The sequence below is a fragment of the Cynocephalus volans genome, chromosome 9 (genome assembly GCF_027409185.1).
Source record: "Cynocephalus volans isolate mCynVol1 chromosome 9, mCynVol1.pri, whole genome shotgun sequence".
Lineage (NCBI taxonomy): Eukaryota > Metazoa > Chordata > Mammalia > Dermoptera > Cynocephalidae > Cynocephalus > Cynocephalus volans.
In genome coordinates, this window is record NC_084468.1 from 75,256,521 (window position 1) to 75,373,962 (window position 117,442).

Consider the following 117,442-nt stretch of genomic DNA (forward strand, 5'->3'; position numbering starts at 1 on the left):
AGGTTTATGTTGTTTTGCTTGGGCTATTTAATTAAAAGCTCCATAGAGTCTTCTCCGTCTTATTTTTGCATCCCCGCCTCTTCATGGGGAGGTCAATTTCACTGATTGGAAGCAGGAGACAGTAAAACCCTCGTGTGGCCTTTCATACAAGTCCCTAATTAAGGAAAAAAATGATTATGCTACCTTTTCATGGTGAGGATACCGTGGCTGTTGAACTGTGTCACTGGGCAGGCAGTGCCTCTAATACTTGTAATGCTAGAGGTGATGTTTTTGGTAAACAGGCGGGGTTTATGGTTGCCGAGTTCCTTCTGCTTCTTTTAATCTTTCCTTTGTGCATGCCTGTGTTGGGTTAACAATTGGGGACATAAATAGATTCTGGTTGGACAGTTTTTATTGTATTGTTAATTATCAGTGGGCATCTGGTCTGAGATAGGCTTATGCGGGGAGAACGGAGTTCTTGTTACTCGTATTAACAGTATTTCTTCTACATGGGTATAGATTGGTCCAGTTGGGTGTTAGGAGTTTGATGTAGATGATAAGGATTAATTCTTACTGGTTGTTGAGCTTGAATGCTTTCTTAATTGGTGGCTGCTCTTCGGCCAACAATGGATAGTTTGTAGCTTACTCTCTATTAGGGGTTGAGTTCCATGTCTAAAGGGCTGTACCTCTTTAGACTAGCATTTAAATTTACATTTGGAGTGGTAGGTTCTTTAGGTAAATTTAAAGTTGAACTGAAATTCTGTACTGGACAACCAGCTATCACCAGGCTCGGTTGGCTTTTCACCTCTACTCATAGGTCTTCTCACTATTTTGCTATATAGATGAGTTTGTCCTTGTGACTGCCCGTGAGTAGCTCATCTGGTTTTGGGGGTTTTGGCTAAAGTTCTCTTCGTCAAGATTATTCTAGTTAACTCATTATGCAAAAGGTACAAGGGGGAAGCTTTGCTATTTGGTACTGGGGCCTATTCTTTCATCTTTCCCTTACGGTACTGTCTCTATAGATCCTGTGGACAATTTCTATCTCCTATACTTTTAAAAGTGCTTAAATGGTTTGGTTTAAGAGTTGGGTTATTTTTTCACGTTTGGGTCATCTGGGCTAGGGCTGGTTCAAAGTGGTCAGTCAGTGTGAAATCTTCCGGGCATAGGCCAGATGTTTTGGGTTAAGCTACACTTTGGTGCACCCAAGTACACTTTCTAGTACACTTACCTTGTTACGACTTGTCTCCTCTAGGTTTGTTGGTTGCAGCTCTGGTAGAGATTTTGTCTGCGATGATGTTTGAGGAGGGTGACAGGCAGCGTGTGCATGCTTCATGGCCTTTTTTCAATTGAGCTCTCTATTCTTGATTTACTACTAAATCTTCCTCAGTTTTCATGAAACCTGTCGTGGGTGGGTTGTTCTAGGTTAGAAAATGTAGTCCATTTCTTCCATCTCATGGGCTGTACCTTGACCTAACATTTTTATGTGGATTCTTGTGCTTTCTTTTTGTGCCCTGGAAGGATTTGCTGAAGATGGTGGTATACAGGCTGAGTTGGCAAGGGATGGTGAGGTATATCGGGGTTTATCGATTATAGAACAGACTCTTCTAGGGGGATGTGAATCATTGCCAAGTCCTTTGAGTTTTGGGCTGTTGCTGGTAGTACTCTGCTGGATGGCTTTGTTTGGTTAGCTGCTTGGGTTTACGGCTGGGTATAGTGGGGTGTCTAATCCCAGTTTGGGTCCCATCTGTCATGTGTTCAGGTTATTGTAAAGTTACTTTCGTGGTTTACTTTATCCTCGGCTATGGCTTTTTACAGTTTAGACGGGGTTTAACTTTATTTGTTGTTTGTGCTCTTAAACACGCTTTACGACAAGTTTTATTTGTTTGGATTAATTGTGTGACCGCGATGGCTGGCACGAAATTTACCAATCCTAGATTAACGTAACTTAGTCAAACTTTCGTTCATTGCTAAATTTTTATCACTGCTGTATCCCATGGGGGCGTGGCTGGGCGAGGCGTCATGAGCTGCCTGGTTGGCATGCTTGATTTCTGCTCCTTTTGGTTGTTGTTGACTTAGAGGGCATTTTCACTGGGGCGTGGATGCTTGCATGTATAATTTCACTAGTAACTAATAAAAAGGCTAGGACCAAACCTGTGTGTTTATGGAGTTTGGAGGCTCATCCTGGTATTTTCTGTACCTTGCTTTAATGATTTAAGCTACATCAACTCTACTGATTTTTGGCTGGAGGCCAAAATTTTGAATTTGGGTGCTATGTGAGTATTGGGAGGGGGGTTGAAAATCCTTGTAAGAAAAAAGGTTGGGTTTCAGCCCATTAATCCTGAATTTTGGTGAAATTTTGGGCAAATTTTCAGTTGCTTTACTTGAGGGCTGGGCCGAAACCCACTTCTAGATGAGCTTGTAATTAAATTACGGGATTTGTTTTGGTTGGGGTTTTGTCATGAGTGTCTCCAATTGATAGGCGGGGGGTGTGTCTCTTGTTTCGGGGGTTTGGCAGGAGAGTATAAGCACCCATGGCCTGTTGAGATTGGTGAAGGGGGAGAGGGGGTTTGAGGATCTAACCAAAGCTAAGTCATGTAAGCTGAGTGTATGTGGGTTGCGTGCACATGGGTTGGGTGCATCTCTTGTGTGTTATGTCCTGCAAGCATGAATGAATTAGCACCTTATAGTTGTCATGCGCGATGCAAACATAGGTTTAAAGTCCAGGTACAGCTGATTTGACTGTGTCAAGGCCTCCCTAGGCCAATGCTGAACCCCAGCACTCCCCCCCCCAAAAAAAAGATACCAAATGCATGACAGCATAGTTATGTGTGATCATGGGCTGATTAGTCATTAGTCCATCGAGATGTCTTATTTAAGGGGAAGGAATGGGTGATCTTAGTACCATAGCCCTGAAGTAAGAACCAGATGCCAGATGTAGTTTCAGGCTAGAAACCCCCAAGGTTCATGGACCCGGAGCGAGGAGGGGGACACTTCCCAAGCAGGTTGCTGATTTCTCGAAGCTTGGTAGTCAAGGGACCAACTTTGGAGGTGATATGCATGTTGTCTAGAAGGGATTTGACTTGGATGCGTTACATTTGATCATGACATCGTAATTTTTGTGGATATCCATGTTTGGTTTGGTTTTATAGGTGATAAGTCATTATATGTCTTATGTACGATAAATCATGGCTTGTACTTGCTTGTATGCATGGGGTAGATGGTTTTATGCATGATAATACATATATGTACCATGTACTATATAGAACTTGTAGTACTAGCATATTATTCATGGGGTAATTCACTTAATGCATGATGTACATAGGGTACTTGTGATTTTGTTAGTCATTTCAATACTGATGTAGTACTTGGAGAGTACATTTTTGATGCGGGCAGGGGGTAGTTTAAGTAGAATCTCGGCTTTGTGTGCTGATGGTAGGATAGAAAGTTCTCTCCCTGATTGTCCCAGGGAGGAGATTTCCTTCACTTTTGGTTTACAAGACCAAGGTAGTTTTTATACTACAGGGACTTCTTCATTTGAGGAGCTTGTTTTCGATGAGGTTGGCTAGGGGTATGAGGATTAAGATGGTGAGAAAATATAGGAGAGATGCTGCCTGGCCGATGGAGGTAAAGGGGTATTCTCTTGGTTGGCTTCTGATTCAAGTGAGTGTGAGGAAGTCAGATGCTAGGACTCAGAACAGGCATTGGCTGAGTGGTTGGAATATCATGCTGCATTGTTTAGATAGTAGGAGGGCAGGAATGAGTGCCATTTAAATTCTATGTTCTTAGTAGATAAAATGTAACCACATCACAGAATGGTTTGTTATTGCATAAAATTATAATAAAAATAAGTTATGACTTACTTAAAATTATTATATAATCATTTATAATTTCTTTTATTCATTTAATCATTTATGCACCATATCAAAGACATCAAAACAGTCAAGAAAATTTTTATTAGTAGCTGAGACTTTGCTTCAAACCCAGATATAGAAATACCAATAGACTAAGACTCAATGGGAAGGCTCCTTTTTCCAAAGCTAATATAAACTAAAAAGCCTCACATCAAAACAAGTCCAATGGTCTACTCAGTCCATTTCTTGCAATCTGTTTCAGAATCCATTGTTTTAATGGCCCTCAAGGTAAACCACCAGCTGGAAGAAAAAGAACCTACTAATGCAGGAGCATCAGTAACCAGGAACTAAGAGTGATAGGGCTTATAGACAGGACAGGGAGGGAGCCTACAAGGAGCAGCTGCCTCTTGGCTCTTCCTTTCAAATCACATGGAATGTCAAAAATGTACCTCACTCACATTCAGCGAAGGTTACCTTGACCCTGAGGCTCCCCCAGCATAATGGCCAGAACATTGTCTGGAACTTGACCAACCAAGCTGAGACTGGCAGCCTGCCTCCTTCAGGGTGAATTAAGTTGTTGAGCACAAAGAAGACTTAGTTTAGGAGGCAGAGTTCAATAAACTTAGTGAGAAGGAATAGACTTCTTTGGGTTAATCTCTAATGTTACTGACATAGGAACCAGTGACTCTCAAAATTAACCTTTCAAATGAGTTGTTAAATGAAATTTATAGGAGGCCATTGATTTGGACTGAGCTCTAGCACTAGGGCCCCACAGAGTAAACTCAAATGAAGTCACTTGTGCTAAGTGTCATGTAATCAAACTGAAGCTTTAAGGAAGAAAAGGAATTGCCAACAAAAGATTTTTTTCTTAAAAACAAGAGAGTCACAGCAACCAACCAGAAAGAGTCCAGTCAACATGAGCAGGCATGATAAGGAAGTTCCCTCTGCTTTAACATTTACAGGGAAGGTAACCTGAAGTAACCTGATGTTAAATAATCCATTTTTTGTATTACTTTTCCTTGTTCCTGCTCAAGCTACCTTTCAAAAGCCAACTGTTCTGCCATGCCCAATGGAGCTCCCTCCATTTTGAGATGGGATGCTGCCCAGTTCATGAATTGCTAATAAAAGTCAATTAAAATTTTTAAATTAAATTTGTTGAAATTTTGTCTTTTAACAGAGTATGCTTTTAAGTTTTATTTTATTCCCAGCAAAAGTATACCCTTCAAGTCCTCAAGAGAGGGGAAAAGGAAGAGAAGGTGTGTTAGTTTGTTTCTGTGTTGCTATAACAGAATGCCTGAGACTGGGTAATTTATGAAGAAAAAAGGTTTATTTGGTTCATGATTCTGGGACAGCTGCATCTGGCACAGGCCTCAGGCTGCTTCTACTCATGGCAGAAACAGCAGGCAGCCATCAGGTACAAGCAGATCACATGGTGAGAGGAAGCAAGAGAGAGAGAGAGAGAGAGAGAGAGGAGGTGCCAGGGTCCTTTTAACAACCACCTCTCTTTGGAACTAATTGAGCAAGAACTCACTTACTACCCACCTCCCCACCCCAGGGAGAGCATTAATCTAGTCATGAGGGATCCACACACCTCCCCCATGACCCAAACAACTCCCAACACTACCACATTGGGGATCAGACTTCAACACAAGCTGTGGGAGGGCAACATATCCAAACTATATCAGAAGGCAAGTCCCACAAGCTCAGCAATGGTAAGGCATCTATTTCAACAAAGCCCAAGATGAACTGGACACTGCCTTTCTCAGATCAATGTCTCTGAGGGTGCCGGGAGAGAAACAAAGGCACTAGAGATATGCTGCCTGACCTATCTGTCCATGCCCCACCTGCTCTTTCTTGTCTGCAACTTCATAGAACTAGCTGAGTCAAGAGAAAAACAAAACATCCCTGATCACCTAGAATCTTTTTTGTTTTTTTATTATTTTGGCAGCTGGCAGGTACGGGGATCCAAACCAGTGACCTTGGTGTTATAAGGCTGAGCTAACTGGCCAGCCTCTAGAATCTTATCTTTTTGATTCCAGCCTCTTCAGGATCAGTCAATATGTCAGAACATCTTCCTACCAAGAAAAATTATCTGAAGATATGAATATTTTCCTAAACAACATAAAATGCTTACAAAAAACATTTTCACAGGAAGATGACTCAACCGGCTCAAATAGTTCATAAGATGCTTACTAAAAGAGAAATTTGTTTTTATCTCCTAAATATTTTATACACTTTGGAAAGAGGAAGTGAAAGTTACATGATGTTTATTTAGTCGGATATAGACTGTCCACTCCATCCTTTATCAGTTTTATATTGATGTGTAATAAAATACTACAAATTTAGGGGCTTAAAACAACAGCATTTATTAGCTCACAGTTCTGTGTCAGAAGTGCAGGCAAGGCATGGCTGGATTCTCTGCTCAGGGTCTCAGAGTAGAAATCAAGATGTCACCCAAGGCTGTAATTTCACTGTGGCTCGTGGTCCTCTTCCAAGCTCCCTAGAAATTGGCAGGATTAATTTCCTTGCAGCTGTAGGACTGAGATCTCTGTTTCTTTGCTAGCCGTGGGCCAAGGGCTGTTTTAACTCCTGGAGGCCACCCAACTCTGTGCAGATCACAAAAATAAATGAGAGTTTGCTTTTTTCCAGGCCACCAGAGTGCATTTCTCTGACTTCTCTTGGGGCCAGCCTGAGAAAAATTCTCTGCTTTCAAAAAGCTCATGTGATTTAATTAGACTCCCCAGGATAATCTCTCTTTCTTAAAGTCAACTACGGCATATAACATAATCTCATCAGAGGGTAAAAATCCATCATATTCATAGTTACAGGGAATATGCAGGGCATGTACTCCAGGGAAGAGAAATCTTGGGTGCCATCTTAGAATTCTGCTGGCCACATGTTTTTTCACTACAACCTTTACTAGAGGAAGAGCAGTGCCTAAGAAGCAGGAGAAAGTAGAAGGCCCCAACGTAGAGATTGAGAAAATCAGCCAGAGAAATCAGAGAAAAACTGGGAGGAACGAAAAAATACAATCCTCTCACCTGAGAGTGCTTGTAACTTGATAATTAAGAGCATGGACTCTGGAGCTGGAGTGATAGTGAAACTATCTAAAATTAATGGAAACTGGTTTATTTTCCCTATCTCAAGTTGTTTTGTGAGTTATCTTGGAGGATGTAAGCTTGGCATATACAGAGAGAAGGACCTTGCCTTCCACATAACCTCAAGCACCACAGGAACCAAAAAAATCTTCCATCTGTGGAACCCAAAAGCCAGAAGTTGAACTGCTGGAGCCCTTTTGGAAATGAGAGGTCCTTTAGCAAAGAAGATCCAGCATCCAGAAGTTTCATCACCATAGGTAGCTTGAGTGGGAGCCAGCCAATTCACTTACATGGCCTGATTCAGGGCCAGCCAGTCAGCATTGCCTCATTATTATACGTGGCTTGACTCGGAATTATCCAATCTACTTTTGCCCTGTCATATGGCCTGACTTGGAGCTAGGCTATCAGGTTTATCTAATATCCCTTAAAGTCTGCACAGCCCCTGGATCGTGGAGACAGATTTGAGGAGCCTTGTCTCCTGCCTCCATGCTCGTCAGCCTCCCCAAATAAAGCTTTTCTTTCCTCAGAAACTGGTACCTTGGTATTGGTTGCAGTGTGTATTGAGCAGCAGGCCCTTGCTTGGTAACAATGGTTTCCCCATTTGCTCACTGTGTGCCCTTGGACAAGGTATTAAAATTTTATAGTTGCTTATCTGTGAATTGTAGTGAGTAGCAATACCTACCTCACAAGGTTGTTGTGAAGATTAAATGAGTAAGTGCATGTAAGGCTTGTAGGAAAGTATCTCTATGTGTTTGCCAATGTTTGAAAGGATTAAATCCCTTTTATATCATATTTTATATCATACTGAACAATGGAGAATATAATTTCTATTCTCACTGGAAATTTTACTTTTTTATTATTTATTATTTATTTTCTTTGTATGCCTTTGGTATTATTATTATTATTATTATCATTATCATCATCATCATCATCATCATCTGCTGTATGACCACAAGTGCTGCTCTTCGGTAATTTCTGGTCTTCAGTCTGATGTGAGATCAGGCTTTTAAGATTGGTCTTTACAGACAAGAAGCATCTTAAATAGATGCTTTTAAATGCATGCCCATTAATTGCTACTGCTATTACAAAGAAAATTTCCCCTTTGTACTTATATTGTGAGGAGAATTGGCCTTAAAGGATGCAATTTTACCAAACAAAGTATAAAAAATTATTATTGTTTTCTAGACAATCAAGGTGTAAGATAGAGAGTTGAAAATATAAAAATGAAAGGCAGCTCAGCTTTCAAATGTCTCAGTAGCTGGGCTGATTTGGAGATGGAAAAAGACTGGGCAATAAAGGGTCTTTTTCTTTTCTTTTTTTTCTTTGGCATATGAATTCACAAAAGATATTTTTTTCTTTCCATCATATTAGGTAGAAGTCTCAGTTCAAAGTAATAGAAAACTCAACTCAAATTAACTTAAGCACAAAAGGATATTTACTGGAAACGTCTTGGTGAAGCTCAGAGAATCCAAGAAGATTCAGGGACTAGAACTGGAGATTGGTGTCACCAGAATCTCTCTTTGTCTTTCATCTCTGCTTATTTGTGTTTGGTGTTATGAGTTAAATTGTGTCCTTCAAAAAGATGTTAAAGCCCCAATCTCCAGTTATGAGTGTAATTTCATTTGGGGATTAATTTTAGCAGATGATCAAGTTAAGATGATGTATTGGTTTGTTGGGCTGCCATAACCAAGTACTGCACCATAGACTGGGTGGCCTACACAACAGAAATTTATTTCCTCACAGTGCTGGAAGCTGGAAGTCTGAGATGAAGGTGTCGGCAGGGTTGATTTCTCCTTGGCTGGTAAATGGCCATCTTCTTCCTCTGTCTTCTCACCATCTTTCCTCTGTACATGTCTCCTTGCTGGAAATTTAAAAATTCTTTCCATATCACTAGTTTTCACCTAGCACAGCCCTAGAGACATAGTAGGTGCTTAGTAAAGGTTTGTAGAAATGAGGCAATTATGTAGTCATAAACAGTACAATAGATAAATATAAGGTAATTATTATATGCAGCTGTTAAAATTGAGAATAATTTAGATGCTATGGTTCTTTCTTTAAATTTAAACTTTTAAAAATTAAGGTAAAATACACACAACATAAAGTTTATCATTTTAACCACTTTTAAGTGTACAATTCAGTGGTGTTGAGTTATATTCATGTTGCACAATCATCACCACCCTCCATCTTCAGAATTTTTTCATCTTCCTAAACTGAAACTCTATACACATTAAATAATAGCTCCCCATTAACTGCTCCCTTCAGCCCCTGACAACCATCATTCTACTTTCTGTCTGATGCATTTGATTGCTCTGGGTACCTTATATAAGTGGAATCATACATTATTCATGCTTTTGTGAATGGCTTATTTCACTTAACATAAAGTCCTCAGAGTTTATCCACGAGGTAACACGTGTCAGAATTTCCTTTCTGTTTAAAGCCAAATAATATTCCACTGTATGTATATACCACATTTTGTTTATTCATTCACCCATTGATGGACACTTGGATTGCTTCTACTATTTGGTTATTGTGAATAATGCTGCTATGAATGCAGGTGTTCACATATCTGTTCTAGTTTTCTTTTTAATTCTTTTGGTGATATACACAGAAGTGGAATTGCTGGATCATATGGTAACTCTATTTATATGTGATGGTAATTTAAATACTGTTTCTTGTGTCCCATATACTTAGTTTTGAATTTGAAAAGTCATCACTATGCTGAACCCTCTACTGCCTCAAGACTTGTGCATTTGATAATTTTAGATACTCTTCAAGCACTGGAAATCCTTTCTGTAATAAAGCTGAGTAGAAAGTAATCAATAAATACCCGGCTATAATATACCAACTTCACTTTTCCATGGTCAATCGTAGATAATCTGTAAATCACTACATGGTTCAAATAAATATACTTAAAGCAATTTGAAGTTTTGCTTGGTTTTTTATCTTGTGACTGTCTGTATACAGTGAAATTTAATAGCATACACATTTGGGCTGCACTCTCTCTCCCTGCATATAAGGTTGACCAGATGTCCTGAGGAGCTCTAGGTCTCTTACCTAGGGAGTCAGCTTGGGGTTCTATTTCCAGGCTCCAGTTCTAGGAGGGTGGCCTAGTGAGCAAATTCCTACTTCTGATTGGCAAGAGATTTCTTTCATAGGATCACATGGAATTTGGTTGCCAGAGTGACGCTGACGTGCTGATTTTGGATGATTCTCACTCATATTGGATATAGGTCTAATTCAGAGCTCTGGGCCATTTAAGGTCCACTATCCAAGCCACTTGTGCCCATGCATCCACTCTCACTATCTATGTTCTCAGCATGGTGCCACCTCTGGTGTATAATATCCAAGGGCTGTAGGGGTGTCATCAGATGTCCTTATGCCTCTTGCCACTGGCATTCAGGGCAGTCACCTCATCCCCTGTGCAGGTTCTATGTCATGGGTCAGGCAGTCCTCTGGGGAGGCTGCACAATCTCTTCTGAGGGCTTTTAAGACTATTTATTCTCCACATCAATGGTCCTTTCTGATTGATGTGGTGATGCTATGTTCTCCTTGGTTGGTGTAAGCTCTCCCAGATGAGGAACAGACATTACTTGCACAAATGGGACTGCTCATTTTGTTCTGCCTACAGTTCTCTCCCTACTATATGGGAGTCAGGGTGCAATCAACTTGAAAAGAGATCAATTCTAGGAAAGTAATGATTATAGCCTAAAGAGTCAAGACAAGACATAGTTGGAAGATGTTTTGCTCTATGTTATGCTATAATATTCTGAATGAAAATTTAACATGACCAGAAAGCAAATAATCATTTATGTTTTCTTATATACCCTGGGTAAGACTTTGATTTATGGTTACCATCAAAGAAGGGCAGTAACAACCTGTGAGTGATTGGAAGCCATTGTACATGGGTAGCACAATGTCAAAAGTAATGATGTAAACAACATTGAATAACTGGTAGTAGAGTATTGCAAAGGGCAGAAGATCCATATTATTTAAATACAAGCATGTTACAAAGAGCCATGGCATTACACCATTGCTACCCTTTCTTGCGGCAAAAGATAGGAAATTAGCAAGGAATGGCTTATTTGGTAATAAAGAAATTGAATAACTGACTCCTGGACCAAACAAGAAGAATCTTTAAATGCACTGATTGGACAATAAATAAACAAATCTTCCCATTATTCTAAATCATAAATAAATCACTAAACCACACACACAGACCTATGAATTTTATAATATATCTTTAAAAAAATTATTTATGTAGACAGGAGCCCTGCAAAACGTATTTGCCTGGGGACCTGCATACCTTAACAGTAGAACTGGGATTTTGGTGGGAGTGAAGACCCTTAGGGGGAATTATGAACTGGAGTTTGTCATAGTAAAATCACTCAGAAACTCAGATGGAACTTATAAGGAACAGACCTCATTTTATACATATTTTTACCCCAAAATGCTGTTTCTCAGAGAGTTCTTCCTCTGAACCTACTATTTTAAATACTCTCTCTCATAATATTTACAGTACGTTTATTATTTGTCCTACCTACTAAAATGTGAGTTACATTAAGACAAGGAGTTTGTGTTATTCATGGATGTTTCCCCTGGACCTAGAACTTTGCTAGCACTCAATAAGTATTTGTTAAGTTAATATATAAATAAATGAACTGAAAGAAGTTGGAAGCATCCAAAATGTCTATCAAAAGGGAATGGTTAAATGTAGTACCATTTAGTACTTTGTGTTCATGAGAAATGATGAAGTTACATTGTATAGACTGAAACAAAGGCTGTTTGTGATGAGTTGGTAAATTTTTAAAAAGCAAGTTACAGAATATAATGTGTATTATGAATCTATTTATATAACACATGCAATTAAATAATATAATATATTTGTCGTATATGTGCTTACACATGCATTAGAAAAAGACTGGAGGAGTGTGCATTAACAGCATGACCTCTGGGGGAATGGGATGCTGGGAGTAGGCTTATATTTTTTACTTCACATATTTCACTATTGAATTTTTGTAACCACACTTTTAAAATGATACATTTTAAGGTTTCGTCCATAATGTTCTTAGTTATAAGGACAGAAATTAAAAGAATATCATGAACAAAATCATTGCCAAAATAACTAGGAAAAAAAATCTCAAAACAATACTACTCTGCTCATTGTAACACATAGCAAGGGGTCAGTAAATTTTAGCTGACAAACCAGCACTCCAACCGTCAAGGAAGACAAAGTTGAGAAAATGCTCAGGTCCAGTTAATATCTGCCAGATCCCTATACTTTTTATGACAAAGTGTAAGTTAAAAAAAACAAAAACAAAAAAACAACAAAAAAATTGTCTGAAGGTACTTTAAAAATTTCATGGAAAAATGGAATTAAAAGATAAAATGGGATGGCACCATCATGTGTGGCTACCTCGACAGCCCACAGGAAGCAGCCCTGCCCACTAGCTCACCCAACAGACAGCACCAGTGTGCAAACAAACAAACAAAAAACAGAAAGAAAGAAAGAAAGAAAAAAGAATTTAGAAAAATGAAGAAAATCTAAGAGAGCTAGCAGACAACCTGAAGCACACAAACATCCAAATCATGGACATTCCAAAAGGGGAGGAGAAAAGAAAAGGCACTAAAAACCTATTCAATGAAATAACAGCAGAAAGAGCTTTCCAGGTATAGGGAGAGTCACAGACCTTCAGATCTAGGAGGCACAAAGATCCCCAAACAGATTTTTTCCAAAAAGGTCCTCTCTGAGACACATTATAATCAAACTGGCAAAGCCCAAAGACAAAGAGTGAATCTTAAAAACAAGAGAAAAGCATCAAGTCACCTATAAAAGAGTCTCCATCAGACTAACAGCAGACTTCTCAACAGAAACCCAAAAGCCCAGAAGAGAATGGGATGATATATTCAAAATACTAAAAGAAAAAAATTGCCAGCCCAGAATACTACACCCAGCAAGTCTATCCTTCAGAAACGAGGGAGAAATAGTGTATTCCTCAGATAAACAATAACTATGGGAGTTCACCACCACACAACCGGCACTACAGGAAATCCTCAAGAGAGTACTCCATCCGAAATCCAAAAAACAAAAATCACTACCATGAATACACAAGAAAGAACAGAACCCACTAGTAGAATAAAAATATAAATGAGAAAGAGAAGGAAACTTTATCTAACCACCTCAAAAAGCCACAAACACAGAAGACAAACAATAAAAGGGAAAGGAAGGAACAAAAGATATTTAAAACATCCAAACAAAAAGCAATAAAGTGCCAAGAGTAAGTCAATATCCTTCAATGATAACCCTAAATGTAAGTGATTAAATTCCCCAGTCAAAAGACACATACTGACTAATTGGATTAAAAAGCTAGTCCCAACTATATGCTGTTTTCAAGAGACTCACCTCACCTGTAAACACACACACAGACTAATAGTGAAGGGATGGAAAAAGATATACCATGCAAATGAAAACCAAAAATGAGCAGGAGTAGCTATTCTTATATCAAATAAAATAGACTTAAAGCCAAAAACCATAAAAAGAGACCAAGGAGGCCATTATATAATGATAAAGGGCTATGTCCAGCAAGAAGACACAACAATCACAAGTATACATGCACCCAATTCCAGAACACCTAGATATTTAAAGCAAACACTATTCAACCTAAAAAAAGAGACCCAAATATGATAATAGTTTGGAGACCTGAACACTCCTCTCTCAGCATTGGACAGATCATCCAGGGAACAAATCAACAGAGAAACATAGGATTTAAACTACACTTTAGACCAACTAGACCTGGCAGATATCTACAGAACATTTCATCCCACAGCTACAGAATATACATTCTTCTCATCAGCACACGTGACATTTTCCAGGATAGGCCACGTTAGGTCATAAATCAAATCTCAGCAAATTTTTAAAATTTGAAATCATTTCAACTATCTTTTAAGACCACAATGAATTAAAACCAGAAATCAATAACAAACAAAACTCTGCAAAATATACAAATACATGGAAATTAAACAACATGTTCCTGAATGACCTATGGGTCCAAGAAGAAATTAAACAGGAAATTTAAAAATTTCTTGAAACTAATGAAAATAAAGACATATCATACCAATACCTGTGGGATACTGCAAAAGCAGTACTAAGAGGGAAGTTTATTGCAATAAATGCTTATATCAAAAGAACAGAAAGATTTCAAAAACCACCTAACACTATACCTCAAAGAATTACAAAAACAAGAACAATTCAACCCCATAATGAGTAGATGAAAATAAATAATTAAGGTCAGAGCAGAACTAAATGAAATAGAGACAAAAAATGATATAAAAGATCAATTAAATAAAAAGTTGTTTTTTTGAGAAGGCAAACAAAACAGACAAACCATTAGTTAGTCTAACTAAACAAAGAGAAGACCCAAATAACAAAAATCAGAAATGAAAAAGGAGACATTACAACTGATACCACAGAAATCCAAGGATCATTAGACTATTACAAACAGCTATACACCAACAAATTTGAAAACCTGGAGAAAATGGATACATTTCTGGACACATACAAACTACCAAGAATGAACCCGGAGGACATAGAAAGCCTGAACAGACCAATAACAGGCAATAAGGTTGAAACAGTAATCAGCAGTCTCCCAACAAAGAAAAGCCCAGGACCAGATAGATTTACTCCTGAATTCTGTCAAATCTTTAAACAGGAATTAATAACAGCTCTCTCCAAACTATTCCAAAAAACAGGCCATTCTCCCAAACTCAATCTATGAGGCCAGCATCACCTTGTTACCAAAACCAGACAGAGATATGACAAAAAAATAAAAAATATCCCTTCATGATAAAGACTCTCCGCAAATTAGGTATAGAAGGAAAGTATGTCAACACAATAAAAGCCATGTATGACAAACCCACCACCAATATCATCCTTAAGACAAGGATGCTCATTCTCATTACTCCTGTTTAACATAATATTGGAAGTACTAGCCAGAGCAATCAGGCTAGAGAAAGAAATACAGGGCATCCAGGAAAAGATGAAGTCAAATTGTCCCTGTTTGCAAATAACATGATCATACATGCAGAAAAGCCTAAAGACTCAATAAAAAAACCTCTTAGAGTTGGTAAATTATTTCAGTAAAAACCTCTTAGAGTTGGTAAAAGCCTAAAGACTCTACAAAAAACCTCTTAGAGTTGATAAAGAATACAAAATCACAATAAAAAATCAGTAGCTTTTCATATACCAATCATTGGAGACGATGTGGAGGAAGTGGAACTCGTATTCTGCTGGTGGGAATGCAACTTTGGAAAACACTTAGTTAGGCAGTTGCTTCAAAAGTTAAGCATACATCTCCATATGATTCAGCATTTCACTCCTGGGTATTGACCCAAGAAAAATGAAAACATACCCAAGAGAAATGAAAGACTTGTACTAGAATGTTCACAGCAGCCACAAATGGGAAACAACCCAACTGACTATCAATAGGTGGATAAACAAACTGTGGTATGTTCACACAATGGAATACTGTGTAACATTTGACAATAAAAAGGAATGGACAATTGATACATGCTACAACATAGAAGAATCTGAGTTACTCCAAATAATTATGCTGAAGGCAGACAAAAAGGAAAACAAACACACTGTGTGATCCCACTATATAAAATCCTAGAAAATGTAAACTAATCTATAGTGATAGAAGGCAGATTAGCAGTTGCCTGGATATGGGTGGGGGAACCAGGAACAGGAATGGGGGAAGAAACAGGAGGAGGGATTACATAGTCCCTACTGTTACAGAGCTGGGTTAGTTTTAATTTTTCTCCATGTCTGTAAAACTTATTAAAACTTCAATAAATACTTTTACTTGCTTAAAAAAAAATCAGTAGCATTTTTATACTCCAACAACAAACTAGCAGAAAAAGAAATCAAGAAAGCTAGTCCATTTACAATAGTCACCAAAAAATAAACAAAAAGCTAGGTATCAATTTAACCAAGGAGGTGAAAGATCTGTACAATCAGAAGTAAAAATCACTGTTGAAAGAAATTAAAGAGGACACAAAAAGATGGAAAGACATCCCATGCTCTTGGATTGAGAGAATTAACATTGTGAAAATGTCCATACTACCCCAAACAATCTACAGATTCAATGCAATCCCCATCAAAATACCAATGACATTCTTCACAGAAATAGAAAAAAAAGAATCTTAACATTCACGTGGAATAACAAAAGACCCAAATAGCCAAAGCAATCCTGAGTTAAAAAAAAAAAAAAAATATATATATATATATAAACCTGAGGCATAATACTAACTGACTTCCAATTATACTACAAAGCTATAATAACCAAAATAGCATGGTATTGGCATAAAAACAGACACTCAGACCAATGGAACAGAATAGAGAACCCAGAAATCAACCCACATACTTACAGCTAACTGATCTTTGATAATGGCAACAGGGGAAAGGACTGCCTCTTCAATAAGTGTTGTTGGGAAAACTGGACATCCATATGTAGAAGAATGAAACTAGACCCGTACCTCTTGCCATGTACCAAAATTAACTCAAAATGTATTAAAGACTTAAATATAAGACCCAAAACTATAAAACTCCTAAAAGAAAACATAGTGGAAACACTTCAGGAAGTAGGACTGGGCACTTTGTGAATATGACCCCTAACGCACAGGCAACAAAATGAAAAATAAACAAATAGGATTATATTAAGCTAAAAAGCTTCTGCACAGTAAAAGAAACAATCAACAGAGCAAAAAGACAACCTACGGAGTGGGAGAAAACATTTGCAAACTATGGATCCAACATAGGATTAATATCCAGAATGTAAGGAACTCAACCAACTTAACAGTTAGCAAATAATTCAATTAAAAAATGGGGAAAGGAGCTGAATAGGCATTTCTCAAAGGAAGATATACAAACAGTCAACAGGTAAATGAAAAAATACTCAGCATCACTAATCATCAGGGAAATGCAAATCAAAACCACACTGAGAGATCATCTTACCCCAACTAGTCTGGGTATTATCAAAAAGGTAGGGAATAACAAATGCTGGCAAGGATGCAGAGAACGAGGAACCCTCCTACATTGCTGGTGGCATAGTAAATTAGTACAGTCATTATGGAAAACTATACAGAAATTCTTCAAACAACTACAGATAGAACTGCCATATGATCCAGCAATTCCACTGCTGGATATATACCCAAAGGAATGGAATCATCACATCAAAGGGATACCTGCACTCCATGTTCATTGCAGCTCTATTGACAATAGCCAAGAGTTGGAGCCAACCTAAATGTCCATTGTCAGATGACAGATAAGGAAAATGTGGTATATATACACAATGGAATACTACTCTGCCATAAAAAAGAATGAAATACTGCCATTTGCAGCAACATGGATGAGCTTAGAGAAAATTATGTTAAGTGAAATAAGCCAGGCACAGAACGAGAAATACTCCATGTCCTCACTTATAAGTGGGAGGTAAAAAAAATAAAATAAAATAAATAAAAAAGAAAGAATACTACAATCACAATAATGCATTGAACTTTCAGGAAAAGAGAACAGAACTGAAGTTACTGGGAGAGGAGAAGGAAGGGAGTAAGGGAGAAATAGGTAAAGGGCCATGAAAATCAACTACATTGTATAATGTTGAATATGCTAATTATCCTGAATGGAGCATCACATGTTGCACACAGGTATTGATATTCAATGCTGTACCCCAGAGATGTGTACAGTCAACTATGTTTCAATTAAAGAAAAAAAAGATGAAATGAATCTATGAACTTTTTGAGTTTTTTGAAGGCCTCTTGTATTTTATAACTGCAAGAGGTTATTTTTAAAAGCACAACAAAATACTTATTTGTTTTTAATGAATTGTTTTAATTAATGATTTGTTTCTTTTTTAAAAAAGCCAAGAAGATAGTCAACATAAAAGCACTCTATATGTGAAAAACACACAAGATTAGTCTTGATGTAGTGAGAGTCAGATTTTTCTATCAAAAAAAAAAAAAAAAAAGAGCACATTTTCCCCTTCCTTCTCTTAGCTCCATTGTCCCTTATTAGACTGACATTCTAGTTCCTTTTCCTGTGTTAGCTTTAATTTTTGAACTTCAAAACTGTCTGAACATCTCTGGGACCGATGATGTATGAAAGCATGAACTACAAAGAAAGAAATTATTACGGAGTTAAAATTTCAGATACTCAGATTGAAGGTAGAGTCAGACATCTTTTGTAATGCAGTGATATTTTTCGAGATTATAAAAAGGGCTGAAAGTATAGAGGGTTCATTTTTGGTGAACGTAAGTTATACAAAAGAATCAAGCAATAAAGTCCAGAATATGGTTGCACAGTTTTGGGCTGATGAAAAAGGAAGAGGCTAGAAAAATCTCCAACCATTGAATGTTATAGAAATATTCTGTCCGTCCTTTGGAGCACAGTTGCCTGTTTAAACTTGATCCCTTAATCTTTAGCTCACTCTGTACTCCTGTTGACAGTGTGTGGCCTGGCCACAGATTGGAAGGCTACTTGGAGAACAGACTTAAACTTTCCCTGTGTAAATAAGTTTTCTTTGTATTTCCTCTCAGGGAGCTAGCTTTTATCCACCTTTAAACGGAAAGAAAAGGAAATAAAATATTTTAAAGAAAAATGATCTTTTAAGTATAGAAGTTTTTAAGAGGCATGAAATGAAAGATGGATCTCATTTTTAAAACTACATTAATATTCTTGAGAAATAGGTCCTTAGTCTTGTTCATTCAACTGCTGCAAGTGCCAAACCAATGTTTCTAATATTAATAGCATCGAAACATGAAATAAAGCTTTGAAGCATTGACTCTAAACTTAGATTCACATCATTAGTGTGCATATATGTCTCTGGCTGGAGCTCATTTATTCATTTCATTTTGGTTTTGTGGCCAACTACTGCTTCAAATTGAATATCCTGTACATGACTTATAGCCGCCAAAGCACGTTCAGGAAGAAACCTGTATGGAAAAAAAAAAAAAAAGATTTTAATTTAAAATCTTTGATACCAGAGTCCCCCCCCCCCTTTATTTTTGTCAGCTAAAGTACCCTGAAAGTTATCTGTCTTGCATATAATTTTCCTTTTTTTCTTTCTTTTTTCCTTCGCAACTACCTCTCTATTTTGTGTGTGCTTCTTTTAGTACAGTTCAAATTGTATGCAAATATAAAGAAAGCACTGATAGATACCACTCTTCTCACCTACTTATCTTATATTAGTAAAATCTTAAGTGAGATCTCATCTGAGTAAGTATCTAAAACCGAAGGCCTGAGCTCATTGCTGAAACTGTCGGTAAATCCTGATGCTAACAGTTCATAGAGAGACACCACCAGAATCTTCTCCATCCATCCCTCCACCTCTCCTTAAGGGTTTACTAAATATCTACTATGCACTCTATAATAAAGTAAACTAAAGTATTTAGAAAATAGTTACTGCCTGTGAGGGATTTATTGTTTAGCTGAGAAGACGGCCACCTTGGAACAATTATTGAAAAATATCAACCATCTATAATTGAGAGCTGTAACTGTAAGGAGGATTTTCATTGGCTGGAATAGTGGAAGAAAGCTTCAAAAGGACAATTGCATGTTCAAGGATGGACAAGATCTGAGTAGACAGATAAAAGAGAGTATGAGTGAATGTAAGGAGGCAGAAATAACATGTTCTGTAAGGAAAGTCATATTGAAAATCACTTTGGAATTGCTGACTAACTCAAGAGTTACTTCCGTGTCTTGGGGAGAGTGTGTGGAAGATGGAATGAGCAAAGGGCAGGGATCTGTTTGGGAGAAGGATAAGGATAAGAAGAGAGCTTGTGCAAGCCTTTTAAACTACCCTTGCAAAGAAACCTTCATGCTAATAATTGCATTGGCTCAAAAAATTGTCTCTCTCTCTAAAAAGAATTAAATGCAAAGAAGATTAACAGTATGTCCCTGTTATTCAGTAACAGACCACTATGACCACTCCACAATGATACAAAAGATTTTGAGACTCCTGTATATTGTATAGGAATACTATTCTCCAGCTGTGGCAGAACAACTATGTTTATTGTCCTGGTGATATATATGTCTGCTTTGATTTTAGAAATAGACAAGTTCATAATTATAGTTGGAGCTTTCAATACTATTCTCTCAATAATTGAAAGAACAAATAGAAAATCAGTAATAATATAGAAGACCTGACCAATGCTGATGCAGTTTGGATATGTTGTCCCCTCAAAGTTTATGTTGAAATTTGATCCCTAATGTGGCAGTGTTGAGACGTGTTTGGATAATGGGGGGCAGATCCCTCATAAATACATTAATGCCTGCCCTGTGGGGAGGCGAGCGTGGTGGGTTCTCACTCTATTAGTTCCCATGGGAGCTTGCTTCTTCTTGCCATGTGACCTCCTTGTACCTGCTGGCTGCCTGCCGTTTTCTGCCATGAGTAGAAGCAGCCTGAGTCCTGTGCCAGGTGCAGCTAACCCAGAATTATGAGCCAAATAAACCTCTGTTCTTTCTTTCTTTTTTTTAGCATAGTTATTGTTATTTATTTATTTATTTTTATTTTAACTTCTCAATATACATTGTAGTTGATTTTCATGTCCTTTTATCTGTTCCTCTAACCTCTTTTCTTTCTACATTACCCAGTTTCAGGTATTCTGTTATAACAACACAAAAATGGACTAATACCAACTCTATCAACCAATTTGACCTAACTGACATTTATAGAACACTGAACAATAGAAGAATACTCTTTCTTTTTAGATATACATGGAACATTTACTAAGATACACCATATTCTGGGGGCATAAAACATGTCTCAATTTCAATAAACTAAAAATGTTTAAGTTATACAATGGAATTAAATCAGAAATGATAACAGAAAGATCTCTAGAAAATCTCCAAATATTTAGAAACTAAAAAAAATAAATAAATAAAATCTAAATAACCCATGATATAAAAGGGAAATTAGAAAGTATTTTGAACAAAATGTAAATGAAAACATAATATGTCAAAATTCATGGGGCAGAACCAAAACTACATAGAGGAAAATTAATAGCACTAAAGGCCTGTATTTTAAAAAATTGATATACATACAGTGTAATACTATTCAGCCTTTTAAAAGAAGGAAATTCTGCAATATGTGACAACATGAATGAACCTTGAGGACATTATGCTGAGTGACATAAGCCAGTCACAGAAAGACAAATATTGTATGATTTCATTATAAGAGGTATCTAAAGAAGTCAACTTCATAGAATCAAAGAGTGGACTAGTGATTGCCAGGGCCTGGGGAAAGAAGAAATGGGGAGTTACTAAACAATGGGCATAAAGTTTCAGTCAAGCAAGATAAATAAGTCCTAGAGATCTGATGTACAGCATTGCACCTACAGTCAATAATAATGTAATATATACTTAAAATTTTGTTGAGATGGTAGATCTCATGTTGTGTTCTGACCACAATAAAAATAAGAAAAAAAGAGGAAAAAAGTCTTAAATCAACTGACTTAGCTTCCACACTAACAAAGTAGAAAAAGAAGAGCAAGTTAAATGCAAAGTACAACAAGGCCAAGGGCTTGGATCCCATATCAACTAGCTGCAAAAAAAAAAAAAAAAAAAAAGAAGCAAAATAAACAGAAGGAAATAATATGGATCAGAGAAGAAATTAATTAAATAGGACACACACAAAAAAGAGAAAAATAATCAATTAAACCAAACACTAGCTTTTTATAAAAAGATCCATAAAATAGATAAATCTTCATCTAGACTGATTGGGGGGGGAGAGAGAGAGAGAGACAGAGAAAGAGAGAGAGAGAGAAAACACAAATGACCAATATCAAGAATGAGAAATTCTAAAGATATTAAAGGAATAAAGGAATGTTATGTATAAATTTATCCCAATAAATATAACAAGTTAGACAAAATGAAAAAATTCCTTAAAAGACTCACATTACCGAGAATAAATAAATGGCCTAAATAGCCCTATAGCTATTAAAGAAATTAAATATGTAATTATAAACTTTCCCATAAAAAAATTACAGGCCCAGTGTCTTCACTGGTGAATTTTATCAAATGTTTAAGAAAGAAACAATACCAATCCCACACAAGCTATTCCAGAAAATAGAAGAGGAGGGAATACTTTCCAACTCATTCTATGAGAACAGTGTTACTGTGATACAAAATCAGAAAAAGACATTACAATTCAGAATTGGTTTATCCTTTAAAATGAATGGATATAATTCATGATATTAGCAAATGAAAATGGAAAGACAATAAGATCTTCTCAATATATTAAAAAAAGCATTTAACAAAATCCATATCCACTCTTGATAAAAAACCCTCATCAAAGTACTAATATGAAGGAAAAATTCCTCAAGCTGATAAAAGGCATCTGTGAAAAAAATCTACAGCTAACATCATATTTATTTGTGAGAGACTGAATATTTTCCTCTTAAGGGTTGGCCAGTCAGCTCAGGTGGTTAGAGCGCAGCCTTATAATACCCAGGTCAGGGGTTCAGATCCCCATACCCTCCAGCCACCAAAAAACCCCACAAAAAACAAAGATTATGATGTATGCTCTCACTAATCCTATTTAAGATTGAACTGGATGGAGATTCTAGCCAGTGCAATAAGGCAAGAAAAAGAAATAAAACCATGCAGATTATAAATGAAAAAGTAAGTGTCTTTATTTACATATATATAGTCTGATTGTTTTTGTAAAAAATCTCATGGGATCTACAGAAAAGCTTAGCACATTTAGCAAATTAAGTTTAGCAAGTTTTGCAAGGTTGCATAATATGATATCAAAATACAAAAATCAAATATATACTAGCAACAAACCATGGAAAATAGAAATTAAAAAAAAAACCATTTACAATAGTATCAGAACTATGAAATACTTTGGGATAAATCTGACAGAAGATGTGTAAGACTTGAACACCCAAAACTACAAAATATTGCTTAAAGATATTGAAGATTAAAAAAAAAAAAGGAAAGAGGTATTATTGTTTTGAATTGGAGGATTTAATATTGCTAATATGTTAATTTTCCCAAAATTTATCTATAGATTCAATGTAATCCAAATCACAGTCCCAGGAGTCTTTTTAAAAATAGAGCTTGTATTAACTACTTCACTATACTGTGTTCTTTTTAAATCATCTTTCCTTCAGTTAGAATAGTCTTCAAATATGGGGAAGAAATGGTAGATGTAGTAGGGAAATTAATTATTCTCTTTTTATAGACTGGGATGGCAAAAACAGAGGAAACTTAACTGTTCTCCCCCAGGGGTGGAGAGTTTCCATGGCAACTTTCACTCCTGAAAGACTCTCCATAATAATAGCTATTGGTGTTTTAGTATTTTAGGTGTTCTGTGCTGTACTTACTTTGCTAGTATTAGAGAGATATTGATATATGATGGAACAAAAATCATTTTCTTATTGGTAAGTATTCCATCTATCAGACTTCTTGCAACTTCATCTGTCTTCAGTACAGGCCATAATCTGTGATTAAACAGAAAAAAGTTTTATTTTTATTTTCTAAAATTTTAATTTTTTTTATCATTGAAAGCAGAAAAATTAACCTATCTTTTCACAAATTTAGAATTAGGATTTTAAATGTTCCAAGATTCGCTGCACAAAGGCCACCTTCCCCTCTTCCTATACATCCCATGTTGATGTTTTGTTATCACAATTTTATACTTTCATATCCAAAGGTGTGTTTCACTGCTTGCTCAGTCAAAATATCAAAATGGTGGTGAGGTATTAGATGGAAAAGAATAGAGAAGCCAGGCTAGAAGAGAAGTGGGAAGGATTAATCTTGGCACAGGTAGGAAACACCTGACACCGGTAGGACACAAGGAGAAAATTCTATAGCTAACTATACTTTCTTTCTTGTGGAGGTATTACATGATGCCAAATTGTTTTGAGGGCATTTGGTACTCGAGATTAAACTCTGATTTGCCTATCCCACAGTTTAATAAGAATTTAAAATGTGCACAAGGGGTATCACATCACAATTGGAGGCATGACCTTCCTTATACTGAAGACTGTGTACGTGTATTCTTTGGAAATACTCATAACCACAAGCCCAGTGTAAAATTGCCCATCACTGCAAGATAATGACAGAAAATTAAAACATAAATGGATTTAAAATCTTGTACCAAAGTTAAGATGTCTAGGCATGGGCTGAAAGCCAGTGAATAAAAAGGTTGATTAGAGGAGTTAAGTAATCAGTGAGTATTAAAACTTCATTCTCTGAGATATGCTGTGGTTTACTGCAGATTATTATGTGATTGAGATTTCCGTGGCACTGAACAGCAAGCCAGCAGAGAGAGTAATACAAATCAATACTTTTAGAAATTATTGGGTTCTGCCTCTTCCCTCCCTGATTCACCTTCCTGGTTCCACCAACCCAGTCCATTAAGAGTGATTTTAGCATAGCCCTTGCTGCAGAAATTCAAAATTCAGCAGCCTGGATGAGACAAATACCAAATCTTTATCAACACCTGTGTCTGCGCCTAGGGTCGCCACAGGTACCCACACCACCCAGGTCACATTATCCTTACTCTTATCTATTGTGCTTTCCCAAGAGTGCAAGGTACTCTTAACAAAACTCCTTATGCACTAAGCCTGAATGCTTACCAAGAGGATTTTTATTGAACCCAGTTCCCTCTCTGAGAAAACAGCCAGGAGTCACAGTGGTACCACAGTACTTACATATTGCATACTTGTGAAGTACCTGTGGTCTAATACCCTTAAGGACTCGGTGGCAGAGTGACTCCAGCTGCAGAGACAACACAGCTAACTCAGAGTTTAAGAGTCAGTTGCCTCAAATAAGGCTGAGCCAAGAACATAGTTCGTTTGAACGAATATATTCAGGACGACTTCCCTTCCACTAATAAATTGGTTTCTGACCAACAAGCTTAGCATATATTTTTTAACCTGGGGCAAATTCATGAAGCAGATGGCTTAATTCTAGGGGCGCTTGTCCTTACCTTTCTGCTTTTTTCTTCCCCTTTCAGGACCAATTTCTCCTCTCTTATGGTCTCAAATCCTCTTTCACCAGAGACAAAGTTCTGGCAGAAATTCACATTGACTAAGGAGCTATGGACTCAGTTTATTGCCGCTCCTAGGAACATTTGCATTTTTAAGGCTGGCGTGGTAACAATGATCAAAAGCAGGTGGTTATATTTAATATAACCCATGTTTTCCAAACTTGGCTCCAGACTCACCTGGTGTGTTTGTAAAACAAAGCAAAACACTTCATTCTTGGAGCTTGCCCCAGCCTACTGAATCAGAATCTCTAAGGAAGAGCCTATGAATATTTATTTTTTATGTAAGCATAAGTGGTAATTCTGAGGATCAGGCAATATTCGAAAACTTTGGGGTACTTTGTTAGCATTGTGGCCAGTGCTGTGGAAGAGTTTTCTACACCCATTCCTTTCCATACTCTACTTGACAGGATGGACCACTAATGCAGGAGGGGGATGTTAGGTATCATTCATTTTGGGGGTGTGGTTTCCAGGAGAGGAGACTCTAGCTGTTCCCTTAAGCACGCCCCTCCAGCCCACCCTGCCCCACTCCCACTCACTCTTGGCACCTGAGTGTGCATTAATCTTTTCCTGGACACAGATAAATACCCAGTTGCCTAATTTACTCGTATCGGATTATTTCTGCTAGTCCCTAATGTGTCTTTTCTCCTTTATTCATTTAATTTCAAAGAGAAAACTTAAAGCCAATACAATAATATTAATAAGAAAAAATATTTTTCCTTTTTCATTTTTTCCCTATATTCTCAGTTTGCCCACCTAAATTTTTCTCATATAGTTTTCATATCAATTTTTCATGCCATATTGCCATCCTAACTTGATTTTGACCTCACCTTGTGCTTGGGTTTTTGGTGAACCCAGTATTTACAAAAACTGGGCAGAGACATGATGTTTTGATACCAGTTTTTCCCAAGGCTTGAAGTTCTGATGTCAGAGCTCTGTGAAAGCCAACGGCAGCAAATTTGCTGGAACTGTAAGGAATTAGCAACCATCATTAGCTAAGGGACAGTGAGACACAGTCCTCAGCTTTCTGTGAGAAGGCAGTATCATGTAGTTTGAGAACAAGTAGAAGCTGAACTCCCCAAATTATCTGCTGGTGCTGTTTCTGGGAGGATAAACGGCCATTCATTTTCATTTACACTTTTATATGATTAAACAGAATTCTGAATGTACCCAATTTCTTAACTAGCGGTGATAGCAGCAGCAGCAGCAGCAGCAGCAGAACTCTGTTAACTGACAATGCTCATTTTCTACCCTACATATAAGGTTTTCCATTCAATCTTCAAACTGTTTTCTAATCAGTTTTTATTGCCATTTTTATTTTGAAAAATATGAATCAGGAAAAGCATATTTAGAAATACTACAAAACTAATATCTGTACAGACAAAACTCCATGGGACTCTACACATTTAACCTCTTTTGATGACTGATAGTTTCTTTCTTAATGCTGGTTGCCACTTTGGCTTCTTAATTTCATATGAGGATCTGGAGAAGACTTCAAACAATATATCTTTAGAGACTCCCACCTCCTTCCCTTTATGTCCTTGGTAGGGGAGGAGTGTGGTATTTACATCTTTTAATCAGGTAGAAGTTTGTCTGTCTGTCTGTCTGTGTCTCTCTCTCTCTCTCTCTCTCTCTATCACACACACACACACACACACACACACACACACACACACGCTCTCATAGCACAAGCACACTGGAAAATGTTTTTTGTTTTTGTTTTTGGTGGCTGGCTGGTACAGGGATCAAGCCCTGGACCTTGGTGTCACCAGCACCACCCTCTCACCAACTAAGCTAACCAGCCAGGCTTGGAAAATGTTTTGATCCAGGGGCCACTCTGGTTGGCTTATCTTGGGCACCTAGGCCATGGCATAGACTTGGGTTCATTTTAACTTCTGTATGTTTTGCTTCTTAATTGGTGAGTTTCCTGTTTCAAACATCTGCTCATTCCAGAATGCAATGGAAACATGCTTAGCATTACTGTTTTCTTTCATTGATCTACTGAGGAGTTTTCAGAAATCTAAAAATATTTAAAATATAATTACAAACAGTTTCATTGCTTTAGAAGTCACTAAAAGTTTTTATTCTAAACTACTATATAAATTCTACAAATCCAAATTACCCTGCTATGAGCATTAGGATCTGAAGTCTAGTAATCCCTTAAAAGTACAAAAATATATAGCACTGCTGGCAAGTAATACTTACCAGTACGGGATGAGATAGGGAATCACTTCGTGGCCACACACTGAAGCCACTGTGACAATGTGGCCATGATTTCTCTTCATCATTGATGGAAGAAGTGCTTTTGTGATCTTAAGTATCATTGCAGAAAGAAGAGAAACAATGACACAGGCATTAGATTTCCAAATCAGGTAGTTTTATTTTTGTTAAGACAGACTAGCATTTGAGAGAAAATTTACAATGAAATGAAATACTTGCCAAGATTCCACGATTACTTCCACATAAATGATAGAAATGAAAAAGGTAAATTTATTGGTTTGAGCTGGCATTGAGTGCTGTACCCTGTATATCACATGCCAAGAACCTGTTTTAATATTCTCTCTTCTTCCCATCAGAAGGAATCAAATAGCTCCTTTTGGGATATGTCATCTAAACAATACGACAAAGTGAAAAATTCAGAGTTTTCAGAACTGAAAGAATTCCCTATGATTATCTGGTATTGTGTAATTTTTTGGTATGAGACTCTATCATTCTAATTAGAAGAGCTGAAATCTTGTGTATTTGTGTCAGGACAGTTGAGTAGAATAAGGCAAGAGTTCTATACTGAGCCATACTCATTATGCATCAGGATTAGATTCAGTATCTCCCTATGTTATAGGAAACAAAAAAGTCTTTCTTTTTCTCCAAAAAGGGTTACCTTTTTGTGAGAAATAATCATATTTTATGAGAATTTTATAGACTTTATGCAAATTCACAGAGCCAGAAATGCTAAACCAAGCCACCCCCATATTCCTGACCCACAGAAACTATGAGAGGATATTAAATATTTATCGTAGCTTTAAACCACTAAGTTCTGGCATAATTTGTAATGCAGCTATAGATAACAAATATATTAGGTCTCCATAGAGTTCGATGGAATGATAACCAACTCACATTAGCATGTGTGAGGGGCTGGGGAAGATAAAGGGGACATATGTCTTTTTTTTCTTCTCTTTTCCAGATTCCAGATTTGCCCTAGGTTCTACACGAACATTGACGCTCTGGAAGACTAATTAATAAAAATGCTCTCTATAAAGGCAGTTAAAATTGATATTCCAGTCTCCCACAAAACTAAGCAGAGGTTTTCACCTCTGGATGGGACTCTGAGACAAAGTCTAGATCCATGGGATATAGGAACTTAAAAATGCGGCTACACAGACCTCTTACAAGAAGCTGTGTGTTAGATACTGATGAATATGGTACACTAAGTTGTTTATATTTTGGTGTGTTGTGTCCACTCAAACTCTGTGCCCTTCTGTCAACAGACTCCATTGCTCATCTACTGAAATTTGATGGTTCTTGATTTAAGGCAAAGATCTGGCCAGTTTCCCACCCAAAAGTATGTAAACTCAATTATGAACTTTATGTACCTTAAGAGAAGGTGTAAGACACGCACAAACAAGAAATGTTTCTGACTCACACTCACCCAAAAATGTCCTAGGATGTTGACCTCAAACGTTTTTATAATCTCTTCATCCCTGGTACTAAGAAGATCGGCTGGATATATTGTCCCAGCATTATTCACCACAATGGTTACATCACCCACTTCTTTCTTTACCTTTTGAAATTAAAAGAATACCTTCATTGAGTGTTTTATACAAACTCAAAGTTTTGGGGTCAATATCATTCAGGGATTAGATTTTTTATTCTACTGAGTGAGGTCTCTCAGAGTTCCGGCAGGAAAGAGCTTCTAGCTCAGATAATAGATGCAGAGGGACCACTGTAATACAGGTGGGCTAAACTGTGGTTCTTTTTTTTTAACATCTCAATTTCAGTACCCAGGACATCATGGATTTTGAAAACTTATTAATAAAGTAAAATTAATATTTGTATTGCTAAATTGATATATGTTATGACCAAATATTTTTAAAGTTGCTGATTGAATAATCCTGGTTCCACAACCTACTACTAGCTACCTGACCTTGCTCTGACTTAACCTCTCTGATCCTTAATTTGCTTATCATTAAACTGCTGTTAGTAGGATTATTGTAGAGATTAAATTAAAAATGCAGTAGTTTATTAGAGTGCTTTGTTCATAGTGAGCATTTGATATTTACTCTTTTTAAAAATTGTTATAATAATTGTTAATGTTGCATTTTTTTATAGAGGACTAAATTAGCACCAAGATAAATACAATCCCAAAAAGGAAATAATTAAAGAAGAAAAGGAACAACTGTAAAAGTAACAGGACTAAAACAAAACTAGAAAGTGATTCATATTTCTTGGTGATAAATCTTTTGTCAGTCACTCTGTGCCACTGCTCAAACTTATGATGAGAAAGAAATTGATTAACAGTATGAAACAATAACAATTGGCAGAGCTGAGTGGATGATATTCAAGGAAAAAAGCATGTGTCCTTCCTTGGTCACATAACTACTTCAGTTAATAGCAGCAAAAACCTAATTTAAATCAGGCAGTCATAAAGAACCTTTTCATTTTCCATGTCAGTGGCAGTAGATCCAAAATCTTCTGAAGAAATCTGTGACCTGAAGTCTCACCTGATTTACAGAGCTGTAAATCTCTTCTCTGTTGCTACAGTCGACCACAAACGCACGTGCGGTGACCCCTAGCTTTTGGCATTCAGCTGCGGTTTCCTCAACACTGTGCTATAATTGGACAAAACGAATTCAGGGGGGAAGAAAGCATTGGAGAAGAAATTTTTTAAACCATTAAAATTCATGTCCAAAATACGTCCTTATTTGTACGAAAATTTTCTGACAGAGACTGCTTGCCTAATTTGCAATGAAATTATACCTGACTTTTCTGCCAGGGAATGCTCATATTAATACCATAGCAAACAAAACAAAACAAAAACAAACAAACCTCAAAAAATAAAAAACAAAAATAAAAAAAACCTTTGTTTTTCCAGCTTTTCATCTTGGTTTGGAAGTTCTCCAGTAAGTAGCTATAGCAAGCTACTTCTTAGCTTGAAGAACATTCTTGAAGGATGTTTCTCTTTGCGGTGTCATGGAAGGAATGTTTGAGCACGGAGAAGAAAGGAAAACTCAACTATTCATTTAACATACACTTGTTGAGCACCAACAACATCATAGGCAGTAAAGTGCTAAATAGCAATTCTAAACTAGTGGTAATTTTGAACTATGCCTCTGCCCATCGTACTTTTCTCAATGATTCTGATTTATCCCTCTAGGAGAGAGGAGGAAAAAACGATTCCTATTTGAGAAAGACTTTCATAGGGAGACCATGCTACTACTCTAGGAGATATAATATTATAATCTTCAGGTGTTTGGGAGTGAAAATGGGCAAGGGCCACTGGATGGATTCTCATTTATGTAGCAACCTTGCAACATAACTCTAGGACATAGAGACAAAGCAATTTACTTTTGGCCTAAATTCAAAGACTTCTTTCCTAAGATAAAATTGCCCAATGTTTCTTGACCTGCATTTCTGGAAAATTAGAATTCTTTTCAAATTTGACATCTGTTGACTTTTATAGAGAATACTATGAGCTGTTAAAAATTACACTTTTTCCTCGCACGATTTGTAAGCTCTTCTCTGTGATGAAGAGGCAAGGATACCTGGAAAGCCCTTTTCTTCGTATATTGGGTTGATAGTGGTGTTGTGGTTATTTGGGGCAATCCCAGACTGAGTGATTAGGTGGTTTTTCTTAGCCAGCATTGCCTCCCCTAGGTCCTTGTATTTCATTACTGTGGGATAAACCCCGGAGCAGCAGCCTGAAATCCCAAACAGCAGGCTTTAATGGAGATTGGGACCCTTACTTACAAAGCCAAGGTCCCCTCAATTAGACTTTTGGTGGGTCACAGAGGAGTAAAAGAGGGAGGGCAGGAGAGTCATTCACTGACTCAGGTTTCAGCTGGTTGCTTGCTTGCTGCCAGATTGCACAAACCACTATGTACTGTCTCTTTTGTTTCTAGGTACAAGGTTGGTAGAGAGCATTAATAACCAGAGCTTTCATCAGATGCTTTGATTGAATAATTAAAAATCCTTCAGTCTTATAACTGAGCAACAGCACTGCAAAATATCATGGCTTGTCTCTTTGTAAGCAAAATGCTTGCTTTAGTCTCAACTCCAGCGTCATTGCTTACAGCACTGATCGCTGTTTCTGAAGCAGCAGTTTAGATTGAATGAGGACTGAACTGCTAATGTGCTTCTCATTTTGTGAGGCCAAAGGAGCCAACTATGACAAAAAGGCAGCTGGCATCTTCTTCAGCTAAAGGAAATCTGAGTTACATTTACAGCCTTAGAGTGAATTATTTAATACCTTAAATGTTTAAACATAAACATTTCAAAAATTCAAAGAGGATTCATCAGGTTGGGTTACCCTCCTTCTGGCAGAATCTTGTCATTTTATTTTATTGTTTGTTTGTTTATTTTTACCCATCTGCACTGGGAAGATTAAGTCATTTTAAATATGACTTCTTTCTAATATAATTTTCTCTCATCACTGGAAATTTAAAAATGTAAAAAAATTAAAAATTAAAAAATGTAATAAATATAGTTCTCTTCCCCCAGATAAACACCTGGAAAGAAAAGAAATCTGAAGGTTAGATTTCATCAAGCCTTTTTCATGGATTTTTACTTATTTATACTTTTTAATAAATGCCTGAGAATAGCAGACAACAATTTTTTCAATTTGTTAATTTTTGTCCTCTTCTAGAAAGTTCATTGAAATAAATCTCTTCAAGGACCAAACTGATGCCAAATTGTTTTCATATATATCAACTCATCTATTGTATAAATGCCCATATCTATTAAATAAAAACGTATCAACTTTTTCTTGTATAATATTCTTCACTATTCAGAAAGAAAAAGAGAAGAATTAGTTTTCTAAGTTCGAGACATTTTTGAAGTCCCTAGGAAAACAGGTGCCAACTAGAATGACGGCAAAGGACGTAAGAGAGTAATAATACAATGACAGTTAAAATCTCACTGTGATTGGTGGAAAATTGGATTTAAAAAAACCCAAAAAACAACTTTATAATTTTTCTAATCTTAAAATTCTGTAAACACTTTTCTCTGTATATTTTCATGGCCTTACCAAAGTTTACAAGTTCAGGGAAAATGATACAAGATTTCAGCTCCTTCAGTTTTATTTTGGGTAGTTTATATAGTACTTACAAATAAAAGTACAGGAAAGACACAAATGCCCAAGGAAAAGCTTGACTCACTGCACATAGATTTTATTTAACACAACTAATGTTTGCCACGTGCCAGGTATTGTTCTAAGCACTTAAAATATTCTCTTATTTTATCCTCTTGACCAGGGGTTGGCAGAACTTTTTACATGAAGGGACAGATAGTAGATACTTTAGAATTGTGTGTGTGCACGAGAGGAGGCACTAAAGATTTCTATTCATGGTCTTCTTTGTTTCTTTGTTTGGTTTTTGTTTTGACAACCCTTTAAAAATGTAAAAATAATTCTTACTTCAACAGGCTGACCATAGGCCAGATTTTGCCCATTAGATGTAGTAGCTGACCCCTTCTCTCGGCCATCCCCCAGGTATTATCCCCATTTCAGAGACAATAAAACTGAGGCTGAGAAAATTACTTGACTTGCCCAATTTAAGCAGCTTGGAAGAGACCTAACTCCCAAGCCTTTGTTATCAGTCTGTACACCATGGCACAAATATCACTGCTCAGTTATGTTCCCTTCATCTAATCAACCTGATACATAGATAGAATAAGGCTCCAGGGAATTTATTTATCAAACTTTGAAAAAGAAAAATATGAAGAGAAGCAGATGTTGTCAAATAATTTTTAAAATGTGTCTTACTTTGTGACTTTCAAAGATGTATACTTTACCTTATTAACATCCCACAGAACCAGTCTGCTTTTCCGTTTTGCAAATTCATAGGCAGTCAGCCTGCCTATTCCATGCCCAGCTCCAGTAATGAGAACAATCTCCCCAGCCACAGATTTTCTCTTTTGGGGAATGAAAAACTTCACCAATGACTCCAGGTAGGAGTAGACGATGGTGATCAGAAGCAGGAGGATATCCAAGACAATGTTCATGGCACTGCTCTGCCCTCTTCCTTCTGGATCAATCCTTGTGTAGTTCTGGGAAAGAGTTGCCCTCTGCACAGAGCTCCAGGGAAGAGCTGTGCTCAGGTGTTAATGCCGAAGATAAGTTGGCTTTGGAGGCAGGATTTGTCTGTGTGTTCTAATGGGTTGAATACACATTGAGTTTTTGAAGTGATGCCAATTGCTAGTAATAGCTTAGCTCAGGTCAAGAGAACCCAAGAAAATGTGCTCTCTGGACTTGTTTATCTGAAAAGCAGTTGTGTACTATGTTTCACCTTGAAGTTTCACCTCTGCAAAAATTTTTAGAAACATTGAATCAGCTCACTATCTGTTGGTATCTTTTTATAAATTGCTTTTTTTGTGTTTTGTTTTTTTCAGTAGGGAGAAAGAGAAAGTAGAGATATTATCTTAAAGAAAATTAAAGTATGAGTCAACCAAGTTTAGTTACTTGATTCATTTATTCATGAAGCTCAGCCACAATATTTCAGTTGGCTAATCAATTTACATGTAATGCTCATTTCCCTGAAAACCTCTTGAGTTTGGGGGAGATTTTAGGTTATAAAATCATCAGTTCTCTTCATGGTAATATTGGAAAGAGCATTAGACCAGGTGTCAGAAGTCTCAACTTAAAGGTGGTATGACTTCTGTCTTAGTTGGTTTGGACTGTTATAACAAATTACCATAGACTAGGTGACTTATACACAGCAGAGGTTGCGAAGTCCAAGACCATGGCAGATTTTATGTCTGGTGAAGACCAGTGTCCTGATTTATACATGGCTGTCTTTTCACTGTAACCTCACATGACAGAAGGGGGAAGAGAACTCTCCGCAGTCTGTTTCATAAGAGCACTAATCCATGGCAGAGCCCTCATGAACCGATCACCTCAAAGGCCGAACTTCCTAATGCCATCACATTGGGGATTAAGATTTCAACATATGAATTTTGGGGAGCAATATTTATAGCAACTTCAAATAGCTCAAAAGTGGAAACAACCCAAGTGTTTGGATAAACAAAATATGGCATATACATACAATGGAATATTATTCAGCCTTAAAAAGGGAGGAAATTCTGACAAATGCTACAACATGAATGAACCTCAAAGACATTATGCTAAGTGAAATAAGCCAGACACAGAAATACAAATATTATACGATTCCATTTATATGTGGTACCTCCAGTAGTCAAACACATACAAACAAACAGCAGAATAGTGGTTTCTAGGGGCTGGTGGTAGGGGGAGTGGGGAGTTATTGTTTAATGGGTACAAAGTTTCAGTTTGGGATGATGAAAGTTATGGAGATGCATGGTGGCAATGGTCGCACAATGATGTGAATGTACTTAATGCCCCTGGACTATGTATTTAAAAATGTGTAAAATGGTGAACTTTATACTATGTATATGTGACTTCAAACAATCCTATTTATTTTCTTTACACTACAGTTTCCTCTTTTGGAAAACAGAGATAAAAATAAACTGCTTTACCCAACACAGACCTTTACCACACATCATAACCCCAACCTTCCCTCACACACCCACATAAAAGGTGATTATAGGGATCAAATGAGAGCATGTATCTTAAATGGCTTTGCAAGGAGTAAATGGTTACATAAATCAGATAATAGTAATGGTAATAGCATGCATTAATTAATCACTACATGTCATGGGCTGATTTAAAGGCTTTACCTATTAACTTATTTAATCCTCACAAGATACATTTGAAGTAGGTACTATTAAAATCTGCATTGTACAGATGAGGACATTGATGTATAGGGTAGTTAAGTAGCTTGCTGAAAGTCACATAGCTGGTTAGAAGTGGAGTGAGGATTTAAATGCAGGAAGTCTGATTACGAAGCCCCAACTTTTAAATTTGACTAGTAGTTCTCAACTAGGGTGACTTTTGTCCCACTGGATACATTTGGACATGTCTGGAGACATTTTTGATTGTCACAAATCAGTCATGCTGCTGGCATCTAGTGGGTAGAGACCAGGGATGCTGATTCTTACAATGCATAGGACAGCCCTGTGAATTGAAACAAAGAATTAATCTAGCCCAAAATGTCAGCAGTGCTGAAGCTGAGACACTCTGATGTAGGCTGTGCCAAAATACATTGGAGAGAGCATAATTTGTTAAGTTTGAACTTTGAGTATATTTATTTTAAAAAAAGAGAGTATTATAGCATTCTGCATGCAGGTTTGCAGTGATGTTTATATGGAGCTGTTAGATATTAACATAGGTGGCTTAGATCAGATCTCATGCTGGGCTACAATGCAGAAACCTGTTTTCAGGTTGAAAGTCTGTAACTTCAATATTTAGCTTGCTTGGAGTGGGCCAGACCAGAGGACTAACACCGTTCAAATTCGTACACTACTTATACACTTTTGAAAGGCAATTTTAAAATTTACAGTAGGATCTAGGTGATTTTACATATTTAGGTATTTACATTATCCCCGAATTAAGAAACTTTGAGAAAGTGAAGAACACATAGTTAATGTCGTTTGCAAATAATTTGGGTGTTGAGAAATTTCTTTCAGCCTATGAGATGACCGGGCGAACTATCTTCTTCTTCTTTTTTTTTTTCCGCTTTGCTTATTTTCTAGGGGCCAAGAAGTTTATGTTCGTCAAATACAGGGTTCTGCTTCCCTTGACAATGCTGGAAACTTACAATCTGCCCTTTGATATTTTTTCCTTCTGCGTTTTGGATACTTTTTATTTGTATGTCTTTATGACATCATTGGCTTTATTACAACAGATTTTCATAACAACTAAAAATGTTTAATTTACTCTGATCATGTTTAAGGTCAGTTGTTTCCTACTGATATGAATGAAGGCACCTTGAATTTATCATTACTTTGTCTTCATATCACATTTTAGAATGAGTTGCTTTCAGTAAAAGTTTCTTGACTAATCTAAAACCATCCACAGCATTTAGAATCTTAACAAATGTTTTCTGAATTTTGTCTGCTTTTTTCTGTTTCTTTTCATTAATGTCCCTATTGAGAGCCATCTACCTGACTGTCAATTTTAGAAATGTAGTTACCTGTACAAAGGTAAGTATTCTTACCTTTGTACAGGTAATAATAACAAGGAAAAAGATGGAACAGGGTAACTAACAGACTTATAATTTGAAGCATAGATAATTGTTACACTTCCCCCTGTGTAACGGAGACGTAAAAAAGAATTACTCGATTACTCAAAGCACTATGAATGCATTGAGAAGCCTGGAATGACTGCACTTCAGTAATTTCCCAATTAGGAGGAGAAAGCTGAATGTGACAGCCTCAATTCAAAGTTAGCTTCTCCCTTTTATTGTAAAGACAAGGAAGTTTCACAAGAAAATTCAGTTAATTTAATCATTACAAAGAACACAAGGACATGGGCAGAGTTAGGGATAAGTATCGTTTTAACAATGAAAACTAGTAACATCAGTGAAATAAACAAAGTGACATTCCATAATGCAATTTGCAAAAGGTTAAGTCGACCCACCAACAAAAGCTTGCTCTTAGCAAACACTGTTCTTTTCCTACAGCAATTTCCTCAGTATATTTACATAACAATCAAGTAACTAGCTCAACATATCAATCAGTAGGTTAACCTGCACCAAGGACATCTGCCCTTTGAGCCAGCAATTTTGCTGTGTTACAACTCTTTTTTTACAAGAGACGCCTGAGGGAAGTTTCCTGTCTTTTGCAAGCTTAACATTCCTATGTGTAATTTTAAAAAGTTAGGCTATACCTGAAACTATACCTGTTAAAATCCATTTGCTTTATTAATATTAGTACACTCCACAGATAATAATGATATTAATATTAATAATAGCATTTATATAGCAAAGAAAAGTGAAGGAAAAAAATAATGTGTGTTAGAACACTGGCAGAGATATCATTCAAGTGGATTTTACCTTCGTAGAATGCAGAGTCATTCTTGTGAATGTCACACACTATAGAGCTCAGAAGAGTTGATATGATTTCATAATTTACGGAGAGTAGGAGGTATATCATGGTAGAAGAAAAGGTCAACATTAAGTTATCATTTCTTTGTAGACTACAAAATGAGGAAATTATGGGATTAATGCACATTATTTTAATCCTCTGTTTGTTTAGGCTAACTATAGTAATCTGCCAAGTAGAAGTTTGGGAATATAATTTCTTTAAATAAATACTTTTTCTTTTCTTTCCTGGAGAGGTTAATTAGTTCAATGTTGGGTTTCAATGAGCAGCCAAATTGATAAAGCAGTAGTAGGTGTTTTTAAATGACATATAAACTTCTTTGAGCCTCCAAATCCCCTATCCAAACACACAAACCCCAAACTTTATAAAACCCTTTGCTTCATCACTACATATCAATCCTACTTCTTTCCCTGTTGTAATAAAGAAAGAATCCTGATCTCTATTGTCTGATTCTTAACCTTTCTTTCCGTGTTCCCCTAATTCTTCTTCTTTCTCTATTCATTCCAATCTCTCTCTGCCTAGAGGATTTGTCTCTTCTACTTTCGAATATTTCCAGATCTCTCTCATGGTAAAGATATTCAGTTAAGGGCCAGCCCGTGGCTCACTTGGGAGAGTGTGGTGCTGATAGCACCAAGGCCATGGGTTCGGATCCTTATATAGGGATGGCTGGTTCACTCACTTGGGAGAGTGCTGTGCTGACAACACCAAGCCAAGGTTTGGGATCCTCTTACTGGTCATCTTTAAAAAAAAAAAATTCAGTTGAATGATCTTGGGCTGGCCGGTTAGCTCAGTTGGTTAGAGCACAGCCTTGTAACAGAAAGGCCAAGGGTTCGGATTCTCATACTGGCCAGCCACCAAAAATACCCAAACAAATTATCTTGTATTCCATATTTTACTGTGAAATTAATCTACAGTGATTACCTCTGCTTTCTGCCTACACATTTCCTTGGGAGCATAGAAATGTCTTACCCCTTTACTTTCTACTTGGTGCAAGGCATGATGAGAGAGCAACAGGAGCTCACAGGAAGGCAAATCACCCAGCTTAAGCATGGGGGTGGGATCTAAACGATGAGCAGGGGTAAGCTAGATGATGAAGGAAAAAGAATGTTTCAGATATAGAAAGCCATGTATGCCAGCACTGGGAGGTGAGAGATCATGGTGAGTTCAAGGAATAAGTTCTGTCTTAGACTCTATGAACAAGTGCCCAAAAGCACAAGCAACAAAAGAAAAAATAAACAAACAAGACTATTTCAAACTAAAAAGCTTCTGCAAAGCAAAGGAAACAATCAACACAGTGAAATGACAACCTACAGAGTGAGAGAAAATATTTGCAAACTATACATCCAACAAGGGATTAATATCCAGAACGTGCAAGGAACTCAAGCAATTACACAGTAAAAAAAACAATCCAATTAAAAAATGTTCCCTAAACATTTTTTTAAGGAAGACGTACAAATGGCCAATAGGCACTTAAAAAAATGCTCAACATCACTAATCATCTGGGAAATGCAAATTCAAACCACATTGAGATGTCACCTCACCCCAGTTAGACTGGCTATAATCAAAAAGATGGAGAATAACAAATGCTGGCAAGGATGTGGAAAGAATGGAATGCTCTTACACTGTTGGTGGGACTGTAAATTAGTACAACCACTATGGAAAACAGTATGGAGCTTTCTCAAACAACTACAGATAGATGTACTGTATAATCCAGCAATCCCACTTCTAGATATATACCCAAAGGAATGGAAATCATCCTGTTAAAGGGACATCTGCATCACCATGTTCATCGCAGCTCTATTTGCAATAGCCAAGATATGAACCAACCTACATGTCCATCGACAGATGACTGGATAAGGAAACTGCTATATATCCACCATGGAATACTACTCTGCCATAAAAAAGAAGGAAATTCTGTCATTTGCAACAACATGGATGAGGTTGGAGAAAATTCTGGAGCTAAGAGAGAAAGAAGGAAGGAAAGACCAGGGGGAAAGTAGGGGAAAGGAGAGGGGAAGGGAGGTCAGAGATTAATTGGGTGGGAGACATGGGGAAAAATTGCAATTTGTGGTAATGGGCATGCTGATATTATTGATCTGGCCATCACATCTTGGGCACAAGTGGTGACAATCAGCTTTTTACCCCATGAATATGCATAACCAATAAAATTTTTTTAAAAAAGTTCTGTCTTGGAGAACTTGGAGAGAGAAGTCAGAGAACTTAGCAAAGGCTCAATTGCTCAGAGCCTTGGCATCAATGAGGGCTAGTAAAAGGTTCTGAGCAGGGGACAGAAATAATCAAATTTGCACCCTAGAAATGCTGCAGCATGGAGAATGCATTGGAGAGAGGACAAGAATAGACGGAGGAAGACCATTTGGGAAGATTTTCAGTAATCAAGGTGAGAAATGATAGTGGCCTGAATGAGAGTAGTGGCAAAGGAGTTATTTGAAATATAGAATAGTACAATAAATAGGCATTCATCTATTAAATATATATCAAACACTTGGTATGTTTCAGGATCTGTTCCAGGTATTGGGAATACAGCAGTGAACAAAGTAGATAAAAACAAATCAATTCCCTTGGGAAGCTTATACTCTATGAACATACTAAAGACAATAAAGAAGGTAAATAAAATGTATTATACAACAGTGATAAGAGTCAGGGAGAAAAATAGAGAATAGAGAAATGGAATCTTGTAGGCTGTGGCTGTGTGGGGAGGGTTAGTTTTAGGTCTGGAGTGAGAAGACCTAATGAAAAAAAAAAAGACCTAATGAAAAATATCTAAAGGAAAGAGGGAATTAGCCATGTAGACATCTGGAAGAATGAACGGCATTCTAGAGAGAGGAAACAGTAATGAACAAAGGTCTTGAAATGGGAACACGTCTGGAACACTAATGTGGCTGGAGTGACTTGAAAGAGGGTGAGGGTAGTGTGATGGTTACTTTTATGGGTCAACATAATTAGACTGTAGTCCCCAGTTATCCGATCAAACACTAATCTAGTGAAGGTTTTGTAGATGTGCTTAATATCTATAATCAGTAGTCATTAAGTAAAGGAAATTATTCTCAATAATGCGGATGGGCCTCATCCAATCAGCTGGAAGGCCATGAAAGCAAAACAGATTTCCCTAAGAAGAGATTCTGCCTCAAGACTGCAGCATCTGTCAACTCCTTCCAGAGAATTTTCAGCCTGCTGGCCTACCCTACAGATTTCAGATTTCATACTTGCTAGCATCCCACAGTCATGTGAACAAAGTCCTCAATTCCCAGAAATACAGATGCATCTCTCTCTCTGTATGTGTGTATATAAAATCTCCTGCTAGTTCTGTTCTCTGGAGAACCCTGACTAACACAGGTACTCAGATAGTGGGTAATTGTAGGGACAGATGGTTAAGAACTTTAGCTTTAATTTTTATTTATTTATTTTTAATTGAAACACACTGATTGTACAATACTTATGGGGTACAGAGTTATATTTCAATACATGTATACAATGTGTGATGACAAACCAGGGTAATTAGCATATTCATCATAGCAAAACTTTATCATTTCTTAGTGATAGGAACATCTGATCTCCTCTCTTCTAGCCATTTGAGAACATACAATAAATTACTGTTAATTATAGATGCCTAGCACTACTGTACATCACTAGACTTTATTTTTCCTAACTAGCTGTAATTTTGTGTCCATTAACCAACCTCTCACTATCCCCCCTCCCTCTTTTCCTTCACAGCCTCTAGTAACCAAAGTTCTACTCGGTACTTCTAAAAGTTCAACTCATTGTGTTTTCTTAGCTCCCACATATGAGTGAGAACACGTGGTATTTCTCTTTCTGTGCCTGACTTATGTCACTTTAACATAATGTCTTCCAGGTTCTTCATCCATGTTGCTGCAAATGACAGGATTTAATTATTTTTCATAACTGAGTAGTATTCCATTGTATATATATATACCACATTTTCTTTATCTATTCATCTGTTGATGGACACGTATTTTGATTCCATACCTTGGCTACTGTAAATAGTGTTGCAATAAACATGGAGGCTGCAGATATCTTTTCAGTATGCTAATTTCCTTTCCTTTAGATAAATACCCAGTAGTGGGATTTCTGCATCATATGGTAGTTCTACTTTCAGTTTTTAGAGGAAACTCCATACTGTTCTCCATAACGGCTGTACTAATTTACATTCCCAGCAACAATGTATGAGTTTCCTTTTCTCTGCATCTTCACCAGCATTTGTTATTTTTTGTTTTTTTGATAACAGCTATTCTAACTGGGGTGAGATGATATGACATTGTGTTTCTGATTCACATTTCCCTGACGATTAGTGATGTTGAGTATTTTTTCATATACCTGTTGGCCATTTGTTTGTCTTCTTTTGAGGCATGTCTATTCAGGTCATTTGCCCATTTTTTAATTGGATCATTTGTTTTTTTGCTACTGAGTTGTTTAAGTTCCTTATAAATTTTGGATATGAATCCTTTGTTGGATAAATAGTTTGCAAATATTTTCTCCCATTCTACTGGGTGCTTCTTCACTCTGTTGATTGTTTCTTTTGCTGTGCAGAAGCTTTTTAGTTTGATGTAATTCCATATGTCTATTTTTGCTTTTATTTCCTGTGCTTTAGAAGTCTTTTCCACAAATTTTTTGCCCAAATCAATGTCTTGGAGTATATTTCCCTTCTATTTTCTTCTAGTAGTTTTATAGTTTCAGGTCTTAAGTATTTAATCCATTCTGAGTTGATTTTGGTATACAGTGAGAGATGGGGGTCTAGTTTCTTTTTTTCTACATATGGATATCAAGTTCTCTCAGTACCATTTACGGAAGAGGCTGTCCTTTCCCCAATGTATGTTCTTGGTGCCTATGTCAAAGATCAGTTGGCTATAAATAAGTGGATTTATTTCTGAGTTCTCTATACTGTTCTATTGATCCATGTGTGTTTTTATGCCATTACCATGCTACTTTGATTACTACACCTTCGTAATATCTTTTGAAGTCAGGTAGTATAATGCCACCAGCTTTGTTCTTTTTGCTCAGGATTGCTTTGGCTATTTGGGGTCTTTTTTGGTTCCACATGAATTTTAGGATTCTATTTTCTAAAAAAGGACAACTATACTTGGTATTATGTACACTTTGGGTAGTATGGTCATTTTGACAATACTGATTCTTCCAATCCATGAAATAAAATATCTTCCTATTTTTTTATGCATCCTCTTTAATTTCTTTCATCAGTGTTTTGTGGTTTTTATTGTAGAGAACTTTCATCTCCTTGGTTAAATTTATTCCTAGGTATTTCATTATTTTGGTAGCTATTGTAGATGGGATTGCTTTCTTGATTCCTTATTCAGTTAGTTTGCTGTCGGTGGATAGAAACGTTACTGATTTTTGCATGTTGATTTTGTATCCTGCAATTTTACTGAATTTGTTTGCCAGTTCTAAGAATTTTTTGGTATAGTCCTTAGGTTTTTCTATATTTAAGATAATGTCTTCTGCAAAAGGAGATAATTTGACTTTGTTTTCTGATTTGAATGCCCTTTATTTCTTTCTCTTGCCTAGCTGCTCTGGCTAAAACTTCTAGTACTATGTCAAACAGGAGTGGTGAAAATGGGCATTCTTGCCTTTTTCCTGTTCTTAAAGGAAAAGCTTTCAACTTTTCTCTGTTCAGGATGATGTTAGCTGTGGGTTTGTCATATATGGCCTTTATTGTGCTGAGATACTTTCCTTCTGTACTGCATTTGCTGAGAGTTTTTATCATGAAAGATGATGAATTTTATCAAATGCTTTTTTTGTGTCTATTGAGATGATCATACGGTTTTTATCCTCCATTTTGTTGATGTGGTGTATCACATCTATTGATTTGCATATGTTGAAACATTCTTGCATCCCTGGGATAAATCCTTTTGATCATGGTATTTTTGATGTGCTGTTGAATTCAGTTTGCTAGAATTTTGTTGAAAATTTTTGCATCTATGTTCATCAGGGATATTGGCTTGCAGTTTTCTTTTTTTTGCGTGTCCTTGTCTGATTTTGGTATCAGGGTCAGGGTAATGCTGACTTCCTAGAATGAGTTTGGGAGAATAACCGTGGCTTTGACTTTTTGGAATAGTTTGAGGAAAATCGGTATTAGTTCATCTTGAAATATTTGGTAGAATTCAGCAGTGACGCCATCTAGTCCGGGGCTTTTCTTTGTTGGGAGACTGCGGATTCAATTTCATTACTCATTTTTGGCTTGTTAGGTTTTCTATTTCTTCTTGGCCCAGTCTTGGTGTTGGAGTGAGCAGGACTGAAGCCATGTTGGGACCTAAAACTACAAGGGCTGTAGGCAAATTTTTAAAAAGACAGTTTCTTTTGCTAAATAGGAAAACCAGACTGAGAAGCTAATCAGTACTTTACAAAGCTAACAGTTCTTTCTTTGAGACTTGTAGAGTTTTGAGAAGTGATTAAGGCCAAATGACTGGAAGCTGACCTTGGGCACCAACCAAGTCAATCAGAGCTCTGCAGAGCAAAACTATGCAAAAGACTTTGTTGAAGAGTTGATTCCACTCTGGAGCAAATCAAAATCTTGCAGGGTCCTGAGATAACAGCAAGGATGAGAGCAAAAACCAGATGAGGTCTTGGCGAGACCTTGTACCTGACTCATAGACATGGACCCCTCATAGCTTACATACCCTTCCTTCCTACTTTTCATTTTCCTGTTCCACTCCCTTATTCCCCTCTTTAAAAACCCCTCAGTAAACCTGAGTCTTTGAGATGGCTTCAGCTTGGCCATTTTCCTTCTGGTTTACTGGAGAGATGGGTTAGCCTAACACCTCTCCTCAGGTCTCCAGTATTCCTGAATAAAAGTTGACTTCCATTTTCACCAATATTTGTCTTTTGTTTGTTTGGTTTTTGTCTGGGGGCAAGCAGCTGGACCTGTGAGTTTGTTATCAATTTTGGGGAACTTCAGCCAGGAGCTGAGTGTGTGCTGTAACATTGGTAGGTTGTATGTGTCCAGAAATTTATGCATTTCTTCTAGATTTTCCAATTTGTTGGCATATAGTTGTTCATAATGGTCTCCAATGATTCTTCGTATTTTTGTGGTATCAGTTGTAATGTCTCCTTTTTCATTTCTTATTTTCATCATTTAGGTCTTTTCTCTTTATTTCTTAGTCTAGCTAATGGTTTGTCAATTTTGTTTATCTTTTCAAAAAACCAACTTTTTGTTTCATCAGTCTTTTGTATCTTTTTTGACTCTATTTCATTTAGTTCTGCTCTGATCTTTATTATTTCTTTTTGTCTACGAATTTTAGGTTAGATTGTTCTTGCTTTTCTAGATCCTTGGGGTGCAATATTAGGTTATTTGAAATCTTTCTATTCTTTTGATGTAAGCATGTATTGCAATATAATTCCCTCTTATTACTGCTTTTGCAGTATCTGATAGGTTTTGGTATGTTATGCTTTTATTTTCTTTTGCTTCTAGGAATTTTTTGATTTCCTGCTTAATTTCTTCTTTGACCCATTGGTTGTTCAAGAGCATGTTTAATTTCCATGCATTTGTACAGTTTCCAAAGTTTCTTTTATTGATTTCTAGTTTTATTCTTTTATGGTCTAAAATGATACTTGATATGATTTCAATTTTTTAAAGTTTCTCTCCGTGTGAGTTCGTCAACTTTATTGAACATTAGAGTTGTCTGTGGTTGCCTCTGGGCCTAGGCACTGGGGTGCTCAGCAGCTTCTTGCTGAAGTGGGCAACACTGGGCTGGGTTGCTTGGGTCATGGACAAGGTCTCGAGTTTTTGGGAGAAACACTGGGGTCCTCTGCATCTCCTCAGCTGGAATGGGTGATCCTAGGTGTGCTTGCTGGGCTCCAACCAAGATCCTGTGCCCCTGATAGGGGTGCTGGGGTGCTCTGAAACTCTTCAGATTAAACAGGCAACCCTGGGTGGAATTGCTGGGGCATGGCCAGGACTTTGGACTTTGAGGAAGATGATGAGGCACCCAGCAGCTCCTCGATTGAAGGGGGTAACTCTGGGTGGGATCACTTGGGCTTCTGGCTGGGCCCTGAACCCCAGAAAGAAGTGATTGCCACTCTGCAGTTCCTCAGCTGGAGTGGGTAAGGTTGTTAGGCTTGTGGGTGGGACCTTGTGTCCCCAAGAGAGACACTGGGGCACTGTACAACTTCACTGTTTAAGTGGGCTGTTTTAAGTGAGGTCGCTAGGGTCATGGGCAGGGCCCTACACACCCAAGGGAAATGCTGGGTCACACTGCAGCAACTCAGCTGGGGTGAGTGGCTCTGGGCAGGTTTGATGGAGCTGTAGATGGGACTCTGTGCCTCCGGGAGAGGTGCATGAGCGCTCCACTGAAGGAAGCAGGGCCACTGGCAGTGGCAGAAGGCCCTGATTGGGTGGCTTTCTGTCCTGGGAGTGGCCTCTGCACTGTGCTGAACCGCCTGTTTCTAGGGGTGCAGGGTGCCACATGGGTTCCTGTGATGGAGTCACAGTGTGATGAGGGGGACTTAGGGCTGTGGAGATATTGTAGTTTTTGAGCCCCAGGGCAGAACGCACTCACATGTTGGCTCTGATCTTAAAATGGTGAAATGCTCTGACAGTCTGGGATCCGGAGGGTGGGAGGTGCTCAGCCTCAACTCCCTCCCTGAACCAATGCCGTATTGCATGGGCTCCCAGCAGCTCCCAACACTGGGCTCACAGCCTGCAAGGACAACACGGCTTCCCTATAGCTTGAATTACAGGCATCCACAGCGAAAGAGGAGACTTCTGGGAACTCCCCCCACCTACCATTTCCCTACAGCAAGGATTAAAGATTTCCCCAGAGATAGTGTGCAGCTTTGCAGCTTCAGTTCCAGCCTGACGGGGAGGGGGGTTGCTGCAACTGGGAGGGATGGGTGGAGCTGTTCCACCACCACCTAGTCCCTCGGGTTAGGGTTTAACAGCTGCTCTCAGCTCAGTGGTGTGCGGAAGTAAGTTCAATGGCTGCTTAGTCTCTCCAGCAGCAGTTCCAGTTTCAAGATGATGCAGTAGCTGTGCAAGCCACAGAGGGTAGGGCACAACATTGGCTGCTCTGGGAAAGCACAAGTGTGTGGACTCCAGGCAGCTCCCTCAGCTGGGCTCAGTGCCTGTGAGGACTGCCAGGGTCCCCATTGGTGAGGACAGTAGGTATCCAAGGTAGGTGTTGATGGGGACTTCTGGGGTCCTCTTGCTTACCTTTTTTTCACAGGGAGAAATTCCTCCTGGTTCCCTGCAAGTTTAGCAAAGTGCTTTGTTCTTGCTGGGGGATGGGGTGGTGGGGGCCAGGTATTTTCTTTTGTTCTCTATGTGGCTATCCTGAATTTCTGTGCTCACTAGTGCTTCTGTTACTCCTTTGATGTGCTCAGTGCTCTCCTTTAGTTATTTTTGTCCAAGTGTAGTTGTCTATTTGTTATTTTGTGATAGAGAGGAGCTGTAGGGTCTTCTAATTGGCTGTCTTGCTCCCCTGATTGGCTAGCATTATCTTGCTGAAATTTTGCTAAAGGCTTTCTCCTAGCATACTTCAGTGGCAGGTGGTTGACAAGCTGGAACAGGCATAACTTAATCAAAAGAATAAACAATTAAATCTATTTCAAAATGAGGTAGAAGTTGACTGTAATAGGCTTTCTACCTTCTAGTGTCATCCTCTAGTATCAGTATAGGTATTTAAGTAGGTTTATAAATTCTGTGGAGATTCAACCCTAGAGTGCTACTACACTATGGCTGATGTACAGAGAAGAATCTAAGTTATATTATTCAAATACAATGATGTTTTGGGAAGCAAGAATTTTTGACTTAGATATATATTTACATCAACAAAATGCAGAATGTAGTCCAACAGCAATTGTATTTTGATTCTCTGTCTTAGAAGAAGGTACTTGATGGGAGAGAGGGAGAAATTTCTTGTAGGAATGATGCCTTCTGAGTAGTTTTCTTGTATGTTATAGAATCTATAGCATAACCTTGCTTAAACAGATTACCATGAGATCCTTATAATCTGCAGTGGCACTGATGAGATTACTTAATTTATTGAATGAGCTAATATAAGTCAAGTCTTTAGGACAGTAGCTAATATATGTTGGATGAATATTAGTTTTTGTTTAGAATCTGTATCAAAATCTTTCTCCATGAAGTTTCTGAACCTAAATGTCACTCATTTGCTACATTTCAGAAGGATCGGCGATTCTGCCTTGTGTTTTCTGAGTATGAATTTTGATATAGGGATCAAAGTTCTTCGCTTCATGTGTATGTGTCTGACATAGTCTTGGAAATATTTTTCTTTAATAGAAACCAAATAAACCTGTTTATTTTTCCAATTTATAGGTCTGATTTTATAGTTCCATCTTACTCAGGCTCTCATCCAAGAACTTTCTAAGCATGTAAAAAAAAGACCTTTCATTACATAATCCATTTTTCTTTAATTTGAATGCTATGTTCTGTTTAAGACAAAAAGATAACACCAAATGTTTCAGTTTGATCCATTTATTATTGCTGCCATTTATGCGTACACTTGCCTGATTCTCTTCCTTAAGTCCCAATGATACTTTTGTATGTGCAACACTTGTCCATCTCTAGTTTCCTTGTGCTGAAATGTTTAGCATAGGAATGTGAGGTATCTCTCGGAATCGGAAACAGAGTGGCAATGTGCAGGATAAAATGTTTGGGAGCTCATGAAATTCATTGTGAAGTGCCACTAGATACAGTACTTTATTATATTTAGAGAGCTTAACATTTCAGTTCTTCCATAGAACAGAAAAGGAAAGGAAGCATGTAAATTACATAAAATTTAAGTGCAATTAAAACAATAAAAACGTATCTTAAACATTTATTGTACAAATTTAGCAAAGTGTTCAGATGAGCTGCAAAACCTTGGAAATTGTTGTAATAAGGTTTTTTTTGTTCTTTTTCCTTATTTTCAATATTTCTCTGCTTGTATTATGTGTAATCAGCTTGCAGCAAAAGAACAAGTGGTGATAAACAAGGACCAAAAGAACCTCAAAAGGTGACAGTGAAGAAAAAAGAATTAGGAAAAGCAAAAGTTCAAACATTAAAATTCTGACTAACATGAGATGAAACCAACTTAAACCTGGTAAATCGATTTACAAGAAAACTAGGCACTTATTGCTCTTTAGTTTTATATCCAATAACTGCATCAAACCTAATGTTAATCTTTCGTTTTAAAACCACCAGGAAACGCTCAGGAAGGATCCTAAAAGAAAGATACGTGAACATAATTAGGAAATTAATATTAAGTGCACTTGTAAAATACCTTCTTTTAAAATACTTATATTTATCATGTATCACGTCATTTCATCTTAAATAGGATTAAGAACTTTAACTCTGAGTTGCTACTATATATTCTTTACCACTAAATCCATTTTCTTTTCAAAAGGAAAAGAAAGGGGGGAAAAAAAGTTTAGCCTACTAAGGGTAGGAGTAACATGAAATATTTAGTTTTTGAAATAAAGAAGCTATTTTTCAAAAGATGTGCAGAACTAAATAGTTGAGAAATTAAAGGCTTTAAAAAAGAAACATGACATTGAAAAGGAAGTGACAATAACAGCAAATTTAATACTTTATAATCCAGAACACTATTAAAATATTCCACTAAGAGACTGGAGAAGTAGAATTGCTAAATAAAAACACAGATAACACATTTGGTTTTGGGCATAATGCCGAACAAGTTATGTAACCTTTGAGTTTAAATTCCTCATGTGTAAATGGAAAAATTAACACGTATCCCACAGTGTTCTTAGGTGGAATCAATGTGTTGATATAAAACGCCTTGAACAGTGATGGACACTAGTAGGTCTCATCTTTTTTTCTTCAGACCCTATACTTAAGAATATTTAGGAATTTGTCACATTCCAATGGGTCTCAGAAAAACTAAGCAGAATATGTAAGTCAGTGTAACAATGCACAAGATCTGCCTGATGGCATTAAAAGAGGGTTCGGAAATTGAACACCAAACACTCATAATCAGAGGGAATTAGGGCAATGGTAATAACAGTAGTCATGGAATCTAAAATTTATTGAGTACTTACAGCGTACTGAATACTTTCAGTGTATTATTTTATTTATTCCTCTCAGTCCTATAAAGTCCTATTTTTGTCTCCATGTTATAGATGAAGAAACTGAGTTTGAAGGAAGTGCTTTTTACAAGGGTATAGGGAAAATACAGCCAAAAAGTCAAGTTAAGAAACAAGGGGAACAGAGTCAAACAGGATATCTGTGGTTATGCACCTGGGCCCCGGCCCGAGGCAAAGGGCGGATAGTTCCCAGAAATAGACAAGTCAGTTAAAGTTTCAAGAGTGCCCCTCAGCTGTTTCAAGGACTCCCACTTGACCGAAGTTCACCCCTGGCTTGATTTAAACTAACCAATTACCTTGCTTCTCGCTTCTGTACCCGCGCTTTTTGCTATAAAAAGGACCCAGGAGCTCTACTCGGCGCGCCAGTCTTTCGAAAGACTGAGTCGCCCGGGTACCTGTGTGTTCAATAAACCTCTTGTTTTTGCATCCGAAGCCGTGGTCTCGCTGTTCCTTGGGAGGGTCTCCCTGAACTGACTGACTACCCACTGCGGGAGTCTTTCATTTGGGGGCTCGTCCGGGATCGGAGACCCCCACCCAGGGACCACCGACCCACCAACGGGAGGTAAGCTGGCCAGCAGTCGTTCTGTGTCTCGTTTCTGTGTCTCGTCTCTGTGTCTGACTCAGTGATTTCGACTGTCTTTTCTGAGCGCGCGCATTTTGGTTTCAGTTTGTTCCGGGTTAGTCGCTCTGGGAGCGAAGTGCGGGTAGCGAACAGACGTGTTCGGGGGCTCGCCACCCGGCAATCCTGGGAGACGTCCCAGGATCAGGGGAGGACCAGGGACGCCTGGTGGACCCCTTGGCAGAGGATTATTGTGTTTTGGTCTCACCGCGTCTCGGGAGGCGCGCTCTGCCATCGGACTCTTTCTTCTATTTCTACGGCACTCGGTCTCGTCGCCGTTTCTGGTTTCTTTTTGTCTTAGTTGTGATAGGTCTTTGCGTCGTCGTTCCCCTATTGGAAATTTTCGAGATGGGGCAAAGTGCCCTTACGCCCCTCTCCCTTACTCTAGATCATTGGAAAGATGTCAAAGCCAGGGCTCACAATCTGTCCATGGAGATCAAAAAAGGAAAATGGCAGACTTTCTGTTCGTCTGAGTGGCCCACATTCGGCGTAGGTTGGCCGCCAGAGGGAACCTTTGATCTTACTGTCATTTTTGCAGTTAAAAAGATTGTTTTTCAGGAGACCGGAGGACACCCGGACCAGGTTGCCTGTGTCGTGGTATGGCAAGACCTCGCCCAGAATCCCCCTCCCTGGGTGCCACCCTCCAGCAAAGTCGCTGTTGTTTCGGGATCAGAAAATACTCAAAGGCCACCTACAAGGAAGCCTTCCGCCCCTCCCCAACCCCCCGTCCTCCCGACACCAGATGACCTATTTTCTCTCTCTGAAACCCCACCTTACCCGGCGGCTCCGCTGCCCCCTCTGGCCCCTCAGGGAAACAGATCGGCACCAGGCCGAGCGCCCGGTGATCCTAGCCCTGAGGGACCGGCTGCGGGGACTAGGAGCCGCCAACCTCGCAGTCCGAGAGACGGCTCCGGTCCTGACTCCACCGTAGCTTTGCCCCTCCGAGCCATAGGGCCCCCAGCTGAGCCTAATGGCTTGGTCCCTCTACAGTATTGGCCTTTTTCCTCAGCAGATCTTTACAATTGGAAGTCTAACCACCCGTCTTTTTCTGAAAAACCAGCAGGACTCACGGGACTTCTTGAGTCCCTTATGTTCTCTCACCAGCCCACTTGGGACGATTGCCAACAGCTACTCCAGATCCTCTTCACCACTGAAGAGCGAGAAAGGATTCTTCTGGAGGCCCGCAAGAACGTTCTCGGGGACAACGGGGCCCCTACACAACTCGAGAACCTCATTAATGAGGCCTTCCCCCTCAATCGACCTCAATGGGATTACAACACGGCCGAAGGTAGGGAGCGTCTTCTGGTCTACCGCCGGACTCTAGTGGCAGGTCTCAAAGGGGCAGCCCGGCGCCCCACCAATTTGGCTAAGGTAAGAGAGGTCTTGCAGGGACCGGTAGAACCCCCCTCGGTTTTCTTGGAACGCCTGATGGAGGCATATAGGAGATACACTCCGTTTGACCCCTCTTCTGAGGGACAGCAGGCGGCAGTTGCAATGGCCTTCATCGGACAGGCAGCCCCAGATATCAAGAAAAAGTTGCAGAGGCTAGAGGGGCTCCAAGATTATTCCTTACAAGATTTAGTGAGAGAGGCAGAAAAGGTGTACCACAAGAGAGAGACAGAAGAGGAAAAACAAGAAAGAGAAAAAAGAGAGACAGAAGAGAGAGAGAGACGGCGCGATAGGCGCCAAGAAAAAAAAACTTGACTAGGATTTTGGCCGCAGTGGTAGGTGAAAGAGGGTCTAGAGATAGGCAGACAGGGAACCTGAGCAACCGGGCAAAGAAAACACCTAGGGATGGAAGACCCCCTCTAGACAAAGACCAATGCGCGTACTGTAAAGAGAAGGGTCACTGGGCAAGAGAATGTCCCCGGAAAAAGAACATCAGAGAAGCCAAGGTTCTATCCCTAGACGACTAGGGGAGTCAAGGTTCGGACCCCCTCCCCGAACCTAGGGTAACATTGACAGTGGAGGGGACCCCCATCGAGTTTCTGGTCGATACCGGGGCTGAACATTCGGTGTTGACCCAACCCATGGGGAAGGTAGGGTCCAGGCGGACAGTCGTAGTAGGAGCAACCGGCAGCAAAGTCTACCCCTGGACCACACAAAGACTTTTAAAGGTTGGACATAAACAAGTGACCCATTCCTTTTTGGTCATACCTGAGTGCCCTGCTCCTCTGTTGGGCCGGGACATTCTGACCAAACTAAAGGCCCAAATCCAGTTTTCTACAGAGGGCCCACAAGTAACATGGGGAGATCACTCTACCATGTGCTTGGTCCTAAACCTAGAAGAAGAATACCGGCTGTATGAAAAGCCGGCCTCTCCCTCCATCGACCCATCCTGGCTCCAACTTTTTCCCACCGTATGGGCAGAAAAGACAGGTATGGGACTGGCCAATAACGTCCCACCAGTAGTAGTAGAGCTGAAATCGGGTGCCTCACCGGTGGCCGTCCGACAGTATCCAATGACTAAAGAAGCCCGGGAAGGCATCAGACCCCACATCCAAAGGTTCTTAGACCTAGGGGTCTTAGTGCCCTGCCAGTCGCCCTGGAACACCCCTCTGCTACCAGTAAAAAAGCCAGGGACCAATGACTATCGGCCAGTCCAAGACTTGAGAGAAATTAACAAAAGGGTGCAAGACATTCATCCCTCAGTCCCAAACCCATACAGCCTCCTGAGTTCCCTTCCGCCTAGTCACACTTGGTACTCAGTCTTGGATCTCAAGGATGCCTTTTTTTGCCTCAAACTACACCCCAACAGCCAGCCACTGTTCGCGTTCGAGTGGAGAGACCCAGAAAAAGGTAACGCTGGTCAGCTGACCTGGACACGGCTGCCACAGGGGTTCAAGAACTCACCCACTCTCTTCGACGAGGCCCTCCACCGGGATTTAACTCCTTTTAGGGCTCTCAACCCCCAGGTCATATTACTCCAATATGTGGACGACCTCCTAGTGGCAGCTCCCACATATGAAGGCTGCAAAAGAGGGACACAAAAGCTCTTGCAGGAACTGAGTAAGTTGGGGTACCGGGTATCAGCTAAAAAGGCCCAGTTATGCCAGAAAGAGGTCACCTATTTGGGGTACCTGCTCAAGGAGGGAAAAAGATGGCTGACCCCGGCCCGGAAAGCTACAGTTATGAAGATCCCTACTCCCACAACCCCCAGGCAGGTCCGCGAATTTCTGGGTACTGCCGGATTCTGCAGGCTCTGGATTCCTGGGTTTGCTTCCCTGGCTGCACCCTTGTACCCCCTGACAAGGGAAAACATTCCTTTTACCTGGACTGAGGAGCATCAAAAGGCTTTTGACCACATAAAAAAAGCCTTGCTGTCTGCCCCCGCCTTGGCTCTCCCAGACCTCACCAAACCATTTACTCTATACGTAGATGAAAGAGCCGGTGTAGCCCGAGGAGTGCTTACTCAGACCCTAGGACCATGGCGACGGCCAGTAGCTTATCTATCAAAAAAACTGGATCCAGTGGCCAGTGGGTGGCCAACCTGCCTAAAAGCGGTTGCTGCAGTGGCACTCCTCCTCAAAGACGCTGATAAGTTAACCTTGGGGCAAAATGTGACTGTGATTGCTTCCCACAGCCTCGAAAGTATTGTGCGGCAGCCCCCCAATCGGTGGATGACCAATGCCAGAATGACTCATTACCAGAGTTTGCTGCTAAACGAAAGGATATCTTTCGCGCCCCCTGCTGTCCTGAACCCAGCTACCCTACTACCAGTCGAGTCAGAATCCACCCCAGTACACCAATGCTCAGAAATCCTTGCTGAAGAAGCTGGGACTCGACGGGACCTGAAGGACCAGCCATTGCCCGGAGTGCCTGCCTGGTATACAGACGGTAGCAGCTTCATTGTGGAAGGTAAGCGGAGAGCAGGGGCCGCCATCGTAGATGGCAAACGGACGGTATGGGCAAGCAGCCTGCCAGAAGGGACATCAGCCCAGAAGGCCGAGCTAATCGCCTTGACGCAGGCATTACGCCTAGCCGAAGGAAAAAACATCAACATCTACACGGACAGCAGGTCGCCATTATCCACTGCCCGGGCCACCAGAGAGGAAATAACCCTGTGGCGGCCGGGAACCGGAGGGCCGACGAGGCTGCAAAACAAGCCGCCCTGTCGGTCAGGGTGCTAGCAGAAACTATAAAGCTTCAAGAGCCAATCGAGCCTGCTCAAGCTAGGACCAAGCCAAGAGAGCTCACTCCTGACCAGGGAAAAGAATTCATTTAGCGGTTACATCAGCTAACACACTTAGGACCAGAAAAGCTCCTTCAACTAACGAGCCGCACCAGCCTCTCCATCCCGAATCTCCGGTCCACCGTTCAAGAAGTCGCCAATCGGTGTCCGGCTTGTGCCATGACTAATGCGACTACCACCTACCGAGAGACCGGAAAAAGACAACGGGGAGATCGACCCGGCGTATACTGGGAAGTAGACTTTACAGAGGTAAAGCCTGGCCGGTATGGGAACAGGTATCTGCTAGTATTTGTAGATACTTTCTCTGGATGGGTAGAAGCTTTCCCTACCAAAACTGAAACGGCCCTGACTGTATGTAAAAAGATACTAGAAGAAATCCTGCCCCGTTTCGGGATCCCTAAGGTGATCGGGTCAGATAATGGCCCAGCCTTTGTTGCTCAGGTAAGCCAGGGACTGGCCACACAACTGGGAATAAATTGGAAATTACATTGTGCGTATAGGCCCCAGAGCTCAGGTCAAGTAGAGAGAATGAATAGAACCATCAAAGAGACCTTAACTAAATTGGCCTTAGAGACCGGTGGAAAAGACTGGGTGGCCCTCCTTCCCTTAGCGCTGTTCAGAGCCAGGAATACCCCTGGCCAGCTTGGTCTGACCCCTTATGAAATCCTCCACGGGGGACCCCCCCCCATACTTGAGTTGGGAGGAACACTGGGTCCCGATGATAACTTTCTTCCTGTCTTATTTACTCACTTAAAGGCTTTAGAAGTTGTAAAAACCCAGATCTGGGACCAGATCAAGGAGGTATACGAGCCAGGTGCCGTGGCCATCCCTCATCCGTTCCAGGTCGGAGACCAAGTGCTGGTCAGACGCCATCGACCCAGCAACCTTGAGCCTCGGTGGAAAGGCCCGTATCTGGTATTGCTGACCACCCCGACCGCAGTAAAAGTTGATGGCATTGCAGCCTGGGTACATGCTTCTCACCTCAAGCCTGCGCCACCCTCCGTACCAGATGAATCCTGGGAGCTGGAGAGGACTGATAATCCTCTTAAGTTGCGCATTCGGCGGCGGCGGAGCAAGCCTACCAAGTAATAACCCTAACCAGCCCAACACCCTCACCTGGCAGGTACTGTCCCAAACTGGAAAGGTTGTCTGGTTCAAGACAGAAGTCCACCCCCTTTGGACTTGGTGGCCCTCCCTTACCCCTGATATATGTGCCCTGGCGGCGGGTCTCGAGGCTTGGGATATTCCAGAAATTGATGCACCGGCCTCTAAAAGAGTCAGGCCTCCTGACTCAAACTATGAAAATGCTTATAACCAGATCAAATAACTCCCCTTGGTTGACCACCCTACTGTCAACCATCGCCGGGCCCCTATTACTCCTCCTTCTGTTGTTCACCCTTGGGCCCTACGTCATCAATAGACTAGTCCAATTCATCAATGATAGGGTAAGTGCAGTTAAGATTCTGGTCCTTAGGCAAAAATACCAAACCTTAAATGGCGAAGATAACTTTTAATTCCGCTCTAAGATTAGAGCGATCCACAAGAGAAATGGGGGAATGAAGGAAGTGCTTTTTACAAGGGTATAGGGAAAATACAGCCAAAAAGTCAAGTTAAGAAACAAGGGGAACAGAGTCAAACAGGATATCTGTGGTTATGCACCTGGGCCCCGGCCCGAGGCAAAGGGCGGATAGTTCCCAGAAATAGACAAGTCAGTTAAAGTTTCAAGAGTGCCCCTCAGCTGTTTCAAGGACTCCCACTTGACCGAAGTTCACCCCTGGCTTGATTTAAACTAACCAATTACCTTGCTTCTCGCTTCTGTACCCGCGCTTTTTGCTATAAAAAGGACCCAGGAGCTCTACTCGGCGCGCCAGTCTTTCGAAAGACTGAGTCGCCCGGGTACCTGTGTGTTCAATAAACCTCTTGTTTTTGCATCCGAAGCCGTGGTCTCGCTGTTCCTTGGGAGGGTCTCCCTGAACTGACTGACTACCCACTGCGGGAGTCTTTCAAGTTTCCAAGAAATTAAATAATTCATTCAGTGTTCAAGTTGCAAGCACATCACACAAACAGCTTCATTCAACTCCAGAGCACAAACTTTGAGTGTCTATGTTAAAGGTCTAGGAACTAGAATTAACGTGTTCAATCAGCAAACATTCCATTTAATTGCACTTTATCAACTGTCTGATCTTAAATATGAGTAAAAACATGTACTAGATCAAATTCACTTCTAGTGCCGCTTACCTTTCCAATACTGTTAAAACAGCTACAGAAGATGGAACAAAAATCATTTTCTGCTCAGTCAGGATCCCAGTCATCAGCCTGCTGACGACTTGCTCAGGTTCCAGAGTGGGTCCCAAACTGAAATCAGAGATAGTCTTCAGAAACAAAAACGTCTCCCTGAGGTTTCATTGTTACTTGGGTGTTAAACAAACAAGTTAAGTTACCATCAGAACCATAACATAGCTGACTTGCAACATCTAGCCCCTCACAGGAGCTCAGAAGTGCTTTACCATTAACAATAATAATAGTGACCATGTATTTAGTGCTTATTATGTACTGAGCACTGCTAAACATTCCTATTAAGCTGTACAACAACCTTATGAAGGCAAGATTATAATCCCTATTCTACAAATGAGAATGATAAAACTAACTAGGACTCAAAAATAATTTAGCTACATTAGGAATGACACGTTCAGTTTTAAACCTTCAGCAGTCTTGGGAAAGAAATCAGACACCACTATATGCATTTTATTATATACTAAGTCTCTTTGGTAAACAATTTCTAAAGTGTCAGAGGAATCAAAATGATAAGTACGGCTCTAGGTCCTTGATCTCCATAAGGAACCCTCATATTTATTATGTCTTGATATACTTTTCAGCTTTGTTACTTTGTTCCATGTTACATCTTCACTTTGTAATCACCCAGGTATGTACACTACAGACTAGCAGGTGGTCTCTGAAAAGTGGCTTTAAAAAAATCTGGGTGTTAGAATAAGCGCACTAAGGGAGGAGATGCACAAGAGTTGGTCCTGAGTTTAAAACATTTTATTAATGACTTAGAAAAAAAGATACATGGGCCAGCCCGTGGCTCACTCAGGAGAGTGCAGTGCTGATAACACCAAGGCCGCGGGTTCGGATCCTATATAGGGATGGCTGGTTAGCTCACTGGCTGAGCGTGGTGCTGACAACACCAAATCAAGGGTTAAGATCCCCTTACCGGTCATCTTTAAAAAAAAAAAAAAAGAGATACATAATTAAATATACTCATAAAATTTGCCAATGTTACCAAACGGTTTGGGTGGCTAACATTTTGGGGAGGCAGATTTTAAACGTGTGTGACTAGTTAAAAGAAGTAAGACAAAAAATGCTGAATGAAGTTCTTTAGAAATAAATACAGAATAGTTCATTCAGAAAGAAAAAAACATGTTGCAAAGCAAAATTGGGACAACTGAGAAGTATAGTATTGTACTTAAAAGTGAGCATGATAGTTGGATACATGAAGGAAAGTAGAGCTTAAAAACTTAAAAATATGTGATATAACCTTTCATTCTCAGCATAGGTCAGGCATTTATTAGAATACCGTGTTCACCCCAGGACCCTGAAGCAAGACTATTACATATGAAAAGGTTGGAGATGTGACAGGAGAAGAAATATAATAATGAAATCGATGACTTTTCGCCCAATGGAGGCAAAAATCAAAGGTAATGGAAGTCTGAAGAAGACTAAGCAGTCCCTTAGACTGTAGGGTAGGCAGGGATGCGTGCCATTGAGGACGAATCCAGAAACTGAAGGAAGCCATGCCTTGAAAAGCATTCAGAGGGAAATTCACTTTGTAGCATATTGCTGCAGATTTCAGTATTCCCAAGCTCCCTGAAAGCTCATAAACACCTGTAGTACAGGAAGCTCCCTCGTCCGCACTGTGGCCTTGCTAACCCACCTATCAAGTAGTGCTGCACTGACAGAACTTTTCTTGGAGTACCTGATCTCTTTACCTAAAGTTCTTAGCCCTGTCAGAGAACTTGTCATTGAAATGTAATGACTGTCCAATATCATGATTCTAAAAAGGCCCAAAGAAAAGACTTTCAGAAAAAATTCTATTTCTGGGCGGAATAAAATCTTAATGATTAAAATGTCAGTATGGGAAAATATATTTTTCCTCTGTCAGTCTAATGTTAATGAGAGTTGCAAATCCTACTAAACAAATGTTTGTAATGGATTTTGTAGAAACTATTCAAAAATGCTTGGGGCCCATCTGTTGGGGTAGGGAGGAGAGGTGCATGTGGGGATGGAAGAATACTGAGGGGGAAGGAGACTTTTCAGTCAGTAGGACTACGTTTGATTATCCACTTTACCACTGAAGTAGCTGAGTAATTTTGGGGAAAATATTTCAACTCTTCAAAGCTCAGGTTTTTGTTTTTGTTGTTTCTTAATCTGAAAAATGGGGATAATGCAGTGGTATGGTGGTAAATGTTTAACAACTGGCTTTCTAGGGGACAAAAATCCCAGTTTTGTAGCATTTGCTGATTTCTGTGGTGTGAATACTCCCACCATGGCTGATTTTAAGCCACCAATATGACATCAGAGAATGAATACAAGCTAGTACCAGCAGTCCACTAGGAATGTGATGGTTCAGTGGAAATGTACATTTAAGCACTTCATACAGTTGTACTGTCCAAATGTTCCTTTTATCACCTTCTTATTTAACATCTTTTTATGGTACCATCCAATAAAAACTAATATCTCTCTGTGACACACACACACACACACTCACACACACACACACGCACACAAACTCCTACACTTTTAGAGAAAAGTAAATTGTATTATGTATATTACAGTTGGGAAGGTAGATGTTTTATTTTTTTTAACTCTTTTTTGTAATAATGAGTGGGTCACAAGAGAGTAGATATTTTAAAAGGATGTTCAATAAGAATAATGCTTGGCTATCAAAAAATAATCAGAACACCCAATTACACTCAATGTAATAAGTTCAGATGATGCTGTATTGTTTATATGATTAACTGGAAAGAAAAAGATAACTTACTTCAAGAAAAAACCATTTAATTAAAAATTGCTTATGCACCTAAAAACAGAGCCCCCAACTATATGAAGCAAAAACTCACAGAATTGAAGGGAGACAGACACTTTCAACAATAGTAGTTGGAAACTTAACACCAAGGTCAAAGGTTTGGATCCCTATATTGGCCAGCTCCCAAAACATAAAAACTAAAAAATAAAATCCCCCACTTTCAACAACGTATTGAACAACTACACAGAAGATCAACAAGAACTAGAAGACCTGAACAACACTAAACCTAAGATCACTACACTCAACAACAGCAGAATAGACATTCCTCTCAAGAACATATAGAAAATTCTTTCCAGGACAGACCATATGTTAGACCACAAAACAAATCTCAATAAGTTTAAAAAGATCAAAATTATACAAAGTATGTTTCCTGACCACAGTGGAATGAAATTAAAAATCAATAACAGAAGAAAACCTGTAAAATTCACAAACAGGTGGAAATTAAACAGTGCACTCCTAAATAACCAATGGGACAAAGAAGAAGTCACAGGATATTATAAAGTACTTTGAGATGAATGGAAATGAGAACACATCATATCAAGACTTATAGGGTGCAGCCAAAGCAGTGCTCAGAGGAAAATATATGGTTATAAATGCCTATGTTAAAAAAGAACAACACTTCTGTCCTTTTGGCTCTCTGAGCAGAACCATGGTGGTTGGTAAGAACAAGAGCCTTACAAAAGGAAGTAAAATAAGGGAAATAAAGTAAAATAAGAAGATAGTGGTTTATCCATTTTCTAAGAAAGATTGGTATGATGTGAAAGCACCTGCTATATTCAACATAAGAAATCCTGGAAAAACACTAGTCACCAAGACTCAAGAAACCAAAATTGCATCTGATGGTCTCAAGGGTTGTGTGTTTGAAGTGAGCCTTGCTGATCTGCAGAATGATGAAGTCGAATTTAGAAAATTCAAGCTAATTACTGAGGATGTTCAGGGCAAAAACTGCCTGACTAACTTCCATGGCATGGATCTTACTCATGACAAAATGTGTCAAAAAATGGCAGACCACGATTGAAGCTCATGTTGATGTCAAGACTCCCGATGGTTATTTGCTTCCTCTGTTCTGTGCTGGTTTTACTAAAAAGTGCAATAATCAGAAACAGAAGACCTCTTACACTCAGCACCAACAGGCCTACCAAATATTGAAGAAGATGATGGAAATCATGACCCCAGAGATGCAGACAAATGACTTGAAAGAAGTGGTCAATAAATTAATTCCAGACAGCATTGGAAAAAATATAGAAAAGGCTTGACAATCTGTTTATCCTTTTGAGATGTCTTTGTCAGAAAAGTAAAAATGCTGAAGAAGCCCAAGTTTGAACTGGAAAAACTCATGGAGCTTCATGGTGAAGGCAGTAGGTCTGGGAAAGCTACTGAGGATGAGACAGGCGCTAAAGTTGAATGAATTGATGGATATGAACCACCAGTCCGAGAATCTGTTTAAAATTCACTTTCAATTGTAACAAATAAAAAGTCCTGTTTGTGGGGGAAAAAAAATTTTAAAGGTCTCGAATCAATAACATAAAATTCCACCTTAAGAAACTACAAAATCAAAAACAAACTAAACCCAAAACAAACAGAATGAAGGAAATAATAAAGATTAAAGCATAGATAAATGAAATAGGGAACAGAAGAACAACTGAGAGAATTAATGGAACTCAAAGTTGGTTCTTTGAAAAGATAAAAAATTAGCAAACTTTTAGCTAGGATGACCAAGGAAAAAAAGACAGAAGACTTAAATGACTAAAACTAGAAATGAAAGTGGAGACATTACTACCAGCCTTACAGAAATAGAAAAAAATTATAAGAGAATACTTTATAAACAGTTATATGCCAGCAAATCAGATACGCTAGATGAAATGCATAAATTCCTAGGAATACACAAACTACCAAAACTGATTCAAGATGAAATAGAAAATTTGAGTAGATCTTTAATGAGAGATTGAATCAGTAATCAAACAACTTCCAGGAAAGAAAAGCCCAGGACTAGATGGCTTCATGATAAATTCTACCCAGGGTTTAAAGAAGAATTAGCACCAATCCTTCTGAAATTCTCACAAAAAATAGAAGAGGAAGAAACTCTTCTTAACTCATTCTGTGAGGCTAGAATTCTCTGATGCTAAAGTCAGACTAAGAGATCACAAGAAAAGAAAACTACAGACCAATATCTCAGTAAATATAGATGCAAAAATCCTCAACAAAATATTATCAAATCAAATCAAGCATTATATTAAAAGGACTATACACCATGACCAAGTGAGATTTATCCCAGGAATGCAAGGTGGTTCAACATACAAAAAACAACCAATGTAATATACCATTTCAACAGAATGAAGGAAAAAACCTACACGATCATCTCAGTAGGCACAGAAAATGACAAAATCCAACACTTTTCCAATGTAAAAACACTCAACAAACTACGAGTAGAAGGGAATCTTTTCAACTTCATTTGTATAAGCATTTGTGTAATATAGTCTGATTCATGTAAGCAGAGTGGAGTAGTGAAGATAGCAGGACTTATTAAGTATGAAAAGATGATTGTCAGCCTTTTTAATAATCAAAGATATCATATTAATATAAAACAAAGGTACTGTTTTTCCCTATCATAATGGCAAAGATTAAAAGTGTGCTAATATTCGAAGCTGGCAAAGGTGAGGGGAGTAGGCTCTTTATGCCATGCTGGTGGGAGGATAAATTAGGACAATCCTTCTGGAGGGCAATCTAATAAATCTATCAAAGCAAACATGTTCCTACCCTTGATCCAGCAATTTCATTTCAAAAATGCAATCATAACAAAAGAGTTGAAAAAGTGAGCAAAGATTTATATGTACATACACTATACACAAACACACATGTATAATATATAAACTTACAAACAGGTAACACATAGGTCTATGTATACATGCACACACACAAAGATATGCATTTATTACAATAATGAAAGATTAGAGACCTAAATGTCCATCAAAGAGAATACATACACCCAAATATTGTCATACCAAAATTAGAAAGAATAAGGTAAGGTAACTATGTATCAACACAGAAAGCTGACTACAGCATATTGTTAAGCCAAAGTCAGTTTACAAAATCATACATATGTTTCCAAGTACAGGAAAAAGAAATGTATTAAAATAAGGAAATGCAGCCTACTGAATTGGAAAACAATAACTGGAAATCCAGTTTTTTGATAAAGTGGTTTTCTTTGGAAGAGTAGCATTTATGAAGGGGGTTTTCTCTATAGTATTTAAATTTTGTTTACAATCATCACACATCAGAAAATCGATAAAGAGATTTCCAATGAAATATTTAATATACAAGTTAAAGATAACGATTCTCAGGGAAAAAATTTCAATTTATGTGCAATTTTATGTTATAAAATAAAGCTAGGGCATTATGACATTTGAAGTCAGAGAGATCCGGGCAGGAATTCCAGTCTGCCACTTTGGGGCTGTGTGACCTTGAGCAATTTTCTTAACTTCTCCAAGTTTCAGTTTCTTTGTCTATAAAACAGGGATAAGACTTATTTTGTAGAGTTGTTATAAGGATTAGAGCAGAGGAGGGCAAACTATGCCCGGGGGAACCAAATCTGGCCCTCCAGGATTAGAGATTAGAGGTAATTTATGTAAGGCACCTAGTAGGGCTTCTGATATTTAGTAGGCCTTCAGTAAATATTTTTCATAAAACTATTTTTATTTATATATGAAGTTGATTTAAAAATGGTAATCCTTAGTTTTCAAAAAATTAATTGTAATATCTAATTACATCTAATTCTAATAAACTTAGATTATGCTGTATTATAAGCTTTATAGTAAGCCAGTTTCTTTTCTTTTTTTTTTTTTTGTCGTTTTTTCGTGACCGGCACTCAGCCAGTGAGTGCACCGGTCAGTCCTATATAGGATCCGAACCCGCGGCGGGAGCGTCGCCGCGCTGCCAGCGCAGCACTCTACCAAGTGCGCCATGGCTCGGCCCAAGCCAGTTTCTTTATAGTGTAGACATGTAAATATAAGAACTGATAAACTACATCTAGATGTGCTTTTAAAAAAGATGTGCTTTAAATTCCAACATTAATATAAAACAAGTTAAGTCAAATTCAGCCATGTGGAGGTTGGTTCAGTTTTCTTCATTCAGAAAGGCTTTGTGTAGTCTGGTTTGAATCTCAGTTGTGCTACTTATGGGCAAGTTACTTAACCTGTCTAAGCCTCAGACAACTCTCACCTACCAAAGAGGACTGATAACATCTCTCTCAAAGTATTGTTGTGAGGCTTAAGGAAATAACAGATTTTATTTAGTGTCCAAAATGTAAACAGGTGTTCAATTAGGGTACATTCTCTCTCTCCTCTAATTAGCACCGTTCTACATAAAAACTAACGTCACCTTTGGGGTCCACTCCAGTACCACTTTAGCCTTAACAGGACTTATGTGGCAGGACTAAGCCCCCAGGCCCTTTCTTAGCTAGGTTTATATTTCTGTGATTAGGCTAGAATTGTGCTGGCTTCTATGCACATTTTTTCCCCCACAGCAAGCTTCATTATTTTAAAATTGTGCTAATAGAGTTTTGCCAAGAGAGGGCACATCAAGGTTAAAAAATTCATGTAACTTTTAAAAACATGGTGTCTGTTATTAACTACTGAAAGACAGTCTGAGTGAAAAACTTGACTCAAATAGTTATTTTAGTCTCTAAATCTTGAAAAAAATAGAGGAAATTGACAAGTTTCCTCTTTGACACAAGGGATTTAAGTTTTAGTGAACTCTTATCCTTCCTACTACTCCTCCTCAGCTCCACCCCCCAACCCTACCGTCTCTCTTCACAGTCCAATTAGGGTTTTCTTGATTAATATAGATGAATTTAAGCACTGGGATTCGGAAGTAAATACCCTCCCTTTTGTTTTCGGACAAAATTGTGCCTTAAGAATAGATTTTTAGGGCAATTTGGTAGATTCTCAGGGGCTTGAGGTCTCTAGAGAGCTCCCAAACTTCTGCCTCATGTCGGCTTTCCACTCTGCCTACTTGGGGGATGACTTATATTGAGGTGCATTTGAAATAAAACTTACTATCTTCCCAAGTGGCCACACTAAATACTCCTCATTACTTTGAAATACATTTTTACCAAAGGCAGCTGAACTGGGGGAAAGAGGAAGAAGTTAGAGAGGGCAGAAGAAAACTTAAAAACTGAATTTCATCAGTGCAATAGAATAGACAATCCAAAAGGAGATCCTAATAATTAATTATGTGAATTTATTATAATATACATTTCAAATAAGTGAGGGAAATGATGAATGATTTAATAAAAAGTGCAGAACAACTCATTAACTAATGGGGAAAAACAATTAAATTGTACTACAACCTTATTTCTTAAATCAAAATAACTTTGCATGGAGCAAAGATTTAAATATGAAAAATGCAACTATAAAATATGTACAGTACTAGAAAAAAAATATGGGGTGATATTTTCATAAGCTTGGGATAAAAAAGGCCTTTCTAAACACCTCACAGAACTTAAAGACCATGAAGGAAAAAAAAAAAAACACAACCCAAAAAACCCTGAGAAATTTTAATGCAAAACTAAATGAAAATAGGCTTAAATATAAACAGCAAACTGAGAATCTATATAAGCAACTGATGTGACATGTCTTACATGTACAAGGAGCTCTTAAGTATCAGTTTAAAAACTCCATAGCTCAACAGCACAATGTGAGCTGACATCACCCAACAGACAATTCATAAAAGAAATCAAATGATCAAAAATCATATGCAAACGCTTTAATCTAGCTTGGTATCAGGATAAAAATAAAGATGATTCTTCATGTCTTGAATTGGAAGTGCTTAAAAGATTAGCAGAAGGTAGACTGGTAAAGAAGTGGAGAGGAAGGAGCTCTCCCTGCACTGTGAGTAGTAGTGGAAATTGGCGCAACATTTCTGGAGGGAGTTTGGTGATATGTATGAATAATTACAATTTGTAAATACAATTTACAATAATATTTACAATTTGTATACTCTGACCCACTAATCCCCCTTCACGGATCTACCTGAAAGAGATAATTACTCAAATGTGAAAATATGTGTGAATAAGGATGTTCATTACAGCTTTGCTGTGTTAAAAATCCGAAAAATTAAAAACAACCTTAAAATCATCGGTAGGAGATACTATTGTTCCCAATCATTAATCCGATTTATGATAAAGCTCTGTATTTTACTGACATGAAGAGATTTCCATAACATAATGCTGAGGGAAGTAAGCAGTTTACTGATTGCTTCCAGAACCTCATGTTTAATCCATTCCAGTTATGCAAAATTTAGTCTTTTAATATGTAGCGAGACGTCTATAAGGATGTTCTTCAAAATGTTAAGACTGGTTTTCACTGGACAGAAGATTTTAAGAGAATTAAAAAAGAAACTTTCTGATTTATATTTTTCTGTAATGTTGTAATTTTTAAAAATAAGTATGCATCATGCTTACAAAGATATTAAAGCTATTCCCAAAGGGAGAAAATATTATCCTCAAGCTGATCCTTTATACTTTTATTTTATTTTAGTTTAGTTTTGGTGGCTGGCTGGTATAGGGATCTGAACCTGTGACCTTGGTGTTACAAGTTGTGCTCTAATCAGCTATACTTTTATTTTTTAACCAAGGAAAGAGTATGGTCTAATACTCATTTTGGAGGATAATCTCTGGATTATCAAAGGGAAGTGTTTTTCACATTGTGGTCCGGGGTTATCTCTATCAGAATCATGATGTTTTTAAAATCATGATGCAGAATCAAAATCTATGATGCTTTTTAAACATAGAGTTCCCAGACCCCTTCCCCACCACTACTTTACTCCAACCAAACACAATAAATCACATATGGGAGGTGGGGTCCGACATGGTTCCCAGTCACTCCTGGTGATATGTAAGTATATTTAAACCTGAGATCCACTGCTTAGAGGAAGAAAAAAACAAAAGGTTAGCGAGTTTACCTGTGTCATTCATATTTATATTTATAGCCATCCTCTCCTATTTCTCTCTCTTTGTCTCTCCACCTGTTTTCCCACAATCTACAGAAGCTGAAATCAAGATGAACTAAGGGCATTGAATATGAGGTGTTTTAGGGATTAAAATATTTAGGAAAACTCACAGAATAACTGATATTCATAGCAACCACTAATCCTTTTGTCTCGATTTCTGTCTCTTCTTACCTGGTACTTGGGTTTTTGATGAAGCCAGTGTTTATGAAATTAGGACAGAGACATGTTGTTTTGACTCCAGTTCTTTTTAAGGCAGCCAGTTCCTCAGTCAAAGCTCTGTGAAATCCAACAGCAGCAAACTTGCTTGAACTGAAAATAAACAGAGAGAGTTTGCAAAATAGTTCAAGAATACTGACATGTCAGATTAATTCAGATGCCTGTTTGTTTTCCTTAGTTAAGTGTGTCCTCCGACGAGTGGCATGAGCATCACATGAATCTCAGGCCCCAGAACAGGCCTCCTGAATCAGAATGTGCATTTTATAAGATCCTCAGGCACATTCAAGTCTAAGCATTCACTGCATCACCACATCCTTTATTTGAGTGAAAAGTCAGTATGTTAAATGTCTTCTTAGAAAAATTGGTAGAGTGTTTGTTGCTGTTTCCATAAAATTCAATGTCGCTATAAGTGTTCATTTTTTTTTTTTTTTTTTTTGTCTTTTTCGTGACCGGCACTCAGCCAGTGAGTGCACCGGCCATTCCTATATAGGATCCGAACCCGCGGAGGGAGCGTTGCCGTGCTCCCAGCACTGCACTCTCCCGAGTGCGCCACGGGCTCGGCCTAAGTGTTCATTATTTATTATAAAATGTTCATGGAATTCTTTTCATTTTAAGTCTTCAGTATATGTCTCAGCTTAAAAGAAAGTGAGAAAAACTTTCCACAGCTTTCTATTTTCCAAAGCACAGGTTAATTGGCAGCCTTTCCTGGAAGCCAATTTGACAAACAGTAACAAATTCATTAAAAATGTGTCATGCTCTTAATGCCAGTAATTTCTCTTTTAAGCATTTATCCTAAGGAAATAATCAACCCTGTTTCCAAAGATTTATGTTCAAGGATAGTCCCTAGGGTATAGTTCATGAAAGCCAAGAGTTGGAAACAATTTTAAATGTCTGTTTTTGCCCATCGGCATTGATATCACCTTGATCCAGTACATCCAGTGATTGGATTCAAGTTGGTCTAGTCACTGAACTCTAGAACTAGAATGTTTGAAAGCATTATTGGGAAGTGATTTTTCCCCTCCTGCTGAACTTGCAGTTTAAAGGCTGTACCTGTGAAATTGCTGGTAGCTATCTTGCCACCAGAGGAGGGGAGGCCACCTGAAACTTCAACTACAGAGCCAAAAAAATCTCTCTTTTGGTCTGAGGTAGTTTAAGTTTTGTGTTCCTTGGAACTAAAAGAGTCCCGACAAATAAAGTCCCAACAATAATGAATATAATGAATAAAGAGTGGCACATATGTACGGTGGCAGGGTTGAAAATAATGTTGCACATATATATTTGTTAACATGCAAATCTTATTCATTTTAAATTTTAAGTGCAATATTATTTGTGCAGATTTTTTTCAATGCATGGCTATATATTTGCATTAAAAAATCATAATAAATGCTCACCATGATTATTTCGGTATGGTGAGATTATTAGTACATATTCTTTTTGCTTTTACTAAACAGTATTTTCTAATTTTCCTTAAGTGTACCAAAAGTGCAGGGATATATTGAAACTCAGAGTTAATAATCATGAGGATGTTAAAGGAATAGTATATTTTTTAACTTTAGGGTGAACCTGCATATAGGCATACACGTATATATGAAAGCTAAAAGTAAATAGATTTTTTTCCCCTGCAACATTTTTTGTAACATTATATCAAATTCTTTCTTATCAATAGTCCACATGATATCAAATTCCTTCTTATAAATAATACAAATTAGTATTTCTTATTCCAAATTATTCTTTTAAATAACATTTCATTACAAGCTAATAATGAGGATTCAGTTTTCCTGGGTATTCCCATACTGGTAATTTTCATGCTTATAAACTGACTATTTGGGTTGAGAAAGTATATTAGCCAGCTAATTATTTCCTTTTTAAAATCAAGATACTTGTGAACAAAATACTTAGCAAGCGGCACAGAACATTTTAGAATAGAACCAAAGATTTACCCTCCCCCACCATGAATTCGATTCTTCCATCTTCATGTTTCACATTAATCATTAAAACTGTTAAACTCTAACTCCAAAACGAAATAAAATTTTTTTTTCCCCAAAAATAGATGATTAGAGCTGTAATACAGTCATTTGCTGTGGCTTCAGCAATTCAGGACAGTGATAGCTGAGGGCTGGATTACACAGAAAAAGAGTCAAGTTATTCTATGTTCCCCTCATTCATTCCAACAATCAGGAATTAGAGCACATATGATCAGTCCCACTGGGGCAGAGCATTTCTGGAAGCTAAATTGAGAGGTGGGACCGTACTGTTTTGTGTATATATAAAGAAGTGGAATTGGAGTATAATACCAACAGGTACCCTCCTGTTATTGAACATGTACAGGATTCCAGATTCTATGCTAAGTGCATTACATTATACGATTTACACTTTACAGAACCTTAATAAGTTAGATGCTATTACTAACCTATCATATGGATGAGGAAAATGAAGCATCGAGAAGTTGAGTAACTTGCCTAAGGTCACACAGCTAGTAAGTGATTGAGTCAATATTCATAATGTCTTTATTCATAATAACCTTGTCTGGAAACAAGTCAAATGCTCATAAACAGTAGAATGGGCAAATAAATTGTGGTGTAGTTTCATGAAGCAACACTCTACAATCATAAAAATGATCAAACTATAGCTACCAACTAAAACATGGATACATCTCACAAATATAGTGTGATTCCATGTATATAAAGATAAAAAATAGGCAAAATTAATCTATGTTGTTACAGTCAATATAGTAGTTACCTTTGGGAAGCAAGGAAGGTTGGTGCTTGGGAAGAGTTCCAAAAAGGTCTTCTGGAGTCTTGTAATGTTCTACTTTTTTGACCTGAATGATAGTTAAGTGGATGTGTCCACTTTGCAGTAACTCATTGAGCTATACACTTATGAATTCTTCATTTTTATAAACGTAGGCTATATTTCAATAATATACTGAAAAATAAACTGAAGATAATTGTGGGCAGTAAGGATCATAGGCTGCAGCAGCTCAGGTCAGTGATAGCTGAGGACTCCAAAGAGGAGTTCTGCAAGGGCTAGCAAACCACAGATCTGTCACAAAGCTGGAAGTATACAAGCTGCTGTGTGCTTGCAACCCTGCTTGTTAGCTTAAATGGCACACTTTTGTGAATTTTTAAAAGCTGTTCCTCTTCTCAAGCTATTTTGCTGCCATCTGCTAGAAAAATCATTCAAGTCTAAAAGGACCTGAATGTGAATACTATACTGTAGAAATGTGTAGTGCACAATCTGCACAACTGTGTGTGTCATCCCAAATCTCAATGAGAACCTATATTCATGTCACAAGCAACCATCACTAATCACCAAAATAAATTTCTCACCCAAAGCATATCCTCTTGTTTTTCACTGCTGAACACTCAGTAGAGCAGAATCAAATCAGAAAGAGCCCCAAGAGCTAGCTACAGTGTTCACTGTGGCAAAGAAAAGGAGGAAGCATGACAGGGCTCACAGCCCTGTGGGATTCTCTCATCCTCTCTGCTTACCTCACGCCTGTGACTGAAGAGGCTGGCAGGGGAGTGGAATGTTGTGTGGTAGCCTGGTAGCAGCACCTGTAACTATCTTCCATCAAGGAAGTGAAATAAATGCCAAATTGTTTTAGCCCAAAGTATATTTCGGCCCAAAATATACTTTGACATATTTCAAGATGGCTAATTCAAGGAGACTGGGAAAATAAGATTAGCCACAAGGCTGGGTTTTTTTTGTGGAAAGAAATTTACATCTGTATGTGCAAACAACCAGGCTTCCTCTGAGGCTCCTCGTTTGGCTACTATCTATTCTTTCTGAAGACAGCTGGGAATTTACCTGAAGTTTTTTTTTTTTTTTTTTTTTGGTGGGGTAGGGGAGGTGGCCTGGCTAGTCATTACAGGGATCCAAACCCTTGACCTTAGTGTTGTAACACCACACTGACCGACTGAGCTAACCAGTCAGACAGTCTCTGCCTTCTCTCTTTTTCACCTGTGATGCCACCTCCCCCAGAGCTCCAGAGAAACCTGGTCTCAGGCCATTGTTCTGGGGCTTGTATCTCCCCCACCTTCTCTGTTTCATGAGCACTGGTATACAAGCTTTGCACCCCACTGGAAAATTGGGCAATTACTCTCTTGTGATTCTCCTGTGCATTGCACCTCACATCACATTAAAATAATAAAATTTGTTGTGCCTTTTTTCATATTAATCTAAATTTTTCAGAGATTTTTATTAATAAGGCTTCAGGGGTGAAGAGGAAGCGTGGCACCTGATGGAGTTTGGATGTGTTGTCCCCTCCAAAACTCAGGTGGAAATTTGATCTCCAATGTGGCAGTATTGGAAACTGATTGAGTCATGGGGGCAGATCCCTCATGAATGGATTAATGCTCTCCCTGGGGGGTGGGGGGTGTGGAGATTAATGAGTGAGATCCCCTTCTATTAGGTCCTGCGAGAGCTAGTTGTTTAATAGACCCTGGCACCTTCTCTCTCTCTCTCTTGCTTCCTCTCGCCATGTGATCTGCTTGTACCTGCTGGCTGCCTGCCACTTTCCACCATGAGTAGAAGCAGCCTGAGGCCTGCACCAGATACAGCTGTCCCAGAATCGTAAGCCAAATAAACCTCTGTTCTTTATAAATCACCCAGTCTCAGGTATTCTGTTATAGCAACACAAAAATGGACTAATACAGCACCTATACCATTTATGGCTGGGGGTTAATTGTATAACTTAAAAAGGCTCTGAAAAAGACAATATACAATCTGGACACCATAGGTCTGTTCTGTGACTGCTTCAACAGTTATTTCACCTTTTTGTTGAAAATTCAATCCAAGTTTATATTTATTTTTAAAACAATTAGAAAACAAATATATGTTCAGAAAAAGGGAAGAAAGGAAGAGAGGAAAGAAGGAAAGAAGGGAGGAAGGAAATATTGATGAACAAAAAGAACAAAATAAAAAGCATTTGTCTTGCCACTACCTAAGAATAACTACTTTCTAGGTGTGGTTAGAGAAAAACAATTTGGTATATATCCTTTCAAACTTTTCAAATGCAAGTTATATATACAGGTTGAGTATCCCTTATCCAAAATGCTTCAGATCAGAAGTGTTTTGGATTTCAGATTTTTTTTTCAGATTTGGAATATCTGCATAAACATAGGAGATATCTTGAGGATGGAACCCAAGTCTAAACACGAAATTGACTTATGTTTTATATACACATAGCCCGAAGGTAATTTTATACAATATTTTAAGTAAATTTGTGCATGAAACAAAGCTGGAGTACACTAGCCATCAGAATGCAAAGGTGTTACTGTCTCCGCCACCCACGCAGACAATCTGTGGTTGTTTGGCATCACCAGCATTCCTGACTCTTAATTTATAAGCAATCGTTTTCTTACACTTATTAACACTTAGGTACTTGACAATAAAAAATGTGACATACCATAAATACAGAGAAAAACATGTGTTCAGGGTAACCAAGCAGCACAGTAGCATCAGCAGAAACCCGTTAGACAACAGCAACAGCAAACAGCAGCAGGTGTTCAGTCTCCACCTATGTTGCTGTGTTTTGATTAAAAGGTTACTGTACACTGTGTATATATATATATATATATATATATATTCTTTTTTTTTTAGGTGAGAAGAAACAACAGAAGCAGTTGAGGGAACAGGAAGTTGGTCCTTTACGAATGAGGGGTCATTCTGCTGAGTGGCTTTTTAAAATGTTTCCTCCAGAGTCATCTGCCTCATTAACAATAGTTTTTGTTTTAGAAGTCTCTCCTTGATTTTATAAACTGGCATGATTTCTTGTCCTGTTATGAATGCTCACTACTCTAGTCCTTCAATAAGCCCAGCACTCACTTTCAACATGTCAACTATAGGCACTTTTTCTGCAGTGTTCACGTCATCTTCATCATCACTATTACAGATTGAGTATCCCTTATCTAAAATGCTTGGAACCAGAGGTATGGAATTTTACACTTGTGGTGTTGTTCTGGCACTCAAAAATTTTTGGATATTGGAGCATCTTGAATTTTGGATTTTTGGATTTGGGATGCTCACCTGTATATATGCTTATATAAAAACAAATTACCTGCCTAGGCCTATATCTCTATGTTTATACACATATGTATAGCTACATATACAACTATATCTATGTTGTTTTTAGAATTTAGATACTTAATTCCAAAACAGCCAATGGCAGAAAACAAATTTGAGCATTATATGTACGCATATTTATTTGAATAATTGCAATTTGACATTTTAAAAGTTATTATTTGCTAAAATACAGAAACAACCAAGAATTATTAGGGTGTGTGAAAACAGCAGAATCACCCTGGCTACAGTGGTCAGACTGATCAATTCTTTTCAACCCAGTGGAGCATACCATTGCTGTGACCTGCTTGCTACAGCAAGTTCCTCAGTTATTACAACGGCAAAGTGTTTAAAATGGGTAACCATTGTTAAAAGAATAAATTTAGGCAATTAAATTTAATGAAGTTTAATTGAGCAAGGAAGAAAAGAAAGAAAGAGGAAAAAAAAAACAATTCACAAATTGGGCATCCCCTAGAGTCAGAGCAGATTCAAAGGGACTGTGCTATTCCTATGTGGTTGGTTAAGATTTATAGACAGAAAAAGGGAAGTGACATACAGAAAACAGAAGTGAGGTACAGAACAGATGAACTGCCTGCAATCGGCCGAGACTCAGCTATCATTTCAGAATCACACTTCTAAGATAGGTTTCAATCTGTTTACATACTAAGTTAGGTCGCAGTTCCTACATGAGAGCTCAAGTCTAAAAGCCTGGAGGCTTTCTCAGGCCAAATTTTTGTTTTATTTAACACCATTAATTTTTTAAAAAAACAATTCCATTAGTTTGGATGCTTTTTATGTTTAGAATCCCAGATAATACGCTCTCTCTTTCTCTTTTACACTCTCTCTCTCTTTCTCTTTTACACTGTTTTGTTTCCACTGATAACCAAAAGAATCTGCTATGATCAGATCAGCTACATTATAAAGTGCCTTGGGAGATCTGGGATAAGTCAGTAATCATGTCCACCTGTCCTGGAAAACTTTATCATGAGAACATTTTATGTAGAAGCTGCCATAATGGAGCCAAAAAGCCACAAAATAACTTAGAATACTTCTTATTACCCTTACCCCAGATCCCTTGGAGGATGTAACATAGTAACAATCCCAAATCTGTACATCAGGTACCACCAATAGAAAACCTGATGAAGTAATAAGGTGGGGCTGTCTTTCTCTCTCTGTCCTTTGACCCTTTCCCCTTTTTTTGATTATAAAATGTTAAGCTCTGCTGGCCCTCTCTGGAACACATTTCTCAGGGTGATCTCATCTGATCTCATCTATCAGTCTCCCCAGCTGCAATCATCAGGTTGACTCAACAAATCTTTGGTATATGTATTTGGTCTCAGTTTCTTTTTTAAGTCAATGCCCCAGAATTTTACCCATTTTTGTTAATATTAAAAATTACTAATATTAATTTTTGTTCATGATAGAAAAATATTGTTCTTATTTTATAATTCCTTGCTGCTAAAAGGAATGAGGAATGCTTTAAGTAGTTGGCTTATATTGAATAAATCCCCTACAGCCCCACTGGAATGGTCCTCTAGCTAAAATGTAGAATAGGATTAACGGTTTGATAATGCTGTTATATAAGAAACTTGGTTTAACTCTCTGCCTATTTCAGCAACTTCGAGATGGTTATCATTATAAAGGTAGTCTTCATTAGACAGGGTGAGATATCTCATGAGTTTAGCATAGGAACTAATGAAAGAAACACATGTTCACATACCAATAAGCCAGTAAAAAGGGGACCACAGTATGCCCGGCTGCTGAAGCTACGGTGACAATATGGCCATGATTATTCTCCATCATTGCTGGAAGAAATGCCTTCGTAGTCTAGAAATAGTTTTCATTAAAAGAGAAAACAAACAAACAAACAAAAAAAAACATTGTATTTCTGATTCACAGACCCATTGGGAACATTTTTAAACAAAGGCATCTATTTTTAACATTGTTCCTGGTATAAATGAAAAAACCCTAAATTAACTGCCAAATGCAGCAACATAAGGCAACTGGATATGATGCCCACATTAGAAAAACTAAGCAAAATAACAAATACTGAAAGCTTTGAGAATGCACCTCATTTAAATTGCTAACTTCTTATGTCCCCGACCTTCTACCCCCTGTCACTGTCATCTGATCTACTGCATAGGCATAATAATTTAGAGTTATCAAAAGAATTTACATTTAATGTGATATTGTCAGAAAATAGTTTGATTATATCATCAATATACTGAATTTTTCAATACTGAAATAGTAATCTTCCAGCAATAACTAAGTGATTTATGCACTAAATATTTATTGAATACCTACTATGTGCTAGGGATACAGAAACAAATAAGAAAATATCCCACATTTTAACAAATATAGAAATATAAAGATAGATGTCAATAACTTGGGAATATTAACATAAAATAATACTGCATTTTCACCAACTCTAATATTCTTTTGAAGTCAGTCATCCCAAACTCATATCCAAGAAAACTTCAAGGCACCTTTTTAAGAACTAGCTAACTGGGAAGTACTTGAAGAAGACTTCAGAAACACACACACACTGTATGTGTACGTATATGTATACTATGTAAGACCTTGAATGGTGAGGTTCATAATAAAGTTTGCAGTTTTAGGGCCAGGAAATGATGTAAGGCCTGAGTCCAATGAGAATCTAAAAGCACACTGGGTTCACCATTACAGAATCACAGACGATTATTCAGATGGTCTCTAATCCTTTTATCTCTAAACAGGAACACACAGAGAGGTAATAACCTAGCTTACAATCAAAACATATACACTCTTGAAGTTTATTATTATCATTAGTTAATTCATTATTATTATTAATATTTCTAGGGGGGGGGAGAAGGATTGGTGGAATTTTGGTCATAGCATGAAAAATGATCTCTTTGTGTAATGTTTTCCCAGTACCTGCAGAAAATTTTAACATAAATACTTCCTTATGTCTGCTGAAAGCTCCACTTTAAACTTAATCTTTGGGGTTTCCAAAAGAGAATGTTTTTGTAAAAGAAATCATACTCACCCAAAAATGGGCAAGTACATTAACTTCAAAAGTCTTTTCAATCTGAGGGTCCTGTGTAGCAAACAAATCCGATGCGTAGACCACACCAGCATTATTTACTAAAATACTAACATCTCCAATTTCTTTCTTCACCTTTAAAAATAAAAAAAAAAATAAATCAATAAATAAATATTCTTTAACAGGTATGAGGGTAGGTTTGCATGTAATGACTATTAAAGAAGTAGGTGTTTTTTCTACTAGATGTGGAAAAATGTAGTTTTATAATCTATGTGCCCACCCACATGGGAAAAAAGCCCAATTTTATTTTGGGTATTTATGTCCAAAACAGCTCTGCCTGCAAGTCTACTAGGTGCAAATTTTTTTTTGCAATTTAGTCCTTTGACTTTGCTCTTTTGGTTTTATATCAAGAGGCAGTTAGCAAAGCAGCAATTTTTAAATACTACTTCAAAAGGTATGCAAAATATATCCAAAGGAATGGAAATCATCACGTCGAAGGGATACCTGCACTCCCATGTTCATTGCAGCTCTGTTTACAATAGCCAAGTTATGGAACCAACTTAAATGTCCATCGACAGACAACTGGATAAGGAAAATGTGGGATATATACACAATGGAATACTACTCAGCCATAAAAAAGAATGAAATTCTGCCATTTGCAGCAACATGGATGAGTCTAGAGAAGATTATGTTAAGTGAAATAAGCCAGACAAGGAAAGAGAAATACCACATGGTCTCACTTATAACTGGGTGCTAAGAAAGAAAGAAATAAAGAAAAGACCTAAACAATTCCTTGAACTTCCAGAATATTAGAGATGGGGGTGAGGCGTGTGTGTGGGGGGTGTTTGGGGAGGGATAGGTTGGGTAAAGGGCATAAAGAAAAATGATGATTTGTAATAATAATATGCTTATAATAAATAATATTAAAAATAAATAAAAATTAAAAAGGTATGCAAAAAAAGTAAAATTAATTGGCAAATTTGGGGACTATCATGGAGAATTACGTAAAACTGATTACAGTATTAAGCTGGCCACATCTTCTATTTCTTTGTTTCTATTTCTTTATTTTCATGGGCAGTCCATGCTATTGCTCACCAATCGTTCTCCATTAGGTGGCGGTAGGCTCAGGGGTGAAGAGTGTGGGGTGTGTTCAATCTCGAGTTGAGTCCTTGCTCAGCCACTCACTATCTGTTGGACTCTGAACAAGTTACTTAACCTCTCAAAACTTCAATTCCTCCTCTGTAAAATAGATATTTTACAACTTCCTTATGAGTTGTTGTGGAACGAATGAAATAATGCACATAAAGGAGCTAGCTCTGTATCTGGTACACATAGTAAACTACTACTATCGTTATATATAATGATTGCATACTCATTTATAACTGTCTACAAGTAACATGTTTGAGGGTTCTTTTCTTGACCTTCTGAGATGTTTATGAGGGTCTTAATATGGAAATATAAATAGGTAAATAATATAAAATGCATATGTATGTTTCTCTTATATGTATGTGTGGTATATGTGTGTGTTTTCTCTTGATAATTAAGTGTACTTGGTATTGATTGAGAAGGAAATACATCTGAGAAAGTACATGGAAGGCTTTATGTGAGCTCTTCAGGCCAGATTTCAAAGGTTATTGCAGCTCTCATAGGTAAAATGATTCAGTCAAAGAAATATAAGCAAAAGAACAAGGCTAGCTGCCAAGAGCAATAGAAGACATCCATTAAATTGTACAGACTTTGTACTCAACAAAGAATAATTACAGGCAATATAATTTTTTCAAAGTAATTGTTTATCTTCTGGACTCTAATGTAGTCAGTAACAGTATCTTCAAATAAGAAAGATCATACAATCTAGATGCTTAAGCTCTACTTTTTGTAAGATTGGAGGTACCATAGTTCTAATGGCTAGCAATACAAGAATATTTTATATGTCATTTTTACAGTTCTTTGAGTACCTAAGCTTCTTGGGTGGATAGACCTAGGGTCACAATGCATTTTGTTACACATTTTGTTCCAAATAAAAGCTAGCTTCCATTAATAGAGTTACCATTATTTAGAGATAGTGCTATGATGTGTTGGGGTACTGAGGCAAATAATCTATTAGAGGCTTTCACTATGTTATACATTTTACATGATTTCATTATTTATCTCATTTAATTCTCAAAACAATTCAATGAAGCAGCAATCTTACATGCCCACTTCAAAGATGAGAAACATGAAACATAGAATGGTTAAGTTTCTTACCCAAGGTCACATGGCTATTAAAGGATGGAGCTGGACTCTCCCAGATCTGTCTGACCTCAGAGCTCAAGACAAGCCATCCCAACCAGAAAGGAAGCTAGGGACAAAGGTCCATTACCACCCTAGTAGGGCAGCAGTATGCCATGCTGAAGGCTCAACAGTCAGATTTTATTTAATTAGGTAATATTTAAATTAGTAAAGTGTCTAAGTTATTTGGCTCTGATCTAAACCATTTTGCCTATATCAACATCTCCAGCACAGTATGAAAATTGTTCAGAAAAACGCCCTGAAGTTATTGAGAAAAGCAGGACATTTTACGTGGCTGAATTGATGAAGCTGCTATAATGCCTCTGAATTAATATAACTCTCAAAATACAAATAACTTTTTGATATTACCAAAGAATTTTCCCAGCCACTCTTGATCTTTCCTTTGTCATTACCTATTACCTTTCTTGGGAGGTGAATGTCTGGTTTGCATATTTCCCAATAATGAAAGTAAGCCTGAGATTTTTAATTGTTTAGGTGGCAAAATGGCCACATCAAAACAGCTACTTCAAAATATCTGATAATCACATGTCCTTGTGTATACTCTGTTTAAGCATATAGCCTTAGAACAATTTCAGTAAAAACACTACAGTTAAAGTATCTGGAATGTGCTAAAATAATAACATTATCTTTTCCAGAACAGCCTATTCCCAAATGAATGCTTCCACTTGAATAACTAAAGATGTTGGGCTAGAAGATCCCCCTAACAACGACTAATAACAAAATTATATAGGTAATATTGGCAATTCTATCAAAACACTAATAACTAGTACTTACAAAGTCATTACTGTGGGCCTGTACTGTTCTAAGTACATTAATAACCCTATGAGGTAGGTACTGCTGTGATCCCCATTTTATAGTTGAGTAAACTTAGACACAGAGAGATTAAGGAACTTGCTCAAGGTCATATAGCTACTATTAATTGGAAGAGCAGAATTTGAACCTAGCAGCCCAGCTCCAGAGCCCATGGTCTTAAACACTATGCAATATGCTCATCTCTATGAAGTATAAGCATTAAGTACAATAGTTATTGTTAAATAAGGATGTTTCTTCTTGCCTATAGGTAATGCTGTCACTGTACCCTGAGGAAAGCTATTGTCTCCAAGGAAAGCTATTTTCTCCGAGGAAAGCTATTTTCTACCCTTGGCCTGGGTAAATTCTAGTTGTTCTTTTGACTTAGCTCAGGTCTTACTAATAATAAAGAATTATCAGTTAGAAATAAAAAACTAAAATTTAAAAATAGCCATTAAAAATGAACCCAAATCTAAAATTCCCTAAAGAGTCTGAGTCAAGAGTTGAATAATTCACATCTGGTTGAATAATTCACATCTGGCTGAATCAGAATCTTTACACCTACTGAATCAGAATACCCAGGGGTGAGGTCTAGGAATGTGTATTTTATTTTATTTTTATTTATTTATTTTTTCTGTGACAAGTAGAATTTTATTTATTTATTTATTTTTATTTTACTTTATCAATATACAATATAGTTGATTTTCATGTCCCTTTACCAATTGCTCCTTTCTCTCTTCCTCCTCCCACCCCCCATCAACATCATATCTGTTTACTTATCTTAATAAGTTCAAGGAATTGAGATTGCTGTATCTTCTTCCCCCCCACTCCGTTTATTTGTTCGTATATTTATTTATTTATTTATTTATTTATTTTTAGCTCCCACAAATAAGTGCGAACATATAGTAAGGAACATGTATTTTAAAGAATTTGCCCAGGTAATTCTGATGATCTTCCTTCCATTAAGGTATTTAGTTAACAGATACAAATGAGAATGCATTCAGAATGAAACCCCATTATATATAGCACATCTCAGTTGTATACAGAAGAGGCAAATAATGCTTGATAGATCTATCTACATTAAAACCTGATAAATAATAGGTTTATTCTAAGTTTCTAATACAATTCTTTGACTGGGATTCAGAATACTCTGAGTGATTCTTCAAGTGTCATCTAAGGATATTCATCTGTGTCAGAATCTTGGACGAGGTGAGGGTGTGTAGAGTGCTAAACATGGAGCTTCCTGGGCCCTGCCCTAGACCCGCTGAAAGAAAACCTCTGGGGGTGAAACCCAAGAGGGTGTATTTTTAACAGCTCCCTGGAAGGTTCCAGAACACACTAAAGTCTGAGAACATCAGTTCTAGGTTCTAGTTCTGGGTCTGCCACTAGCTAGTTGCATAACCTTGGGAAAATCACAACATTTCTCATTTACTTTATCTACATCATGAACAGACTGGGTCATCTCCAAAATACCTCCTAGTTGTAACATATGATTCTAACTAAATATAAAATTTCACCTTCTTTGCAGAGCTGTAAATATCTTCTCGGTTACTACAGTCTACCACAAAGGTATGAGCCTTGGCACCAAGTTTCCTGCATTCAGCAGCTGTTTCCTCAATTCCATGCTAGGAAAAGCAACAAAGAGGGCAAGAGAACAAAATAAATGACATGAGCATATTATATCATGTGGAAAATATAATTAAAGATAGATTCTTTGAACTTGAACCGGACATGAATTTAACTGACACACATTTTTGGCAGAGATATAGGCATATTTTGCTTTCATACTTTCACTAGCTTCTTTTATTTGGAACTGAATTTAAAGCAAGCTTTTTAAAAAAAAGAAACATCTTAAAATACTAGCTTTACATTTATAAATTTTATATACTGTGTAAACATATGTATTTGTATGTATTCTTACCAGGCTTTAAAAAATATAACCTTAAGCTATTTTCCCATGTCATTAAAAACTATTCATGATATCAATTTACTGGCTGCAAAATAAGTAAGTAATGAGTTAACTATAGTTCTTTCACTCATTTATTCCTCCAGCATTTTAATGCGTAGGTCATATTCACCGAGCTTAGAAGAAGCTTGTAGGCACAAATATGAATGAGACTTTATTAGTCCATTTCTGTTGCTTATAACAAAATACCTAGCACTGGGTAATTCACAAGAAAACAAAATTTATTGATTACAGTTTCAGAGGCTGGGAAGTCCAAAGTCCAGGGAACACATCTGCTGAAGGACTTGTGGGGGTGACACTGACCAAGAGGTCTCACATGGCCAAAAATGGTGGAGCAGAGAGAGAGAGAGAGAGAGAGAGAGAGAGAGAGAGAGACTCACATGCTCTCCTTTTAAAGCCCTCAGGACCACACCCCTGACCACCATTATTAATCCATTCATTATCGCATGGTCCCATAATCTGATCACCTCTTCAGGGCCCCACCTTTCAATTACCATAATAGGATTTCCCACCCTCTTAACAGTCACAGTGGGGATCAAGCTACTAATACATAAAACTTGAGGAACACAATCCATATCAGGGACAGAATCCTGACCCCCAGGGGCTCTCAGTATAGTAGGAAGAAACATAAAATATGTATAATATTTAGATAGAACCACATGAAATTGTTATTTGTTTGGTAATAAAGGATTGACTATTGGCAGTTGCATATGAGTCAACCTACTACATTGTGGTAAGTATAACAATAGAGTTAAATACAGGGAGTTATGGGAACAGAGGAAGAGCACACATTCCAACTCTAGAAGAGGTACTTCAGTTGGGTCTTAAGGGAGAGTAGAACAGCCAGGGAAAGAGGGGTGAATGGGCATGCCAGGCAGGGTGTAAGCAAGGGGATATATTCCTGTATGGTCCTATGGGAACCACTAGTAAATTGTTACTGGATGGAGTCAAAATTAAGGTGTTACATATTCTATCATTTTATGCAAAAAGTGAATGGGGAAGCACTGATTAAATTACAACCAAGTTTGTGTATTATAGTGATTATTCTGGCTGATGTATGCAGGGCAGATTTTAGGGGTTGACACTGGAGGAAGGGAGGGGCATTGATTTTGAGTCACCTTAAATTCAGGATCATACCAAAGGGATATGTTTTTGTTTGTTTTTATCTTTGCTTGTTTGTTTGCTTGCTTTTGACCAATTTTTAGCTTTTTTATTTTAAGAGGATGTCTCAAAACATGCCTTATATTGAAGTCTAATCTGTGAACTTTGCAAGCTGAGAAATTGTCGGCTAATGCATTAGTGGACAGACCTGGGAGAACTTACACATTTATTTGCCCACAGAGAAGATGGTAAATCAGAACACCGGTGTACCAGTTTGCTAGTAAACAGCAATCAATGTCACAGAAAAACCAAATCTGGACAGTTATGGGAAGAATTAGTAATTCGTGTAGTGAACATGGTAGAGTAGTAAAGGGAAATGGGGTTTTCCCTTACTGAAATCTCCCCCACAAACTGTAGGACACTCTAATGAGGAACCTTCATTCCTCAAGGGATATCAAACATCTCAGGTAAACCTTCTGTTACCTTCCTGTACCTAACCAGCAACATTTAGCATTCTCCTTTAACATGGTACATATATACAATGGAATATTATTCAGCCTTAAAAAGGAATAAAATTCTGACACCTGCTAAACATGTACCACCTTGAGGACTTTTTAAACTAACTGAAATAAGCCAGACACAAAAGGAGAAGTATTGTATAATTTCACTTACATGAGGTACCTAGAGTATTATATTCATAGAGACAAAAAGTAGAATAGTGGTTGACAGAGGCAGAGGAGAGACAGGTTTGGGTAGTTAATGTTTAATGGGTACAGAGTTTCAGTTTAGGAAGATGAAAAAGTTCTGGAGAGAGATTGCAGAGATCATTACATAATAATGTGGATGTACCTAATGCCACTGAACTGTACACCTAAAAATGATTAAAACGGGAAATTTTGTGTTATATATATTTTACCACATTAAAAAAAGTTTTAAGAGAGTATATGGGCTGGCTGGTTAGCTCGCTTGGTTAGAGTATAGTCCTAATAACACCAAGGTCAAGGGTTAGGGTTCCCAAACCGACCAGCTGCCAAAAGAAAAAAGAAAAAAAAAAAGTATACTACAATGATTCTTGGGGTTTTCTCCTTATAATCTCCTTATAATGTTTTTTTATTTTGCACAAATAAATTTCCCTACTTTCAACAAATTTTACAATAAAAATTCATTTCCCATTTATTTCATTTTAAGAGATTTTCTTGTTCCTGGTTGGCTCTCTGTAACCACCAATAGACTGCCCGTGTGGAGGTCCAGGTGCCTTCTTTCACATCTTCTGTCTCACGTTTGCCCTACTTCTTTGGTCTTCCTCACGTAGATCCAAAATCTGCTTTCCACACCCTCTGAACTGTGCAACCAATTTAAGTTCTCAATCCCTCCAAGAAAAATTTCAGACCCCCCCATATTCACTTGGTAAGAAATAAAAAATAAGCAGACCTTCAGGAAAAAAATGAATTTCTCCTTTAAAATTTTTCTCAGCACAGTGGAATTGCTCATTATTCTTTAAGATTTTCTCTGGTAACTTTTTTTCTGTGTTGGATACAATACTTACAGTTTAATCCTGGGTTCTCCTTTAGTCTTTACTTAATATTCTTTGCTTTCTATCACCACGAATAAGACCTTTTCACCCATTATCTAGAGTACTAAAAATTTAAATATTTTTCTGATTCCTCCCACTTTAAAAAAAAATTATTCTTTAATTCATTTCTTAATTTAACAAGCAGTTTTTGAGCACATATTATGTGCTTACCACTTACTGTAAATTTATCTTTCCAAACTAATCTAACCAGGCATGGGGATACAAATGTCGAAGAAGCGATGGATTATCTACATAACACAGAATGAATAATTTCTGGTGTCAATCTCAGTAGAACAGCAAAGCTGAAGCCACTAGTAATTATTCCCTAAGTTCACATTCCTTTTTTGTAGCCTTAATGATAAATATGAAGATGCCAGTCCCTGACATCCCGAGATGGGTACTCTTGGCCATTGCTATCCTCACGACTTGAGTTCATCTGAGAAATTGTCTTTGTACCCTAGGTGAAAAGCTCTTGATCTGGTCCCATCCTGCCCTTGCAGCTTGATCCAACAACAATCTTTAACTCCTTTGCCCTCCTCCACATATTCACCAGCCCAAGAGTTTCACATCTCTAGTTTATACCTGGACTGCTTCAAACCCCAACTCTACCCTTCCCTAGTTAGGTTCAGTGGTTCTCAGACTTTTAGAATTTAAAATCTATAAAATTCCAAGAAAAATAGAGTGGGGTGTGTATACTGAATTGGGATTACCAACCTTTTATTTGGTCAAGTAAGGACATTAAAAACTAACAAAATAACTATCATATACTACCATTGTAATTTCATTGAAAAAAAACCACTACCTCAAAAAAAGTAGAAAAGACATAATCTAGAAATAAAATATGGATTATTTAAATTAAACTAATTTAACCTAATAAAAACTCACTACATTGTCCTTAATTTTTCTGACCACTTGTCACAACCACCACTGGTCTGACAAGCTACCATCCTACCATCTCCTATCTGAATTATCACAATAGTGTCTTAACTGCTCTCTTTGTTTCACTTGATCCTTCAATCTCTTCTCCTCTTCAATCCCTTCTCAATCCATTGGCCAAAGGATTCTCTTCTATAGAAGTTGGTTCAAAAGTCTCTACTGACTCCCTACACTAAAAGCCAAAGTACATACAATAACTTATAAGAAACTTTATGATCTGAACGTCTTGCCACTAGCGCTATCCCACAGAAATATAATGTGAGTCATGTACATAATTTTAATTTTTCTAGTAGCCACATTAAAAAGACAAATAAAATATACTGGTAAATTAAATTTTAACCTAATACATCCAAATTATTATTTCAACATGTAATCTATATAAAAATTAATATGATATTCTACATTCTTTTCTTCATGCTAAGTCTTTGAAATTCAGTGGGTATTTCCACCTACAGTACATTTCAATTCAGACAAATGCTCAAGGAACTTTGGCTACCACCTACTAGCGTTATTGGACAGCACAGAGCCAGATGTTTCTTGTACTCTCTCCCTACCCTTGCTCTGTGCGAGGCTTTGCATTTGCTGATCCTTCTCCACAGACAGATGTGCAGGGCTCACCGTACTCTTAGCATCTTCTGATCTTGACTTAACTGTCTCCATCTCAGTCAGGCCTTCCACCTGTGCAAGATCAACACTCTCACTGCTGCCCCACTTCCCACCCCCGTACACAGCCCTTACCCCTTTGATGTTTCTTTTTCTTTATACTTGACACCATCTAACAATTATAAATTTTATTATACAGTGTGTCTTGTTTATTGTCCCTAGTTCATAAGGCTCATGTTTTCTTCACTGCTGTATCCTCAGTTCTGCATTAGAATGGTCCTCTGCAGACAGTAGGTGCTCAATAAATATTTGTTAGATAAATGTACTTCTCTCCAGATCAGAGAAAATTTTGTACAAACCAGCACTGAGCATTGGAAGTCATTAACCTAACTCTTACACATCTTTGAATTTTAGCTTAAATTGCACTTTGTCAAGGAGTAATAAGACTAAGACTCTAGGAGTGTTTACCATGTGCCAGACACTGTGCTAATTGCTTTGCATACATTCTCTCATATCATCCTCCCAGCCTTCTGAGGTAGGTACTGTTATTTTATCCATTTTGCAGAAAAGGAACTAAAACTCTGGAAAGTTGAGTAAGTTACCCAATGGAGAAGTGGAGAGCTCAGATGTGTCTGACCACACCACCATGCCAGACCATGACCACGCCTGCCTAGGCTGGGCCTAGTCTGTATCTTTCATTGTTCTTGTCAATACTTAATGTCTATTTTTTTCTACTAAATTGAGGGCATGGGACCCTATCTCCTGCTTGCCACCCTGTCTCTAACGTCTAGGCAATAGATAATAACTACTTGTTGATTGCTGTCTCAATCAACCACTTGCTGGGTTAGCTCTCATTTAACTTCACATCCTTTGAATTCTTGTTTACAATACTGGATGTCAACTAGTGTGTAATGGATGGGTTTCAGGCCATCAGATGCCTTCCAGAAACCCTTTTGTTCATCTATCAAAGGCCAAATAAAAGATTAGATTCTAGGTCCTCTTCCCTTCCCTAAGCCCATACCTACAACTGTCCTGGGTAAAAGATTACAGTAAAGGTCTTTTTCTTTTTCTTTTTTGTTGTTACTAAAAGATGGTTTTAAAAAATTACTCTTAGCAATAACTATGGCAGAGTAACATTGCTTTTTGTTGGGTATAATCTATTAAACCACTTATCTCAGTAACTGCAAGTAAGACTTTTTCTTAATAGGTACACACCTCTTACTCTTTTATTATACCAGCTAAAACGACTACTTTTTCCATACAATTAAGGCAGAGGGATCAGTGAAATCAGGTTCAGGAGGAGATCACAAATTATTTTCAGAGCAAAAGTGAGGATGAATTTATAATGTCAAATTAGTGATGGACAACAACTGGGAATCTTACATCCTCTAGGTCTGTTCATCGTGTGATCACAAACACATTAAATTCATGCCCCCCCCACATCTGCAAAATGGCAACAGAAATTTTTTTATGCCGACTTTACAGAGATGCTGCAAGGGGTGGTTGCCAGCAAAATGCGGACGTGTCCACAGATTAAAGGTACCAGGAAGTAAAACACAGTAAACGCTATTACCTTATTTATATCCCAGAGAACCAGTTTGCATTTAAGTTTGGCAAATTCATAGGCAGTCAGTCTCCCGATTCCATGTCCAGCTCCCGTAATCAGGACGATTTCTCCGGTGACTGATTTTCTCTTCTTAGGAATAAAAAGCTTCACGAAAGACTCTAAAGAGAAGAGTATTAGTAAGGGCAGAAGCAGGAGGCGGTCTAGCAGGAATTTCATTCTTTTTGTTGCTGCCAGCTTTTGGTGTGTTTCCTACCAATCACTCAAACTGCTTTTGAAGGGTTATTCGATCAAACACCAGACAGAGTACAAGCCAGTGCGAGGAAGGGTTCCTCTATAGAAGAGAAACAAACAACTCTGAAACCGTTCCTTCCGCGGGGCTGGGCTTTGCCAGGTCTTTCTCAATTGGCTCGGGCTGCAGTGCGGAGGCTGCTCGCTCGGAATTCAGGGAGGGACAAAGTCCAGGGCAGAGCGAGCTTCCTCCTTCTGCGTCGTGCAGCCCCTGCGAGGTGTGCGGCCACGACAGCCTTTCACCTACTTTCTCCCAGTCTCGTGAGCCGACCTTGGAGGGTTATTTGCACGCTTGATTTCCCAAATTTGATAAATTCCCTTCTCGTACAAGGGTAACTGACAGTGTCCGTCGTCCAGATGCTTCTTTGAAAGTTGACGGTTGCCGATCACTAGATAACAGAGGCAAATGTAGATTCCTATCTTACAGAATCCTGGAAAGGTCCATTGTTCTGCTTCCGGCTGAGAAATGACGCTAAAACACAGTTTACTTTGAATAAGCACGATTTCTGGAGGAAGAGGAGATTTTGTCTTTTCAAGAACAGCGATAATCCAGCCCCAGGAAAAAGTTAAAGGGAAGAGCATATTTGGATAAGCAATTTTCACTTGGCCTGTTAGAATCTGGAAAAATATATTGCACTTGAGTAATTGTGTCTTTATCTAGGCTAATAAATCACTGCCTCCAGAATGAATAATAAAATAGAAAGAAAATCACTTCGCCTAACTATTTGTTTTAGTAGCCCATATATGTGGGTATTTAACATATGTTAACTGGTTATTTAAAAAAAAAAAAAAAAATATATATATATATATATATATATATATATATATATATATATATATCCTGGAGATTGGTTACTGTAAGAAAAAACCTAACTAGGGCTTGGGAGCAGTAAGATCTTAATAATGGTCTGTTATATGCGTTTTTTTCCTTACAGGACTTGAATGTGGGCTTTGTGCAAGACACTCCAGTGCTTGGGAAAAGACTTTTGCCATATGGGTGATGAATGGTCAACCTTTTTATTTGAGAGCTAGAAAGATCACAAAAAAATGAAGTTCAGAAGTAGTTCATACTCACTTCTCCCTCTTAAGCAGCCCTACATTGTTACAGAGAATGAAGGGATAGTGACGGTCCCACAAAAGTAGAAGGTCACTGTGGAGTTCTTTTAATTCTGCATATCAGCAGCAACTTTTTTTGTATAGCCCCTAAATTCAAGTTTGCAAAAACACAAACAATTGTACAGAAAGTTTACAGTTTCTAAAGTTTTTTTTCTCCACATGTATCACTTAATTTTCAAATGCCTCCTAGGAAGTAGAGAAGAAAAATATTTACATCCCTATTTTGTAAATGAATAAATCAGTTAGATTGACTTTTTAAAGTTTCCACAGTGAATTTAAAACACACCTGGGCCTAGACACATGTTCAGTGTTTGTCAAACTGTTTTGCCCAACACCTACAGGAAGAAATCGTATTTTACATGGTGACCTAGTATATGTGTGTGTGTATGTGTTAGCTTTCACATATGGTGATGTTCATATATATTGAGGCTCTGGCTCTGCTCTTTCCTATTCTATCCTACTTAAAAAATTGGATTAAAAAAGCTAGTAGTAAGAACCTAGCATTTGGACGCAGTCATACCAGAATCCCATACATGTGACTTCCCCTCCCTGAGCATCTGTTTCCTAATTTGTAAAACTGGGATATTACTAATACCCTACAGGATTCTTGTCAAAGTTCAAATAAGTTAACAAAAAACACAGTGCTTTATCAACTATTCAACTCTATGTAAATTATAATTAACATTAATATAATATGAATGATGTGAATGGTTCTGTGAATGCTGATTAGCTTCAAATCTGACACGGGCTAATGTAAGTGATTTTATATATTTGTGGTTTTTAAAAGTAGCTTTCATTGGTAGAGTTTAAAATGTTTTATACATGGAGCATCTTAATTTCATGCTGCCATCCCAGCTGTTGAAGTGGTATAAAAAAAAAAAAAAAGAAAAAGAAAGGTGAAGATAAGAGGTCTTTCATCGATGTCTTGAGCACTCACCATGGCTAGGCTTTATGCTAAGTGCATCACATTCATACAACATTTCATTTTATCCTCTCAATAACCTTAAGCAGTAGGTTCAATTAAAATCTCTATTATACTAATGAAGAAATAAAGAATTAAGAGCAATTAAGCAAACTGCCCAGGCCATAGTATAAATGGTAGAGTTGAATTTAAACCTAGACCATCGTCACTATGCTATTGCCTCATTTCTTCAGGCAAAAAAGAAAAGCTAACCCAGTTCTAAATAACTTGATAAATTCAAAAGGATAAAAACTCCTAATATTAAATCACAACATTCATAACACCTCCGTCTTATACCATTAGGTGATGGAAATACCTCATTAGCAGATGATAGATTGCAGCTGTTAAAACAATGAGTTTGAATTCCTACCAAGTTTTTATTAGCTGTATGATATCTGGTTAATTACTTCACCTCTCCTGAGGTCTCAGTTACCTCATCTATAAAATGGATATAATAGCAGCTTAGTTGCTATGAAGTGTAAATGAGATAAAAACACAGAGTTAATACATGACAGTTAAAACACAAGAGTAAATGAGATATAGAAAAAGCACAACTTGCACACAAACATCTTGCACACAAATATATGTAATGAATGATAGCTTTTACTATATTTTAGCCAGTAATAGGTCTATGATCTCAAGGCTGGCTCTGTGGTATCCTAGTGGATTTAGACTGATAGGCCACCACACTTAGCAATTACCTAGGGCAGTGAAGAATGGTCACTTTTCCTCTAAAGAATGCTGAGGAAGATTTCATTCAGAAATGATTGCCAGACTGTGCTAAAGTAGGCTCTTCCAGTAGTTTTCTTGTCATCTTGGGATAGAAACCTTCACAGTTAGCTCTGAAGTCTAAATTTTAAAGGTGCAGGGAGTGACATGTTAGCTTGTGCAACCAAATCTTTTTTTCTTTTTTCTTTTTTAAGCAGTGAATCTATGAATTCAAAGTAATTAATTTATCTGGTTTAAAAATGGTTCAACAGGGCAAGTAATAAAAAGGAACAGTCTTTAGCTGACTCTTACCCTTGTCCAACTCTTTAACTGCTTATGAACCATTTAGCTATTGACTTCCATGCCTCTAATAAAGGTTTACAGAGTTATTTCTTGATTCATCAATTGTGGACATTATTAATTGATTTTCTCTTATGAAAGTTGAGGATGTAGCTCGCTCACTTCTCCCCTAACTCCCTTCTCCCTGTCTTCCCAGTATAAGTACATCACCATCTTTACTACTTCTATTTGGTTTTATTTGTAACTTTAGAGAACATACTTATATTTTTTATGTCCTGTTCCAGCAACTATAGGCTGCTATTTTTGGCTTCCCAATACGTGAGAGGAGGCTATGCCCCATTCCTTTCCTTGGTGGTCCATTTCTACCTCCCTGTATATCTACTTTCATGTGGTCAGGACTGATACTTTCTATTTTATAGCTGTAACGTTTTCTGTGCTTGGTCTATTGGTTGATTTTGAAAGTGGAAAGTCAGCAAATTGTATTTTTGCTAGATACTGGCCTTTCTCAATATGATGCTGCTTACTGGACGGCTTGGGATGGAGTGGACCAGAAGAAATTGGTGTCATCTCAAAACTGTTAATACTGGCCTTTATGAAGTCAAAGGCAGCATAGTGTTAAAGAAAAAACTCTGAGGTTAGGTTAGAATTCCGGCTCTATCACTTTCTAGTTTGAATGTGGATAAACCATTTAAAGTCTTTGTGTTTTGGTTTCCTTATCTATAAAATAAGGATATTAATAGAGTAGCTACTTTATAGGGTTGTCAAGAGGACTGAAAGAGTATAAAGTGTTTGGAGTAAGGCCTGGTACATTGTAAGTGCTGTAAAAATTTTGAAAAAAAATTCTTTGGGAAAAATGAAGAAACATTAGAAATATGTTTTTATTTTTGTTTTTTTTTTTTAAAAAGCACTATTATAAACATTGTGTCTGCTATCATTCATCACAGTTACATAAAGTTATTCTACATTGTTGTCTTAAGGGGATATGATTGACTATTCTAGGACGCGAATGTTTTTGTGTAAGATAGAAACTCACCTTTAGCACTATGGCTCTGGCATAAGTAATCCTCAATCTCAAACTCCCTTGAAGAGTTGTACAAATATTATAAAATAGTAGGACAGATTGCTTCCCCTTTCAATTCCTTCCCTTTCACAACCAAGGATAGCTCTGTAGACATTGTGACTATTGTGATGATCATGGAGATGTGTCATCCAGATGCCCTGTACAGCTAGAGTGTGCTCTTGGCAGGTAGACTTCACTTGGCAACCCCTTCAGGATTATTTCAGCTGCACAGAGCTGCCACACCTAAAGAAATTGGAAAAGCAATCCTTTGGATGTAGAGCAAAGGCATAGATAGTGAGAAAGGAGATAATATTCTGAAGGCGTTCAAGATAAAGATGGCATGAAACTCTAAAATATGCGACAACAGAATTCCTTATCATATGTTAGAACAATGAATGGCTTTAGAAACTCATCTAAAAGGACAATATGGAGATGGCCAAAGCACATAGAATTATTCTCATGAGATATTCTGTGCCATTGTCCCTTGTACTTCCTGGAACATTTTACAGCTATTGTTAGATTTTGATTTAAGACACCTAAACCCAAGAGTTCCCATTTTTTCTCTATTTAGAATTGAACAAAAGAGGGCTGACCCCTCCGTGGCTCACTCGGGAGAGTGCAGAGCGCCGAGGCTGCGGGTTCGGATCCTATATAGGGATGGCCGGTGTGCTCACTGGCTGAGCACGGTGCAGGCGATACCAAGCCAAGGGTTACGGTCCCCTTACCGGTCACACACACACACACAAAAATATAATGTAATTTTCTCTAATAATTTATTTTTTACCACATGATCTCATTTTGCAGGCTATGGTAAATGAAGCAAAGGTCCTTGTTAAATACTACACTGCAATATCAAAGTGTCCTACTTGAAAGTAGGCAAAGATCCATTTAGAAATTATCTGAGGTAGTGAAATTAATTTATTTAATTTAATAATTCATTTATTAAAAAGCAAAGAATTTTATGAAAGTTTTTGGTTTAATTTAAAAAATTAACTTTTGATTTAAACATAAAAGTCAGACTTTATCCATAAAAAGAAAACAGACTTTCCCAAAAACAATCAAAGAAAATGCCATTATTATACTGTGGAAAGGCTGAAAGGAATTCTTCCTCTTCTTTATTCCCCCAATAAACTCTTTTAGTGTCTTTATTACTCCTAATAAAATACTTTTAAGAAACTGCTATCAATTCTATTTGACCCAGTTCAACAAATGTTATTACATATTCTATGTGCAAGGCACTATGAGGGATATAAAGTGGAGAAAAAGATAGCTTTAGGAGCCTGCAATCTAAAAGTGAGGACTAACCAATAAGTTACCTTGAAAAAAAGAAAACCCAAATATTTGAATAGAAACGAAAACAATGGGTGGGGAGGGAGGAGATTAATTCCAATGGCTAGTGTTAGGAATGTCTTACTGGAGGACTGGATTTGAGTTGTGTCCTGAGGGTAAGTAGGACTCTAAAATGCAGGGCATTTCAAACCTGCTTTTAATCCATGTAGGAGAAAAAGTATAAATGGTGGTCCATGTAAGTGGAGGCTTCATTTTCAAATAGTGCATTACGTTTTGTTAAGATCATTAAACTCTTAAATCCATTCAATATTATTAGGGTTACTTTCTTCATGTGCAATGAAGCCAACTAAAGGAACTCTGCCCAACTGGCATTTTAAAAATTGTGTCAGGAAATCAGTTATGTTGTGAAATCAATTTGGAGGAAAATTGTGAAATCACCCTAGCATTTTGAAAAATAAAATATATTTATAAAATATTTATAGAAAATATCATAGGATATTGCTCTGGGTAAGTATTCTGGTAAAACTTTTATTTCATTTTATATAGGTAGATGGAGAGTGGAAGACTGTGCGTGCGTGTGCGTGTGTGTGTGTGTGTGTGTGTGTTTGTGTGTGTATACCTATTTGTATTGGTTACTTAAGAGGCAACAAAGTGGCATTGAGAATAGACCCTGGAGCCAGACTGCCTGAGGTTGAATCCTGGTTGAACTAATTACTATTTGTGATCTTGGGCAAGGTATGTAGCTATCTGGTTTCAGTTTCCTCCTCTGTAAAAGAAAGAAAATTATAGTATTTGTTTTATTGTGGTTATTAAGAAGATTAAATGAGATAGCATCTATAAAATGGTCAGAATAGGGCTTGGTACATGGTAAACTGTGCATGTGTGACCAAGAGTCATAAGCAAACATATTTTGAAAACCACAGTTCCAGTCAAATCTGAATTAACCTCAATACTTTAGAATTTGAGAGGAATCACTTGATCATTTATCAATAAACATTTAGGTTGAAGGCATAGTCGCTGATATATTCTTGACTTTTTAGTTTCCCTTCGAGAAGAATAATGAGTATAAATATTGAATAAATGAGAGAAGAAAGACACTTCTGAGGAAAGGAAAATAAAATCCTCAATTTACAAAGCAAGGACAGTGCAGGGAGGTTAAGTAACTTGCCCAACATGATGCTGACAACAAATGGTAGGGCTTATAGTTCACATACCATAAAATGTACCCACGAAAAGTGTACAGTTTAATGGTTTTTCGAATATTCACAGAGTTGTACAACTATTATCACAAATCAATTTTAGAATGCAAATCAATTTTCATCACCTCAAAAAGAAACCTCATATCCATTAGCAATCATTCCCCATTGTCTTCCATCCCCACTTCCGTCTGTATAGATTTGCCGGTAGTGAACGTTTCGTATAAATGCAATCACACAATATGTGGTCTTTTGTGACTGCCTCCTCTCACTTAGCATGATGTTTTCAAGGCTCATCCATGTCATGGTATGTATTAGTACTTCATTTCTTTTTATTACCAAATAATACTCCATTGTATAGATATACCGCATTTTGTTTATCCATTCTTTGATGGACATGTGGGTTGTTTCTACCTTTTGGCTCTTATTAATAATGCTACTATGAACATTTGTGTACAAATACTTGTGTGAACATGTGTTTTCTATTCTCTTGGGCACATACCTAGGAGTAGAATTTTGGGTCATGTGGTACCTCCATGTTTAACATTTTGAGGAACTGACAAACTGTTTTACGCAATGGCTGCGTTGTATTACATTACCATCAGCAATTATGAGGGCTCTAGTTTCTCCCCACCCTCACCAACACTTGTTATTTTCTGTCTTTAAAAATTGGGTCAGCTTTAGCTCAAGTGGTTACTTCCTCTCACCAGAACTCCACCTGAAAAATTATTATTATATTTGTCCTCCTGGGTATAAAGTAGTCCCTCACTGTGGTTTTGATTTGCATTTCCCTAATGACAAATGATGTTGAGCATCTTTTCATGTGCTGTTTGCCATTTTTATATCTTCTTTGAGAAATGTTGATTCAAGTTCTTTGCCCACTTTTTAAATGGGTGAGTTGTCTTTGAGTTGTTGAGCTGTCAGAATTCTTTATATATTCTGGATACTAGATCCTTATCAGATATATGCTTTGCAAATATTTTCTCCCATTCTGTAGGTTGTCTTTTTACTGTCTCAAAAGTGTCCTTTAATACACAAAAGCTTTTAATTTTGATGAAGTCGAATTTGTCTATTTCTTCTTTTGACGTTGTGCTTTTGGTGTTGTATCTAAGAAAGAGTTGCCTAATCCAATATATGTTGGAGTAAGCAGGACTGAAGCCATGTTGAGACCTAAAACTGCCTGGGCTGTAGACAAATTTTTTAAAGACACAGTTTTTTTCTGAGCATGCGTTTCTCTGAGTTAACTCTTTTCCCTTGGTTATTTGATATTTTGAACCTTGGTTATGGGGCAAGATGACATAATTTACATAAATGTAAAGTTGTTTTCCAGTCAGTTGTTTTCTTGCAGACTTGCAATGAGACCTGTACTGTCTAGACTCTGAGAAGCATCAGTAAAGGAAGACATCAGTAAAGCTATTCTGATTCCACCCTTCCAGCAGGACCCTAAGATAACACCAAGGAGGGGAACAGAAAGCAGATGGAGTCTTGGCAAGACCTTGCACCCAGCTCCTTGCACAGAGTCCCCATAGTTCACATCCTCTTCCTTTCTGCTTTTCACTTCTCATGTTTCATTCCCTCAATCTTCTCTTTATAAATGCCTCAGTAAATCTGAGTCAAGGAGATGGCTTTAGTCTGGCCATTCTCCTTCAGGTTTACCAGAGAGATGGGCTAGCCTAACATCTCTCCTCAGGTCACTGGCATTCCCCAATAAAAGATGACTTCCATTTTTACCAACAATTTGACTTTTAAGTTGTTTGTGTTTGTTAGGGGGCAGGCAGCCAAACTGGGGTTCAGTAACAAGATTGTGACAAGACTAAGCCAGGAGCTGAATTCTCTGGGGTAACAGATTTTGGCAAGCCATGCTGGGGTTTTTGTTTGGGGCAGGCAGCTGGACTTGGGCCTGGTAACACATAGGCAGAAAGATTTATGCCTATGTTTTCTTCAAACAGTTTTATGGTTTTAGCTCTTACATTTAGCTTGTTGGTCCATACTGAGTTAGTGTTTTGTATACAGTGTGAGGTAGGGGTCCAAATTCATTCTTTTACATGTGGATATTCAGTTGTATCAGCACCACTTGTTGAAAAAACTATACTTTCCGCATTGAATTGTTTTGCTAAACTTGTCAAAAATTATTGACCATACATGTGTAGGTTTATTTCTGGACTCTCAATTCTAGCATTGATTTATACATCTATTCTTATGCCAGTACTAAACTTATAACTGTAGGTTTATAATAAATTTTGAAATCCAGAAATATAAGTTCTCCAACTTAGTTCTTTTCAAGATTGTTTGGCTATTCAGAGGTGCTTGCACTTCCATATGAATTTTAGGATCAGCTTGTTTGTTTCCACAAAAATGGCAACTGGAATATTCACAAGGATTGTGTTGTATTTGTAGATAAATCTAACAGTATTGCCATTTTAACAATATTAACTCTTCTGATTGATGAACATGAAATGTCTTTCCATTTATTTAGGTCTTCTTTAATTTTTTTCAACAATGTTTTGTAGTTTCCAGAAATGTAAGTCTTGCACTTCTTTTGTTAAATTTGTTCTTAATCATTTTATTCTTTTGAGGCTATTGCAAATGAAATTTTCTTAATTTCATTTTCAGATTGTCATTGCTAGTATATAGAAATAGAATTGATTTTTTTACATTGATCTTATATCCTGCAACCTTAATGTACTTGTTTATTAGTTCTAATATTTTTTTAGTGGATTTGTTAGAATTTTCTATACACAAGAACATGTCATCCACAAGTAGAGATAGTTTTGCTTCTTTCTTTTCAATCTGGTTGTCTTTTATGTCTTTTTCTTGCCTAATTGCCCTGGCCAGAACCTCCAGTACTATGCTTATTAGAAGTGACAAGTGGTGAGATATATGGATATGTAGCGATATAGATATCTAGCAATATAGAGATATGTTCCTGATTTTAGGGGGAAAGTATTTAGTCTTTCATCATTAAGTATGATGTCAGCTGGGGATTTTTCATAGATGCTCTTTATCAGGTTGAGGAAGTTCTGGTCCATCCCTAGTTTGTTGAGATTTTTAAAAAATTAAAACATTTATTTATTTATTTAGCATAAAGGGGTGTTGGATTTTGTCAAATACTTTTTCTATGTCTATTGTGATGATCAAGTGGGTTTTTAAAATTACATTGATATAGTATATTACATTAGCTGATTTTCATATGGTAAACCAACCTTTCACTGCTAGGATAAATCCCATTTGATCATAGTGTATAATCCTTTCTGCACATTGCTAAATTCAGATTGCTACTATTTTGTTGAGGATTTTTGTGTCTCTACATGTAAAAAATATTGGTTTGTAGTTTTCTTGTAATGTCTTAGAGTAATACTGGTCTCATAAAATGTGTTAGATAGAGTTCTCTTTTCTATTTTTTTTTTTTTTTTTTTTGGAGGAATTTGTAAAGAATTAGTTCTTCTTTAAGTGTTTGGTAGAATTCACCAGGGAAGCCATATGGGCCCGGGTTTTGATTTGTGAGCAGTTTTTGAATATTAATTCAATCTCTTTACTTGTTTTAAGTCTGTTCAAAGGTTTTTTTATTTCTTCTTGAGTTAGTGAGTGGGAAAAACACACTCATTTCCTCCCTCTGTACTCTCACAACATGCTCTGACACCAGGTATGTGTCAGAAACAAGCAATCAGTTCTGCCATGAACACCAGCTGGGTGTCTTCCAATTCAATTCAATTCAATTTCAACACTGTTTACCTGAAGATAGTGTCAGATCCCACAGGTTGAGGGCTCTTCCCCCAGAATGTCCACCACTTCAGATGCCAGTCACAATCCCAGGCCGCTGAACTTCTAATTGACCAGCTATAAATCGGTGTGCCCATGTCCCCCTCCTCCCTCTTTTGTCTCAATTAATTCACTTGAGCAGCTGACACAGGTCGGAGAAACACTTATATTTTCAGGTTTATTATAAGGGATATTTTAAAAGATACAATTAAGCAGCCAGATGAAGAGATACATAGGACATGGTCTGGACGGGTCCGTGTTAGGTGCACCACCTTCCCAGCATGCAGGTGAGTTCAGCTGTCCAGAAGCTCCCTGAACCCTGTGTTCTTGGGTTTTTATGGAAGCTTCATTACATAGACATGATTAGAAGCATGGACAACTGTGTAGAAATGTGATTGGACAAAAAGGGAATGCTCTAACACTAACAGACTGGGTGGGGAAACCCAGCAAGGCCTGTTTATTCAGCTTCTTCTTGGCCCCTTTGTGCAACATTCCTTCCTTCCAGGTATGAGGCAGGACCCCTCCTGAAATGGGGGTCTTATCACCTATAATCAGACAAGGTAGGTCAGAGAATTTCTTTATGGCCAGCTCCTAGACAGAAAGGTGGGGAAGATTAGAATTCTGCCTCGGGGAGCCGGGAACTGTGGACAAAACCAACATCCTTGTATATATATATATATATCATAATATCACAGTTAATTTTGGTAGTTTGTATCTTTCTTGAAATTTTGTCTACAGAGCTATTCTCTTTCTCCATTTTATCTACAATACCATGTCTTTTTGCAGGCAAAGACCACATTCTCTTTCTACTACATTATGTAGTCTCAAGCTATTGTTCTTCTTTAAAAGACATCTTTGTTCTTTGTTTCTGAAGCATTTAAAGGAAGCTAAGTGTCACTTTCTGTATTGCCTATGAATCTATTAATACTATTAGCCAAATTTCATTTGAATGTTTTAATTTTTTCTTTTTGGAAATTATCCTATGCTGTTTCAAATCAAAGCAATTGATATTTCTGAGCAATTTCTCTGTGCCAGACACAAATTTTTTGTTCTACGGACTTCACCATTTTTAACTTCTTCACTGAATCCTCTTCACTTCCATTTCAATTCAATTTAGCAAGCATTTATTGAGTTTCTGTATGTGCCAGTAGCTGTGCAAAGTGATGTGTATGGAAATATTAATATTTGGAAGAAATAAACAGTCCAATGGGTGAAACACATATGCAAAATGAAGAATGCTGAACAGTGTGAAAAGTACCATGAGAGATAAAGACTAATTTCAATGCAGGCTCAAAGAAAGGAGCAGCCACTTCTCCCTTTGAAAGTTGGAGAATGCTTCACAGACAAACTTAAGTAGAAGTTCACCAGATTAATGGGCAGGAAGAGAAGGAACATGGCAGGTGGCACAGTGTGTGCAAAGAGAAGATGGTATGACATGGCGTGTTCTGTTGTATTAGTCCATTTCTATTGCTTATAACAAATTCCTGGAACTGGGTAATTTGTAAAGGAACAATATTTATTGCTTGCAGTTTCAGAGGCTGGGAAGTCCAAAGTCCAGGGAACACACCTGATGAGGTGACACTACAGCAATGCAGGGTTTCACATGGCGAGAACGGCAGGGCAGAGAGAGAGCTAATTTCTCTTTCTCCTTTAAAAGAGCATGGTCCTCACAATCTAATCACCTCTTCAGGGTCCCACCTTTCAATTACCATAATAGGATTTCTTGCTCTCTTAACAGTGTCACTGTGGAGATTGCATTTTGGGGGGACATTCAATCTACAGCATTCCACCCCTTGCTCCCCAAACCTCATATCATTTTCACATACAAGCACATTCATTCCATCCCCAAAGTCTTAACTCATTTCAACTCAAAAGTTCAAAGTTCAAAGTCCCATCTGTGAAATCAAAACAAGTTATCTACTTCCAAGATACAATGATGGGACAAATGTAGGGTAGGGTATGTATTCTGGTTCAAAAAGGGAGAAATAGGCCAAAAGAAAGGGGTAACAAGTCCCAAACAAGACCAAAACCCAGCAGGGTAGGTATTAAATATCAAAGCTTGTGAATCATGTACCTTGACTCCATGTTTGATGTCCTCTGCATGCTGGTGCAGGAATTGGGCCTCCAAGTCCCCCTGTAGCCCCACTCTTATGGCTTTCCTGGTCTCTGGACATGCTTTAATTCTCCCAGGCTGGCATTGTATGGTGGTAGCTCTACAGTTCTGGAATCTCCATGGTGGTCCCACTCTCATGACTCCACTAGACATGGTGCTGGTGGGTGTTCTCTGCTGCAACACTGACCCCACATTTCTGCTCAGTGTTGCTTCAATGGAGGCTGTATGTGGTGACTCTACCCCTGTGACAAATATCTTCCTGTGTCCCCAGGCTTTTCCATACATCCTTTGAAATCTGGATGGCACAGCTCTGGTATTCTGTAGCCTGCAGACTTAATACCAGGAGGACACTGCCAAGGCTCCCAGCTTGTTTCTTCTGAAGCTGTGGGTCCAGTCACACCTAGGGCCAATTTAGCCACAGCTGGAGCAACTGGGGTGCAGGGAGCAGCATTCTGAGGTGATGCAGGGCAGCAACAACCCGAGTCTGTCCCTGGGAACAATTTGGTCCTCCTAGATCTCTGTGATGGGAGGCCTGTGATCAGAGGAGAGGTCTGGAAGACTTGTGAAATGCCTTCAGGGTCTTTCTCCCATTGTCTTGGCTATTAGTGCCAGTCCTTCTGCTGCACCCTTGAATTTTTCTCCTGGAAATGCTCTCTCATTCTCTACCACAGGGCCAGGCTGAGAATTCTCCAATTTTTTGCCCTCTGTTTTCTTTTGACTCATGAATTTAAGCTTTACATCATGCCTTTTCTTGCATCAGCATAAGCTGTTGCAAGTAGTCATGCAGCTTCCTGAATGCTTAGCTGCTTAGAAATTTCTTTCACCAAATACCCTAGTTCGGAACCCTTAAGTTCCACACTCATAAAACTTTTGGGCATGAGCAGAATGCAGCCAAGTTCCTTGCAAGTTCATAACAAGGGTAATCATTGCCCCAGTTTCCAATAAATTCCATCTCATTTATATCTAAGACCTTCTCAGAATGGCCTTTACTGTCTATAGTCTTTTTGTCATTTCTTTCTTTCTTTTTTTTACTGTCCATATTTCTATCAGCATTCTGGTCACCATAACTTAACCAGTTTCTAATACATTCTAAACTCTCCTCACCAACATCTAGGTTTTTCCTTGCCTGCTCCTCCAAATTCTTCCAGCTTCTGCCCATTATCCAGTTCCAAAACTGGTTCCACATTTTCAACTATTTGTTATAAGCAACACCCCACTACTCTGATATGGATTTTCTGTATTAGTCTATTTCTATTGCTTACAACAAAATCCCTGGAACTAGGTATTTTGTAAGAAAATGACATTTATTGCTTACAGTTTTGGAGACTGGCAAGTCCAAAGTCCAAGGAACAGATATGGCGAGGTGACTCTACAGCAATGTAGGATTTCACATGGCAAGAATGGCAGGGCAGAGAGAGACAGAGCTAACTTCTCACTCCTTTTCCTTTTAAAGCCCTCAGATCCATGCCCATGACCACCATTAAACCATCAATGGATTAATCCATTTACTTGGGCATGGTCTTTACAATCTAATCACCTCTTCAAGGTCCCACCTTTCAATTACCATAATAGGATATCCCACTCTCTTAACACTGTCACAGTGGGGATCAAGTTTTGGGGGGACACTCAATCCATAGCATCTGAGCACTGTAAAATTCCAAGGGGTAGAGAGAGGAGATATGGCTGAAGAGGTGAATTGCAGGTAGGTCTGTAGGGCTTTCTATATTACAGACTAGAATATGATGTCATCCAGTTGGAGATGAGGAGTCCTGATACATTTGCAATTAGTAAGATGATGTGATTGAATCCTTCATCCATTCATCTAACAAATTTTTCCTATGTGCCAATGATTATGATAGGTCCTGGGTTTGGTGTGGCAGTGTGGCATAGTAGCAGAAGTTAAGAGCACTAATTCTGGAGTCAAGTTTCTAGGGTTTTTATCCTGGCCCCATTTGTTACTAGCTCTACTATCTAGGACAAATTACTTAATCCTTTGTACCTCATTTTCCTCACCTAAAAAAACACTTAGAAGAGTTTGCTATTGTTGTTATTGTTACAATGTTGAGTAAAATCACTCACTATCTCTGTGAATCTTACAGCCTAGTGAGGAAGGCAGAAAATGAAGTAATAATCCAAATGAATATACTTGTAGAATTACAAATTTGCTATTATAAAAATTCTCTGAAAGAGTCAAAGGGATGCTTTATCAGAGAGTAACAGGGAGGTGGAAGAGGATACTTCTTTGTACGGGGAGGCTGGAAGAGTTGATGATGAAGTCGAAATCAGAAGAATATGTTGAACACTCTCTTCTCTAGACGTTTTACCTAAGCCCATAACTTCAATTTCCACCTCTCTGTGAGGGACTCACAGGTGTATTGCTCTGGTCTTGACCTTTAGTCTGAACTTCATACCTTTTATTCAACTTTCTGTTGCACGTTTATATCTTAACCTCTTTCATAATCTCAAACTCAGTAGACCTAACCACACTCTTTATCTTTCCCTCAAGCTAGCCCTTTGCCCAAGATAGCTTCATTTCTGTTCTTTGTTCACGTACATGCTCTTCATTACTACATGTGACTTCAGGCAGGTTCCTTGGCTTCATCGTGGCTCAGCTTTTTCAACTGTAAGATGGGATAAACACTTTGTGAACATTATCTTATTTAATTCTCATAACCATTTTTTTGAGGTAGGAAGGTATTACTATCCTCACTTTGCAAATGAGAAAGCTGAGGTACGAGAAGTGATTTGTTTTTGTCCTATGGTTCACAATGCGGTAATCTAGGTCTCTCTAATTCCAAGATCATACTCCTGAGTACCGTGCTCCTCTTTTTGGCCACTAAGGTGTCCTTGGATTTGGATGGGCTAGAGACAGGACCCAACTCAAATGACTGTTAGTTGGCCTCACTTAGCCAAGCACCCCTTTGTCAGTAGACCCTAGAATCTGAAAAACAACAACAACAACAACAACAACAAAACTCCAGCAAAACAAAACAATAAACCCCAACCAAACAAGCAAAACACCAACCAACCAATCAACCAATCAACAAATAGGAAAACACAGATGTGATTAACAGATAAATATCTAATCAATGTTAGAGATAATGAACAGATTTCTCCAGGACTTCTCTAGCCCCACCTGAGAATCTCTGTCTTCTAAATCACTTCAAACAGGTAAAATGACCCAGCTTTTGTCCACTTTTTGATTTTGTGTTTATAGCTTGTGAACACTGTCCAGGTATTCAGGGAGGCTCACAAAGGTCTTTTCATTGCACCTTTATTTTACATCTAAGTAATGGTAAGAAAGCCTTCTTGAAATATGGGTTTGAATATAACTTTCCACAATTACATGGCATATGTTTAAATAGTAACTTATCAGAAAATGAATAGTGTATGATACCACTTTATTTAATGAAAACCTGTGATAAACAATTTTATTTTTTTTTATCACAAGTGGTAAAGCACTCAGATCTCTAATGATGAGATTATCAAATAAATAACTGTATACATTCTCATGTATCACTTTAATCAAGAACCACAATTTTGTTATTATCCATCTCAAAGTTTTTTTTTTTTTTTTTTTTTTTAATGACTCGTAAGGGGATTACAACCCTTGGCTGGGTGTCGTTGGCACCATGCTCAGCCAGTGAGTGCACTGGCCATCCCTAAATAGGATCCGAACCCGCTGCCTCAGCGCTATCAGCACCGCACTCTCCCGAGTGAGCCACGGGGCCAGCCCCATCTCAAGGTGTTTTAAAAGAGTATTACATACCTTTGCCTAAACAATCTGATTTAGAAATTATTTGTATTAAAACTAACTTTAATAAAATGTATAATACATTACTAAATTATGTTTATTAGCATACATCATTTGGGGAAAAAATGATTTTTGATCACATAGCTTGAGAATGACTATTTAACAGATGTAAATGAGTCTGCTTGAATGGCAGAAAGCCAAAAGTCAAATAACGACTTCCAGAATCCAAAAAGTCAATGTTTGACATGTAGGAAAAAAACTAGATTTAGGCAGAAAGTATTTATTTCCTATGGTCTAACAAAAATGCATTATTATTTAATCTGTTGTTTTTTTCTTGTCAGAAACAAAAATATTGCTACTTATGGATTGAGATCAAGTGAGTTATAAATGCTATTCACTTGAGTTAAAGACTATAAGGAAAATACCACTCCAGCTTATTTTTCTTTCATATTTTTACATAAGCTCTAAAATTTGTAATATACTAAATAAAGCAGCAACAATAACATACAAGCTATGAAAGAAAATGGACAAACAAGGTCATCTAGTTTAATAAACTACTACTTTAGCAAAAGGTTAATTTTATTGTATGAATACATACTTAATTTACTTCTGTTCTTAGGAGGCCTCAGGTAAAAGAGGGGAAAAATGGAGACAGTTTAATGTAGTGTAGTGTCTTTCAAATATTTTATATCAGGATCCACAGAAAAAAATAGTTTTACACTTTAATCCAGCGCATTTGTATAAGTGCAAATCCCTGAGCAGGAAATATCTAGCATGTTTGAGTGAAATACAAGCGGCATTTCAAGTCAGGCTGACCTGATTTCCTGAGCCTGCACTTACCGGCCATTAGGTCTAAGACAAAGAATTTAATATTTGTTTCTAGGCTCTTAAATTTTTAAAAATTCATAACCATCATTTTGATTAAAAATTTTTTTAAAAACTTGATGCTTTCCTTCAATATTATTTGAAATAACTGAACAAAAATTAACTATAATTAATGTTTAAATATATCTCTGAGTATTAATATTAATAATAGCATTAAGCATATTAATACTAAATATGCTTTTGTTTCAAATTATACATTGTCCTGATTATTCCTCCTTAGGGAAGCCTCTGTTTTGCCCTCTGGTCCATTTTAACCCTCATTTGAGAGTCACTTACCCAAGCTTCACTAGGTCTCAGAAGTTTCCTCATTTGTGTAAGAGTAACATTAATGTATCTCCTCCCTGTGAAGTGAAAGGAGGTTTATACTTTCTGGCAAGTTTGTTTAAAATTTGTCTCCTATTTTATAATCACACCTAATGCTGAGGGTACTACAGGATCATATCTTTCCTTTAGTCTCCAGCTTTTTTATTACAATTTATTAAGGAATATTTAAATGTATGTCTTAATAATGGGACAGTAAATAACATTTGAGTAGTATTTTGGAGGATAACTGAAATTTTACTCCCTAGATTCTTTTAAAATGTATTAGATTTTTTTTTGACCTGGAATATTAAACATAATTCAGTGCCTTGTATTTTAAAGGTGATGAAACAAGGAGGCTGCTTCAAAAAATTTATGGAAAGATGCATGTTATCTTTTATCCTATTTTTCCACAAACTTTTTGAAGTACCCTTATATATTGACTGAATCAAAGAAAAGAGGATCACGTAGGCACAAAAGTTAATAATTTTGAAGACTAATTCAGTCACAGTCAAAGGAAGTTTCAAAAAACTTGATCTATAAATTCGATGACCAGTTTGGAAATAGCTTATAAGGAAATTATCTGTTTGTTCTCCAAGAAAAATAAATTCATGAATGAGATTCTAAAGTTGTTAACCAGAACTGAACTACATATATAGAGATTAAATTTTTTCTGCCACAATAAGTGAGACTAGAATTTAAACCTGGGTATCTTATCTAAGAACTTTGTTATACACAATGTCCAAACTATATAATTTTTAATTCAGGACTTGAAAGAGATTGACATTTACACTCTGCACCAGAACTTAATGCTGTTTCCATCTAATTTATTTACACTTTTCTGTTATTAAGTGACTCAGGGTAAACCTTGTACTGAGTGAAAGATGTTCAGAACCTTTCATATAATCTCCACCCTTGTTTTGTTTTTCCTGTTTTTCTCTTCAAGGCTCCTGTGGATATTCATTATAACTTGATTTATTTCATATAAAAATTCCCTTATGTAAATGAGAGAGTAAGTAAAAGGGCATGCAGGGTTATCTGTTCTCTACTTGTAACCCTAGGCATTAGAATGAATTTGCTTAACCCAGGTCTTCTTTCCTACTGTTGGGTTTACTTTATTCTAAGACAAAACCACTCAACACTGTTGTTTTTTGCTACCTTTATTGTTTGCAGTTTTCCAAGTCACAAAGGGGTTTATCTCCTATTTTTCTGGAGCTTTATAAAGCTTCCAGAACCCTTTGTCTTAGGATCTCTCCTGTGTAAATGGTAAGTCTATTTACTGTTTGTTAACTATTCCTGTCAGTGATGATCTCTGAGAGTTCACTGCTCTCTCATACACATGGAAGCTAAGTCCTCTGAGAGCTGACAGATTTACTGCTATTGTGTAATGGTAAAAAAAATTACACGTTGGAGACCAAAGTGCAGAGAAGAGACTAGATAAGGCCAAAATGTGATAGATTGTTGGCCTTTTACTCACTTCTCTTTATCAATGATTTTCTTTCAGAACCCTTGACCTCAGTGTTATAACACCATGCTCTAACCAACTGAGCAATCCTGCCAGCCCCCTTCACCAATTTTTTTAATGTATTCATGACCTTGATAACCCCAATTCCTGTACCGCATGCCAGTCTCAGCTTGGAGCCTCCCTTCTTTCACAGCCACCCCTAGCCTTCTAGCTCACCCACTGGAGCAACTGCTTGACTGGTGTTCTCCAATCAATTGACTCTTCCACTTTCAGTATACTTGACTGAGTTCCTCCCTCCTTCTTTAAAGCTTACATTTCATGGTCCTTCATTATAATCATTCTCCTGAGGCATACTCCCTCCATTGGACTCACCTGGCAAAGACCCAGCCCCTAGTTAAACCCCACTCTGTTTTGCTTTGTGCTTACTCCAAGAAGCTAATCATTCCTGAAAAACATAACCAACCTCAACCATGCTGACTGAATTCATATACATAAATCTCAAGTGGGTGTTAAATAGCCTCTGGGAGAAAATTTCCTGTGATTGCTTTCCCACTTTCTAAAAGAGGCTTTATCACACACTCTCCTCTCTCATTGAACTGCCTACATTCCCTTTCCTGCCCTCACTCTCTGCTGATGACCTGCACTGACAAAAATGAAACCACTGAATTGATCAAACTCTCTGAACCTGAACCCAGGCGCTCTGCCTCCATTACTATTCCTATGGATAAAGTGTTCCTGCTACTGCCTCAGGGCAACTCCCCCCCCTCCGCTAGGCACTGGATCCCATCCTCTCCTGCCCCTCCTGCCTCTCCAGCTTTTTGCAATTACTCCCTCTTCTGTTGGAGCTGATTTCTAAACAGCAAGTAGTTTCCTGCCCTGGAAAGCAAGTCCCCCCCACCCCCAGTAATTGGGGGCCTGCAAATTAAACTGACAAAAGACAGATTGGCAAGAAAAAAAAAACAACAAAATTTTATTCATGTATGAGTATGTACAGGATTTCACAGAAAAATGTGACTCAAAAAGGCAGTTAGAATTTGGTTCTTAAGTACAATTTTAATAGGGGGAGGGGAAGAAGATAAGGGCGCTTTTGGGAAAACAGTGGCTTTTGGGAAAGATACATGGGCCCTTAGGAGAATAGATGGCAAATATAAGAGTTTTGTGACAATGTCTGTTTAGGTATGGTGCTGACTTATCCACCGTGATGAGTCAATCTTCCTTAGCTGCAAAACTACCTGGGAGATGATTTATGATGATTGAGTTTTAGATAGGAGGCTCTGTTTTTAGATAGAGAAGGAAGTTCAGAAGAAAGCCTGTATTCTCAAGTGCTCTTAGCTCAAAATAATTTTCATGCCACAACAGCTATTCTGAACCCCTTCATAATACTTTGCTGCATCATTTTCACTGGCACACACACTTTATTTTCTATCTTAAATCACAAAAAAACCTCTGTCTCTTCATCAACCACTCCATTTTCCAACTTGCATTACAGTAGCCAGAGGGATACTTCAAAAATAAAAATCAGATCCTGTCTGTCTCCTGCTTAAATCAGTCTAGGCTTCTCATTCCACTTAGAATAAGAACCAAACTCATCGTCCTCTTTTGCAAAATTCTACATGATGTGGTCTTTGCCTACCTCTCTGCTCAAACTTAACCCTTCTGTCATCAGCATAACTATGCCTTCCATAGAAATTGAACACAGAACCCAATTTCTTTGAAATTTATGAACAGTAGACATAAACAATATCTTCTTGGCAGAAATGTATTAGAGACAAGGAACAAACCAAAGATTTACTAATCCTATAGAAACCAGAAGTTCACTTCAAAGTTTCTCCTTGAGTATATTAAATGCTATTTTAATGTGTCATGATAGAGTCAATGCAGCCTCCTAGGACTGTGTGGTCACTTAATTTTCCATGGTCAGGCACTTGGTATTTACTAGGGTCAAGTTATTTGTGAGGAGCTGATTTTCAAAGTTCTCTGTCATGCCCCCAAGCCCTAGGGGTTTTGCTGTGTGACTGTCCTATTGGGGCCCACAGAGACTCCCCACAGCCTCCTTATCTACCATAGATAAATCTTTCACCAATGGATCTGCAGGGTTATATGGACCAGAAGCAGGCAAACTTGCAGCATAGCCTAGATCTGACGTAGAGCACTCTGTTTCTCTGGGCCCCCCTCAAAACTGGCAGCATTTTGAGTTAATCAGTAAATGTGTTGAAGCAATATTCCTAACAGTCGTACTTGTGTATATGCTGTATGCTACCTTTAAAACCCAAAAAGGCCATGACACATTGTTCTTCTTTCTCAGCGATGGATGGTATAAAGTATGACAACTTGTCCTTTACCCAGAAGGGATGCCTCAGATCACTGGACCTCTAAAAACTTCATGAATGTGGCAGATCCTTGAATTTTCATGAGGTTTATCTGCACTCTCTGGCATTCACTAAGACATCCAGAGTACATGCCACTTTCTGCCCACCGTTCCATTAATTGTGGGGTTGTTACTGCCAGACCAGGCTCGGCTTGCCCTCTCACATTAAACAAATGGAGATAACCGGCATTTGGGGGATGACCAGGCTAAAATCATCCCAACTTCTGATGCCTGTTCTGGGGTTTATAAAGGGGAACAGGCAAGAAGATGAGGTAAGGTCTTTGTTCTAAAGGAAAAAAGGGTGGGGGAGAGTCTGGGAGCAGAAGATAGTCTGAGTCAAATGTCAGGGTCCCATTATGGATTGGAAACTTCAGTGTCACAGAGTCTGTGGTCAGCTTCAAGTCCTTGATGTTACAGTCAAGGTTGGAATCCTTATCTCCTAGGGAGAACTCAAGGATAATAACCTTGGTCAAACATCATAAAAATACCTGACTTGGATTTCTAATTAACGTGAATGCAGTTTTCCTTTAAGTAAGAGGGGGAGTTTACAACCAGCTAAGTTGTCTTGCCTCTCTCTTATATCTCCTCTTATTTGCAGCCAATTAGAGAGGTAAGAAAAACAAGAAACTTAGTTTCAGTCCTTAATTGTAAGCGCACCCCCTCTGGAGTAAGTCAGCATAAGAGGTGGTGATTTCATCTCCCAGCAGTCTCTCAATTCTTCTGCTAACCTCAAGGAATTGATAATTATCAGTTTCCAAGTTAAGGGCCGACTGAAACATTCTGCTTGGTCTTAGTTACCCCAAAGATGGTTGTTTTCCTGGCTAAGATCCCTTTCAGGGTCATAAACTAAATGAACCAGGATAATGTTCTGCAGAATGTCAAGTAAGGTCCCTGTGGACTTCATGTGTGAAGGAGAATCGTAAGGTTAACAAAACCTTGGAGTAGGACTATGTCTTCCCTTTCCAAAAGGGAAATGCTTTTGATTCTCTTTCTTTTATTTTTTTCTATGTGTAAATTTATTTATTTATTTACTTATTAAAATGTATTTATACATATTTGGGGTACAGTGTTATATTTCAATACAAGTATACAATGTGTGATGATCAAATCAGTGTAATTAGCACATTCATCACTATGAAATCATTTCTTGGTGATGAGGACATTCAATCTCCTTTCTTCTAGCTATTTGATAATATGCAATAAATTATTGTCAATTATAGATGCCTAACTCAACTGTACACCAGTAGAACTTATTTTTCCTATCTAGCTGTTTTGAGTGCATTAACAAACCTCTCAATCTCCCCTCGCCCCCTTCCTCTTTCCTGCTTCTAGGAAAAACAGTTCTGGTCTCTACTGAAAGTTTGACTTGTTATTTTTATTGTTTGTTTATTTATTTATTCATTTATTTTTTAGCTCCACTTATGAGTGAGAATATGTGTTATTTCTCTTTCTGTGCCTGGCTTATTTCACATAAAATAATTTTCTCCAAGCTCATCCATTCTGCTATGAATGGCAGAATCTCATTCTTTTTTATGGCTTAGTATTCCATTGTGTATATATACCACATTTTCTTTATCCAATCATTCACTGATGGACATTTAGGTTGGCTCCATATCTTAGCTGTTGTGAATAAAACTGCTATAAATATGGGAGTGCACATATCCCTTTGACATGATGATTTCCATTCCTTTGGGTACATACCCAGTGGTGGTATTGCTGGATTGCATAGTAGTTCTATCCGTACTTGTTTGAGGAACCTCCATACAGTTTTCCATAATGGCTGTACTAATTTACAGTCCAACCAAGTGTATATAAAGGTTCTCTTTTCCCTTCATCCTCACCAGCACTTGTTGTTTTCTGTCTTTTAGATAATAGCCAGTCTAACTGGGGTGAAATGATATCTCAATGTGGTTTTGATTTGCATTTCTCTGATGAATAGTGATGTTGAGCATTTTTTCATATACCTGTTGGCCATTTGTATGTCTTCTTTTGAGATGTCTGTTGAGCTCCTTTGCCCGTTTTTTAATCGGATTATTTGGTTTTTGCTAGTTAGCTATTTGAGTCCCTGGTATGTTCTGGGTATTAATTCCTTGATGGGTTCATAGTTTGCAAATATTTTTTTCCCATTCTGTAGGTTGTCTTTTCTCTCCATTGATTTTCTTTTGCAGAGCAGAAACTTTTTAGCTTGATATAATCCCATTTATTTATTTTTTTCTTTTGTTGCCTGTGCTTTTGAGGTCTTATTTTTAAAGTCTTTGCCCAGTCTTACATCCTGAAGTGTTTCCCTTGTGTTTTATTCTAGGACTTTCAGGGCTTATATTTGAGTCTTTAATCCATTTTGAGTTGATTTTAGTATATGGTGAGATAGGGGTCTTCATTCTTCTATACATGGATATCCAGTTTTCCCAATACCATTTATTGAAGAGGCTGACCTTTCCCCAGTGTATGTTCTCAGCACCTTTTTTGAAGATCAGTTGACTGTAAATACATGGATTAATTTCTGAGTTCTCTATTCTGTTCCTTTGATCCATGTGTCTGTTTTATGCCACTACAATGCTGTTTTGGTTAGTATAGCTTTGCAGTATAATTGGAAGTCAGGTAGTGTAATGCCTCCAACTTTATTCTCTTTGCTCAGGATTTCTTTGGCTATTTGGGGTCTTTTACTGTTCTTTATGAATGTTAGAATTGTTTTTTCTATGTCTGTGAAGAATGTCATTGCTATTTTGATGTGGATTGCATTTTATCTGTAGATCACTTTGGCTAGTATTGTAATGATGTATCAAAAAGTAATGATGAGTATCAAAAAGAAAACATTCTCCATCTCAACAGTTATATATCAAGTACCAGCAGCTGTGTTTTAGTGAAGCCATCATAGTGGTAGAATAGCTAAGATTGGAGCTACCAACTGATTAGTTTTATGAGAGTCTATCTACTAGTATCTGCCACAGTCCCTCTTGCTTTTGCAAGTGCCATAGAAGTGAACTGAATGAGACTATGATGAGGACTACCACCTCTGCATCATAAAATCCTTGATTGTTGTGCTAATCTTTGCAAAGCCATGTAGTATTGTTTGTGATTTACTTGGCCCTTCTTTTTACAGTGCCTCACCCTTAGTTCAGTGAACCAAGGAGAGCATTCTGCCAGCCACAAAATATATCTACCCCAATACTCATCAGGGATCAAGGAAATAACCACAAGGTGGGTTCAGAGATCTAAAGGATTCACTATGAGTTGGACTTGGACGAAGATTCCTTTTATCATCTGGTGTTTATAAGCTTCTAACTGGGGGGCTGTGATAATTTTTCAGGTCCCTAGTATCGATGTCAGATCAAATACTGTATCCAATAGCCCCCCAAAAGTCTGGGTATTATTTCCCCCCCAATATACAGTTACTCTATTAAATGGTTATAGGTCCTATTGGGAAAGTATTGGAGGAAGAATATGTTTTGGATATGTTTGCATTGCATTGTAGCATTCCCCTTTAACCAATGACTCTGTGTCTAAGAACTCGTACAGATGTGCAAACTGGATAAGGGATCCTGATTGGTAAGAGATTCCCTATGGCTGTTGACGTTGAGCCTATGCTCACCAGCTCTTCTTCTTCCTATTTTCCTTTTTTTTCCTGGTTATACAAGTCAAGTTATACCCATATATCTTACTCCTAGGAACACTGTAGTCTATTTGACACAGCCATGGTTCTCTGTGGTCAACAAACAATGATTCTCCTCTGGCCTAACTGCCCGTTATGGTACTATGTCTATCTTGCCTCTTTGGTTAAGTGCTGCCACCTGGTCTCACACATTTTGAAACACTTCTAGTTCCTCTGGTAGAAGGGAGATGAGTTCTATGGGAGCATCTCACTGTCAGCTTCACTACTATGCTGAAGATACTGGTGTCCCCTTTACTTCTCATTTTAATGAAGTGAGTGTCTTCTGGACTTTCCCAGGGAACACAGTCAGATAGTGATTTCTTTGGTCTGATATAATAAACCCATTCTAACATTCCCATGTCCCTGAGCTATCTGACAACTTTTTCAGTAGTCTGCCAAGATACTACCAACATTTTTTCCTCATTTTCTATAAGCTGTCATGGCCAAGTTTCAAGGAGGCATTCCAGCAACATATTAGAACTAATTTCCAACTCCCAGTTTCCTTTCAACTGAGTTACAGGGAATGTTCCTATGCCAATAATTTCTTCCTATCCACTTTTACATTCTGTCTTCAATTTCCTTCTCTCCCCCCATTGTAACATCCTTGTGCTGGTTCTCAACTTATTGTGTCTCAGCTCCAAATCCAGCTTTTTTTTTTTTTTTTTAACTTGCTCTGTGAAAACAGATCTGGTTCCTTTAAATATTTTTCATTTGCGATCTGGCACAATGTTAAGATCTGTCAGTAGAAAACACAGACAAATTATAGGAAGAGAAGAATTTTGCATTCCTGATTCTGGTGTGTTCTCTCTGCAGACTCCTGAAGCATGTGCTGCTTCTCCAGCACCTGTCTCCTGCAGTGTATGGGAGCCAACAGCACCCAGCAGTGAGCCTCCCCTTGGCCACGGCACCATCCCCTGAATAGCTTTCCCCGGTACCCTAAGGGGGTATATTTCCCACAAGTTCCAGAGGGTGGATTTCCAGCAATTTCTGCAGGTGGGCACCACAGCGGCCTGTCTGCCATCCAGAAAGCAATGCCATGTCCTCTTCAACAAGGTCTCAGTCTCAGCCTGGGAAGGAAGGGCTCTCCCTTGAGTCTTCTGTCTCAGCCTTGGGTAGTGGCTTCTCTATATAACTGCTGTATCAGTCTGTTTCTGTTGCTTACAATAGAACATCTGAAACTGGATACTTTATGAAGATATAAAATTTATTTCTTACAATTTTAGAGGCTGGAAGTTGAAAGTCCAGGGAGCACATCTGGTGAGTGCTGGGATTCCGCTTTTATAGTCTTGCTATCTAATACATATTCATGCTATCTAATGATTATTCAGTTAAGAGGGTGGTTTTCAGTTATGTAATATAGTCTTGCACATGCTCAGTTGGTCTCTTTTTAGGGCGTGTACATTGGTCAAATTCTATCACACGGCACTGAACATATTCAAGAACATTCTGTGCTCTTTAGCACCCCTAGTGGAAGATCATTCAAAGGATAAACTCCCTTCAGCTGAGCATGCTTGGTCATTGGGGTCATTGTATTAATCTGTTTGGTATTGCTATAACAGAATGCCTGAGACTGGGTAATTTATAAAGAAGAGGTTTATTTGGTTTATGATTCTGGGACAGCCTCATCTGGTGTGGGACTCAAGTGGCAGGCAGCCAGCGGGTACAAGCAGATCACATGGCGAGAGGAAGGAAGAGAGAGAGAGCGAGAGATAGAGAGACAGAGAGATGCCAGGGTCTTTCAAACAATCAGCTCTCATGGGAACTAATAGAGCAAGAACTCACTCACTATTTCCACCCCCCAGGGAGAGCATTAATGGATTCATGCAGGATCCACCCCCATGACTCAAACAGTGTCCAACACTGCCACTTTGGGCGTTAGATTTCCACGTGAGTTCTGGAGGACAATACATCCAAACTCCATCAGTTGTGTAAGCCTGTATAAATTCCTTTTACTGAGCATGCTCAGCTACTGGATTTGCATAAGTCTGTCTCTTGTAATCCATCCCTTGTGGTCTCATTCTCCCAGTGTTGGTACCAAAAATAGGTGCAATAAGCAACAATGACTCTCCTCTAGGAGAATGCCTAGAGGAGGGGCCTGAGACCTTGGGGAGTGGCTTGAAACCCAGAGGTGTGTCCTGAAACCCAAACCCATGGAAAATGTGCATCTCTTATTTCAGTTACACAGACCTAAATATGAATCTTGGCATAGTAAACTGAATAATGACCCCCAAAGTTATCAGGTTCTAATACCTGGAACCTACAAATGTTACCTAACATGGAAAAGGGATCTTTGCAGATATAATTCAGGGTTTTGAGATGGCAAGATTATCCTGGATTATCTGGGTGGGCACTAAGTAAAATTACAAGCATCCTTATAAAAGAGAGGCAGAGAGATATTTGACAGAAACAGAAAAGGGGAAGGCAATGTGACCACAGAAGCAGAGATTGCAGTGACATGGCCACAAGCCATGGAATGTCAGCAACCACCAGAAATTGGAAGAGGCAAAGAATAAATTCTCCTCTGGAGCCTCCAGAGAGAGTGTGCTCCTACTGATGCCTTGATTTTGGTACAGCAAAATTGATTTTGAATTTGTGGTCTCCAGAACTGTGAGAGAACAAATTTCTGTTGTTTTAAACTACTAATTTGTGGCAATTTGTTATAGCAGCCATAGAAAACTAATATACCTGGCTCTACAAATCATTATATAGGCTGTGTGACCTTGGACAAGTAATTTAACTTTTCTGAGTCTGTATCCTCATCTCTTAAGTGGAGATAATCATACCAACCCTCCAGGGGTTATTGTCAGTACTAAATGTGGTAGTACGTATAAAGTGCATAGCAAATAGAAGGTTACCCTATTGTCAATGCCTGAAAAGAATAATTACTACAATTTTTGCTGGACATTTACAAAGTTAATTCTTTAATTCTCATAGTTTGATAATGCTGAGTGGTGTATTTCCTAATTTTACAGGTGAGGAAACAGCCATAGAGAAGTTAAACAATTTGCCTGAATTACATGGTCAAAATTTTTAAAGATGAATATTATGAGGAAAATATTTTTGAAATACTTTTAGATATATATTTTTAATATTCTGACTATTTTATTGCCCTGGGGCACCCCACCGATTGAAATAATGGTTTCAGTGTTTCAGGGAGAAGGACAGATACGAACAAAAGATAGATATGACATATTAGAACAAAGAAGCAACTGTCAAGTGGAATTTTTGAGTCTCTAGCACAGGATCTTGAAAGCCAGGCTTTGTTAAGTGAGAGAGGGCTTTAAAAATTCCTTCAGGGTTGGCCCATTAGCTCAGCTGATTAGAGCATGGTGTTACTACAACACCAAAGTCAAGGGTTCAGATCCCCATACTGGCCAGCTGCTACCAAAAAAAAAAAAGAAATTCCTTCAGGATGCATTAACTTATCAAGAAGCAGAACTGGTGGGTGTGAAGGTTTCCCTAACTGAAAGAACACAGAAGATATGAAGAAAATCCCTACCATAAGGAAAGAGAGAGGGGGAAGGAAGATACTTTTGACCCAGTGGATTATGGGAAAGAAGAGGAGATGACATTAAGTATTAAGAATCCAGTAACATGACTTCCCACCCCAACCCCCACTCTGCTGCTGCTGCTGCTTATCCAGTTTCAACTTTCATAATACCTACCACTCTATGTTGTGAAGAATAAAGTTTAGTGGAGTTTTAATGGCTTCTTATTGCACTTGGGGTAAAATCCTAACTCCTCATCAAGGTCTATAAGGTCATATAAGTTTGGCTCTTGTGTCAGGATTTTTTCATAAAATAGACCTCACCACAGTGACTTAGTCAAATAGGGGTTTATTTTCCTCATTAGTCCAGAAGCAGCCTGTCCAGGCCTGGTGCAACTACTTGAGGAAGCTACTCAAGCTCCTTCTTGCACCCTGCTCTGTCACCCACACTGTGTGGCTTTTATCATTATGGTCTTAAGACAGCTGCTCCTCTTCTAGGAATTGCACCCTCCTTTCAAACAGGAATAAGTGGGGGGGGGGGAAGAAAATAATCTAAGTGATTCATTTTCAGAAATGACTTATCTGAGAGTGTTTTATTGAGATGGTAATTAGTTACTAGCCCCTTTTGTTTTCTTCATTCCCTGGTGTTTCTCCCTTCACAGGTCTTTAGCCGGCCTTTTTTGCAGGCTTGTCCTGAGCCCCCAGAGAAAGGAATTCCTTACAAGGGGGTAATAAATCTTAGATGTCATTCAGGAAGCTTATGCAGCTCGTAGTACTCAGCCAATGAGGAACTGGGGGGAGGGACTTGTGCACTAGGGAATAAATTGCTCGATGTAACTGTTTCAGGCATGCTTGTCCCATTCACAAACACCCAGACTTGCAAGGCTATTATTAAAGTCTTGCTTCGCCATATCTTGTGTCTCTGTGTCCATCCTTTGGCACTGGATGGGTAAGGGCACTTCTCACAGGGGGCAAAACAGCAAAGGGTAAGTGGTGCCTGTGAAAGGATCCAGTCTCTTTTTAATGGGAAAATAATGCTCTTCCCAGAAGACCCACACGGTAGATTTCCGCTTTCATCTCATACACCAGGAAGGGCTATATGGCCCCTATAGCTGCATGGGGCACAGGGAGATAAATTTTAAAATTTAAAACTAAGCCAAATGTGGTTCAGTTCCAGTGCCAAGAAGTTGGTCTCTATATGTTATGTGGAAGAAAAAAAGAACAGTAGTGCTCACCATACTCATCGCAGATTATCATTCCCCTGGCTTACTCTGCTTTAGTACATTGGCCTTTCTGTTCCTTGATTATGGCCAAGCTCTTTCTTACCTCAGAGATTTTTTTCTGATTTACAGTCCTCACTGCCTGGAATGCTCTTTCCCCAGCTTTCCAATGCTAGCAGCTTCATATTCTGAGGTCTCTGCTCAAATGTGACCCTGGAAAAGTCTTCTCTGACACCCCTCTCTTGCAATCTAAAGTAGTCACTTTTGCCTCAATTATTTTCTTCACAGCAAGTTGTCTATTTCCTTCACAGAACGTTTCCTAATGTGGAATTCCTAGTTTGTTCACTATTTATTGTTGATTTCACTCCCCTCAAAAGTAAGCTTCATGAGAACAGGACCTTGTCCATCTTGTTCACACCTGTATTCTTTGCACCCAGGGCAATGCTTGTAAGTACTCAATAAATATTTGTCATATAACTAAATGAATGGAAAAAGGGGGAAACAGTTGGGATTTTTAATCATTCTTATTTTTAACTTACTTATTGATTCCAATAATCACATACATCACTTTCCCATTTAAAAACATTCATTTGGCAGTGTTTGTCTCACTACTACTGTAAGATATAAGATGTCTTTAAGGTTGCTTTGTGCTTTCTAAATTAAAAAAAAAAAAAAAAGCCCACTCACTTCTTTTTTTGGCAGGTGGCTGGTATGGGGATGCAAATTCTTGACCTTGGTGTTATCAGCACTACTCTCTACCAAGTGAGCTAACCAGCCAGCCCTGACTTCACTTTACCAAAGTTCTGATGACATCTGTTTAGCTAATTTGGCATGTGCGTAAGATGACGAGAAGGTGTTTCAATGCTGCCCAAGAGCGGGCTGCAGCACTTGCACTCACTACACGCTAGCAGACCTGGGAGCACACATCCTAAAGGGAGGAACCTGAGAAATCAGCTATCTGAGCCAAATGTGGTTCAATTCTAGTGCCAAGAAGTTGGTTCTGTTTGCACAGCTATGCCCGTTAAATGCACTTCAGCTACCCCTTAAGGAATATGGAGTTAGAAGACTAAGGCCTGAGGGCTTCCTGTGAAAACTTCTCTCTGTTGCTCCCTTTCTTTGATCAGAGGCTTTGTGACTCACCTCCTTACTCCTTTTCTCTCTAGTGACTAATTTGTCAGTAGACTTTGGACAAGCTGAACTTTGCAAACAGAGCCTGCCTAATACATTTCTGGCTTAAGAAGTGATTAATGGCTGCCA

At 38.1% G+C, this 117,442-nt stretch overlaps 2 protein-coding genes and 1 pseudogene across 3 annotated transcripts; 1 reads left to right on the top strand and 2 right to left on the bottom strand.

Annotated features, from left to right (window-relative positions):
- Window positions 1-18,822: 18,822 nt before the first annotated feature.
- On the bottom strand, window positions 18,823-33,189 carry HSD17B13 (hydroxysteroid 17-beta dehydrogenase 13). Of its 2 annotated transcripts, XM_063108550.1 has the most exons (7): window positions 32,980-33,189; window positions 29,694-29,801; window positions 28,622-28,753; window positions 27,181-27,287; window positions 25,806-25,943; window positions 23,309-23,425; window positions 18,823-18,913 (listed from the first exon to the last, which is right to left on the bottom strand). In XM_063108550.1, the coding sequence occupies exons 1-7, from the start codon at window positions 33,187-33,189 to the stop codon at window positions 18,823-18,825; spliced, it is 903 nt and encodes a 300-aa protein (XP_062964620.1). The 2 variants fall into 2 exon arrangements, with proteins under 2 accessions (XP_062964620.1, XP_062964621.1); XM_063108551.1 differs by lacking the exon at window positions 29,694-29,801.
- Window positions 33,190-48,076: 14,887 nt separating this feature from the next.
- HSD17B11 (hydroxysteroid 17-beta dehydrogenase 11) lies at window positions 48,077-86,482 on the bottom strand. The gene is made up of 7 exons (XM_063108481.1): window positions 86,273-86,482; window positions 80,038-80,145; window positions 75,446-75,577; window positions 74,141-74,247; window positions 66,313-66,450; window positions 56,286-56,402; window positions 48,077-48,356 (listed from the first exon to the last, which is right to left on the bottom strand). The coding sequence occupies exons 1-7, from the start codon at window positions 86,480-86,482 to the stop codon at window positions 48,266-48,268; spliced, it is 903 nt and encodes a 300-aa protein (XP_062964551.1). The 3' UTR covers window positions 48,077-48,265.
- LOC134386240 (small ribosomal subunit protein eS1-like) lies at window positions 59,783-60,580 on the top strand (annotated as a pseudogene).
- Window positions 86,483-117,442: the final 30,960 nt, after the last annotated feature.

Coding starts and splice junctions, on each gene's coding strand:
- HSD17B11 (XM_063108481.1), bottom strand. CDS start 86,482: ATGAAATTCCTGCTAGACCGCCTCCTGCTTCTGCCCTTACTAATACTC. Junction 75,578..80,037: donor TTTACAGCTCTGCAAAGAAG/GTGAAATTTTAT, acceptor TTATTTTTAAAG/GTGAAGAAAGAAATTGGAGA. Junction 74,248..75,445: donor ATGTACTTGCCCATTTTTGG/GTGAGTATGATT, acceptor AACTATTTCTAG/ACTACGAAGGCATTTCTTCC.
- HSD17B13 (XM_063108550.1), bottom strand. CDS start 33,189: ATGAACATTGTCTTGGATATCCTCCTGCTTCTGATCACCATCGTCTAC. Junction 28,754..29,693: donor TTTACAGCTCTGTAAATCAG/GTGAGACTTCAG, acceptor TAATTTCAAAAG/GTAAAGAAAGAAGTGGGTGA. Junction 25,944..27,180: donor CCCTATCTCATCCCGTACTG/GTAAGTATTACT, acceptor AATTCCTTACAG/TTCCAGCAAATTTGCTGCCG.